General features: G+C 38.9%; 4 protein-coding genes and 3 long non-coding RNA genes across 8 annotated transcripts; 3 read left to right on the forward strand and 4 right to left on the reverse strand.

Moving 5' to 3' along the window:
- Positions 1-3,416: 3,416 nt before the first annotated feature.
- LOC114462488 (DNA repair and recombination protein RAD54-like) lies at positions 3,417-38,210 on the forward strand. 2 transcript variants are annotated; one of them, XM_028445369.1, is made up of 19 exons: positions 3,417-3,539; positions 6,496-6,570; positions 7,173-7,283; positions 7,380-7,440; positions 9,689-9,824; positions 9,922-9,991; positions 13,369-13,657; positions 16,526-16,650; positions 16,728-16,878; positions 16,952-17,078; positions 18,437-18,511; positions 18,601-18,725; positions 18,794-18,904; positions 20,512-20,635; positions 20,717-20,795; positions 21,772-21,951; positions 30,298-30,461; positions 31,907-32,130; positions 38,094-38,210. In XM_028445369.1, exons 1-18 carry the CDS (start codon positions 3,537-3,539, stop codon positions 32,106-32,108), a joined length of 2,208 nt encoding a protein of 735 aa, XP_028301170.1. In that variant the 5' UTR covers positions 3,417-3,536; the 3' UTR covers positions 32,109-32,130; positions 38,094-38,210. The 2 variants fall into 2 exon arrangements, with proteins under 2 accessions (XP_028301170.1, XP_028301168.1); XM_028445367.1 differs by lacking the exon at positions 38,094-38,210 and having other exon boundaries at positions 31,907-32,189.
- LOC114462489 (homeodomain-interacting protein kinase 3-like) lies at positions 37,724-40,367 on the forward strand. Its single transcript, XM_028445370.1, has 6 exons — positions 37,724-38,259; positions 38,714-38,905; positions 39,046-39,227; positions 39,341-39,578; positions 39,672-39,761; positions 39,912-40,367. Exons 1-6 carry the CDS (start codon positions 38,176-38,178, stop codon positions 40,083-40,085), a joined length of 960 nt encoding a protein of 319 aa, XP_028301171.1. The 5' UTR covers positions 37,724-38,175; the 3' UTR covers positions 40,086-40,367.
- A 12,524-nt stretch (positions 40,368-52,891) lies between these two features.
- On the reverse strand, positions 52,892-76,389 carry LOC114462521 (tubulin alpha chain-like). The gene is made up of 8 exons (XM_028445422.1): positions 76,384-76,389; positions 76,015-76,237; positions 67,193-67,341; positions 66,598-67,110; positions 62,647-62,664; positions 55,871-55,892; positions 55,528-55,540; positions 52,892-53,292 (listed from the first exon to the last, which is right to left on the reverse strand). Exons 1-8 carry the CDS (start codon positions 76,384-76,386, stop codon positions 52,911-52,913), a joined length of 1,323 nt encoding a protein of 440 aa, XP_028301223.1. The 5' UTR covers positions 76,387-76,389; the 3' UTR covers positions 52,892-52,910.
- LOC114462522 (uncharacterized) lies at positions 64,363-65,836 on the reverse strand. Its single transcript, XR_003673961.1, has 3 exons — positions 65,590-65,836; positions 64,493-65,379; positions 64,363-64,426 (listed from the first exon to the last, which is right to left on the reverse strand). It is a non-coding gene; the product is annotated as an uncharacterized LOC114462522 (long non-coding RNA).
- Positions 76,390-94,658: 18,269 nt separating the features above from the next.
- Positions 94,659-95,591, forward strand: LOC114461415 (uncharacterized). The gene is made up of 3 exons (XR_003673835.1): positions 94,659-94,719; positions 95,322-95,432; positions 95,529-95,591. It is a non-coding gene; the product is annotated as an uncharacterized LOC114461415 (long non-coding RNA).
- An 803-nt stretch (positions 95,592-96,394) lies between these two features.
- Positions 96,395-99,164, reverse strand: LOC114462225 (uncharacterized). Its single transcript, XM_028444921.1, has 6 exons — positions 99,099-99,164; positions 98,310-98,580; positions 97,743-97,960; positions 97,410-97,557; positions 97,183-97,292; positions 96,395-96,703 (listed from the first exon to the last, which is right to left on the reverse strand). Exons 1-6 carry the CDS (start codon positions 99,162-99,164, stop codon positions 96,395-96,397), a joined length of 1,122 nt encoding a protein of 373 aa, XP_028300722.1.
- A 35-nt stretch (positions 99,165-99,199) lies between these two features.
- Positions 99,200-102,446, reverse strand: LOC114462455 (uncharacterized). Its single transcript, XR_003673952.1, has 6 exons — positions 102,008-102,446; positions 101,735-101,873; positions 101,378-101,436; positions 101,269-101,306; positions 99,537-99,655; positions 99,200-99,455 (listed from the first exon to the last, which is right to left on the reverse strand). It is a non-coding gene; the product is annotated as an uncharacterized LOC114462455 (long non-coding RNA).
- Positions 102,447-121,203: the final 18,757 nt, after the last annotated feature.

The following is a 121,203-nucleotide window of genomic DNA, read 5'->3' on the forward strand; positions in this document are numbered from 1 at the left end:
TCCAGAATAGTCTTATTGTTGGTTGTTATCTTACCAGGGATATAAAACTTAAAGTTAGCCACAGGTGTAAGGAAAGTTTATGGTTGATGACAGTTATTACATAATACAATTAATTTTTAGGTTGACAAATTGTTTTATCATGATTTTATTTGGTGTCAATGTCATTTATCATTAATACCCTCTGTAAGAAATAACAATTCATTATTTTCTTAAAGTTATAGGAAGCCATTGCAAAAGAGTCAAAGAGCCACAGGTTACAGACCCCTGTCCTCGGGGTACACATACCCCAGTTTGGGAACCACTAGAATATACAGAAATCTCTACAAACATTTTTAACCAAGGGAATATATATAATGTAAAATCAAAAATGAATGTATTTATTTAATGTTAACCTATTTTTTAAAAGGTCGTACATAACATGCCTGTTTATATTACCTAATGCTACTGTGATAATAAATAAATATTTCATTCGACTTTAAAACCTCCACATCCTAAACATTAAATCAAATCACAGTCTTTCATATTAATCAAGCTTACAATCCAATCATGATGTGTCTACTGTATCAGCCTCAGGAGATGATGGATTTATGAAGAACTTCTCAGATTGTTCATATCTACAGTGTTTTTCTCCTGAGGCTGTTTGATGTCAGACAGATCACCATGAGTCACTGAAAACGCTCTAGAGTTGGACATTTTTTCACACACACACAGAGAGAGAGAGAACACAGTCACTGCTACACACACACACACACACACACTTGTGCAAATACAGAACAGCTTTCCATTTTTCCTCAGTACGTAACGCCCCATTTAAGGGCCAAATAAGGTACAATTCCATATTTTTTTTTATCAGTCATTAGCATCGGACGGATAATGATTTACAAGAGGTCTCCAAGTAATTTCAAATTACTTTAGTGAGCCATTAAGGGAACATCTTAGCTTCTCCAGTCTAACTGACATTAAGCGCTCTTTAATCCACCTCTGGTGGGATGGAGGGTGAGGGAGCAAAATGAGACGCCTGGCCAGCAGGATGGAGAAGGCAAGGACGGTCTGCACGGTTTTGGAGGTTGTTAGCTGGGGGGTACCAAACAGGGCTAAGAGAGGATCAGACGTAATGACTGTATTATATGCCGCACTACGAGACGTAAAAATATCAGACCAAAATGTGTCAAGCCTGGGACAGAAAAAATCATGTGGGAGTGGTCAGCTGGAGATTGCTTGCACCTATTACAAGAGTCGGTTACATTGGGGTAGATCCGATACAGTTTCAGGTTAGTGTAATGGACTCTATGTACAACTTTACATTGTAAGAAGCCATGCCTCACGCAGATTGAGGAGGAGTGCACTAACTTCAAGACCCGTTGCTAATAATCCTCAGATAATGGGGTCCCTAGCTCCTTCTGCCAAGACTCCCTGGGGCCCAAAACTAAACTGTCACCGATAGAGCTGTTCAGACTGCAAATGTTGGAGATCAGACGTTTCTTTTCAGGGTCAAGAGCCAGTAGTGAATATACAATGGTTTCAGGGGGGCGACTGTGGGGAGGCCTAGGCTTTTCGGCATTTGAACCCAAATGAATCCGTATTTTAAGGGACGGGTGGCAACCCTAGATATGCACCACCAATAAAGCGTAACTTGTAAGAGTAAGAGAGTAACCTGGGCTTTCACCATTATTGGTAATATATTGTATGTTATTACAGATATGAAATTTGTCCTCTGCATTTAACCCATCCATGAGGAGCAGTGGGCAGCCATTTTTGGCGGCACCTGGGCAGAGAAGGGTATGTCTGCAGAGCCGGAGGCACCAGCTACAGAGCTGCTTTCTTCTTCTAGTGCTGTAAACGTGCGGCCGTAGAAGAAGAGTGCAGTCCTGTAGCTGGTGCCTCCGGCTCTGCAGACACATACTATTGGCTGGGGAGCAGTTTGGGGTTAAGGGACTTGCTCGAGTGAGATTCAAACCAGCAACAATACGATTTCAAGCCCAGCGTCCTTAATTCGTAACTTTTCCTGCGGACCAAGTCCTTCCCTGTATGCCTTTGCATCTGTAATGCATTTTGAGGAGCTTTTCTGTCCTGGCTGTGTGCACTGAAGTGTTTATGATAATAAAGTAGTGAATCTCAATCCATGTGTAACCGGTTCTAAACAAAATTTGTGAAAACTGAAACTCAAAGTCTTGATTCACCACTTTCATTAAATGATGTCCTGGTTCGGGGGTAAAGACAAAACAAACAAATTAGTCTTTGCCATAGAAAATGAATGACTTCACACAGAGAACAATGCACACAAACTGCTTCGGCTGTTCACAAGTTTTTGCACACAGTCCAGGCTATCATGACAAGTACACAGTTTCAGACACCACGCCAAAAATCCCAGGTTTTGATCCTTTTTTCCTTAGTTTTAAAGAGAGCTGACCATCACTCAACCTCCCTCCACAGTGCACATGGTAAAGACAGTAAACGCACAGTCACACTGCTACCGAGAGGATTTTGCCCTCAAGTGTCTGTCAACTGCTGTAAAGTGTCATAAAAAAATAAATAATAATCCTAAAAATTGACACAAATATATAAATAAAATAAGGACATAGCCCCACCACATTTGTCTGCTTACACATTGACATAGAAAGCTTATACTTTGTTAATGATTTACTGAAAACTTAAATATGTATTTGTAAATGCTGAATACTTAACACATCAAATAACAGTAACTTTTAGGTGGGTTACACATGTATTTATTTTTAAAATGTATTTTAAATGGGCCTATAGGCTCATAGGTTTTTTGTCCAAAAGAAAAACAACCAACCCTAATATTCCTTGCTAAATACCACATACACAAAGCCAAATGGAGCCAAAACAAACCAAATCAACATCACTTTCAAAACAAAATACTGTAACCTAGTATTTTTACACAATTGAATTCACTGCAAACATAAGGCCATAAACATTGACAAAACATTCAAGAAATATATCAACACGGGCACCAAAGCCATCCCTTATGATTATATAGTTCATTATTTTTATATTGTCTGTTCCTTTTATTGTCTTCCTATTCCTTTGTAGTTGTATATTCATTTATATATTACATTGTGTTGTATTGTATTTATATTAGTTTAAATGAAGTAAATAAATAAATAAATAAATAAATAAATAAATATACCTATGACACCCCTCCAGGTCGCGCATGCGCAGTTTCAGAGTGTGAAAATGCTTATAGCTCAATTTGTTATTTGATTAAGTACATTGTTTAGCCCCTTAGCTCTTTTTTGTTTTGTCTTGTAACCTTGTCTATAATCTGTATTCATGTGAATACGTGACTTTTTATTTGTATCTACACTTGTAAAAAGAAAAAAAAAAAAAAAAAAAGGTATACCAATATGGCGGTGAATGCGCGGTCTCGTGTGTTTTGGCCTCTGGTGTTTGCCGTAGTGTTGTGAAAGTTTTAGCGCGAACATGCTTGTGTGTGCACTGAGCTTTTCTACATGGAGACAGAGTCTCCAGTGTTTTACTGAGGACAGTGTGAGACATGAGGCGGACTGACAGTCATGGTAAGGTCATTTATGAACTCCTTCATACTGTGTTCACTGCTAACAGGACCCGGGCCCTGTTCCAAGAAGCTGGATCAACATATCCTGAATTATCCAGCTTCACCGAGCCTGTAGTACATGGAGCTGGACTTAACTTTCCAACCAAGCTCATAATTATTAATCAGTCAGTCAAAGCTACGTTGCTTCTCACAGCAAGTTCTTAGTCGTTATAGTCAACTAAATGTCTACGAAAAGAGTTTATGCATTTTTTTTTAAAGTGTCATTTAGCATTGATCAACTAGAGGGGTATTCCATAAAGCGTGTTATGTTCAAACTCTGAGTATGTTCAGGCTCAAATGAGGGAAACTCTGAGTATCCCAGTCCTAAACGCAAGGTATGTTCTTCTGAGTATGTTACCATGGAAACATTGTCCGTGAACTAAACCTGGTCGCTGGCAGGTTTTATCTACCTGGCTCCGCCCACCTGAACACTTTAATGAACTTTAACACTTTTCTCTGAAACACATTAGTAACATCACACACACATCACATCATTACTAATGTGTTGCTTTACTTTTTTTTTTTTTGTGCAAACGGTAGTTTTCTTTATAACATTGTGGATGTAGATCATTAAGTGAAAGTCACTGAGGTTGATCTGCATTAAAACATCTACTGACGTCTGTAGTAAAGTTCCCTGAATACAAACCTGTGGATAATATAAAGGAGGAGATGATAATTTAAATGAATCCATTTTTAAGGCTCGATTGTTGTTTTATATTGTTATACAGTTAAATCTGTAGATCACGGCTCTTTGAAGGTATGATGGCACAGTGAATTGTGACGCTGCTCTTGGAAGTGATGGTTCGCGTCCCGCTTCAGTGTTTTTTTGTGACATTTTTTAGGACGTTGAGATGACTCTGGCGACAATATTACATTAAAAATCAATATAAATGATGCGATATCAAGCGGCATTTACTGTCTTTATATCCAGTGTAACAGGAGGACTCTCTATGCAGTCATCCTATGCTGCTGACACGTCTCCTCAGACACACTTTATTCATATTATTCACCGCTTGTCACGTCACTGAAGCAATAAAGTGATGAAGCGACCAAAAAGTGTGACTAATTACAGGTGATTTAAGCCACTATAGTTACTAAAGACTGAACGCACCTTTAGAACAGGCTCATAGTCCTCAAACACCGGCTTATTTCACCCATTACGGTGAATAAATCACTATTTTCCGGGTGGTTGCCATGGCAGCTCGAGTCATCTTCGATCCATTGATGATGGCTTTTTATGGCGCGCGTGCACGTAAGTAACCCAAGGTTTACATACTCAGGGTTGATTGACCCACTTCATACCAGCTGTAATGGAATCAGATACCCAGAGTTTCCCATCGCGGGGTATGTTGACCCAGAGTTTATGGATAGACTCAGAGTTTGTTAACCCTCCTTTATGGAACACCCCTCTGATATTGGATGGAATTAATGTTTATAAACACACAGAGAAATATTTGATGCGAATAATGAGTAAGACCACTGGAGCTGGGCAATATCTCGATATTCAAGATGTATCGAGTTTTCTATTTTGACGATACAGAAAATTACGATATCACCAACATTGGATTTTGTATTAAATAATTATTTTCAGGAGTCGCTGCTTTCTCTACTTCTCAGAACAGCATGAAAAGCGCAGTTAGATGGATTACTAAAGAACTCACTCACACGTGCTGTCCCTTATCGTCGAAAAATACAAATTTGTCACATCTTGTGCCGATGTTTATTAATAAATGTGTCTGTGTGGCATTTTACATCAGCAAATTTAACCCAGAATTGTCTTTCTGGTAAGAATTCATTTGAATTAAAATTATCTAGATTTATATAGTATTAGAGCTGCACAATTAATTGAATTTTAATTGTGATCACAATTTTGTATGGAGGTAGATTTGAGTCTTTATTATTGAATTAAAAAAAAAAAAAAACTTCAATTAAAAAACTTTTTTTTATTTAATTTACTTCAATCAAAAATAAATATTTTCAATCAACGTAAAAAAGTGTTCAAATGCAAAAAAAATATTTTAAAATTAAAAGTTTTTTTTTTGATTGAAGTCATCTTTTTTGTATTTGGGCCATATTACGGGTTGTACACTTGTGTCTTTATTATTCAACCAAACACTAAAACATTTCAATCAATGAAAAAAAAGTGTCAAATGTTATTATTTGGGTCTCACATGATTTTTTTTTAGCATTTGATCACTTTTTTTTCTTTGATTTGAAAATATTTATTTTTTATTGAAAATATTTAAATTTTATGAATGATAATGATAAAAACACAAATCTACCTCCATCATTTTTACTGCCACGTTAGATTAACCTGATTGTTGGCAATATTTACATTTAAACAGGCTCTGCACTCTGTAATAGTGTATTTATTCAGTTAGCCTTTGGTACATTTTAAATTCTTGGGGTAATTGTTTTTTAATTATTATTTTTTAATTAGAATTCATTTTTAAAGCTTACTTTTGCACTGTAAACTCCACACATATTATTTGTTTAAAAGTAGTGCCATAATAACTAAACTAAAAAATATTTTTACCAAATATGATAAATAATTGTGATTCTAATCATGATTACAGTATGAACAAAGTCATGTTGATTTTTATTGTGGCCATAATCGTGCAGCTCTATATCATATATATGACCATTTCTAAGATATCAGTTTTGGTCTATATCGCACAGCCCTAAAGACCACATGATCGTATGAGTTCTGAATGAATTATTGAAAGTTATACCGTGGTTTGATTTTTATTTGTTGATGACAATATCAATATATTTTGATACACTTTTCATTCACGTGTATTTTTTTAAATTACTCATAGTCTTGTTATCGTCACTCGAAAAAATGTAGTTGATGAAAACTGTGACGTATAAATCAAGACCTGATAAAGATTGTGATGTCATCACTTGTCCACACACAGAGGAGAAGCCAAGCACCGAGTCAGCGGGCCAAACGCAGCCAGGACGAGGTGGACCAGGACTGGACACTCAGAAAAGTAGGAGTATTACTCATGATGGTGACTGAGAAACTCTTTAATAAAACATGAACAACTTTTCCATCTGTGTTCTACGGTTTGAACACATTGAGCTCAGATTGATAGGCCATGTTGTAAATGTCATCCTAACGTACTACTCGTACGAATTCTGATGTCAAAATCAGTATGTAGTGTGTTTACATGAGTACAACAGTTTCTTCAGTGTTGTTGGGGCAACGTTTTGGGGAAATCTGTAGCAAATATGGTTGATTTCTTGGGAATTTCTAAAGTTTAAAATTTTAGAGGCGTACTGTAGCGCCACCTTTAGGACGATTGGCCTGTTTTTGCAGCTGGGACAATCTGGAATGAGACTGGACCTTTGTGCAAAATTTGGGGATTTTTTGTGCAAGAAGAATAAGTAGAATATCATGATGTGATATTTTTGTCCATGTTGCCCAGCCCTAGTTGCAGTTATTGCTTTATCTAAATAATGATTATAAAGACAATGTTTGTAATGTGTGTGTATGTGGAAGATTGTACAGATGTGGTAGTTTGTACTCAGATCTGTGTTTAATGCACTACTTTCCTGTTCAATCGTGATCTAACGCTGCTTGGTTTCTCAGGAGAAAAGAAGAAAAAGTGAGAATGAGCTGCAAGAAAGACACATTTCTCAGTTCAGAAAGCCTCTGACTCCCACTAACAACCGACCGGCCTGTAGTGATGGAGATAAACACGTAAGCATTGGAAACAAGCAACGAACCACGTTTCATTGGCATTCTTTACTAAATGCAGCTGTTGATCACGTAACATCTGTTCAAATCTGTCTACAGGAGGCATTTATCCGAGCTATCCTCTCCAAGCCTTTCAAAATCCCCATTCCAAACTACTCAGGTAACACTTTTCCTCTTATGCTGTTGTTTTTTCCTTCTGTCATCACCAGAGGGGTATTCCAGAAAGTGGGTTGTGTTAAAACTTTGAGTGTTTGTGCTCAAATAAAGGAAACTCTGAATTTCCGGTTGTATAAAGCAAGGTAAGTTATACTCTGAGGGCCGGATTCACAAAGATCTGAAATAAAGGGTAGTAAATTAGTTGCCTACTTAAATGAGCGTTTTGCTCGTTTATTGTGGAGACGTCAGTGCGCACAAGCACTGACATTTGAGGCAGATGGAGTTCTCTGTCTGCTGTTCAAACATTTATTAACGTAGAAAAATAAATACACAATAAAAATCTTTATTTATTTTTTTTTTAAACAGCTTTAAAACCTAGTAATATTGATATTGATTTGAGTTAATACAACTACACAGTCTGTCAACCAGTCTGCATTCTTTGAAGATGATCTACTGACCATCATCCAGCGCAGGTCTGAGCAGCGCTGTGTCACACACACTCTCATATAGGGATGTAACGATTCACTCAACTCCCGATACGATTCGATTCATGATACTGGGTTCACGATACGATTCTCTCACGATTTATTTTACAAAATGGGACTGCAGACAAATTTTTTTTTTGGGAAAAAAACTAGAAAATACTGTATTATTTTCCTTTTATATTTAATTGTCAAAAGAATCCCTTGATAAACTATTCAAAACAATGCAATTTAACCAAAAATAAATCTTGAATGAAATAAAGAAAGGAATAATAGAAATGAAAATGAAGCCTATTAATTTAAATTCTGGTTCTATAATAAACAATCCAAAACTGCATAATAGTTCTTTTTCTTTTTAAAAGTGCAACTGAAAATGTATTTTGTGCCTTAACAATTGGACTTTTAAAAAAAAAAAAAAACCGTGATTACACTGATTTACGTCATATTTGTATGGACCAGCAGAGGGCGCTGGTTACCCAGTGGTCGGTTGGCATGCAGAAATTCTTGCAGTGAAGAAGAGAAGCTATGCTAGCAGACAGAGCTAATAGAAAAACGTGACTTTTACAGATATTCAAGTAATATTACAGATATTCTTTCGGTGCTTAAGGGGTAATGAATCATTTATTAACATATTTAAGAGTAGAAGGCGGCCAGAAAGAAAGTATTAGCAGACTCCGCCCGCCGCCTACACTTGTGGATAGCGACCTCTGCTGGTTAAAAAAAGTACTGCGATTCAATTTTCAGAAAATCGATATCAACCGTGATACCTATGAATCGATTTTTAACTGCCTTACGATTAATCGTTACATCCCTACTCTCATATGTAACCATTGTGCCATCAGTGATCATGCGTAAATTATACATCTGATCTGTTGATTCTGGCCTGACATCAACACGACACAATACTTTGACGGTCAAAACATGGAGAGAAAGGAGATCAGTGGAGCAGTTAGCCCAAAGCGATATTGATTCATGCTCATTTTTGTATATCCATCTCTGCGCACAGCAACCCTCTTTTTCTTTCTCTCTCTGTCTCTCACACACACACACACACACACAACTGGAGCCTTTTTTCTATCTCCACTGTGTTTTCTGTCAACTGTGTGTGTCTGCACCTGCTCCTCACTTGTACTATTCTTCCGTACTAAAACAATCACTGCAAACAGTTCAAGATTTCATGAATGGCATTTCAATTTACTTGCATTTCTTCCTCCCATATTTTTGCTCCCCCTGGGAGATCCGCCTACAATGAATACTCATTCGAGGAAAATGCGCTAAATGGAATGAAAAACCCCCTTGCCACCAATTCCGGAGACCACCACAATAATTTTCATACTTCTTATATATCACACTTAAAAAAAAAAAAAATACAGTTGTGTTTTGTTTTACCATGGGGAGGGACGTGTCCCCAAATAAGGTCCTTTTTGAGATTTGGCCGTTAACCTATCTAGAACAGGCTGATATTCCTCTATAAACACCTGCAGGAGAACTTCTAGCTCCATCAGGGAGAAATAAGTTGTTCTCTTCCGTCTCGTTGCCATGGTAGCTCGTTGTATTTTGGCTCCATTGATGATGGCTTTTTATCGTGCTCATGCACGTAAGTAAGAGTTGATTGACCCACTTCATACCAGCTGTAATGAAACCGGATACCCAGAGTTTCCCATGGTGGGGTATGTTAACTCAGAGTTTATGGATAGACTCAGAGTTTATTGAACCTCCTGTCTGAAATACCCCCTGCAGCTTTCAGTTGTCTTATTGATTGACCTGCAGGTTCACTGGGAATCAGGGCACTGGGTCTGAAACGTGCTGGAGTGAGGAAATCACTTCATGACCCTTTTGCAGAAGATGCTTTAGTTCTTTATGAGCCTCCAGCTCTGAGTGCTCACGAGCAGATAAAGGCTGAAAAGTAAGTTTAAAACATCCTCACATCAACACTAAAGCTGTGCACATTGTAGATGTTTGCAGTCAGTGAAATGTAACACAACTTCTCATCCTCCATCCAGAGAAAAACTACCAGTACATGTTGTTGTGGATCCAGTTTTAGGAAAAGTCCTCAGACCTCATCAGAGAGAGGTAAACCTGCAACTCTTTTTCTTACACTTCAGATCAAATCCAAATATCGAACATTATGACAACTTTCATCACAGCAGGGCCACAAAACTGTGTTTGTCTGATGTGAGGGTCACATTATCAACATACATGTCTGCGTTAGAATAATGACCAATCAGAATCATGTGTTTTTGGAGCCATCATTGTTGTTGTTTTATATGTTTTTTTCTTCTGTATTTTAGGACTCCTTTGGCATATTTCTGTTCTCCCTTATTGTATTTTATTTTATTTTTTTTTGCAGTCGTTTTTTGTACTTATTTTTTTGATTGTCATTTCTTATATTGTTCTGTATTTTTTTTAGCCTCATGTGTTTTTAGAGTCATTTTGTGTATTTTTGTTGCCCTGTTCTGTAATTTTGTTGTGTTGTGTTTTCAGTCATTCTGTGTATTTCTTTTGTCATTTTGTGTTTTGGTATTCATTTTTTTGGTATTTTTTATTGTCATTTTCTGTATTTAATTTCTTTTGTGTTTTTTAAGTAATTTGGTGTAGTTTTGTGGTCCTGTTTTTTTTCTGTCTTTTTTTTGTGTGTTATGCCACATTTTATGTTTTTGAAGTCTGTTTTGTGTATATATGTTGTCATTTTGAATTATTTTGTCATCGTATTCTGTGTTTTTGGAGTATTTTTGTGTATTTTTTGAGTTGTTTTGTGTGTTTACTTTTATGTTTGTGATGCCTGAGACTGCCTGTGTTTTTTAGACACCATTCTTATATATACTGCAGCAGTAAGTCAGATTAGCTCATAAAAAAACTACAACAAAATGATTCTCAATGTACATCTTTAAAGCAATAAATAGGATTATAATAAGAGCAAGAAAAAGTCATTGCCATGTGATGAAGAATACAGTGACGAGTGTGAGGTTTACACTCGTGAATACTTTAATGAGGGTACGTGATGGCACTACAGGGGTACTTGAGCGAGAGAGATAAAAAATTTAACAAATGAAAGCATAAAAAACATGGGGCTTTATAATGTTTATTTTTAATTAAAAATGATAATCATAATCATAAATATTACCAGCAACTCACAAAACGACACCAAAAACATGCACTAAGAGAGAAAAATACTTATTATATCCAGCAACACACAAAACGACAACAAAGACACTAAATGAGAGAAAAATACACAATATCACTACAAAAAAACACAAAAATAACAGAGAAACATACAAATAAGAAACAACCAATCGACACCAAAAACACACACACTGAGAGAGAATGATTTAGATAATCACAACATACAAAATTAGAGAAAAATATACTGAATAATGAAAAGAACCAAATTAGAGAAAAATATAATGAATAATGAAAAGAACAGACAAACAACAACAAAAAACCAAAAAATGATAATGAAAATAATCTGGATTAGAACATGAACTGAAAATACAAGGGTCAGTCTTGGTCCCACTACAGGAGGGTAATGACGTAAATGATAATAACTATAGAAATAGATCTATTCAGGGGCACTAAATTTACTAAATGGCATTATTTAATGTGTGTTATCACTCCATCATTCCATCACTGTGCTCTAAAGTGATTTTTCCACACAATTCTAAGCAAATTCTTCTCGTCGGACAAAGGGGGTACTTGAATTCAAAAGTTAGAGGAGGGGGTTTCTTGAGCCAAAAAAGTTTGACAACCTGCTTTAAAGCATCCAATGTGGCCCACAGAAGAAAGTAAAAAAGTATAGAGAAAACGTGAATGACATAATTCAGTTGTACATATCTCAGTCCCTCCAGTGAAACTCCACAATATTTACAGGGCTCAGTTTTTTCATGCTTATATCACATGATGGCAGTCATTTTTAATCTCACATTGTTGAAAGAACTCCCAGTTTTTCTAAAATCCTGTAATTTCATAGTAAATGGTAAATGGACTAGATTTATATAGCGCCTTATAACCACACTGAAGCAGTCTCAAAGCGCTTTACATATCAGCTCATTCACCCAATCACTCTCACATTCACACACCAATGGGACAGGACTGCCATGCAAGGCGCTAGTCGACCATTGGGAGCAACTTAGGGTTCAGTGTCTTGCCCAAGGACACTTTGACACATAATCAGGTACTGGGATCGAACCCCCAACCTCTCGATCAGAAGACGACCCTCCACCACCTGAGCCATGGTCGCCCGTATCATGCAAACAATAGCACAAAATTCCCCTAAATTAAACAAAAATCTGTCCCAAAAATAAGTACTTTTGAAGGCAAGATCCTGCTGGATTGATGTGTCATTCATTGCTTGAATATCGTTGATTCTTCACATATCTTACATATCAGTTAATACGTGGAAGTGCAAACTAGGGCATATTATTGTTAAATCTGCTCTTTGTCCTTCCTAAAATCTGTGGCCCACTGCAGATCAAACTGCTCCATCTTTGGCGCCTGAACTAAAAACAGTTTGACTGCCCTGGTAAAACACTTCCTTTTCCTGTACTGACACACTTTAAATATAAAAGATGAAACCAATGAGGGACTTGTTTGAGTTCTGGAAGATGAACGGGTAGCAGGTTAGGGTTAGAAGCATCAGAACCTTGGTTACAAATGTACGATTTGCCGCAGTCACTTATTGCATTATATTGTATTGTATGCAGGGTTGGGGTCAATTACATTTTTTAATTACATTTTCTTCAATTGTCTATGTTCAATTACAATTACAGTGTCAATTACCAGTACAATTTCGTTCTCAATTACTGAAGTTCAACTACAATTAATCACAATAACTAAGCCTTTAATAAACAATCTCATGATATGTAACCTTCATCTTGTGTTAGCTTCCTGTTAGCATCTCTAATGATAACAGGTCAGTTTTGAATCATGTCTTAAATCAGCTGTAAAATACACTAAAAAATATTACCTTTGATTTCATTTGTTTCTCATCTGTTGGTTACCTTGTTAGACTTCCTAATCAATGAAAATATTGGTTTTAATATCTTTGGTGTGGACGTCTGTTCCTTTTTTTCTGTTGGCATACCTCTAGATTTCATTATTTTGGTGGGAAAAATAAGTATGAGACATATTTTAATGATTGCTAACTATGAATGTGTAAACCATAGAACTGCAACACACTTCCCCAGTTTTGCATTTAGTTAAATTGTAATTAACAGTTTTTGTAGAATTTCCATGAAATTCCCTAGACATTGCCGTAAAATTACAATTACAAAGTCAATTATCTGAATTAAACTACATTTCATTAATGATTACAACAGTAACAGATTTTTTTCCAATTACATTTACAATAATAATTACGCCATAATTGTAACTAACTATCAACTACGCAATTGCAATTATAATTGAGCCCAACCCTGATTGTATGTGACTGTGAATATGTGTGGTTTGTTCAGGGGGTGAAGTTCCTGTGGGAGTGTGTGACCGGCAGACGGATCCCCGGGTCTTACGGCTGCATCATGGCAGATGAGATGGGCCTGGGGAAGACGCTGCAGTGCATCGCCCTAATGTGGACCCTGCTACGTCAAAGCCCGGATGCTAAGCCGGAAATAGACAAAGCCATCGTCGTCTCGCCTTCCAGTCTTGTTCGTAACTGGTATAACGAAGTAGGGAAGTGGCTTGGAGCTCGCCTCTCACCAGTGGCCATCGATGGAGGCTCAAAGGATGAGATAGACCGGCAACTAGGTGGGAGAAGTTCAACTATTAAGGTTCCTGCATACTTTTATCAATCTCCAAATAATAGAAAACAGAAATTATTATTATTTATTTATTTTATTATAGGGACAGTAGATATTCATTGATGTTGATAGGTTTTAAATGTAGTGAGTCCCCAGGACCCACAGGTGGTGATTTGAGTGGGTCTCTGGGAAATTCAATGGGTCCCCAGTAAAAAACTTTCTTTCTTTCTTTTTCTTATATTCTTCTATTTCTTAAATTGTAGTGTTAAACTCTTTTAATGGTGGTATGATATGTCTATAATTAGCATGTATATTTATGTATGTTCAAAATGTATCTGAAATTAAACAAATACATTTCAAATGAAAACAAAATGGTGTCTGTTGTACAAAATAAATTATCAATAAAAGTGCTGATTTTAATACAAACAAAACATTCTCATCATCATGACAGAGTCAAAAAATAAAATGTCACCAAAATCTTCTTGTCTGAACATCAACTAAATCAAATGAACTGAGTCAATCACTATGAAACTTTTAGCACAAAATGTAATTTAACTAACAGTGCCAAGTCTGTAAAAATGAAATGATGCAGATATGTTTGTGGTGTATTGTAAGCAGCTAGTTAACTGGCTAGTTGTTGTTGTAGCGGCTAAACTAACATGTACTCAAGGCGATCATGTTTGTGCGGATTTAATGCGTAAAGGGGTCCGCTGACGGTTAGGTTTATTTTGGTAGTTACTGTGATTTTAAACATAAGTTGATGTTTACAGTGTATCGTACCTAGCAACATCACTGCTTACTACTAAGAACTTTGTATCTTTGACTTGGGGCCCTATAAAATTCATTTTACTTTTTTTTTTTTTTACAAATGAGGTTTTATTTTTTCTCAAATTCTGTTTTCCACTTTATTTTATTAAATTCCGTTTTTTTTTTTCAAATATTTATCATTTTTTAAAGAAAATGTTAGTTTTTAACAAAATAAATACTAATACATAAAAAAACTCATAATCAAACAAAAATGTATGTCAAAAATAAAGTAGATATAAATTGCAGTGACATAGATTATTCTGACTCCTTTTTAATTATTTATGTCATATGAAGATGTATGAGAACAGCATTAATGTCACCATATTTCCTCTCGGGGATCAATGGTTTACTGAATCTGATCAGATTTATTGATTAGGTTTTTATCAACTTAGATTAAATTAACTCAGATGTTGGTCTCCCATCTTTTAAAAGCTGTCGTTTTTCCTCAAAAAAAAGTTTCTTTATTGTCTCTAGCGCTGTCATCCTGACTGTAGTGTTATCCCGCCCACTAGCTAGAGAACATAGCAGCAGCGGTCACGTGGTATCTATTCACTAATGTACTGTGAACTTACGTATAGCATTTAGCATAGTGCGGTTACGTCCAAAGGCAAATCTCTACGCTGCCTTTGGACGTAAATGGTTGTCATCTTGGGGAACTGACTGCGCATGCGCAAACACATAAAACCACGCAATGGGAGCAGAGACAGAGGAGCAACGTGCCTTTGGGAGGGGGCGTGGCCTCCCTCTGCCTTACAGCGGAGTGAGACTGCAGCTGTTCCAGGAAATAGCACTGTTTAGTAATTTGGGCTATGAAAATCACAAAATGCTGACACTTTTACACTTAGGTACTGTAGGCTATTGGAAATGGAAAATTAAATAATTTATAATTATATTATAATTAAAACAAATAATAAAAATATCAATTCACCCTTGGGTTGGCACTGCCTACCTTACCTACCCTGACGGCACATCACTGTCTGTAGCTCTGATGAGATGTTGTTCGAATGTAACATTCTAATAACGTTGCTCCAACGGACTTTTATTTTGTAAACCGGAAGTTCCCATTGAAAGGTTTGTACTTGAGGTAGCTTGCTGACTGTGAATGTTTACGTATGAAGCACGGACAAAAAGCTGGAATAAAAAGACCAAAATTACAGAACGGACAGAGTTATTCTTAGTTAGCCAGGCATAACAGTTCCAACACTGAGCAGGGGAAGATGATTAAAGCTGATCACGTTTTCACGGAGCACCGCTGCGATACACGAAGCTTTCAGGGGGGAGGGCGGTGCACTCAATAAGCGGTCCCAGGAAACGTTTTGAAATGAAATCCACGTTAACTGGCTAGTTGGCTAAACTAGCATGTACTCAATGGGACCATGTTTGCGCTAAGTTAATGCGTAAAGGGGTCCGCTGACGGCTAGGTTTCTTTTGCTAGTTACTGTGATTTTAAACATAAGTTGTTGTTCACAATGTGTCGTTTTTCATGGGAAAAAATTAGGTGCGTCCCTGGGACACATGGATAGTGGATTTAATGCGTCCTTTTAGAGTTTTATAAAGTAGTATAAAGTATATTATATACATTTCTGTAAATATGCCAGAATTAGTCTAAGGGCTATTTTTCATCTGTAGTCCCTGGAGTAGTGTTAAAGTTCGGTGCCATGCTCAGGGGTACCTCGGCAGTACTCGAGAAGTGCCCTGTCACCTCTCCAGCTACCAGAACAACTTCTGTATTTTGGTCCGCACCAGGACTTGAACCGGCGACCCTCCGGTTCCCAACTCATGTCCTTACAGACTGATAGAATTGTACAAATATATTACAGATATATACAAAAATCAAAGCTGTCGGGTTACAGTGCTGAATTGCAAAGTTCGATCGCCACAGGCAGGAATGAGTTCCTGTAACATTAGATTTTACTTGTATTACCGGTACCAGTGAGACATTTTAAGTGTGCTAGTTTTACTCCGTGTCATTCAGTCAGTGAAGGCTTTAAAGAGCTTATGATGTGCTCACACTCTGGTGTTTATTAGAAAGTACGGACAGAATTTGACATTTATTCATGTTTTCCAGAGAATTTCATTGCTCAGCATGGTTTGCGAGTACCAACCCCAATCCTCATCATCTCATACGAGACTTTCCGCCTGCACGCTGAGGTGCTGCACCGCGGCAAAGTGGGACTCGTCATCTGTGATGAGGTACGTGTGGTTTGAACTCATTCAGCCATCGGAGCGATCAGGGAATGATGAACTGCTGTAATGGCCGTGTGTCGCAGGGCCACCGTCTGAAAAACTCTGACAACCAGACGTACCAGGCTCTGAACGCCATGAGCGCTCAGAGGAGAGTGCTGATATCAGGGACTCCGATCCAGAACGACCTGCTGGAGTACTTCAGCTTAGTCCACTTTGTGAATGCTGGCATACTTGGTGAGGAGTACTCGCTCTCTTTGTCCACCTCGTGCACACATACAGTACCTGTGATTTCTTCTCCCTCTACCAGGCACAGCCCACGAGTTTAAAAAGCGCTTTGAACATCCCATCCTGAAGGGTCGGGATGCTGATGCCAGTGATGGAGACAGACAGCGAGGAGAGGAGAAACTCAAGGAGCTGATCAGCGTTGTCAACAGGTTTGCCACCAGCTCACAAGTAGGACTTTCCTTACTGCTTTAGGAATGACTTGGGAAAATGTGAACAATACAAGATTTTCCATAATTTCTGTGTTTCGATTGTAATTGAGAAATGACGTGGAAAAATGACATCTTCTTTCAGTGGATCAGATATTTTCAGTTTATAAATTGTTAACTTAAACACTCACTGCTTTCTACCCGTTAACTCTTCAAAGTCAATGCCACCATGCAGTGGTTCCATATTTGGGGGGCGTCATAACAGGGGGGTGGGGAATACTAGAATGGCCTTAGCATGATCATTAATAATAAAGAGCTTTATTATTGTTCTAAAATATGTGATTGCAAATAGGGCTGGGCGATATGGGTGAAATGTCATATCAAATTTTACCAGAAAGACAATTCTAGTTCAAATTTGCTGATGAAAAATGCCACACAGGCACTTTTATTAACAAACCGCTGCACAATATACTGCCATATTTGGCTTTTTCTCCTTTCAGTCCATCTAACTGTGCTTTTCATGCTGTTCTGAGAAGTAGTGAAGGCACTGATCCCTAAAACAAGTCTTAATCCAAAATGAGCTATAAACTAAAAATATATTGATATAAGTGATATTGTACATTTCTATATCGCCAAAATGGAAAACTTGATATATCTTGAATATCGATATATTGCCCATGTTATTTTTATATTATTATTATTATTTGAAGAAGAAGTTTAAAAACTCAACACTTTTAAACCAATTGCAGAGCTACTGATATGTGCGCATATGCAGTGTTCAAACAAGAGTGTGGAGAAAATGTAAGAATCCATATGATTGGCTGAAAGCAAACACACCTGATTGGCTGATGAATCTGTCAATCAGTTTTATCAGCCAATGGTGACGTTTGTTGACCCGCTACGTGAAGGCAGTCTCATAATTGACCACACACATTTCTCTCACAAATGCACAGAGGTTTCACAGCACAGAAGCAGTTTGTAAACGCATATTCAGAAATTTTCATTACCTTTGGATTTATATTACAAGTGTGCCTCAAAATGTGAAGTAGAGCTTGTGCATTTCAGAATTTATATTACAATTTTGCATAAAATATATATTTGTGAAACAGATCGTGTGCATTTGTGAATCTGAAATACAACTGCAAGAGTTCATTCATTATGGTACTGTTCTGATTCCATAACAAACTCTTCACCATTTACTTGAACCTAGCTGAGAATCCATTCTTTTTCTAATGTTTGTCGAAGCAGAGGATTTTCTACACTTGCGTACGAGGACGGCTGATTTTCTGCCTTGTCTTAATTATTTCAGCTGTTTCACTTTGTATGTTTTTTGTCTGGATTTCTTTGACCTGCATCCACAGGTGTTTGATCAGGAGAACATCTGATATCCTCTCCAAGTATCTTCCTGTGAAGATCGAGCAGGTTGTGTGCTGCAGGTAAGGAGCCTTTGAGTGTAAAAAGAAGCTGCAGGAACACACGTGTATGTCTGTGTTATGTAAGACTCTGAGTACATGATGCCCTGCAGGCTGACTCCTCTACAGGCACAGCTCTACAAACGCTTCCTGAAGCAGGCCATGCAGTCCTTACAGGAGGACAGAATCAGTGTTTCCTCTCTGTCCTCCATCACTTCACTGAAGAAACTCTGCAATCGTGAGTTCTGCATCACCAGCTGTTCAAATCATGGTCGTATCTCCACACCTGACTGTGCTCTCCACCAGACCCTGCTCTCATCTATGACAAATGTGTGGAAGGGAACGAAGGCTTCGAGGGAGCACTGGACCTGTTTCCTTCAGGCTACTGCCCTAAAGCTGTGGAACCGCAGCTTTCAGGTGAGAACCTGTAAACATCAACATCAGCTTCCTTGAATTAAACAAATATAATAGAACGTCCTCATCGGAAGCACATTCAACAAGTAATGCAGCATATTATCTAATAGCTAGCTCTGGGCTAAATCTCCAGTTTTATGACAACAATCTACCAAGTCCTATTGCATATGATAAAGATTCTTAGAGTGTTTAATTCAATTCAACTTTATTTGTATAGCACAAATTACAGCAGTCATCTCAATACGTTTATCAAAATATAAAATTCATAATAAGAAAGAAAAAACTCAACAAGATCCACATGAACAAGCATTTAGCAACAGTGAGAAGAAACAACTCCCTTTTAACAGGAAGAAATCTCCAGCATTTATAACTCTCTGAGGGCCAATGTTTGTGAAGAGACGCTCAAGTTATAGTTTTTTTTGTCTTTGTTACGGCATAACTTTAAAGCCAAAAGTGAATTGTTGAATTGATGAAGTTGATGATGAATGTAGTTATAGAGTTACTCATGCTTGTTATAGGCCCTCAATAATAAATACTCACACACACTGTAGAGACAAAAAATAACACTTGATTCAAAACTCTGATTTGAAGACGCACTTTTCAAATTTGAATGAGGCATTATGTGGGATCCGCAGTAATATTGGGACTATTATGGACACGCCCTCCCAACTCATTCATTTTATTTTTTTCTATTGTTTTATTTAGTTGATTGTTTTTGTTTAGATTGTGAAGCACACTGTTTATATGTGGCATTGAGTGCCACATATAAACAGTTGAAGTGTTGAAGTATTCGACTGCTTCATGTCCACAACACTATTAACTTTTCCTTGGAAATCTTCCCTAGGAAAGATGTGTCCATGTATCCGTACGTAGAGATCGATATCTATCAATCTTTTTCCCTGACTGTGATGCCTTTCAGTGATGAGTCAGCACTACTAGCCAGGGTTGGGTTCAATTACATTTTTCAATTACAATAACGTCTTGAATTATCTATGCTCAATTCCAACAAAATTATGATTATAGTGACCAGCATTTTTTACACTTAAAATTATAATGATTATTTTTCCACTAAAAGTCAATTACAATTACGTTTACAATTACTAAAGTTCAAATTTAATTAATCACAATTACTGAGCCTTTAATAAATAACCCCATGAAACACAACATTCTTCTTGTGATAGCTTTCTGTTAGCATCTCCCTTGATAACGGGTCAGTTTTGACACGTCTTAAATCATCTGTAAAATACACTAAAAATATTATGTATCATCTAATTTGTTTTTCATCTTATGGTTACCTTGTCAGGCTTCCTAATCAATGAAGATATTGGTGTTAATGTCTTTGGCGTGGGCGTCTGAGCCTTATTCCTGTCCGTATACCCCTCAATTTCAATTTATTTAAAAAGAAGATAAAATGATCCTCAACAGAACTGAAATGGGAAAACTTGAAATGAAACATATTTTAATCATTTTTAACTACATAAGTGTAAGCCACAGAACTCGAACATGGTTCCCCAGCTTTGTGTTTAATAAAATTGTAGTTTTTATAAAATTTCTGTTTAGTGGTTTGTAAGCTGCACACACATTTTTAATCATAACTTGTTCTGTTTTAGGAAAAATGCTGGTTCTGGACTACTTACTGGCCATGACGAGGACCACTACGAGTGACAAGGTGGTTCTTGTCTCCAACTACACGCAAACACTGGACCTGTTTGAGAAGCTGTGCAGATCTAGAAGGTGCTTTGGAAACGCTGCCCATGTCCGACCTTGGTCATTAGTTTTCTCTGACGTGTGAACCTTTGTGTCGGTCTGTTCCAGATACCAGTATGTTCGCCTGGACGGAACCATGTCCATCAAGAAAAGGGCCAAGATTGTTGAAAGGTTCAACGTTCAGTCTGTGAGTGTGACTTTGTGGAACAAGAATGAAAGATATGAGAAATGAGGACTGTGTTCGAAATGTCCCACTAACATTCTACAATCACAACGAGTATATGCGGTCTACTGTATATTAATAGTATGATTAGGATGATGGACCGTTCCCATTGAAGTATAATTCCAAGTTTTTCAAAATGCTTTTGGAACCTATAACGACAAAAATCTGAAACACACTGAGGCTAAATATCTCTGTTGATTCTCTACCTTTGAAAGTTCTGAAAACATTTTAAGTGAGAAAGTGACCAGGTAGAATATCAACATGTGCTCATTTGATCCATAAAACTTGCGGAAAACACATTTAATTCCCACATTTCAGAGATTTTGGGAGAACCTCCATGCTATTGACAAAACTTCCAGTTAACTTCAAAACAAGAGCCCTATTTACAAAAGGGGTTTTGAAATGGGGATGTTAATTTTTTAGCTTGAAGCCGGTTCCATGACCATTTTACGTTCCGCTTGCAATGCATCATGCGGCGGTTCTGTGTGATTAGTGTGCCCACCGTGCAATACTTAGGAAATGTCTCGATATAGCATACATCTGGGTATTTCTCACGTACTCAATCTTTTCATACTATCTAGTGTGAGCGCACTACATACTCATTTTGACGTCTGACTTAATGGTAAATGGACTTGATTTTATATAGAGCTTTATCACCACACTGAAGCAGTCTCAAAGCGCTTTACATATCAGCGCATTCACCCAATCACTCTCACATTCACACACCAGTGGGACAGGACTGCCATGCAAGGTGCTAGTCGACCACTGGGAGCAACTTAGGGTTCAGTGTCTTGCCCAAGGACACTTCGACACATAGTCAGGTACTGGGATCGAACCCCCAACCTCTTGATCAGAAGACGACCCACTACCACCTGAGCCACGCTAGTATGGGATTTTGAACACACCCAAGGAACTGCACCTGAATGCATTTGTTTTTCAGAACCCAGAGTTCATCTTCATGCTGAGCAGTAAGGCTGGGGGGTGTGGCCTCAACCTGATTGGTGCAAATCGTCTGGTCATGTTTGATCCTGACTGGAACCCGGCCAACGACGAGCAGGCGATGGCTCGGGTATGGAGAGACGGTCAGAAGAAAACCTGCTACATCTACAGGCTCCTCTCTGTGAGTGCACACAGTTAACAGAATGAAAATACTACCACATTAAATCAGCAACAAAAAACTTAAACACAACACTCCCTCCTGAAAGAATAACTAAAGCTCAAAACCACTTTTTTCTACTGAATACAAATGTATTTGGGTATGAAGTAATGCTGTTGATTGATCTTGGTCCAACTCTCAACATTTTAGTCAAAGTATTTCAATTTGGCATATTTTATTGTAAAATGTGAGTGACTGCCTTCTATGTGTTGAAACCCAGCTATTACAATTGATTTTTGCTATTGGCTGAGAACAAGATCATGTGACATTTTGGGACCATCTTGTGTCACAAACAAGCATTGTTAGCCCCCCGGTCCTTTGATAAATCAACTGTGGTCTCGACAATCTGTGGTGAGTAGGTTGGATTGAGAGAAGAGTGAATAGAGAGGTATATTGAGTATTGAGTAGCTAGTTAGCATAGCATAGATTGTTACAGTAATTGGAGATTTAATAGTGTGGACTGGGCATGTCTTAACTGCTCCAGGATTCCCGCCCATAATCAAGGCATTTTTTTAAATTCCAATTCCAATTTTTTAATAAAGCATGTTTAAACACAAACAAGGTTTGACCAAAACGCTGTACAATAAAACATATAACATATACAAGAAATACAACATTGAACAATTAAAAATGACATAGACTCACACGGTGTTAAAAGCCACAGCAAACAACTGTTTTTTTTAGAAGAGATTTAAAAATTTGAACAGAAGGAGCCTCTCTTATATTTATCTCGTTTCATAGCCTTAGAGCTGCCGCAGAGAAGGCCCGATCCCCTCTGGACTTCCTTTTCGTCCTCGGCACGGCCAAGAGCTGCTGGCCAGCTGAGCGTAGAGCCCGAGATGGAGTGTATGGCTTAAAAAGTTCAGACTTGTCGGATGGATGGAGGCCATTTAGACATTTGTATGTCAATAAAATAATTTTAAAATCAATTCTTTGGCGTACAGGGAGCCAGTGAAAGGAGGAGAGAAGAGGTGTTTTATGCTCCTGCCTTCTTCTACCAGTCAATAACAGGGCAGCAGTGTTTTGTACCAGCTGGAGGTGAGCCTAACATAGAGAGAGTTACAATAGTCCAGTTGTTTTGTGATAAAAGCATGGATAACGGTCTCCAGTTCTTTCTTACCTAAAACAGGTTTAAACTTAGCAATGCACCACAGCTGAAAGAAGCTCTTTTTTAAAATGTAAAATTGACATCTTATTAAAAGTTAATCCAGAGTCCACGATGACTGGTCACAGACTTTTTTGAATATTTGTTCATAGAGTCCAGACTGAACAAGACTTTGGATTTGCTTAAACCAAACAGAATAGGCTCTGTTTTGGATTCATTAAAACTATATGGCCATATATGAAAGATAAAAATCAAAGGCAGTTCACGTCGCCCGGATTGGCGCTACCGGGGCCCCACATTGGAGCCAGGCCCGGGGTTGGGGCTCGAGTGCGAGCGCCTGGTGGCCGGGGCTTTGCCCACGGGCCCCGGCCGGGCAGAGCCCGAAAGGACGACGTGGGCCCGCCCTCCCATAGGCCCACCACCCGCAGGAGGGATCATATGAGGCCGGTGCAGTGTGGATTGGGCAGTCGTCCAGGGCGGGGGCCTTGGCGATCTGATCCCCGGCTACAGAAGCTAGCGTTAGGGACGTGGAATGTCACCTCTCTGGCGGGGAAGGAGCCTGAGCTTGTGTGCGAGGTGGAGAAGTTCGGACTAGATATAGTCGGTCTCACCTCGACACATAACAAGGGCTCTGGAACCAGCCTTCTCGACAGGGGTTGGACTCTCTTCTACTCTGGAGTCGCCAATGGTGAGAGGCGCCGGGCCGGGGTGGCTATACTTCTTGCCCCCCGACTTAGTGCCTGTACGTTTGAGTTTACCCCGGTAAACGAGAGGGTAGCCTCCCTCCGCCTTCGGGTGGGGGTACGGATCATGACTGTTGTTTGTGCCTATGGGCCAAACAGCAGCTCGAAGTATCCACCCTTCTTGGATTCCTTAGAGGGAGTACTGGAGAGTGCTCCTTCTGGGGATTCCCTCGTTCTGCTGGGGGACTTCAACGCTCACGTTGGCAGCGACAGTGAGACCTGGAGGGGCGTGATTGGGAGGAACGGCCCCCCTGATCGGAACCCGAGCGGTGTTTTGTTGTTGGACTTCTGTGCTCGCCACAGATTGTCCATAACAAACACCATGTTCAAGCATAAGGGTGTCCATATGTGCACTTGGCACCAGGACACCATAGGCCGCAGTTCGATGATCGACTTCGTAGTCGTGTCATCGGACTTGCGGCCGCATGTCTTGGACACTTGGGTAAAGAGAGGGGCGGAGCTGTCAACTGATCACCACCTGGTGGTGAGTTGGCTCCGATGGCGGGGGAGGATGCCGGTTAGATCTGGCAGACCCAAACGTATAGTGAGGGTCTGCTGGGAACGCCTGGCAGAGTCTCCCGTCAGAAGGAGCTTCAACTCCCACCTCCGGGAAAACTTCAACCATGTCTCGGAGGAGGTGGGTGACATTGAGTCCGAGTGGGCCATGTTCTGTGCCTCTGTTGCTGAGGCGGCTGATCGGTGCTGTGGCCGCAAGGTAGTCGGTGCCTGTCGTGGCGGCAATACCCGAACCCGTTGGTGGACACCGGGGGTGAGGGATGCCGTCAAGCTGAAGAAGGAGTACTACCGGGCCTTTTTGGCCTGTGGGACTCCGGAGGCAGCAGACAGGTACCGACGGGCCAAGCGGAGTGCAGCCACGGCGGTCGCCGAGGCAAAAGCCCGGACATGGGAGGAGTTTGGTGAGGCCATGGAGAACAACTTCCGGACGGCTTCGAAGAGATTCTGGACCACTATCCGGCGTCTCAGGAGGGGAAGCAGTGCACCGTCAACACTATGTATGGTGCGGATGGTGCGCTGCTGACCTCGACTCGAGACGTTGTGGGGTCGGTGGGGGGAATACTTCGAAGACCTCCTCAATCCCACCGACACACCTTCCAACCAGGAAGCAGGGCCCAGGGACCCGAGAGTGGGCTCTCCTATCTCTGGGGCTGAGGTTGCCGAGGTGGTTAAAAAGCTCCTCGGTGGCAGGGCTCCGGGGGTGGATGAGATCCGCCCGGAGTTCCTCAAGGCCCTGGATGTTGTGGAGCTGTCATGGCTGACACGACTCTGCAACATCGCGTGGACATCGGGGGCAGTGCCTCTGGATTGGCAGACCGGGGTGGTGGTCCCCTTTTTTAAGAAGGGGGACCGGAGGGTGTGTTCCAATTATAGAGGGATCACACTCTTCAGCCTCCCCAGTAAGGTCTATTCAGGGGTACTGGAGAGGAGGGTCCACCGGATAGTTGAACCTCGGATTCAGGAGAAGCAATGTGGTTTTCGTCCTGGCCGTGGAACTGTGGACCAGCTCTACACCCTCAGCAGGGTCCTTGAGGGGTCATGGGAATTTGCCCAACCAGTCCACATGTGTTTTGTGGACCTGGAAAAGGCATTTGACCGTGTCCCTCGGGGATTCCTGTGGGGGGTCCTCCGGGAATATGGGGTATCGAACCTCCTGATAGGAGCTGTTCGTTCCCTGTATGACCGGAGTCAGAGTCTGGTCCGCATTGCCGGCAGTAAGTCGAAATCGTTTCCGGTGAGGGTTGGACTCCGCCAGGGCTGCCCTTTGTCACCGATTCTGTTCATAACTTTTATGGACAGAATTTCTAGGCGCAGTCAGGGCATTGAGGGGGTCCGGTTCGGGGGCCTCAGTATTGCGTCACTGCTTTTTGCAGACGATGTGGTCCTGTTGGCTCCAACATACCGTGACCTTCAACTCTCACTGGATCGGTTCGCAGCCGAGTGTGAAGCGGCCGGAATGAGAATCAGCACCTCCAAATCCGAGTCCATGGTTCTCGACCGGAAAAAGGTGGAGTGCCTTCTCCGGGTTGGAGATGAGGTTCTGCCCCAGGTGGAGGAGTTCAAGTACCTCAGGGTCTTGTTCACGAGTGAGGGAAGGATGGAGCGAGAGATCGACAGGCGGATTGGTGCGGCGTCTGCAGTGATGCAGAGTCTGCACCAGTCCGTCATTGTGAAAAGGGAGCTGAGCCAAAAAGCAAAGCTCTCGATTTACAGGTCGGTCTACGTTCCAACCCTCACCTATGGTCATGAACTTTGGGTCATGACCGAAAGAACAAGATCACGGGTACAAGCGGCCGAAATGAGTTTCCTCCGTAGGGTGGCTGGGCTCTCCCTTAGAGATAGGGTGAGAAGCTCAGTCATTCGGGAGGGGCTCAAAGTAGAGTCGCTGCTCCTCCGCATCGAGAAGAGCCAGATGAGGTGGCTCGGGCACCTAATTAGGATGCCCCCTGAACGCCTCCCTAGTGAGGCGTTCAGGGCACGTCCCTCCGGAAGGAGGCCCCGGGGAAGACCCAGGACACGCTGGAGAGACTATGTCTCTCAGCTGGCCTGGGAACGTCTCGGGGTCCCCCCGGAAGAGCTGGAGGAAGTGGCCAGGGAGAGGGAAGTCTGGGCCTCCCTACTGAGGATGCTGCCCCCGCGACCTGGAAACGGCTAAGCGGGAGAAGATGGATGGATGGATAAAACTAAAAACATTGAAAGATATCCATGCCTTAACCTCATTTAAACAGTTCAAAAGGAGCAGGAATCATTGGGTATCAGGGGCATCTAAATCTGACAATCATCAGCATAACAATGAAACGAGATGCCATATTTTCTCATTATAGACCCCAGAGGTAGATGGTACAGAGCAAAAAGAAGGGGACCAAGGATAGACCCTTGAGGAACACCACAAGATGGATGCGCAGAGTCAGATGTAAAACAGTCAATTTTTACATTAAAAGTTCTGTCGCAAATATGAGTAAAACCAGTTAAGATCTGCCCCATTGAGCCCAATTCAATGCTCTGATCGAGAGTGTGCGATATGATGATATTAGATCGTTAAGGATTTCAACATGACGATGATCTCCCAAATCACGGAGATTGTAGAATCGTCTGTAGTTCACATTTTAACCCTTGTGGTGCCGTGTCTGCGTCATATGTCTGTGGTCCATACACAGTCATATGATGCAGACACAGCTCCCCCCCCCCCAGTGTACAGACACAGAGTTAGCTTAGAGTGCTGTTTCCTCCGTGTTAACGCCTGTCTGTCAGAGGCTCAGTGCAGATGTCTGTCTGTCTGTTAAACTCCATCAGTTCTGAGTGTTGAAACACTGAAATATGTTTGAGAAAACACTGCATGTGTTTCTCTTCTATAACTAACTCTCTGTCGCTGCGCTGTAGCAGAGATCTGCTGCTGTAGCTAACGGGGCTGTTTCTATATTCTTAAAGAGACAGTGTCCTGAATGTGATTTACTTTAAAAACTACTTTCATCAACTCAGAGCTGCCCTGAAAAAAGCAACACTACATAATTTAATCACATTTCAGCCTTAATGAAGGAAAAAGTCAAAAGTGACACAAAATATTGTTATTGTGTTGCTAGTCATTAGTAAAAGGGTCTTTGTGGCTCCACTGACTTTGACCCAATATTGTTTTTCTTGTAAAACTATTGAAAAAAAATTATAATAAATGGAGTTTATATCACCTTGTGCCATTTTGAAATAGAGATATGAGTATTGGTCCATATCACCCAGGCCTAATGTAACCAAAGCAGAAACGTTTTATTTTGTAAAGGATATCATTGTCTGAACTGTGTGAAATGAGGGATTCAAACACTGCTTAAAGTAGGATTTTATTGATATGAGTGTGTTTCCTCAATAACAAATAGAAATCACTGGACTGATATGATGCCTTGTTATGTAGCAAGTGATGCTAATGCTAATGCTACACTACTTTAGTTAAACAAAGTAAAAAGACTGTGTGACTAAAATAACTTGTCAGCTTTTTTGTTTGATGTTAATTGTACTAGAAACCAGCTTGATGAATTGCTTACATACAATTTAAAGAAAAAAGAAAGATAATTTCCTTGTCCTAAATGATCTTTTATTCCTTTTTTCCATTTAGGGCAATGTTTTAAGAAGGTGATTTGGTTTTTTTTATTGGTAAAGAACTTTAAAATAGTCTAAATGATTTGAATGAAAAAAATCATGATAAAATCGTGATTGTGATTTCACAAAGTAAAAATCATGATATGATATTTTTCCCATATCGCCCACCCCTAGTACACCGTATCAAAAGCAGCAGTGAGATCTAAAAACAAAAGGATCACTGTGTTCCCTGAATCCGTTTCCAAGAAGATATCATTAAAAACCTTCAACAGTGCAGTTTCTGGACTGTGAATTTCTTTAAAACCTCATTGAAAATCCTCATAAATGTTATTTGCGGAGAGGAAATCATTTATCTGGTTAAAAACAATTTTCTCTAAAACTTTAGACAAGAATGGGAGCTTAGAGATGGGTCTAAAGTTAGAGTAGACTGAGGGATGAAGGGCAGGTTTCTTAATAAGTGGGTTTACTACAGCATGTTTAAAAGCAACAGGGACAACACCAGAAGTCAAGCTGCTATTTATGATCGCAAGAACTGATGGTCCGATCATGAGAAAAATGTCTTTAAAAAGGCGTGGCAGAATATCATCAGTAGGGGAGCCTGAAGGATTCATATGATCCACAATTTCCTTTAATTTCTGTAAGGATGTCGGCTCAAACTGAATAAAGGTAGCTGAGCAGGGGACAAAGATAGAAGGGTCATGAGCAACCTTATTAATAAAAAACTGCAAAAATGTGTTACAGAGCTCAGTGGAGGCATCGAAGCTGATTGGCTGAGGCCCATCAATGAGAGGATCCGGGTAACATCGTTAAACCAAGGCTGAGGTTTAGGTTTTAAACGCTTCATTTTTAGCAGCACCGCAAAGTCCAGGGTTTTTAGACATTCAGCTTGTGTGAGCAGATGCTCTGTATCTAAGCTCACAGATTACCCAGAGTCACCAAAGAGTTCTCAGTGAAGTCAGAAGTAAAGTATTGCGGTGGAGGAGTTAACCACATTGGAGAGCGAGGCTGGAGCTCGAGCTTTAAATTTGTGTGCAAAGGAAAAGTAAAAAACAACAGGTTTATGATCAGATAAAATTGCATCACCCACATTCAAATTTAAAATAGACATCATTACACAAGAACAAATACAGAATATGACCTAACTGGTGTGTGTGACCCACTACGCATTGCACCAAGATTGGATGAGATCCACAAAGTCATGTGTGTTGTCAGGACAACACACATGGATGTTGAAATGCCGAACAATTAAAAAACAATCAATCATACTTTGGCATTAGTTCGGCCAACCAGTCTGAAAAGTCATTTATAAAATCCTTGTTGTATTTCGGTGGTCTGTAAATCACAGCACACAGTACCAGCTGGGATCAGCCCAGCACAAATACTGTAGAAACAGTTCAAAGCTGGACGGAGGAGATGGCGCTGAGAGCTGTTTACAAACAAAGCTCTTCTTAAAAATAGTCACTAGACCTCCTCCTTTACCAGACTTTCTCGGACTATTAAAAAATAAACAGTCAGTAGGCAACTGATCCGAGAGAGCAGTGGACTCGCCAACGCGTAGCCAGGCCTCAGTTACGAAGAGAAAATCCAATCCACTGGAACCTGTTTGCCAGGGATCTTGCAATGACCAGCGCCATCCTGATAGGAACCGAGAGGCCATCCTGAGTAGAGGCAAGGCACGGAGCCCAAGTCAGATGCCACAGATTCTCCACGTTTCTTCCGTGCGTCCTGAGATTTGAAAGACAGCACCGGACTGGGGGTCGACTCCAGAGCCCACCACGGGAACCAAGTAGGAGATCGCAGGATCACAAAGTTGCCAGGGTATGCAGTGGATCAATCCAAGATCTGATGAGAGCACAAGGGAAGCCTTGAGTTTAACAGCCTACCGCCTCGTTTGCCTCTGTGTCTCCTGCGGTGTCTCCGGGCAGGTGAGGATGTGGTACGGAGCATTTAAGGTGGCACATCCACATGAGTTGAAAGGATCGCAGTTTTTTGCTCTTTTTGCCTCAAATTAACGGCAGAAAAATGAAGATCCAAAAGTGTCTGACGGTAATGCACCAGGAGGGAGTCGATGTCATTAATAAGAAGCGTCAAAAACAATAAAATCACAAAAATAGTGGACAGAGGTAGACGACAGGCCACATACACCAGCGCCATCTTACTGATCATCATTTCCCTCCTCGTGGCAGGTCAGGAGAAAGCAGAGGTTTAGTTACTTTTTGAGAGTTATGGGAAAGATCCTTTATTGTGATAAACTAACATATATTTAAAATCAATTCTGTGCACTTGGCTGTGAGCAGAACCAGTCGCTTGTCCTTTAATTTGTGTGTGTGTGCGTGTGTGTGTGTGTGTGCGTGCTGACAGACTGGGACCATTGAGGAGAAGATCCTGCAGAGACAGGCCCATAAGAAAGCGCTGAGCAGCTGTGTAGTGGATGAGGAACAGGACGTGGAGCGCCACTTCTCTCTGGGCGAGCTCCGAGAACTCTTCACTCTCAACGAAGACACTGCCAGCGACACACACGACAAGTAAACGCTTCCTCTGACAACTCATTAGTGAGGATGCAGCAGGCAACTTGTTATCCTATAGCCTATAGCTCGGCTAATGCTAGGTTGGGAATGCTAGATTAATGCTAATGCTAGGTTAATGATAATGCTTGGTTAATGCTAATATTAGGTTAGTGCTAATGTCAGGTTAATGCAAATGCTAAGTTCGTGTTAATGTTAGATTAATGCTATTGTTAGGCTAATGTTAATGCTAGGTTAGTGCTAATGCTAGGCTAATGCAAGGTTAGTGTTATTGTTAGGTTAATGATAATGCTAGACTAATGCTAGCTAATGTTAAGCTAATGCAGTGTGACGTGGACCAGCACCTGCATCCTCACTTGTATTTTATTCAGGAAATGCAAATATTGTAGTTTACAATGTTATTATTGTTTGCATCATATGTAGTTAAACGATTCTACTAATTACTGTGTAATGATAATGATAGATATTTTTCTCAAATTTAGAAATGATAAGAAAGTCACTTCTTGCACCAGGAATTAATAACAATTGTTCATTATCTTATTAATAATAATAATAATAATACATTTTATTTAAAATCTCCTTTCATAACAATCAGGCACACTTTACAAAAAAAGATAAAAACAATAACATGAATCAATGCGGTAAGTAAAATTAAAAAGCGAAAGCACAAAATGAAATTTAGATTATTTGTTAATTTGTAGTTTTATGTATAAGGCTGACCTTACGCTATCATTAATGTCATTCTTATGACATTAGCATGAATGAGATGTCATGAAGACTGTCATTAAGTGTCATTTACTGAATTCTGACACATTTGGTATATGTTGGTATTTCTTGGGTTAGGGCAGGGGTCTGTAACCTGTGGCTCTAGAGCTTCATGTGTCTTTTTGACTCTTTTGGAATGTCTCCCTGTAGCTTTAAAAATTATATTTAAAAAATGAATTGTTATGTTTTACAGAGGGTTTTAAGGATTAATGACATTAACTTCAAATACAATTCTGATAAAACAATTTGTTAACTTACTTAAACATAAATCACATTGTGCAATAACTCTGCCACCTTCCTACTTCACCTCCTACAACATCTACTGACCATCAACTTTCCCTACACCTGTGGCTAACCTTAAGGTTTAAATCCCTGGTAATATAACTAACAAAAATAGTATTCTGGAAGACTTTGTGGGGAAAGGTTTATTTAATTCCCAACATGGCAGCTTAACATGCATGCTTGACATGTTGCAAGAAATTAGCAATTAGTATGTGACATCACATGATCATGAGTTATCAAATTCAAGTAATTTTTTGTCACCTTCAAATCCATTAACTTGTAATATTGTTCAATACTATTTTAACTGTATAGAATTCAATATATTGTTAATGTTAAACAAAGTGTAGGGTCTCATCTTTTGATCATGCTGGTCTTTTTCTCTCCTGTGTCGCTGTAAGGTTTCGCTGTCGTCGGTGTGTGAATGGCAGACAGGTCCAGCCTCCTGCTGATGGTTCAGACTGTACCAGTAACTATTCCCAGTGGAACCACTGCTTTGACAGGAGAGGCCTGAGGGACCAGGTGCTGAAGGCCTCCTGGGATGCAGCGGTCTCTTTTGTCTTCCACCAGCGTTCCCACGAAGACCAGAAAGGCCTAGTATAACACGGTCACACTCTACATGCATGTACTATTTATTTGTTGTATCGACTGTTTTATTTTTAATAAAATACATGTGAACCATAAGGTGTGATATCTACTCTTTAAAACTATAGGTTATTTACATAACCCTGGTTCTCTGAGTAATAGAAGTGAGATGTCTCACTATGGCAGTGGTTCCCGTACAAGAAAGCGCTCAATTTTCTCTTTCGCTGTTTCTGTTTTGTTGTCCTATAGCCTTTGTAATTTTTTTTGAGAATAGTTTGTTTTGTTTTTTTTAAGAACTGTTTTTAGGTATAGAGTTCACATCTGTATTATGAAATGAGTGCATACAAAGTAGTAAATTAAAATATAATTACCGATCATACTGAACACATTGGGAGAATTTGGCAAAATATCAGGGTTCAAAGTTAATTTACAAAAAAGTGAAATCATGCCACTTAATACTACTGCCAAATTGATTAATTTTGACCTTTTTTCCCTGAAAGCTAACACATGAAAATTTAAATATCTAGGAATCTGGATCACACATGATTTTAATGACATTTTCAAAGCTAATTTCCCCCCCATTATTGTGTCATTTAAAACAAGACTTGGAACGGTGGAGTCTGCTGCCTTTATCATTAGGAGGTAGAATCAATGTAATTAAAATGAATGTGCTGCCTACATTTTTGTATGTTTTTCAGAGCATTCCTCTGTTCCTGTCAAGATCTTTTTTCACATCAATTGATAAACTAATATCGGAGTTCATTTGGAAAAAGAAAACACCTAGGGGGCGGTGTGTAGCTCAGTGGGTTGAGCGCCCGCCCCATGTACGGAGGCTGTAGTTCCTCACCTGCAGCGGGTCCAGGCTCGATTCCCGGCCTGGGACCCCCTCCTGCGTGTCATTCCCTGCTCTCTCTCACCCCCTTCCTGTCAAGCAACTGTCATATAAAGGCCACTCGAGCCAAAAAAATCCTTTTAAAAAAATTAAAAAAAAGAAAACACCTAGAATACATAAAAATATGTTACAACGCCATTGTCAAAATGGTGGATTTTCCCACAATAACTTTCAATATTACTACTGGGCTGCCAACATATGAAATATACTCTACTGGAAATGATCCCAAAACTCTGATTCAACCCCTAAATGGCTTCAATTGGAACATTTGTCCTGTCATTCTACCTCTTTAGATGCATTGCTTAATACAGATCTTCCTTTACTTAAACGTATATTTGAATATTCTTCAAATCCAATAATTAAACACTCTTTTAAGATATGGACGCAATTTCTAAGAGTTTTTTCATTAAAAGATATTTCAATCCACGCCCCTATAACAAAAAACCATCTCTTCAAACCATAAATCATGGACAAAGCGTTCAATGTCTGGGTTAAAGGAGGAGCCACAACAATTGGAAATATGTTTATTAACGACACTTTTGCATCTTTTGATCAATTGACATCAAAATTCAATATTCCAAGGTCACATTTCTTCAGATATCTTCAGATTCGTAATTTTGTATCAACATTTATGTCCTCTTTTCCATCCACACCGACCTGCTCTCTCCTAGACTCGATTTTGAAACTGAACCCATCTTCTAAAGGCTCGATTGGACTTGTTTATTCTTTAATTAACACTCACGACTTGAAACCTTTGATCAGGTTGAGAAACTGTTTGGAGGAAGAATTGGGGTTAGGACTGTGGGAGCTGTGGGAAATATACACTCTTCTTCCATTTGTTTAAGACACGCCATCTTAAACAAATGTCTAAACGTCTAAAATGTTTCCTGATATTGATCCCTTGTGTGACCGTTGTCGGCAAGCACCAGGCACTCTTACACACATGTTTTGGTCCTGCCCAAAACTGGATGGGTTTTGGAAACTGATATTTTCAACATTTACAGATGTCATAAAAACGTCATTAAAACCCACACCCATAGCGGCAATATTTGGGGTCATACCACCTGACTTGCATCTCAGTCGTCGGGCCAAAACTATGGTTGCTTTTGGTTCTCTTTTGGCACGCCGACTGATAATGTTTAAATGGAAGGACAAACATCCTCCGAGTTTCAATCATGGCTAAATGATATTAAATGATGGCTGTTCATCATAGGAATGGGATCCACACAAGATTCCTGCTGCTTAACAGAAGGTTTTCCTTGCCACCATGATGAATTCATGTTGGGTGTGGGATACATATGTATGTGTATATATGTATATATGCATATGTGTGTATCCATAAAATGAAGAGTCCGTCCTTAAGACTGCTCTACTGTAAAGTGCCTTGAGATACCATTGGTTATGATTTGGCGCTATACAAATAACAATTGATTGATTGATATTGTTCATTTCTTGAAATATGAGTAAATACGATACACCACAAGGGGCAGTGGCCAGAAATTTTACACTAGCTGGCAACCTTTTCTCACTTACATAAAGAAAATGGAAGCGAAGGATACTGTAAGTTAGAGCTGATGATCCCACCACTTTTTGGGTAACTTATTAGGGGGCCAAGCCCGTGGGGCCTAGGACCGGCGGTGCTAGGAACCCTATTGTAATCGTAAGGATTTTTATTATTATTATAATATTTATTATGTTTCCTTGGGTAAAAGTAGTGCTGCAGGCTAAACCGTGCTAGGTAGGGCGGTGCCCTTTGGTGGTTGGGTCCAAAACCCCCAGGGGACCTTGGACACAAAAATTCACATATATCCGCCAGCAGGTGGCGCTCTAACAAAGGCCAAAGCGTTTTGGCCAATAATTCCCACACCGTTTGTTGCAAATTTAAAACCTTCATATCCACAGATTCCTTGAATAGCACTGAATCACCTGGGCTAGGCCACGCCCATTTCCGCCTAAACTTTTCTCGGAGCAAAATCGCAAAAACTGAAAAACCTACTGTTTCGAACTCCTCCTTGGGGTTTTGTCCAATCAGCGTGAAACTTGGCACGTAGAGTCTTCAGTTGGACGTAATCTCCAGTTAACTCTATGAGTTTGTTCGGGTAAAGTTTTCTAGCTGGCTATAAAAATGCAAACTGGCGCATATCTCAGTCAAAATAAATGCTAACAACACCAAATCTGAGTTCCTTAGTTGGCATGTGACTGTGAGGGTATGCGCCAAATTTGAATGATGTAGACCACTAGGGGGCGCTACAAATAACGAATATTTATATCTCTTAATTGGCACGACCAATTGTTACCAAATTTGGAGGGGATGATCTTGGGTCCTTCCTGAGGCGATATCTCAAAGTTATTCACGATTGGTCAAAGTGGGCGTGGCTAATGACATAATAACACATAAATAAACAAACATTTATTTCTGCTGAATTATTATGTTGAGGGCAGTGAATTTTACAGGGTTGATATAGACGACTACACAGACCACCCATACCAATTATAGCGTCACGAGGTGGCCCTATAATTGCAAAAACATTTTGGCCTTTAACTTTCACAATTTAATTCACATCTTTAAAAAAATTCATATCCACATGTTCCCTACATAGAGTCACATCTTCTGACATAGGCCACGCCCACTCCCACAGCACATTGCTCTTTGTAAGTCACGACATATCAAAAACCTACTTTTTCAAATTCCTCCTTGTGGTTTTGTTTAATCCCCATGAAACTTGGCACGTAGAGTCTTCAGTTGGACCTGATTTAAAGTTGATAAAATCATTTTGTTGGCTCAAAATATGCGCGAATAATTACTGAGTAAAATTTTCTAGCTAGCTATAAAAATATGCAAAGCTATAAAAACTGTTGCATATCTCGATCAAAATAAATGCTAACAACACCAAATCTGAGATCCTTGGTTGTCATGTGACTGCAAGGGTACAAGCAAAATTTTAATAAGTTATGCCACTAGGGGGCGCTGCAAATATGGGAAATTTATATCTCTTAAATGGCAAGACCAATTTTTAACAAATTAGGTGGGTATGACCTTGGGACGCTCCTGGGGCCGTATCTCGAAGTTAATCGCAGTTGGTCAAAGTGGGCATCGCTTATTACCAGTGCTGGGAACGTTACTTTAAAAAAGTAATTAGTTATAGTTACTCACTACTTGTTCCAAAAAGTAACTGCGTTAGTAACTGAATTACTCTGTAATAAAAGTAACTCATTACCAAGGAAAGTAACTATTTGCATTACTGTTAAAAAAAAAAAAAAAAGTTGCTATACGTCAAATAATTCAGATTTTTTAGATGCACGTGTCGTGAGGTGCTTCATTAATTTTGAGTTGCTTACAGCGGATGTTGACAAAGTCTTCACTCCTGGATATAAAGAACACTTCACATGCACGTTCTTGCCTTTGACCACAATTAATTTAAAGTAGTGTTTGTATCGTCACCTTAAAAATGACAACTTTTCATCAGACTGCTCCACGCTCGCCATCTCTGCTGCGTCATCCAATCTGCAGTGTGTGTGTGTGTGTGTGTTTGTGTGTGTGTGTGTGTCGCAAGTGCTGGCACGTCGCCTTAGCCAATCATAATCGCTCACCTTGTTTTTAACCCACCTGCTCACTACATTGAGTAAGAAGCCAGGGATGCTTTCGGCTCACAGTTCATTTAATCAATACATGTAACGCACCGCATTTAACGTTCAGTAACGATAACAGCGTTGTAACGGCATAAAAAGTAATTAGTTAGATTAGCCCGTTTCTGAAAAACAAACGCTGTTACCTAACGCCGTTATTTTAAACGCCGTTATTTTAAACACTGCTTATTACTACATAACATATAAATAAACAAACCTTTATTTCAGCTGAAGTATTATGTTGAGGGCTGTGAAATTTACAGGGTAACTATAGAAGAGCACACAGATCACCCATAACACAAAGTGTACCACGAGGTGGCGCTATAATAGGTGCAAATGCATTTTGGCCTGTAACTTTCACACTTTAAATCACATCTTCCAAAACTTCATATCCACCTGTTCACAGCAAATGGCACGTTGGCCTGTGTCCTGACGCTCGCCACGAGCCTGTCATCATTCGTGACGTACTTTCAGGGGCTCCGCAAAACCTGGGGTCCGGGTCGCGAGGGAAGGCCTGGCCCCCTTTCATAACTGCTTGCAGTTCTCGTTATTATTATTATTATTATTATTATTATTATTATTATTATTATTATTATTATTATTATTATTATTATTATTATTATTATTATTATTGTCTTGTTACTGTTATCTTGTTATATTATTTTATTAAGTTTTGCACATGTTAGTCTAACTACTGTTTATATTTATGTTTAGATTTTTTTCTAGTTGATTGTTATTATTTAATGTCAAGACAGTTTTTGTGACTTTTAAAGAAGTTGAGTGTAAAATGCCCACTTTTCTGTGTTCTGATGCTTCAGCTGCAGCAGGTAAAAAAGACTCAATGAGAAACAGGGTTTTTATACTGTAGATAGGGACTTTAGACTTGAAAGTGGCTTGTGTATAAAAAATCTACACGTGAAAAAATTTTAATGTCACAAATGACAAGAAAAAATGTATAGACTGATGTTTACACATAAAATTATAGCTGCAAACTTGTTATACAACATTTATTCACATGTTTTTTTAATTACTTGCACAAATGATTGTTTACCGTAATTAAAAAACATGTGAATAAATGTTGGATTACAAGTTTGAAGCTGTCATTTTATGTGTAAATATCAGTCTCTAAATGTTTTTCCATCATTTGTGTAAATTTATTTCACATGTGAGAATTTTTTATCCACAAGCTCAAATCACATTCTACAAGCTCTCACATTTTGCAACATATCTACCTTTATATATTGCTTCTATACAACAGTATTGAAAGCACATTTTGTGAAACATTTTCTAACTGACAGTTGATTAATGTCTATATCAGCACTCATTGAATGTCTCTTGTCCAGTCAAATTACTAATTGTTGTATAAGTGTCATTAAGGCCCTTCCTCACAATACAATTATGTGGTCACCTTTGTTCACTACAGACACATACACAGACTGAACTACTCAATACTGACCCTCTGTTCTTTCTTTCCACACTCACAGCAGCTGAACTTCCGGTTCTCTGCAGCAGCACTGCAGATTACTCCATCCTGGAGTGTATTGTTATGGCAACTTTGGGCAGGTGATGAAGTGCCAGAACCTTAAGAACAACGAGACGGTGGCTGTGAAAATCATCAAGGACGGCTTTGAAGACGATTTTGAGAATGAGGTACCTGTTTGCACCTTCTAACATTTGATGGCTCAGGTTTTGCTATTTCTAAATTCTATGAACAATATTTTTGTTATCAATGTGTAATTACTTCAACATGGTAATGTACTTTTCATAACTTTTGTACTATATTCCCAAAATTGCATTGAACTGAACAGATCTATTTTTAAAAAATCTGTATATTTGTAACACAATATTCCATGTAGATATCATATCAATAAACGTGTAAATGTAAAGCTGATAGCCATTGTCCATTTACACTTGTTCATGTAGCTTTTGTACCTATTAATTTATATATTTATTAATATCAACAATGAAACCAAACTTTGTTCCCTTTTGCACTTTTGTGATATTCGCAAATTCACAAAATGCAGATTTTCTAAGACCTGTTGGAATCAGCCAAAGTATTTAACATCTAATAGTCCCGTCTTTTTCTTTTTCTTCTTCTTCACAGATTTCAATGCTAAAGGTAATTAGTGTCCTTGATACTGACCGCACAAATTTGCTTACGTTTTACGAGCATTTTGTGTACATGGACTGCAATTGCCTGGCATTTGAACTTCTTGAGATTGACCTTCACACTCTGATGGAAAACCGAGAGTGGGAACCCCTGAGTGTGAATTATATCCATACAATTGCTGAGCAGGTATGGTTGGCACGCAGAATTTTAGACTTACTGTAACACCTAAACGTAGAATGAAAGAAATCCTGTTTTAAAACCTGAGCTCATACAGCAAATGTACAACGTTTATTCTAAACCTGTGTCTTCTGATCTCGTTTCTGCAGCTATTGGTGGCTTTAGATGCCCTAAAAGGCCTTGGAATCATCCACACAGACATAAAACCTGACAATGTCATGGTGGTCAATAGGAATATCCAGGAACTGAAGGTGAAATTAATCGACTTTGGTGTGGCTGTTAAAACTTCCAACATGGAGCCTTGCCTTGAAATTCAGCCTCTAGGATACAGGTAGGAGGATTTCTCCTCACATGGCTTAGCTGTGGTTAGGACAAACCTGTAATGCATTGTAATGATATGTTGGTCATAGATTCTCACTCTTATCTCGCATCCTTGCTTCTCAGGGCTCCTGAAGTCTCCATTGGCCTTCCTTTCAGTGAGGCCATTGATGTGTGGGCCCTTGGTTGTGTGCTTGTATTCCTCTACATTGGAGAAAACCTCTTCTCTGTGTTCTGTGAATACCAAATGATGAAGCGTGTTTCAGAACTTCTTGGTTTACCGAAGGACGACCAGCTTCAGGCCGGGGCTTACACCAGTTGCTTCTTTTGTGAGGCTGAGGAGGGCTCAAAATGGCGACTGATGGTAAAACTGAAGTTTTTTTTTTTTCTGGCAAACTCAAGTTCACCAAAGTTTAACTTTACAATGAACTTCATAACATTCATCTTGTTTCCCCAGACACCAGAAGAATATGAAGCTGGTAACAGCATCTCAACTAAGGAGGAACACCATTTCGTTGAGTTCTCTTCTTTGGATGATCTGGTCAATGTAAGTTTTTCATAAATGTCAATAAATGTCACTTTCCTGATTAAATCTTGACTGTCAAGAAGTTATTGAGATATCTTGACCATAAACTACTTACCGATATGCCTGATGTGTGAGCTTATGTAATGACCAGTCTTTTGTATTGAAATGCAGGTTCATCCAGGAGAAGAAAGTGGTGAGGTTGAGGACAGAGAAGCCTTTGTGGACCTGCTGAAGCAGCTTCTCTGCTTGGATGGAAATGAAAGGATCTCTCCCTGTCAGGCTCAGTTCCACCCTTTCTTCAGCACATCCCACCTCAACCAGCAGGAGACCAGCAGACACCATTAACCCTCGTTACAGGCTAATGAGACCTCCTGCCATGCATCAGATGAAAAGTGTGTTCTAGATGATGCCTCTGCATCCAAGTCATCAGATAGTGACACACTGAATTTGGCCACTGCAGAAGCTGATAGTCTCCCTCCTCTGACTGACTTGGACTTGGTGTCTGCTCCCACTCCTCATTTAAATGATGACGTTCTGGATCAGTCTTCAGATGGAGTTACCGGCTGTTTTGGTTCTTTGAAGAAGAGGATTCAAAAACATTTCAAAAGAATCAAGACTTTCTTTTTCAAACGCTAAATGCTTGTTCTTGTAAATACATATATTCAATAGTTTGTTTTAGATCATTTTTTTGGATTTTCACAATGATTTTTTGAAACAAATAAACATGTAAATATGTATTCATTTGTTCTTGTTCCAGGTTCTTCTTCCGTGTTATAGTTTAAGAGCCGCTACATCTCATTTTATATAATAATTGACTTAAACTGGTGGTGATCAAAGAATAGGTGGAAAAACGCTAGAACCATGATTGTTCTGATTGACTCAGATTTGACATTCAGCAGTTAGATTAAATCAAAAACAAAAACAGCCTTCCACCACCTAAAGAACATCTCCATCTCCTTAAAAGTGCCGTGCACGCCTCTGAGATCCCTCTCTCCCAATCCCTCCCCTCTGCTCTCTTGCCCTGCCTCCAAACTTCCAAAGTCCCTCCCTCAGAGGAGCTAACAAGCTAACTTTAGTCCAACAGCAACATCACAGTAATATAACATGCTCTGTTAATAGCATATTACTGCAGCGCTTCTTTCTCTCTATGTCAGGGGTGGACAATAGTTTTTTACATGGGGCCACGTGAGAATAAGAAAATATTATGGAGGGCCGGACCAAAACTGAACTGAAATCTGCATAACATTAATTGTGTTTCTTTATATAAAGCAGTAAATAACATTGTTTTGATAAGCTGGAAAGACTGGTAAGAATATATGTTACAATTGAGCAATAAAAGAGAGAAAAAAATGACATTTATTCACTAAAACTTCCCAAAACAATGGTTAACAAAATGTGAACATTTGTACAGTTTTTGAGTCACTATATTAGTGACCATTTTCAGCCACATTCAGTATGACATTGTATGACATATTGGAACAATTAGGTGCCTACATTTGTTGGTTAATCACATTCACACTCATTGTGTGTTTTTTTCCTGTTCTTTTTTCTTATTAAGTGAGAGAAATCTAGTCTCTGTTGGTCTTTAACAAGTGCATCAAAGTCAGCTTGAATGTCTGAGGTGGAGATGCAAAGCACAGCTGACAGATGATCATCAGTGAGAGAGGATCTGTACCTGGACTTGTTAAACTTCATCACTGAGAATGTTTGCTCACTTATGTAGCTAGAGCCAAAGAGCACACAAATCTTCTGAGCATGTCTCCTCATGTTTGGAAACCTCTCTTGCTTAAGAGCAGAGTAGAAATCCAGCAGTGGTTGTGACTTGAAGTGCTCTGCATCAGACTGCAGGTCAATGAGTTCCAGCTGGACATCACTTGGTGCATCATCCACATTGCAGGTAAATGGTGAGGAAATCAAGTGCATCTCACTCTCCATTGTTCTGAGATCTTCAAATCGCCTCGAAAAACTCACCGTGCGGTGCTCCTAACATAGATGAGTACCTGCGGAGGTGATCATCTGATGGTGACTTCCTTCAGGGTTTGCATGTGAGTGAGATTGTTGCTCTCCAGTTGCCTTGAAAGAAACTGTAACTTGGCCATGAAAGCCTTCACCAGGTTGTGCATTTCATGGACAAAAAGGCCCTTGCCTTGCAGTTTGGTGTTCAGTGCAGTCATCAGTGCAGTCACGTCAACAGCAAATGCAAAATTTGTCAGCCATTTCTCATCTGAGATGTCTTTGCCTTTCTTCTCACAAAACGCTCGGATCTCTGCTTTCAGATCCCAGACTCTTTTTAGCACTTTGCCCAGGCTGAGCCATCGGATAGTTGTGTGATAGCTGATGTCACCATGTTCAGTTTCGTGCTCCTCTTGTTGCTTTTGGAATGTCGCTACCAAATTTTTCGATATCCGCACCATTTCACCATCATTTAAGTTTTTATATTTCTCTGAATGTTTCGTCTTGTAATGTCGACTCAAATTGTAATCCTTGAACACAGCACTCTGGTCCCCGCAAACCAAACACACCACTTTTCGTCTGACTTTGGTAAATAAATACTTGGCAGTCCATATCTTGTTGAAAACCCTGCATTCAGCATCTACCTTTCTCTTTTTAGTCGACATTTTGGAGGTGAAATGCGTCATACTAAGTTAGGTGCATGCGTGTGCAGGCTCGGTGCAAAACAACCGGAGGACTGCTGAGGCAATGGTGCACGAGGAGTGGATGGAGCGGTATCTCAGTCTGGATCCAGTAAAAAGTGACCATAAAAAGCTGTAAATGGACTGATATGCAGTGGGCTTCTAGTACTTCATATTGAAATTGTGTTTGTGAACATTTGGGCCACTGTGCCAGTTTTACTAAACTTTATAGCTACTTATACAGGCTCTGAGTTGAAATAAATAAAGTGTCCGTGGTGCTGAAGCGCTGATTTGTTCCACTACTGCTTACGTACCATTGCGCGACGTAAAAAAACAAAAGCTACAAAATAAAAGCAATGCACACTCATGAGGTAAAATAAAAAAATTTGTTTATTTTGTCATTTCTTATGAAACTTACGCGGGCCGGTCAGTCAGACACATGTGGCCTACTGGCCGTAAAATGCCCAGGTCTGTTCTATGTGCACACACCATTCTAGCAGCAGCAGCAACAACACAGTGTCACTTACAGTACCCAAACGGAGGCTGCTGCGTGCACATTAACAAACACAGGCTCTCAGTGATGTGCCGTGAGCACTAGGGTAGGGTAAACAGGGCGTTCCAAATCGTGACCACCAATGTCAACACCAATGACAATTTCATATGTTTCTGCTGACAAGTGTTAATTCAATTCAATTCAATTCAACTTTATTTATATAGCATAATTTACAACAAAGTCATCTCAATGCGCTCATCAAAACATAAAATTCAGATCCACATGAACAAGCTTTTAGCCATCTACCAAAATCAACGTCGTAAAACACCATTAAAGAAACATAAACAATTATTTAATATAGCCTCCATACTCTCCCAACATTTATGAAACTGTGCGTAGGTAAGATCACTTCAGGTGGCGTACGCTGAAACACATGAAATGCATAAGCAAAAAAAACAAAACAAACACTGGGTGTTGTTTTTTATTTATTGTTTGTAACTTTTACAAAAATATTTGCAAGATTACAAACTCAATAAGGATAATGAACTCAACTTCCAACTTCTTGAAAAGCACAGAACAAAAAAAGGGGTACATTTAAGGAAAAAAAAAAATTATTATATTATATATATTGTAAAAAAAATATTGCACAATAACAAATATGGTGTATCAGGGCTCCCATATATACAGTATATCCCAATATTGTCTTTTTCCTCCCACCTTGTTTGCACATGCTGTTGAAGGTAAAACTACATGTAGTGCAATTTTTTGATGACAGCTATGCATGTTAAATTATTGAAATTAAATAAATACCTCAGATTTCTCTCTACTTTTTTGACATTTTATTTAATTTTGACAAAAGAGTTTCACATCCAATTATAAAATAACACACAAGTAAATGAAAATCAATTTAAACATATTAGTAACACGGTCAAATTACAAATGATTAATATCATTAGAGGAAGGCATTGCAACAACAACAACAAAAAAAAAAATAGAATAGAATAGAAGTGTGAGGTCATGTCTGACAGATACCACAGCACACTTCTTGACCATTTGGTCAGGAAGAGTTTCCCACTTTTTCCCCTCACATACAGAGACAAAGAGCTAAGAACAGGAATTTACGACTGTTTGTCCTTCTCCCTGCTGTGAGCACATGGCAGAATCTTTGCTTTGTGCTATACTGTTCTCCAAGAATTAACAATGAAACATTCCAAAAACGGACACAAATTTCTGATAAAAGTTTGAAATGTATTTTTCTACACTGTCAATAACTGTTTTATTCACAGGAAGTCAAGGACAACCTTAGAATAAGATCATATAATTGTTTTACAGTAAAAGTGTTCCTAAGGAATATCTCTCATTAACGTTGCATAAAGTATATCATGTTTGGTGCCACAATAAACAGGAAAATATGATCTCTGCTTTTGTCTAGTTTGGAAAGTTATAATCTAACTGGTTTCTGAGTTATATTCATATTTCTTGTTCCAAAGGATTTCTCATGCATTCATTCCTTATCACACTTACATGATTGCCACAACCCACAGAACATCCCAAGCAATCTAATTGGCTCCCGAAAACACGTCGACCAATAGAATCGCTTAGACCGCGATAAAACCGAAGCGCAAAATTCAAATCATTGGATTTTGGTGCTGGCCGCTAAGATACCCACTGCAGTGTTATGTACGTCTTCTTTAATCTTTTATTTTCTTTGTAACAAAGTGTTTTCTTTCATTAGACCTTTTAAACAAGCTTGCGCGTCCCAGAGATAAAACCTCCTGTTCCAACTGAAGATGCTGAACCAAGAACCAAGAACCTAGCCTGAAGGAGCTGAACCAACACAAGAACCACTCCTGAAAGAGCTGAACCAACAACCAAGAACCTAGCCTGAAGGAGCTGAACCAACAACCAAGAACCACGCCTGAAGGAGCTGAACCAACAACCAAAAACCACGCCTGAAAGAGCTGAACCAACACAAGAACCTAGCCTGAAGGAGCTGAACCAACAACCAAGAACCACGCCTGAAGGAGCTGAACCAACAACCAAGAACCACGCCTGAAGGAGCTGAACCAACAACCAAGAACCACGCCTGAAGGAGCTGAACCAACAACCAAGAACCACGCCTGAAAGAGCTGAACCAACAACCAAGAACCACGCCTGAAGGAGCTGAACCAACAACCAAGAACCACGCCTGAAGGAGCTGAACCAACAACCAAGAACCACGCCTGAAGGAGCTGAACACTGAACTACAAGAACAAAGCCTGCACACGCTGAACAAAGGCCAGACAGACCTAACACAGGTCAGAACCAGTGGAAACCTGCTGACTGAACGAGCTGTGAAACGTGCTAAACAAGGAACAGAACCGACCAGCCTAACACAGGCCAGAACCAGGTCCAGGAAAGGACCCTTTCGGACACACTCCAGCGGTCCAGAGCCACGCTTTGCTGCTTCAGACTCCTCTCACCAGACCACCACTCTGCCACCAGAGAAGGATCACCGACCACGGACCCATCAGAACCGAGGTCCTCTGGATCTCAAATTCTAATCTGGCCAAACATAATTGCAGCCACATTATTCTATACTGATCTTATCATAGCTCACACGCACGCACGCACGCGCACACGCACACACACACACACAAATCATGCAACTTTTCTCTCCTCCCTCCTTTCTTTCTCTACTAAGCTTTTACCTTTAAAGTGTGAATACATTTACCCTTAGTTTAGTGAGCGTAGTACTCTTTTAGCTTTATTGTGTTAGTAGGTTTTAACTTGTTATGATTAATAAATGTTTATACTTTGAGAAGTTGTCTGTGGTTTATGAAAATATTACAATCATAAGGTTTGTTATATGGAGAGTAGAAAGTCTTGACACGAGTTCACAACCCTGGATGACAAGGTATTAATAACTAATTAAGTGATCTGAATCACTTGAACTCAATTTCAGGTGGCACCTCTTGGCAAATTGCTGTAATATTAATAACAATTAATATCCATCCATCCATTTTCATACCCGCTTATTCCCATTTAACAGGGTCGCGGGGGTCTGCCGGTGCCAATTTCCTGCTCTCATAGGGCGCTGGGCGGGGGTACACCCTGGACAGGGCGCCAGTCCATCACAGGGCAACACAGACAGACAACCATTCACTCTCATTCACTCCTATGGGCAATTTAGAGACTCCAATCAACCTTACAGTCATGTTTTTGGATTGTGGGAGGAAGCCGGAGTACCCGGAGGAAACCCACGCAGCACGGGGAGTACATGCAAACTCCACACAGAAAGGACCCAAGTGTCCACCCCAGGGCTTGAATCCAGGACCTTCTTGCTGTGAGGCGGACGTGCTAACCACTAAGCAACCGTGCGCCCACAATTAATATTATAAATCTTATTACTCCTTGTCCAAGCTCATCCTCCTACACAGTCGAGCAGGGACCCACCCACAGCAGTCTGTCCTGGCCCACAACTTTCTGACTAGCCCTGCCACTTCTGTCCCATGTGTGAGGCTGTTCTCACTTTCAGGTCACATAGTGACAAAAAATATCTTCCTTGAGCTCTGATAATGTGAACTGGTTAGTTTGTCTGAGCTGAAGGAGAAGAAATAGGCCTGAAGGTGTTGTGAGGCTGATGGGTGTTATTTTTTGCACTACAATGTTTATCTAGTACTGTTATTTAGTACTTGGAGTTCCAAAAACATTTAGGCCAAATGACTGTTTGTATTTCAAATTTTACTTGAATTAAAAAAAAAAAAAAAACCCACTTTATGTTGATTTGTTTTTTTTCACCATTTCAAGCCAACACTGCTGTGAAAAGTACATAATGTAATTAAAATGGCACTTTTACTTAGATTTGTTACATTTTTCCACAATTGTGACATTAAAATTTTTTGAGTTTACTGTATTTCTGTCTGTGTTTATTATTTGATTCATTCATTCACTAAAATCCATTTAGATTGAGAAGTGTTGCTTTTTAGGGCAAATATATTTAAAATGTGAATAATTTAGATTATTAATTACAAAGCCCCAAGTTAATTAGATTAATTTTTTAGGGGTGGGACTTATACACAGTGATGGGAGGGTTACTTTTACAAAGTAATTTGGTACAATTACAAGTTACCTGTTAAAAAATAGAATCAGTAACTTACTCTAAGTATCACTATATTAAAGTAATGTAACTGATTACTTTTGGATTACTTCAACACCAAACATGCAAATAAAGACAGAAAATGATAGAATACGTGTAACCTGCTCACTGTATTATTTTAGACAGACATAAAATCACCTTCTATAGTCACACTGTATTAAAGGGAATGTTTTAGTTTAACATAGATTGGGAGAAACCACAGTAGTTTAAATAAATAAGTTTATCAATCAATTTACTCATTAATTATGAAAAACTCAGTTTATTCATTGACCTAGACCACAGTCCATACAATAACATGATTATTGTATTGTATAAAATAAATGTTATTGTTACAGCTTTGTAATATATGTAAAAAATAAAAGCACCACCTGAAAGTGGTGTCAGATAGTTCTATATTTATAGTTACAAAGATTATATACACAACATAGCAACAATTATTATTAACATGCTCCAATGTTAACTATAACTTATTTTGTCTACACTGGTGTCAGCATGTACAACAACTGTGTTTGTGTTTATTATTCAAATGGTAAATGTACTTGATTTATATAGAGCTTTATCCCTACAATGAAATTCTCAAAGCACTTTACATATCAGCTCATTCACCCATTCACACTCACATTCACACAAAAAAGGGACAAAACCGACTAAACCTCATCAAACCAACCAAGTCCCCATTATTCACAGAATGAACAAAGAGCTGTGCAAAAGGCTCAATATTTAACATTTAATAACTCAGCTTCATTTATTAATATAAGTGTTTTATATAACAAAAACAAATCTACAACAACACCTTTATTATTAACAAAAACACATGTCTGTTAATTGTAACATTTGAGCATCATGAGGTACATTTAACAAACACTAAAGAACTAATCAAATGTAACGGTAAGTGCTTCTTTTGTTTAGCTAAGCAGACATTAAATTGCTGTTTTCATGGTACAAATCCCTTTTTGTGAGAGTTAGTAACAAGTTGTGCCATCTCAGACATTTTTATATTGAATTTTATTATTATTATTATAACCTTTTTATTATTATTATTATAACCATATTCCTATTTGACATAGTGAAAGTATAGAATAAAGTTGTATAAGATTTTAATTTGTAATTTTTTTATTATTATTTATTGTTTTATTTTATTTATTTATTTTATCAATTACTAGACATTTCAGGCAACTCCATTTAAACTCCAAGCGAGCACACCTAAGGTCACGACCCCAATGTTGAAAAATGCGGGGGAACAAACCTGCCGAAGTTAAAATTAAATGAATAAATAAATACGTTTAAAAACAATTACAAAGGAAATTTTTTAATTAAATACAAATAAATAAATATAAGTGGGGGAAAAAACAAAAGTAAAAATATGATTTAGAATATAAATACATCATTGAATAAATGCATGCAAAAAATATTGTTAAAAAATTAAATGAAATAGATTGATAAATATAAGTGGAAATTAAAAAAACAAAAAAACAAATATAATTTAGATACTTTTTTTAACTTGTATTCATTTAATCATGTATTTTATACATATAAAACTTTTAAAAATTTTTTTACCTTTAGTCTTTTATTCATTTATTTTTTTAATTATGGCAGGTTTGGTCCTCCATAGAAAAACACAGGCCGAACGTGATCTCAGTGGTGCGTTCAGGGTCTGTGGGAAACCGGGGCATTGCTATGAATTTTACGCAACAGACAGAACGTGAAAAGTGGTCACGTGCGTCGTAAAACTGAACGTTTCACCTTACGTAAATTATTTTATTTTTATAGTTCATATAAAACGTTAAGATAGCCATTATTTATGTATTGCTCACAAATAAACACAAAAATAGACTGTGTATCTTGAAAAGTTTTTTTTTTAAAGTTTTTACGTCAAGTTGCGTGACGTCGTAGCCATGGAAACGAGTTGGATGCGGCATTTAAATTCACCTGCTGAACTTCAACGTTCTTAGCGAGCAGCGAGAGACGTTGAGAGGAGAGCTGTGAGCATCTGTGAGCATCTTTGAGCTGAGAAAGGAGAGAAAAACTCTACAAAACACTGAGAAAAGTCATCAGAAGACCTCTACACGACCAGAAGAAGAACTTCAGACCAGGACCAGAACTTCAGAAAAAGGACTTATAAGACGACGAGACCAGAAAAGTGAACCATGGCCCTGCGCATGGCTCAAGGTAAGACACGTTTGAATTATTCTCACCTGATAGGCCTTATTTCATCATTTTAGCACTGAAAAGTTAAACATATATTATGATTTATAATCTATAGGTCTGTCTAAATCAGGTTCGGGGCCTGAGACGTTTATATTTTATATTATAGGCCGACAGAAAATGGTTTTAACATAACGAAAATCAAGAAATGCTGATTTGTCATGTGTTACTTTGACTTATGTAATAATTTTACTCTGATGTGACACTTTTAGTGATTATTTGGGCTGTTCCGACTGTTTTGCTGAGGTGTAATTATTTAAAAAAAAATAAGTCCTGTACTGACAGGTAGATTTAATGTAAATTTGTACTTTAGTTAATAAATAATTTAAAGTCGAGTTTCACTTCATATTTTTCTAGATAAAATTGATACTGAACTATTTGTTTTGGTTTGTTTTTGAAGCAGCCAATGAGGTGGGTGAAATGTAGTTACCATGGATACTGTTTGCATTGTTTGTGCTTGAATATTTACTTCATTTATTTGCAGATACAAACTTTATTTCCTACATTGATCACTTTCTTAAAATGTCTCCTTATTTAAATTTAAATAGCTTATTTTTTCCCTTATTTAATTTGTTTTTCAAAGTCCTCCTGTGGACAAGTGTTACAAATTAGCACACGTTAAAACAATTAAAAACTGTCCAATGTCATTGTGCTGTCCATATCAAAATAGAAAATAAATAATCAATAAATAAATTCCTTTAAAAAAAAAAATAAATAGCAGTGCTAAACATCCATCACTGCACAAATGAAATGTTTATTTATGTTTTATCTGTATATGTTGTCAAAGTTTATCACTACATAGTGCAATCTTTTTGCACAGCTATGAATGTTTTAATCTTCCAAAAAATAAACAAATCCATTTATTATTTTTGCTTTATTGTGACCATCATTAGCCCTCCTGAAGGAAGGATAAACTAAAGTTTATAAGGGGAATTAAATTGAATTGAATTGTTTATTTTTAAATATGCAAACAAAATAATTAAAATGGGGGAAAAAGAGCATAAATTTGAAATTTGATAAAACATCAAGTACAGAAGTGTAACTTATAAACTACTGCTCCTTCTTCTAATCTAAACTAATGAATTACAGTGGCAATCTTCATTGTACTAAGACAGTATATAATATATATACAGTATGTATATAAGTGCATAGCATGTATATCACAAAATATTGTCCCAGGTTGCCCGTTAAGCCCTTGAAAAACAAATAAAGAAAAATAATAGTAAAAAATATAAGATAATAATAATACAACAATATACCAAATACAAAACAATTGAACAATAGTATATATATATATATATATATATATATATATATATATATATATATATATATATATATATACATGAAACAGTGTCCTCTTGACACTCAATGCTATCCAACACCTCCCTCATGCCTGTACCTTTTAAAAATTGTTGTTGTGCTTTCTTTTGAAATGTTTAATATTTGGACTCTGCTTTAACTTAATGGTGAACCTGTTCCATAGTGTCAACACACTACCTGAAACAAAAACTTTGCCTAGTTTTACGAATTGGAGTTAAATTACCCTCAATAATGCTATATATCTCCTGCATTTTCATCGATAATTGTTTTTTTTAGTCTAGCTGTCTGTTGTATGTCTGAATTGGACAAATTTTGTCATATAATGAGTAAAATGTTCCTAAAACTCATTATATACTTTTTCTCGACATATGATATCCCAATTATACTGCAGTAATTCGCTTTTTAGTGTGTAATGCTCTCATAAACTGTCAACACTGGCAAATAGTGGTTTTTAACATTGATTAACAATCTGCTTATTGTGTTTTTATCAATGCCATTGGTAAAAATATTGTCAATGAGAGTGGCAGAATGAAAACCTCTGTTCCCTTTAACTTCCTTCCTCATTTCAGATGTGCGCTTTTCTGATTTCTGTTTGTGAATCACACCATTACGTCGTTGTAGTTCCTCCTTTGCAGAGGGTGGGGTGCCTCCGTGTGATTACAGATTCCCTTGGACTGTAGGAAGTCGCTCGAATCACCATCCATCTCACCAGGCTCTCCCCCGTCATCATTGGTCAGCGCTCGAGCGTATGGCCAGGGTATTATTTGGAGTCCGTCGATGATCATATCATTGACCCACGTAAGTCTGGGACTCTGCTTTCCAAGTAGGTGGTGGTGCGCTTATCTTTTCTCTGCATTCAGCAGCCGCAGAGCCTTCACTTCTTTGACCTGGTTCAGTCGAACGGCATACAACTCCTCATCAATGCCTTCCCCATCATCGGATACTTCTTTTAGCCCATGTCGCCAGTTTTTATTGGCAAAATACAGCTATCAGGAGTTAAATGAAAACATTCTACAAACAACAACAAAAACATTTGGTGTTTCTGTATGTGAGACCATATAACAGTGTTACGGCTGAATTTGCGGTTGACCTCATTTGGAGACATGATTTATTGCTCTGGTTGAATGATGGAGTCCAGTCGGAGCATTGATGGTTTTATAAAAAAGATTTATTATAAGATAAAATAAAAAGGAGTAAAGAAGAAGCTTCCATCCTGAAAGAATGAAAAACAAAGGCTGGTGGCAAAGCAAAAATGCAAAACCCGTTCAAGACCCGTTCCAACGCTCTGACTAACAGTTTCAAAGCTTAAGCTTTTTATATAGATAACAGCAAAGTTCCACTCTGGGGTAAGGAGGAGGGGAGAGTCAGATGCCCAATAGTGGAAAGATTTGAGGATGATGAAGACGTGTATAAAAGTGAGGAAGATCGGGCGCCACTCTTATCTGTCTTTGATAGTGTGTGCTGCATGCGAGCAGAGACTCTGGCCTTGGCTGAACAATACGATCTGTACTGTTTAATCATGATTCAGCTGTTCAAAAGTGTAAAGAGTAATGGAGTCATCATGTATTAAAACATGACAAATTGTACACATGAACATATATTTGACGATATGATGATGAATATAAAAATCTGCCATAACAACAGTTTAAATGTACGTCTAAAGGAAGGTACATGTTTCAGTTAAAAAAGAGCTTTAAAAACTTCATATTTACAATGTAATGAAATAAATATGTTTAAATATCACTGTTCGTTAAACATTTTTTTTTTTTGTTTATTTCAGGTATGGGTCAGCCCGAGGGTTGGGTCGCAGGCTGGGCCGAGCCCGAGGGTTCCCCACTTCGGAGGGATGTGGAAGAGGGAGATCAGATCAGTGAAGGCTTCTCTAAGAGTCATCTTGAAAGAGCAAGTTGTCCCGGAGCCAGTCTTTTCCTGAGACTTTTCCTGCTCCAGATGGTCGGGTACATACAGCTTCTGTTAAGGTGAAATCGAAGATTTACACCCGTCCGGTCGTTCGGTTGATCCCTCTTCCTCAGTTGGCTGAGGAAGAAGATAGTACTCCAGGCAGTCTTCCCGGGGATGGACAATTATCCTGACTGACAATTGGGGGCGGCTGTGTTGGGAAGACTGGGGGGAACTAATGTTTGTTCCGTGTTTCTACACGTGCCTCTTTCAGTGTTGCACATTGTTCCATGTCCTGTTCTGACAGATGTGCGTCATCTGTTCTAAAGTAAGTTAATTTACTGTTTAAATGTTCTTAATTTATTAATATATATTTATTTATATATTATTATTAGTTTTAATTCATCACTGCAGAGCAAACAGTTGGTGGAACAATGACTGATGACAAACTTTTGGGGTGTGCAGTTACATCAAGCCCTTTAATATTCTTCTCCTTCCTCTCCCTCATCTTCCACACTATCAGCGCCAACTTCTTCATAATCTTTCTCCAGGGCAGCCATGTCCTCTCTGGCCTCTGAGAATTCTCCCTCCTCCATTCCCTCTCCAACATACCAGTGGACAAAGGCTCTCTTGGCGTACATGAGGTCAAACTTGTGGTTTAGTCTGGCCCAGGCCTCAGAGATGGCAGTGGTGTTGCTCAGCATGCAAACGGCCCTCTGCACTTTGGACAGGTCTCCTCCAGGAACCACAGAGGGAGGCTGGTAGTTGATGCCCACCTTGAAGCCAGTGGGGCACCAGTCCACAAACTGGATGGAGCGTTTGGTCTTAATGGCTGCAATGGCAGCGTTGATATGACAAGCCCTTTTAACATTTAATAAGTTATCTGAAATTCAATTGTTACATGTAAAAATGTAATTGCAGATATCTGCAATTCAATTGTTGGCTGAGGTGGAGTGATACATGTTGGGGAAAGTCCCAGTGAAGTTGTGTCCTATATCGTCACTCACGTAATGCCTCTGATCCAATCATATTGCCTGGTCAGAACAAACTGTTCTGTACAAAAGCACAAGTAGTACCACACTATACGTTGTATAGTAAATGTTCACTGACTGTTTTAATATCTTATTTCAACAAATAATAAAGGCAGGTGTTGAATCCACTTATTCATTTATTTGAAATACCCTCTATGATCATAGTTAAGTAATGTAATATTTTGTCTAATGACCAATAATAAGACTACCGTATTTTCCGGAATATAAGTCGCACAAGCCAAAAAATGCATAATGATGAAGAAAAAAAACACATATAAGTCGCACCAGCCAAAGAGGTGCATGCACTGATACAAAAGCCTAGTGTCCTCTAGTGGCCTTCACATGGATAACCGCTAGAGCGTACTGTAGGCTTGTGTATCACACTGATCTCTGTGCCTGTACCTCTAAAATATTTAATATATTTGTATACAAGTCACACCCCAGCCAAACCATGACAAAAAGTGTGACTTATAGTCCGGAAAACACTGTACTTCTTGCAGTACACTACTTTACACCCTGTCATTTTACCTCAGAAATCAAAGACACTGCATTTTATCTTGAAAATATATTTCTTTATTTTATTGTACAACTGCAAAATGTCCTGCTTCCACCGCATAACATTGGAACATTAACTGATTACCACATTTGAGGGGGGAAAAGGGTGAGTTGTACTTAACATGAAAATATCAGTTTCTGAAATATTTGTCTCCAAAATATGAACTTCTTTTAACAGTATAACCATACTATAACTTCTAACTATTGTTGTGTTCAGTTATGATTACTTTACACAAATGCACTGAAAAAGCAGTTTTAATTTTAAGAAAATTGCAGCAACATTACAGAAGTCTGAAGCGGGCTTTGCCTTAGTGAACTTGTACTTCAAAGCCTGAACTGACTTAAACTTTTTGTCCACAGAATGCGGCACTGAAAACAAATTGCAGAGATCTTGTTTGTTGCCGTTTGACTTAAAGACACAAACATATTAAACAATGGATTTTTTTGTATTTTGTTCAACCTCTTTGTGATATTATATTGATATTTTTATTGTTTTGGTCTGGACTTGGTCTCGTTCCCTAAATGCCTGGGAGCTCTCTGTTGTCGGGCACTTCTTGGTCATATTTAGTGTGGTCTTGACTACAACATTGGTTTAAAGATTTATTAATTTTAGGGCAAATGTAATGCTACAGTTAAAGTTGTTACGGCAGAATTTACGGTTGCCCTCATTTGAGACATGATTCATTGCTCTGGTTGAATGATAGAATCCAGGAGAAGCATTGATGATTTAATAAAAAATGATTTTATTCTAAACTAAATAAAAGAATACAAAGTGGAACAAAGTGAAACAAAATTAGCGTCCGTCCAGGCGGACGTCCAAAGGAAGTGCCGCGCCCCGCCCTGACAGTTTCAAAGCTTAAGCTTTTTATACAGATAAGAAAAGGTCCCAACAGTGAGAGACAAAAGGGAGGGAGTCAGATGCCCAATAGTGGAAAGATTTGAGGATGATGAAGATGTTATGAGAAGGTTTGGCTCCAGTCTTTATCTGTCTTGATAAGTGTGTACGTCAATGTATGTCCTTGGCAGAGACTGTGCTGCACTGAGAATAATACGATCTGTACTGTTTAATCATGATTCAGCTGTTCAAAAGTGTAAAGATTAATGGAGTCGTCATGTATTAAAACATGACAAATTGTACACATGAACATACATTTGAGGATATGATGATGAATATAAAATTTGCCATGACATTCCCCACTTTTGGTCGCCTCAACGACCAAATCAAGAAACAAAATTATTATATTCCACCTTTGCTGTCTGTCAGGGTTAACCATTAGCATCGTTATTGTCATACATTGGATATATTCTTCTTTTGTGAGGCACAGATATATCAAGAAAAATGTGGAAATAAACTTCTTCATCATTATTATTAATGGCATGAATCATCAAAAATCATCCTTTATTGCATCTAGATAAGCAAAAATCATCATTTGCATCAAGGACATCACTCGTCTTCATCGGCTGAGTTCAGTGGTAACTGGGGTAACCAATAGCATCATGAGTGAAGAACCTTGAGTATTTTCCTCAATCGTAGCAGAAGGGTTTATGACTGTATTCCTGCAGCTAGGTGTGAGCTTGTCCTCCCTCAACCTAGCTATGAGCATTTGGTGTGGCTTATAAACAAAGCTAGGCCCTTGTTCTAGAGAGTTTTCTTGTGTGTGTGTCTCAGTGGCCTTGTCGGTTCCCCCTTCATTGTTCGGTCAGCCTCCGTCTCAGCATCAGCTGGTGTCGGCAATCATCTTGGATCCATGTTGCCTGCTCCGCGACCTTCACTGCCGTGTGGGTCGTTCCGGTCGGCGTTGTAGATGATTGGTTGTTGTCTGAGGAAGGGTAGTCTCCACACACCTGGCAACCTCTCTTGGGATCGGAAGGTACCTGAACAGAAGAGGGGGAAAAACACCAAAACAAAACTCTTGGGATTGGCTGGTACCTGAACACATGCGCGATCCCACTACTGAGGCTTTAGCTGGTACCTGGTACCTGGTAGGCTTTAGCTGGTACCTGGACAGAAAAAAAGGGGGTGGGGGGGAAAAACACTCACCCAAAATAAAATAAAATAAAATAAAATAAAATAAAATAAAAAATAAAATAAAATAAAATAAAATAAAATAAAATAAAATAAAATAAAATAAAAAATAACATAGAATAGAATAGAATAGAATAGAATAGAATAAAAGTTTAGGGGTGTTAGGTTTAGTTAACTAACTAAATGAATAGTTAGTATGGCCAGGAAGGCAGAGACAGGTCAGAGGTCAGGATCTGAGAGCTTTTCAGATCCTAAAAGGTGCTGCTGCACAATCACACAATGGTTAGGTGTGGGTTAGTGAGCTTTTAGCCATGCTAGCTCTGTAGCCCATTCGCACGCGAGTGGGAAAATATGAGGCTGAAAGAAAAGCAGGAAGTATTAATTCGATTTTCTTTTCCTGGAGTAAGAAGAAGCACAGCTGGAGTTGCAGTGATTATCTGTGGTACGTCTACTTACCTGGTGAGAAGCAACAATTTGAGAACCACTGTTTACAAGGACATGCAAGTCGGACGGAGAAGGACATGCAAGTCAGACGGAGAAGTGTGGAGTGTGATTACATGTCTTCTCAAGATGAATACATACAATTGGGAGACATGGAGATGTGAGAAAGCTAAATGAGTTTAACCAAATAAATAAATAATGTTATTTATTTATTTAAATTGTTTGTTTCATTTTCTTTGCTATCTCTTATTTGTGAAGGAGAAATCTTATTCTATCCTTTATTTATTCTGAATAATGTTAACACTCCACACCTAATTACATAGCAATTCTTTTATAGAGCTGAATTTGTCAGTTCATTTATTTCATTATTTTCCCTCATAATTATTATTTGAGATGTAATTTACTTAATTTTGAAGGTCAATTGGTGGCAAAAGTGTCTCCTATTCTGTGTCTGAACCAGAGTTCAGCGAGATTATTGGCCCTTTAAGGTTAGACAGAATTAAAGTTAAGTTGAGTCGAACAATCATATTGTCTTTTGCTCTCTGTATTTATCCCATTTGTAGGGGTGACGAGCCCCAGCACGGTTTGGAGAGCTTCCTTAAATGCTTGGAAGTTACTCAACTTTAAACTTATTTCAATCAATTATCAAGAATTTCAGGAGGACCCTTTTTTAAATCTCAGGCGACCCAGATTGGGCCACCAACCCAATGTTGAGAACACTTAATTTTTCCCTTAAAAGTGTCTAAACCCAGTGAAGGTGTTTTATGGTCTTGCACGCTAAGTGCTGGTGGAACAAGAAGAAAATAGTTGGAGGGTTTGATGTATATTTTCCTATGATAAAATATAAATAAAAAAATCAGAGGGACGCTGGCCCCTCCCTTCCCTTTTTTTACATAAGAATACATTTGGATTCTTAAAACCATATGATAAATATCATTGGAAAATCACTTATCTGATCATTTTGGATGTGTCTCCGTTTTCCTCTCTCTTGTGTCCGCCTGCCTTTGTGCCCTCCAACCTCCTCGACCTCCTTCTCCTCAGCCATAAAGGTCAAAGCCAGGGTCAACTGTACGCTCCTTTTGGAAATTTGAAGATCTGTCCCCACTTTCGCAGTTGGATTGGAAGTCTCTGTAGTCTCTGGAATAGATATTATGTTAGAACATCCACAATATGTCATATTGTCACGTGTCTATTTCAATCTATTTCCCCTTTGTTTCCCAGTTACAGTTATGGACAATACTTCCCTTTAATTCTCATCCTTCATCATAACAAGCAGTGACCAGGCATGGCGGCTGGAGGAAGGATCGGAGTCGAGAAGGCGGTGGCATTCTGTTAGGAAACACTCAGAAACAGAAAGAGAGGAAACCATTAAGACTTAACTGGATAATTTAAAATATCTCTTTTCTTTAGTTGGATCTGATTCGTCTCCTTACAGCGACCTGTATTTTGGAAAAAGCTACATAATAACAACAACTAAGACGAAGACATAGACAAGTGCACACCACAACGAGTATACACATATAACAACAAAAAAACATGGACACTGAACATGTAAGGTCAGTCAAGGTCAAAGCCAGTCATTCCACTGAAAGTGGTATCATATATAAAAAATGTCGTTTGGTGTTTTTAAACACCCAGAAAAAACCCTTTAAAACCTGGTAAACTTTTTAGAAGGCCCAAGGCCTAAAACCATAGTTCTTTTAACAAGCAGCAGTGTTTTCTGAACACCCCACTACATAATTGGCAAAAACAGGGAGAAGATCAAGTGCATCAAAACCCAGGAGGAAAAGAAGGTGAAACAGAGGAACATGTGTGGTCAAACAGCCATTCATCGGTCAATCACTCAATGACACGTCCACGGCACATTCGCACTCACAACGCGGTTCTCTCAGGCATACGTAACGTGTCATCATTCAGTCACTCATGCACCGCACACGTTCATGCCTCAATTTTCACGTCCATGCATTCACAAGGTTTTGCTGCAGTGTCTAAGTGGAATATAGGTCTCATCTAACCCACCAATGGCGATAGCCAGTCCACCTCGTCTCTCGGGGTCAATGAGCTCTTATTGCCCCCCCATGCTTGGCAACCTTTTAGTGTTAATTAATTGCTTTTTACTGGTATCATCTGATTACTAAGAGGTACGCTCCTTTTTACTTCCGCCTTTGCGGAGTCTACACTTAGATTATTGCCCGTGTGGTACCGACAGTCTGCTCATCTGCTGATCAGGCAGGAATCGCACGGCCGTGTCTAACTCAACAAACTCAACAACTCTCGACCTCCGGCTTTGTAAAAGATAAAGCTGGGGAGAACTCTCAACCTCCGGCTAAAGCTCAACAACTAAAGCTGGGGAGAACTATGGGCACAACAACAACTCTCGACCTCCGGCTAACTGGGGAGAACTCTCGACCTCCGGCTAACTGGGGAGAACAACTCTCTAACCTCCGGCTAACTGGGGAGAACAACAATAAACACCAACTCTCGACCTCCGGCTAACTGGGGAGAACAACTCTCTAACCTCCGGCTAACTGGGGAGAACAACAATAAACACCAACTCTCGACCTCCGGCTAACTGGGGAGAACAACTCTCTAACCTCCGGCTAACTGGGGAGAACAACAATAAACACCAACTCTCGACCTCCGGCTAACTGGGGAGAACAACTCTCTAACCTCCGGCTAACTGGGGAGAACGCAGACTGTCAGGACTTTTATTGGGCACCTCTAAGATTGGACGGAGCACGCAACCTCTAATAACCCTCACTCTAAGGGAACGTAGAAATTTGTTCAGAACGGTATTCGGTTACCAAGCATGTATCAAATCAGGTGGACCGCTATCCCCCAAAGAGCGCTCTCCCTAGCAAGGTTTATCCTTTTTCTGCACATTAAACCAGGACTTCTTGTTTGAAAAGTAATTGCCTATGTACTCATAGCAACTAATGGGACATTTTTTCTCAGGAAAAATTTGGTACCCCCCCCCTGCTGTCGAGTGGCTTTGGGCCGGCCAGACAGTCCGACGCGGTTAAGGGGGGAGCGCGCAAAATGAAAACAATGAATGTTGAACTAGGCTGTCTGTCGCAAGCAGCTTCAAAAAGGGTAAGGTACAGATTGTTTACGAAGGTATCGGTCAAAAAAATGTCAAAATTTAAACTTGTTGAGGCTGCAGTCCTCAATCTCTGTCTCAATTTTCCTGAAATTGAGTAAAAACAAAAGAGAAAAAGAAGAATCGTTCAGAAATAACAAAGGAGAAAAACGTGTGAGCTCAAAAAAAATCATGGCCAATAAAAATTAAAACTTCAGCTCCAAAAGCTGAGGCAACAGAGGGCTCTGTCTTCAGCGGATGTAACCATATCTTGCATTGTGGGGGCCCTCCCCTCAATCAAGAAAATAAATGAAAGAAAAGCCTTATCAGTAACACTATTTTCTTCCCCTTTGTTTGTTGTTTTCTCATAAAGGCCAAAGCAGTGTAAATAAATGAGCAACATAATGAATAAAAGCAAAGATAAATGATGGGCACACTTGATCTCATGTGGCAAACAGAAGGGTTCTGTGTGAAGTTCTGTGTTTCTCATAGTTATGAATGTGGGTGTGTGACTGTATGTCTGGTCTGTCTGCGTGTGAGAGAATAAATGAAAACAAAATAATCTAGTGCACAGTCAGAAGATAGAGGGGTTAGTATTGTGCGAAGGAGAAGCTTGTTGGCTATTTGCTAGTTGTCCCCCTCCATGCCAAAGTTCAAGGCTAAAGTGATTTAGCTCTACCACCAAAGGCTGTGGTGGACTTCTTGTTGCTTGGTATCCTTGTGGCTTTTGAAACAGTGTCTTTTTGGTGAAGATTTCCAGCAGACGTGTGACCAGTCTGCAGTTGCTGCCCATCATTCAGGCAGTAGTCATGGCGTTTAACTCGCAACTCATTGGTGGGGGGAGTGTCCACTCCGACGCCCACAGGTTCTCAGTCTTTGATGATGGGGCAGGATGTGTTAATCCAGCATTGGCATGCGGCCCATTCATAGACGATGAAGAGTTGACTTGGGACTGAGCGAGTTATTTCAGCATTGCTTTGCTGAATGGGAGTTGAGTCCTTGAGTCCTGAAAGGTCACACACCTTTGATTGTCCATTTCCTTCTGATGCTTGGTCCTTTGAATGATGTTGACATTCCATTAGCGTAAGAGTTGAAGGTGATTTCATTCTTTCATTGAAGATGTCGTTTCTTCAGGGGACAACCACAAAGCCAACAGAAACTAACAATTTAAATAATAAAAAATGATAATGATGGTAACAGTAATATTAAAATAAAATAAAATGAAATACTGTATTCATCTGTGTGTGTGTGTGTGTGTTGCCCATCAAACATGAAATCAAAATAAAATTTAAAATAAAAATAAAAATAGTGTCTGTGTGTAATGGCACTATTCTATCGGCAGGGGAGAAGTGAGAAATCACAATGTTGTGTCACAAGTGTGTAGTGCACTAAACTGGCCAGTGAGGGGCGCCACCTCTCTCTTGGGATGGGTGTGGCGTGTGCGTGCGCGTGCGCGTGCCTGTGTGTGTGCTCTCTCTCTCTCTCCCTTTCTCTCTCTGTACGTGTGTGTGTGTGTGTGTGTGTGTGTGTGGTCACACGTCCAAAAAAAAAAGAAAAAAAACACAGCTCTCTGTCTTTCTCTCTCTTGTGTGTGTGTGTGTGTGTGTTTGAGAGAGAAAAAAAAACAAAAGCTGACACTCGTCCAAATGAAAGCATTAAAGCCAAGCCAAAGGGAGAAATCTGATTCCACGTTTAAACAAAATAAAAACAAAGATAAAAAAAAAATAAAACTCGCCTGAAAGCATGATCTGAGTTCACATCATACCAAGATTGTATATGCGTATGCATATATTATTTGTTTATTGGATTGTTCATCTGTTTGATTCACAGAAACACAATTTAGGTTAGATTCGGGGTTTTAATCTATTTTGCTTTCGGTACAGAGGTGAACTCAGATCATGACACCGCTGGGATGTTTTGGAAACCTTGTTGCCCGTCTATCTCTGGTCAGGACCTCACAGGCTGTCTGTGGGTGTCCGAACAAAACCAAAGTAAATAATGACCTAAACAAAATATCCGAGCCCGAAGAAAACCAGAGAGAACCTACAGCATTAAAAGCACAGAACCTCAACCATTTGAGCCTTTCTCATGGCTATTCACTGCGTCAAAACACAGAACAGCTGAGGATCAAAATCAAAGCTCAAAGCTGAAAATCAATACAATGCTTGACTGGTTCCAAAAAAAAAAATCAACACAGAGCGAATATATATACATATATGTAAATGAAAATTTACATATATATATATATATATATTTATAAAGGCAGCTTTACCTTAGTCCGAATTGGTGTTTGAGGTTCAACCGATGGTTCGTGATCCAGTCTCTGTCCGAGGGGTGGACAGAAGATGGTCCTGTTCGTGATCGCCAATTGTTACGGCAGAATTTACGGTTGACCTCATTTGAGACATGATTCATTGCTCTGGTTGAATGATAGAATCCAGGAGAAGCATTGATGATTTAATAAAAAATGATTTTATTCTAAACTAAATAAAAGAATACAAAGTGGAACAAAGTGAAACAAAATTAGCGTCCGTCCAGGCGGACGTCCAAAGGAAGTGCCGCGCCCCGCCCTGACAGTTTCAAAGCTTAAGCTTTTTATACAGATAAGAAAAGGTCCCAACAGTGAGAGACAAAAGGGAGGGAGTCAGATGCCCAATAGTGGAAAGATTTGAGGATGATGAAGATGTTATGAGAAGGTTTGGCTCCAGTCTTTATCTGTCTTGATAAGTGTGTACGTCAATGTATGTCCTTGGCAGAGACTGTGCTGCACTGAGAATAATACGATCTGTACTGTTTAATCATGATTCAGCTGTTCAAAAGTGTAAAGATTAATGGAGTCGTCATGTATTAAAACATGACAAATTGTACACATGAACATACATTTGAGGATATGATGATGAATATAAAATTTGCCATGACAAAGTCAAGTAAGCTTTCAATTGGTTTTAATACAATTTTATTTGCAACAGAGGCTGAGAAAAAACTTATTGTAGTTTTTCAGAAAATGCTCAGGTTTTGGGAGGTTGTTTTGAAACAATGCAGAGATTTTAGAGTGTTTATGTAGGACCCTAGTTATATTATGCAATGCCGAAACCTGGAGCCTGCAGAATTCCTTCTGTCATACAGCTTTTGAATTTTTCACATTGTTTGTGAATGGGCAGTCTGAGCACTATGGCGCATGTGTTTGCCTCTGGAAAGATTTTAGTGTCTTCATTGTAGAGAAATTCAATGACCGGATGCAGTGGGAAGCCCAGGGGAGGCACTGCTGACGCTCCAGAGGCAAACTCCAGCACCATTTCCAGCGTCAAGGGGCTGCATTCTCCTTCTACAAAGACACAAGCAAAGGAAATTGTAGATCACATGGAAATAAATATGAATGCCTGTCACACTAATACGCTTCAAGTATTGTACAACTGTATCTACATGAAAGTGATGATATAGTCCAGATCTATAATATATATATATTGTTGAACATTGTTGCTAAACTCTTCTGAAACTTCCCAATAGAGGTCTGAGGCTATTTTCAAGTTGTCGTTTTGACATATGCAAGGCCACCCTGGGGCCCATCAGCATAACTATAATTGCACAACAAGACACAAATGGCTGACCGATCAACCAAACCTGATTCCAATTCCTAGGGCTGGCTTAGTGGTCCCGCCAAAAACACACATGCCATTGAAATATCGTACCCTCAACATCGATTAACCAGTCTCTCCAGAAACAGATGGTCTGATTTTCCAGGGGTCGTCTGTTACTTCCAGGGACCGAGAAATCAACTTGAAACAAAGTAGACAAGTCTTTTGCCTCCAGTGGTTTTGGTGCACTGGTGAACAGGTCCTCAAAGATTTCAGGGTGAGCCCTAAGCTTATCAAGGAAACCAAGAGTTTTGAAACCTTCCTCAAACCTGGAAAAAAACACACATAAATCAGAACATTACAAATCAATGTTTTATGAACAAGTTACCCTTTCACACCCCTCAGTTTTGCCCTGATGGATAAACTGCTCACTGTCTGAATGCCACGTGCATTCGCCCATCAACAAAATAATGTGCTGCAGACTGGACCAGGGAATCCCTCTGGTCCAAGGATGTGATGTATCTCAGTGTTCCCATCATGCTCAGACTGTCTTCTGCATCTGTGATTGCATCATTTGCCTCACGGACAGTCTCAGCTCCTTTTATCTAAAAAAACATATATATTGACTGAGAGTCGTCACATTTTGGGGAAAAAATCTACAGTGAAAATGTAATGAGCAAGCTTCAAAAACGGTGCAATACACAACCTTTAATAACTTTTCTCTGAACGACTGGTCTCCCACTTCATCCAATGAAGCAGCAGGTGGAGATTTACCGCAAAGCCGGAGAAAGAGACGCTTAGAAAAGAAGCATGGGCGAACTCCACCATGGATTATACACACAGTCACCATCTTTCCAAACAGGGTGTACAGTCCAGTCTCAAGATCTGAAAAATAAACATTTATGTAAAGATTAAAATAATTAGTTTTAATTAGTTACACTTCTTTTTAAATATGCAAAAAATTTCATAATTACTTACAATGAGTATCAAGCGCCAACAGTCTATCATCCTCAGGCCCATCAAATATCTTTGAGTGCTGTATAGCCCTCATTAGCAACTGCAGGTATTCCCTGGTTGGCCCCCCGTCATCCACAGCCCCTTCTCCTTCCCCCTCACTGTCGACAAAAATCACATCCAGCTTTGCCAATCCAGAGGCACTGCCCCCGATGTCCACGCGATGTTGCAGAGTCGTGTCAGCCATGACAGCCCCACAACATCCAGGGCCTTGAGGAACTCCGGGCGGATCTCATCCACCCCCGGAGCCCTGCCACCGAGGAGTAATCCATTCCTGGAAAAATACAAACCTTTACCAAAAACGAATTGCAATGAAGGCAAGAGGTGTGTTCTTCATTACCTCAGTTGTGTTCCTTTCAAAAAGTGGTCCTGGCACAGGCTCACTTTCAAAGGATCCTGCTGGTGCAGGCTCAGGAGGTGCGAGAGGCATATTTAATGTTGTTTCCTGTGATATAGTGTGAAAGTTCACAGAAAATTAACTCATTCAATCCAAGGTCAACATTTTTTTATTTATTTTTTACCACTTTTTAAAGTTACTGTATGAGGAACTGCAAACCTGTAACACTTAAGCAAGTGGGAGTATGTATAGTCTACTCCTCCCAGTACCCTCCTCTAATTCTTTGACAGAATGGACTTGGATCTTTGTCAGCCTCTTGCCTTTATCAGCCCGGGCCAACTCAAACCCAACCAGATTTGCATTGTTTTGTCTTGATATTTAAAAGAAATGATAATGTGTTCACAGTGATTCCAGTATAAAGTTGGTCATATGCTAATTTGTTTATTGCAAAATCTAATCATTTGTTCAATTATGAATATAAAGCAGATGAAGACAATGAAATCCTGTCTTACCATTGTTTATCTTTCTTTTTAAATGCTCAGGTTTTGGAGAGAAGTTGTAGTGTCAGAGAGAACTTTAACTATGCGTTTGGACACCGTGTACTGTGAACTACACGCACTAAGTCTGACGTCATAACCAGTACGTCTTTGCGTTCCAATAATGTACACATTACACGCAATTACGTACTGGTTATTATGTCAGATTTAGTGCGTGTGTACATACACACGCACACACAGTACAGACAAATAAAATTTAGAGAAGAGAGGAAAACAAAAAATTTAAGCTTATTTGGGGGTAGTTCTGATGGACAAACTGATTAAACTCTGCCAAGCTCCAGTTCAGTTTAATTTGAGAGCGTTGTTTTTTCTCTGTCTCACGCATTGGTTTCCCTAAAATTGAAGAAATTTGAGAAATACAAAAAGATTTATCATTCAGCACACATAATTTACTGTTTAAGTTTGTACAATGTCAATCTAATGTGAACATGTTTTGTAAATATAATTTATAAATGACATATAATTACTTTATATTCATTGTCTCATTTTGGTTAGGTAAGGCCTGTTTCAATGGTTTCACTCGCTCAGACATCCTAAACTTACCAAAACCAATCTGAGTAAACTCCTCTTGTTGTTTTGGTGTTGGGATCCGTGTGTAATTTGGACCAGGGAACAGAAAAAGACTCACATTCCACACTGGGTTTTCCCTCCTCCCAACTGTCCCTGCAAAAGAATATGGCTTTATTACTTTTTATTTATTACTACTATTATTACTAGCAATCAGAATATGGGCTATATTGTTTGCTTTCATTAGTCTGTCTACATACTTGACCTTAATGTTTATTTTAATATTCGTGAAACAGCCAAACAAAGTCCAGTTACCTATTCTATTTTAAATATAAACTGATTTTCAGCTAGCATCTTAGCTATATAACGTTAATAACATTGCACTACCTGTTTGGTGACATTACTCTAGCTAACAATACTGTAGTACTAGCTTATGGCTAGCTCTAGCGGCGGTAGCATTAATTTTACTACACCGTTATAGTTTAACTGTCATTCGATGTCGGGCACGTCGGAACAAGCGTCTGGTAGGAACAAGGATGTCACTGTTACTCCGCAACAGCTCCTGTCTGGCTCGATTCGCCACATTAAAAATTCGATCAAACGCAGAAACTGCGGTCTCAGTGTTTCCCTCTCGATCCATTTTCAAACGTTTCTCAGCAGATTACGCGCGCTCCGTACGTGCGCGTCACGGTTGTGGAGTTGCCCAATGAGAAGTCCTGAGAAGTCAGAGGCTGCCAATTACCATATTAATTTCGGATATGTGGGCGGGACAATGACGTCATTTCGGATATGTAGTCCGAATTACCATATTAATTGTAGATATCTACAATGTTATTTGAACATGTTGTAATTCAATTGCAGATATCTGCAATTCAATTGTTACATGTAAAAATGTAATTGCAGATATCAAGAATTCAATTTCAACATGTTGTAATTCAATTGCAGATATCTGTAATACAATTGTTAAGTGTAACAATTGAATTGCAGATATCTGCAATTCAATTGTTACATGTAACAATTGAATGTTAAAAGGGCTTGCCATACGAAGCAGGCGTTTGTGATTTCAGACACAGACAGCTGCTCATGGTAGGCTTTCTCAGCAGAGATGACCGGGGCATAGGTGGCCATTGGGAAGTGGATACGAGGGTAAGGCACCAAGTTGGTCTGAAACTCTGTCAGATCAACATTCAGAGCTCCATCAAAACGAAGAGAAGATGTGATTGATGAGACGGTCTGGCTCATGAGACGGTTAAGATTAGGGTATGAAGGGTGCTTAATATCAAGGTTCCTCTGGCAGATGTCGTAGATGGCCTCGTTGTCCACCATGAAGGCACAGTCTGAGTGCTCCAAGGTGGTGTGGGTGGTCAGGATGGAGTTGTAAGGCTCAACTACAGCAGTGGAAATCTGGGGTGATGGGTAGACAGCAAACTCAAGCTTGGCCTTTTTACCATAGTCAACAGAGAGCCTCTCCATCAGCAAGGAGGTGAAACCAGAGCCAGTGCCTCCACCAAAGGAGTGGTAGATGAGAAATCCCTGCAGGCCAGTGCACTGATCCGCCTGTAAAAAAAAAGCAATAAAATCCTTATTAGTTTTAAGATTAGGTTTTATTTCCTGCAACTTTCATTTCTTTTAGCTGTACCATTTTACGAGTCCTATCCATAACAAGTTCTATGATCTCTTTCCCAATGGTGTAGTGTCCTCGGGCATAGTTGTTGGCAGCATCCTCTTTTCCTGTGATGAGCTGATCTGGATGAAACAGCTGACGGTACGTTCCTGTTCGCACTTCATCTATAGAGAAAATCAAAGCAGTAAAGTTATGTAGTTTCAAAATAATCTAATGAAATACACAATTCAGAATAATTTTCAATCCATAGACGTTTTTTTTAAAAAAAAAACATGACTTATTTAATTGGTGCAGTTTTCCTGATGTTTAGTCACAGGCCCAGGGCGCCATCTGCTGGAAGGGGGCCAAATAGCACCACATTTCTTTTTTTTTTAAATGATAATTTAAAAAGGTATAATGAACGTGAAACACACCCTTTACAATCACTGTACATGTTTTCTCCTAATTTAATATTAATACTAAAAATCTGTAACTTTATATGTGTTATGGTCATTTTTATATTCATCATCATATCCTCAAATGTATGTTCATGTGTACAATTTGTCATGTTTTAATACATGACGACTCCATTACTCTTTACACTTTTGAACAGCTGAATCATGATTAAACAGTACAGATCGTATTATTCTCAGTGCAGCACAGTCTCTGCTCACATGCAGATATACACTGACGCACACACTTATCAAGGACAGATAAAGACTGGCACCAAACCTTCTCATAACATCTTTATCATCCTCCAACAATTCCACTATGGGCATCTGACTCCCTCTCTTTTGTCTCTCACTGTTGGGACCTTTTCTTATCTGTATAAAACCTTAAGCTGAAACTGTTAGAGGGGCGCGGCACTTCCTTCGGACGTCCGCCTGGACGGACGCTAATTTTGTTTCACTTTGTTCCATTTTGTACCTTTTTTCTTAGTTTAGAATAAACATTTTTTATATAAAATCATCAATGCTTCTCCTGGACTCCATCATTCAACCAGAGCAATAAATCATGTCTCCAAATAAGGTCAACCGTAAATTCAGCCGTAACAATTGGCGATCACGAACAGGACCATCTTCTGTCCACCCCTCGGACAGAGACTGGATCACGAACCATCGGTTGAACCTCAACACCAATTCGGACTAAGGTAAAGCTGCCTTTATAAATATATATATATATATATGTAAATTTTCATTTACATATATATATATTCGCTCTGTGTTGATTTTTTTTGGAACCAGTCAAGCATTGTATTGATTTTCAGCTTTGAGCTTTGATTTTGATCCTCAGCTGTTCTGTGTTTTGACAGTGAATAGAATGCCATGAGAAGGGCTCAAATGGTTGAGGTTCTGTGCTTTTTAATGCTGTAGGTTCCCTCTGTTTTTCTTCGGGCTCGGATATTTTGTTTCGGCATAAAATACGGCTGGTCATTATTTACTTTGGTTTTGTTCGGACACCCACAGACAGCCTGTGAGGTCCTGACCATAGATAGACGGGCAACCAAAGTTTCCAAAACATCCCAGCGGTGCCATGATCTGAGTTCACCTCTGTACCGAAAGCAAAATAGATTAAAACCCCGAATCTAACCTAAATTGTGTTTCTGTGAATCAAACAGATGAACAACCCAATAAACAAATAATATATGCATACGCATATACAATCTTGGTATGATGTGAACTCAGATCATGCTTTCAGGCGAGTTTTACTTTTTTTTATCTTTGTTTTTATTTTGTTTAAACGTGGAATCAGATTTCTCCCTTTGGCTTGGCTTTAATGCTTTCATTTGGACGAGTGTCAGCTTTTGAGAAAGGGAGAGAAAGACAGAGAGCCAAACACACACACACGTCGCTGCTGTGTTTTTCTTTTTTTTTTGGACGTGTGAACACACACACACACACACACACACACACACACACACACACACACACACACACACACACACACACACACACACACACACACGTACAGAGAGTGAGAGGGAAGCGCGCGCACGCACACGCACAGGCACGCGCACGCACAGCCAAACACGCACGCACGCACAGAGAGAGGTGGCGCCCCTCACTGGCCAGTTTAGTGCACTACACACTTGTGACACAACATTGTGATTTCTCACTTCTCCCCTGCCGATAGAATAGTGCCATTACACACAGACACTATTTTTATTTTTATTTTAAATTTTATTTTGATTTCATGTTTGATGGACAACACACACTCAAACACACACACACAGATGAATACAGTATTTCATTTTATTTTATTTTAATATTACTGTTACCATCATTATCATTTTTTATTATTTAAATTGTTAGTTTCTGTTGGCTTTGTGGTTGCCCCCCTGAAGAAACAACATCTTCAATGAAAGAATGAAATCACCTTCAACTCTTACGCTAATGAAATGTCAACATCATTCAAAGGACCAAGCATCAGAAGGAAATGGACAATTAAAGGTGTGTGACCTTTCAGGACTCAAGGACTCAACTCCCATTCAGCAAAGCAATGCTGAAATAACTCGCTCAGTCCCAAGTCAACTCTTCATCGTCTATGAATGGGCCGCATGCCAATGCTGGATTAACACATCCTGCCCCATCATCAAAGACTGAGAACCTGTGGGCGTCGGAGTGGACACTCCACCACCAATGAGTTGCGAGTTAAACGCCACGACTACTGCCTGAATGATGCGCAGCAACTGCAGACTGGTCACACGTCTGCTGGAAATCTTCACCAAAAAAGACACTGTTTCAAAAACCACAAGGATACCAAGCAACAAGAAGTCCACCACAGCCTTTGGTGGTAGTGCTAAATCGCTTTAGCCTTGAACTTTGGCATGGAGGGGGACAACTAGCAAATAGCCAACAAGCTTCTCCTTCGCACAATACTAACCCCTCTATCTTCTGACTGTGCACTAGATTATTTTGTTTTCATTTATTCTCTCACACGCAGACAGACCAGACATACAGTCACACACCCACATTCATAACTATGAGAAACACAGGACCACCAGAACTTCACACAGAACCCTTCTGTTTGCCACATGAGATCAAGTGTGCCCATCATTTATCTTTGCTTTTATTCATTATGTTGCTCATTTATTTACACTGCTTTTGCCTTTATGAGAAAAGAACAAACAAAGGGGAAGAAAATAGTGTTACTGATAAGGTTGTTTTTGTTTCCTTTTCTTTCATTTATTTTCTTGATTGAGGGGAGGCCCCCCACAATGCAAGATATGGTTACATCCGCTGAAGAAAGAGCCCTCTGTTGCCTCAGCTTTTGGAGCTGAAGTTTTAATTTCTATTGGCCATGATTTTTTTTGAGCTCACACGTTTTTCTCCTTTGTTATTTCTGAACGATTCTTCTTTTTCTCTTTTGTTTTTACTCAATTTCAGGAAAATTGAGACAGAGATTGAGGACTGCAGCCTCAACCAAGTTTAAATTTTGACATTTTTTGACCGATACCCTCGTAAACAATCTGTACCTTACCCTTTTTGAAGCTGCTTGCGACAGACAGCCTAGTTCAACATTCATTGTTTTCATTTTGCGCGCCTCCCCCTTACCGCGTCGGACTGTCTGGCCGGCCCAAAGCCACTCGACAGCAGGGGGGGGTACCAAATTTTTCCTGAGAAAAAAATGTCCCAATAGTTGCTATGAGTACATAGGCAATTACTTTTCAAACAAGAAGTCCTGGTTTAATGTGCAGAAAAAGGATAAACCTTGCTAGGGAAAGCGCTCTTTGGGGGATAGCGGTCCACCTGATTTGATACATGCTTGGTAACCGAATACCGTTCTGAACAAATTTCTACGTTCCCTTAGAGCGAGGGTTATTAGAGGTTGCGTGCTCCGTTCAATCTTAGAAGTGCCCAATAAAAGTCCTGACAGTTGTGCGAAATTTTCCCTCGGTTTGGTACCGAGGTTGAGTTTATGTGTTTTCCTTCAGGTTTGGTACCGGAGGTTGTGTTTTCCTTCAGTTTGGTACTGTTGTGAATTATCTCCCAAACTCTTATTTTCAAGAGCGGTGGTTGAGCCCTGCTGATTCAGAGATTCTTTTTTATAATCTTTGGAGACGGACGGCGGGTGAGTTTTCCTTCAGGTTTGGTACCGGAGGTTGTGTTTTCCTTCAGTTTGGTACTGTTGTGAATTATCTCCCAAACTCTTATTTTCAAGAGCGGTGGTTGAGCCCTGCTGATTCAGAGATTCTTTCTTACATTTCTGGAGATGGACGGCGGGTGAATTTCCCGCGGTTTGGTACCGCGGTTGAGTTTGTTGAGTTAGACACGGCTGTGCTATTCCTGCCTGATCAGCAGATGAGCAGACTGTCAGTACCACGGGCGATAATCTAAGACTCCGCCAAGGCGGAAGTAAAAAGGAGCGTACCTCTTAGTAATCAGACGATACCAGTAAAAAGCAATTAATTAACACTAAAAGGTTGCCAAGCATGGGGGGGCAATAAGAGCTCATTGACCACGAGAGACGAGGTGGACTGGCTATCGCCATTGGTGGGTTAGATGAGGCCTATATTCTACTTAGACACTGCAGCAAAACCTTGTGAATGCATGGACGTGAAAATTGAGGCACGAACGTGTGCGGTGCATGAATGACTGAATGATGACACGTTACGTATGCCTGAGAGAACCGTGTTGTGAGTGCGAATGTGCCGTGGACGTGTCATTGAGTGATTGACCGATGAATGGCTGTTTGACTACACATGTTCCTCTGTTTCACCTTCCTTTCCTCCTGGGTTTTGACGCACTAGATCTTCTCCCTGTTTTTGCCAATTATGTAGTGGGGTGTTCAGAAAACACTGCTGCTTGTTAAAAGAACTATGGTTTTAGGCCTTGGGCCTTCTAAAAAGATTACCAGGTTTTAAAGGGTTTTTTCTGGGTGTTTAAAAACACCAAACGACGTTTTTTATATATGATACCACTTTCAGTGGAATGACTGGCTTTGACCTTGACTGACCTTACTGTTCATGTTCAGTGTCCATGTTTTTTTGTTGTTATATGTGTATACTCGTTGTGGTGTGCACTTGTCTACGTCTTCGTCTTAGTTGTTGTTATTATGTAGCTTTTTCCAAAATACAGGTCGCTGTAAGGAGACGAATCAGATCCAACTAAAGAAAAGAGATATTTTAAATTATTCATTTAAGTCTTAATGGTTTCCTCTCTTTCTGTTTCTGAGTGTTTCCTAACAGAATGCCACCGCCTTCTCGACTCCGATCCTTCCTCTTCGCCGCCATGCCTGGTCACTGCTCTTATGATGAAGGATGAGAATTAAAGGGAAGTATTGTCCATAACTGTAACTGGGAAGCAAAGGGACACGTGACAATATGACATATTGTGGATGTTCTAACATAATATCTATTCCAGAGACTACAGAGCCTTCCAATCCAACTGCAAAAGTGGGGACAGATCTTCAAATTTCCAAAGGGAGCGTACAGTTGACCCTGGCTTTGACCTTTTAAGGCTGAGGAGGAGGAGGTCGAGGAGGTTGGAGGGCACAAAGGCAGGCGGACACAAGAGAGAGGAAAACGGAGACACATCCAAAATGATCAGATAAGTGATTTTCCAATGATATTTATCATATGGTTTTAAGAATCCAAATGTATTCTTATGTAAAAAAGGGAAGGGAGGGACCAACGTCCCTCTGATTTTTGATTTATATTTTATCATAGGAAAATATACCTCAAACCCTCCAACCATTTTCTTCTTGTTCCAACAGCACTTAGCGTGCAAGACCATAAAACACCTTCAGTGGGTTTAGACACGTTTAAGGGAAAAATTAAGTGTTCTCAACATTGGGTTGGTGGCCCAATCTGGGTCGCCTGAGATTTAAAAAGGGTCCTCCTGAAACTCTTGATAATTGATTGAAATAAGAGATAGTTTAAAGTTAAGTAACTTCCAAGTATTTAAGGAAGCTCTCCAAACCGTGCTGGGGCTCGTCACCCCTACGAATGGGATAAATACAGAGAGCAAAAGACAATATGATTGTTCGACTCAACTTAACTTTAATTCTGTCTAACCTTAAAGGGCCAATAATCTTGCTAAACTCTGGTTCAGACACAGAATAGGAGACACTTTTGCCACCAATTGACCTTCAAAATTAAGTAAATTACATCTCAAATAATAATTATGAGGGAAATGAATGAAATAAATGAACTGACAAATTCAGCTCTATAAAAGAATTAGGCTATGTGAATAGGTGTGGAGTGTTAACATTATTCAGAATAAATAAAGGATAGAATAAGATTTCTCCTTCACAAATAAGAGATAGCAACGAAAAATGAAACAAACAATTTAAATAAATAAATAACATTATTTATTTATTTGGTTAAACTCATTTAGCTTTCTCACATCTCCATGTCTCCCAATTGTATGTATTCATCTTGAGAAGACATGTAATCACACTCCACACTTCTCCGTCCGACTTGCATGTCCTTCTCCGTCCGACTTGCATGCCCTTGTAAACAGTGGTTCTCAAATTGTTGCTTCTCACCAGGTAAGTAGACGTACCACAGATAATCACTGCAACTCCAGCTATGCTTCTCCTTACTCCAGGAAAAGAAAATCGAATTAATACTTCCTGCTTTTCTTTCAGCCTCATATTTTCCCACTCGCGTGCGAATGGGCTACAGAGCTAGCATGGCTAAAAGCTCACTAACCCACACCTAACCATTGTGTGATTGTGCAGCAGCACCTTTTAGGATCTGAAAAGCTCTCAGATCCTGACCTCTGACCTGTCTCTGCCTTCCTGGCCATACTAACTATTCATTTAGTTAGTTAACTAAACCTAACACCCCTAAACTTTTATTTTATTTATTTTATTTTATTTTATTTTATTTTATTTTATTTTATTTTATTTTATTTTATTTTATTTTATTTTATTTTATTTTATTTTATTTTATTTTATTTTATTTTATTTTGTTTGTTTTGTTTGTTTTGTTTTGGGTGAGTGTTTTTCCCCCCCACCCCCTTTTTTTTCTGTCCAGGTACCAGCTAAAGCCTACCAGGTACCAGGTACCAGCTAAAGCCTCAGTAGTGGGATCGCGCATGTGTTCAGGTACCAGCCAATCCCAAGAGTTCTGTTTTGGTGTTTTTCCCCCTCTTCTGTTCAGGTACCAGCCGATCCCAAGAGAGGTTGCCAGGTGTGTGGAGACTACCCTTCCTCAGACAACAACCAATCATCTACAACGCCGACCGAAATGAACGACCCACACGGCAGTGAAGGTCGCACAGCGGGCGACATGGATCCAAGATGATTGCCGAGACCAGCTGATGCTGAGACGGAGGCTGACCGAACAATGAAGGGGGAACCGACAAGGCCACTGAGACACACACACAAGAAAACTCTCTAGAACAAGGGCCTAGCTTTGTTTATAAGCCACACCAAATGCTCATAGCTAGGTTGAGGGAGGACAACCTCACACCTAGCTGCAGGAATACAGTCATAAACCCTTCTGCTACGATTGAGGAAAATACTCAAGGTTCTTCACTCATGATGCTATTGGTTACCCCAGTTACCACTGAACTCAGCCGATGAAGACGAGTGATGTCCTTGATGCAAATGATGATTTTTGCTTATCTAGATGTAATAAAGGATGATTTTTGATGATTCATGCCATTGATAATAATGATGAAGTTTTTTTAAGGTTTATTTCCACATTTTTCTTGATATATCTGTGCCTCACAAAAGAAGAATATATCCAATGTATGACAATAACGATGCTAATGGTTAACCCTGACAGACAGCAAACGTGGAATATAATAATTTTGTTTCTTGATTTGGTCGTTGATGCGACCAAAAGTAGGGAATGTTATGGTCATTTTTATATTCATCATCATATCCTCAAATGTATGTTCATGTGTACAATTTGTCATGTTTTAATACATGACGACTCCATTACTCTTTACACTTTTGAACAGCTGAATCATGATTAAACAGTACAGATCGTATTATTCTCAGTGCAGCACAGTCTCTGCTCACATGCAGATATACACTGACGCACACACTTATCAAGGACAGATAAAGACTGGCACCAAACCTTCTCATAACATCTTCATCATCCTCCAACAATTCCACTATGGGCATCTGACTCCCTCCCTTTTGTCTCTCACTGTTGGGACCTTTTCTTATCTGTATAAAACCTTAAGCTGAAACTGTTAGAGGGGCGCGGCACTTCCTTCGGACGTCCGCCTGGACGGACGCTAATTTTGTTTCACTTTGTTCCATTTTGTACCTTTTTTCTTAGTTTAGAATAAACATTTTTTATATAAAATCATCAATGCTTCTCCTGGACTCCATCATTCAACCAGAGCAATAAATCATGTCTCCAAATAAGGTCAACCGTAAATTCAGCCGTAACATATGTTAATCTTCTGCTCATATTTCTATTTATTTTATTCTAATTCTTGTTCTATTCTATATACCGTAATTATATTATGTTGTTTGCACATTGTGTTCTTTGATTTGATTAGTCAGTAACACAAAACCTAAAATCAAACAGGAAAGTAGAAATGTCCTTGTACTGAAACTGTATATACTGTATTTTAACTTTTGATTGCACTGTTTTACATTGTTTTTGGATTTTTGCACCATTGTTGTTATTGTTTCCTTGAGACATTTGCACTATACCCGTAAGTGTTATGTTGTATTATTGTAATTTTAAATTTTAAAATAGGTTGTATATTTTTTTCAATGGGTTTGTTGTATCACAGAATTGCATTGTTTTGTCTTGATATTTAAAAGAAATGATAATGTGTTCACAGTGATTCCAGTATAAAGAAGTATTCTGTGTATAGTTATAAGTTTGTTAGTCATAGTTCTGATATAATCATATAATAATGAGTAATGATATGATTACAAACCGATGACAGTAGGCTCCAGGTCTACATAAAGCGCTCTGGGGACACGTTTCCCTGTCCCAGTTTCACTGAAGAAGGTGTTGAAGGAGTCGTCTCCTCCTCCAGATTCCTGGTTAGAAAGCACCTGTCCGTTTGGCTGAATCCCATGCTCCAGACAGAAAAGTTCCCAGCAGGAGTTACCGATCTGGACTCCAGCTTGGCCCACATGAATAGAAATAATCTCACGCTGCAGAGAGAAAACAATATATCAGGATCCTGGCATCACTTAATCATGACATCAGTTGGTCATATGCTAATTTGTTTATTGCAAAATCTAATCATTTGTTCAATTATGAATATAAAGCAGATGAAGACAATGAAATCCTGTCTTACCATTGTTTAATTAACACATATGCTTTCACAGACTGGACGCTTTCTCCACATATATTACAAGAATACATTTTGTCAACCTATAACGTGGCATTCAAACATAAGCAACCTGGTTAGCTTCGGGCTCCAGCACATAGACGGCCCCGCTTTAGCTTGGCGCTCGGCGGGAAAACCTACACTGTGTTACAGAGTAGTGCAAAACGCTTTCTTATGACTGCTGACTAAAGAAGAACACAAATGTATCTTCTAAAACAATGCCAACTTGAATTAATAGGCTTTCCCACGTTGTTATAAGAATTGTATACCCATAAACGCGCATCTAAATGTCATTACATAAGGTTTACGGACTACAGTGTAGCGTCTTCAAAGATGAGTACTGAGTTACTCACCAGGAAACTTAAGACGGCAGGTGAAGAAGCTCTCGGTTACAACCATGGACTTCAAACTGCAGCGTCAGGATGTGATGTCCATGTCCATGTCCATGTCCAACGGGAACGGGTCACTCCAGCCGACTCCACTCACTCGCGCTGTAATCACAATCAGCGCATGCGCGGGAGGCTGACTGTGTCGGTAGCGGAACCGGAGACAGAAGCAGTGCACTGATTGGCCAGTTCAAATTCAGCCGCGTTAACTGTGGAAACTTGTTTAATCTTTTAGCATTGTTGTTACATTTGAGATGCTTTTAAAAATCATGTTTTAAGACCGCAGGACTCCTTTGAAAAAGAGGTTTTTAAATTCAATATGACTTTTCTTTAAAATCACTAAATTAGTTTTAATAATATATAATCAATATTATTTAAAGTTAATATATATTAATAGTAATTGCATATTTTTTTACTGTTGTGTCTTGTTGCACTTTCACATTGACTTTTAGCTGTAATTAAGAAATAATTGCAAAATACAGTACTCGAGTGCAATATGTTATACGTATTTTTTTCAGTTAAAAAAACGGTGCAAGAGAGACGGAATGTATATTTTAAAGAGAAAAAATGAAATCATTACAGTTTTTTCATGATTAACGAGTTTACTATGATTTTAATGTTATATAAACAGTAAAAACCCATTATTTATATTTACAGTTTTTTACTGTTATGGTTTCAAAGTTTTTACCCGTAAATTTTACAGATTTTTTTTACAGAAATTTCTTTTTAAATGCTCAGGCTTTGGAGAGAAGTTGTAGTGTCAGAGAGAACTTTCACTCTGACACGTTTCGACACCGTGTACTGTGAACTACACGCACTAAGTCTGACGTCAAAACCAGTACGTCATTGCGTTCCAATAATGTACACATTACACGCAATGACGTACTGGTTATTACGTCAGATTTAGTGCGTGTGTACACACACACGCACACACACACACAGTACAAATAAAACAAAAAAAAGAATTAAATGAATATAATAACAAGTTAAAAAAAAGTTAAGTCTGTAGAGCATTCATCATCATACCTTTAAAGATGTATGCTCTACAGACTTAACTGTATAACAATATAAAACAACAATCGAGCCTTAAAAGTTGATTTATTTAAATGATCATCTCCTCCTTTATATTATCCACAGGTTTTTATCCAGAGAACTTTACTGATGAACTTTATCCAGAGAACTTTACTGATGTCAGTAAATGTTTTAATGCAGATCAACCTCTCAGTGACTTTCACTTAATGATCTACATCTACAATGTTAGAAAGAAAACTACCATTTGCACAAAAAAAAAAAAAAAAAAAAAAGTCTTAAAGCAACACAACATTAGTAATTATGTGAACACGTCTGTGGTGTGTGATGTTACTAATGTGTTTCAGAGTAAAGTGTTAAGGTTCATTAAAGTGTTCAGAAATGGTGTTCAGGTGGGCGGAGCCAGGTAGAAACCCAGGGTTTCTTTGATAAAACCTGCCAGCGACCAGGTTTAGTTCACGGACAATGTTGCCATGGTAACATACTCAGAGAAGAACATACCTCGCTTTTTGGAATGGGATACTCAGAGTTTCCCTCATTTGAGCCTGAACATACTCAGAGTTTGAACATAACCCGCTTTATGGAATAAACCTCAGCTCTCCTTGTCTGCAACAGAAAGGAGGTCATTAAAAAGCAAATCATGTAAAAAAAAAAAAAAAAAACCCATTAAAACATCAAGTATTTTTGATTGAATGAATGTCTGAGCAGCAGATTCAAGGTCCATAGAAAAACACTATTACATACAAAAATAATCATAACAACAGTTCAAATGAACATTACATTAGACAAGGCATTTGTTTCATTTACTATGTATTTATGCTGACATAACCTACAAGTGCAATTCAGCTACAACCAGTGTTCATAACACTGGTAGTAGCTGAATAAGAGTTTTAAATAATATAAGTTAATGTCTAGCACAAACACACACACAAACACTTACTTAAAATCATCGCCCCTAATGAAAAAAGGAATAAAAGATCATTTAAGACAAGGTAATTTTCAAATATTTTTTCTAAATTGTATGTAAGCAATTTATCAAACTGGTTCCAAGTACAACTAACATCAAACAAAAGGGCTGACATGTTCTTATAGTCACACACAGTCTTTTTACTTTGTTTAACTTAAGTAGTGTAGCATTAGCAACACTTGCTACATAACAAGGCAGCATATCTGTCTAGTGATTTCTATTTGTTATTGAGGTAACACTCATATTAATAAAATCCTAATTTAAACAGTATTTGAACGCCTCATTTCACACAGTTCAGACAATCATATCCTTTACAAAATAAAACGTTACTGTTTTGGTTGCATTAGGCCTGGGTGATATGGACCAATATTCATATCTCTATATTTTTCTTCAAAATGGAAATAGGCAACATAAACCATTTATTTTTTTCAATAGTTTTACATGAAAAACAATAATGGGTCAAAGTCAGTGGAGCCACAAAGACCCTTTTAATAATCATTAGCAGCACAATAACAACATTTTGTGTCACTTTTGACTTTTTCCTTCATTAAGGCTGAAATGTGATTAAATTATGTAGTGTTGCTTCATTCAGGGCAGCTCTGAGTTGCAGAAATCGTTTTTAAAGTAAATCACATTCAGGACACTGTCTCTTTAAGAAAGTGTAAACAGCCCCATTAGCTACAGCAGCAGATCTCTGCTGAGGAGCAACAGAGAGTTAGAGAAGAAAAACACATGCAGTGTTTCCTCAAACATCTCTGTGTTTAACACTCAGAACTGAGGACAGACAGACATCTGCACTGAGCTTCTGACAGACAGTCGCTAACACAGCTGACTGTGTGTTCGTGCACTGGGGGGGAGGGGGGTCAGTTTTTTAGACAAGTAAACTAACACTATAACACACACACACACACACAGCAATATACAAAGCAGTGAACAAAATTGGGTAGTTAAATTCCATCTCAAACGGCGTCTGACTTCTAGAAACTCTTTCTGAAAGTCGGTACGCTCTGTGTCGACAGAGGGCTCGTCAAGACCCGCCTTACATTGCTTCTGATTGGTTTATTATTGTGTGATGCATGCCATGGTTGGTTAGATTTAGGCACAAGGAGACATAGATTAGCTATCTCGGTCAGTCAATCAGAATTAATCGAGCTACGGCATGCCACGAGGATCAAAGTTTATTATCATAAAAAAATGGGGAATGGGGAAATATAAGCGTGAGAAATGTCAAGTGTGGCGTGAGAATGCGTCAAATTGCGTGAGTGTCACGCTCAAAGCATGAGGCTTGGCAGCTCTGCAAATGTAAATGTCTAACTTAAATACAAGCAACATGAAATTAACAGCAAATATGCAATGTGTTGACTTGTATATGAACTGTAAGTATAATAGATAAACACATGTGTTTCATATACCCATTTATGTTTTAATTTAGGCTGTATTATAATTTAGGAATTAGGACTGAGCGATATATCGAGATTCAAGATGTATTGAGTTTTCTATTTTGGCAATATAGAAAACTACAAAGTCGCATATACAGATATATCTCGTATTTTGTATAAAAATACTTGTTTGACCTAACCCATAACAAGCCACACTATAGAACTCACTCACACATACTGTCCCTTACAGGAGATGTTGTATTGTGCAGCTGTTTGTTAATAAATGAGCCTGTGTGGCATTTTGCATCACCAATTTTTTTTTTTTTTTTTTTACCAAGAATTGTCTTTCTGGTCAGACTTGATATGAAATAAAAATGATTGAGATTCACCATTTTGAGAAAATGTATTGAGATGTGAGTTTTGGTGCATATCGGCCAGCCCTAGTAGGAATGTTCACAGCATTTTAATGTCAACAAATGTAGGCCTACCAGATTCTAATCACATTTGTATTTAAGTTTTAAGTTGTTGACATTGACAAGTGGCTATTTTAGATTTCCTGTACACTTGTATTAAAATATAAGGGATACTGGAGCTTGGTTGGGTTGGTGGGTTAGTCATATGTTAATGACCTGTTTGCCTTAAAATCACTACATGCTGTAAAATCATTATACTGCTGTAATTATTTTACTGTAGCAACTTAAGGGTTCAAGTTAAAGATTACTATATGATTATGGTCCAAAGCAACATCAAATGCAGTTTTTTTTAATCAAGGGACATGAAACTTATGTTGCCGACTGGCTGGCTGGCTCCCCACACCTCGTATGAAGTGGGTCGGTCTGTCATTGAATCTCGGGACATGTTCGTCCCCCAGTCTGCCCCTGGTCTAATGACAGAAACAAGGAGGAAATATATCATTGATCCAAGACGAGGGAGCCGACTTGTATGGATCTGCATCAGGTTGTCACCTTTCAGAAAATAAAATAAAGGACACCCACGTCACCGTGAACACAATCCTCATAAATAGAAACATTTTGACATAGAACAGTGTTTACCAAATGTTACTGCCCCATGTACCTTGGCTCTGAGCTCATGGTATATATTATTTATTGTGTCTGCAGGCGCGTCTAAACTCTTTCCTTTGTCTCGTCCATTATTAGCCTTGAATTTAGGCCTTTTTATTGATTTATTTCTGATTTTCTTGTTCATTGTCTGTGTGCATGTAAAAAAAATCTATAATGTTGAAAAATAACCTGAAATGTTTGTGTGAACCTCCTGAAAGGTGTTCATGTGCCCCTATGGCAGCGGTCTATAACCATTATTCTCAAAGGAGCCATTTTGCTTCCTCTCACCTTTTTATTAAAATGTTTCTGGAGCCAAAAAATACCATCTCAACCATCTAAACTTCTGTTTAGCCTTTATATGCTTCCTTTAGGACAAATTTTACAGAACTGTAAGGTTGATTATCAGAGCTATGCAGATGGCACACAACTATATCTATCACTGAACCCAGATGACTATGGTCCCATTGAGGTGTTGTATGACTGCTTAGAAAAAGTAAACTGCTGGATGAGTGAAAACTTCCTTCAACTAAACCATGACAAGATGGAGGTGATTGTCTTTGGTAACAAGGAAAAGAGGACTGCTATCAGCAAGTATCTTGAGTCTCGATCGTTAAAAGCTAAAGACCAAGTCAAAAACCTTGGTGTTCTGATTGACTCAGATCTTACATTGAGCAGTCAGATCAAATCTATCACAAAAACAGCTTCTACCACCTAAAGAACATCTCCAGAGTGAAAGGTTTAATGACTCAGAAAGATCAGGAGAAAGTTCCATGCTTTTATCTCCATCAGACTGGACAATTGTAATGGTCTTCTGACAGGAATCCCCCAAAAGAGCATCAAACATCTACAGCTGGTTCAGAACGCTGCAGCTCGGGTCTTAACCAGAACAAAGAGGTCAGAGCACATTACTCCAGTTTTAAAGTCTTTACACTGGCTCCCAGTCAGCCTCAGAATAGACTTTAAAGTTCTGCTGCTGGTGTATAAATCTGTGAATGAGTTTGGTCCAGAATACATCAGTGAGATTTTAGTCAGGTATGAACCCAGCAGGTCTCCCAGGTCTATGAACACAGGTCAGATAGTGGAGCCCAGAGCTCACAGTAAACATGGTGACAAGCATCACATGTGAACATTTTTAAATCAAAGTTAAAGGCACTTTTTTTCTCTACTGCTTATGATTGAGAGAAAGATTTTTGGTCATGTTGTTGATGTAATGTGTTTGTTGATGATTTTAAATGATTTTACTGATGATTTTAAACAGTTGAATGTTTTATCATGTAAAGCACATTGAGTTGCATTGTGTATGAAATGCGCTATATAAATAAATTTGCCTTGCCCTCAATGAAGACAATATAGTGCATAAAATTCTAGTTACAATTATATCGAATAATGTTATTAATAATAATTTTTAAAAAATGTTGATGTATTTGTAGTGCTACAAAAAATAACCTGAATTTGATAACACATAATCATGTCGGTCAACACACACACACACACACACACACACACAAACACACACACACACACACACACACACACACATAAATATATATATATATATATATATATATATATATATATATATATATATATATATATATATATATATATATATATATATATATATATAATACTAATTGATAGATGCAACATATCAAGTATGCTTATTGATCTGGTATGTTGGCAGTTAATTAAATATTTCCCAACACAAATAAAATCTTTATTTTCTTCCAGAATAGTCTTATTGTTGGTTGTTATCTTACCAGGGATATAAAACTTAAAGTTAGCCACAGGTGTAAGGAAAGTTTATGGTTGATGACAGTTATTACACAATACAATTAATTTTTAGGTTGACAAATTGTTTTATCATGATTTTATTTGGTGTCAATGTCATTTATCATTAATACCCTCTGTAAGAAATAACAATTCATTATTTTCTTAAAGCTATAGGAAGCCATTGCAAAAGAGTCAAAGAGCCACAGGTTACAGACCCCTGTCCTCGGGGTACACATACCCCAGTTTGGGAACCACTAGAATATACAGAAATCTCTACAAACATTTTTAACCAAGGGAATATATATAATGTAAAATCAAAAATTAATGTATTTATTTAATGTTAACCTATTTTTTTAAAAGGTCGTACATAACATGCCTGTTTATATTACCTAATGCTACTGTGATAATAAATAAATATTTCATTCGACTTTAAAACCTCCACATCCTAAACATTAAATCAAATCACAGTCTTTCATATTAATCAAGCTTACAATCCAATCATGATGTGTCTACTGTATCAGCCTCAGGAGATGATGGATTTATGAAGAACTTCTCAGATTGTTCATATCTACAGTGTTTTTCTCCTGAGGCTGTTTGATGTCAGACAGATCACCATGAGTCACTGAAAACGCTCTAGAGTTGGACATTTTTTCACACACACACAGAGAGAGAGAGAACACAGTCACTGCTACACACACACACACACACACACACACACACACACACACACACACACACACACACACACACACACACACACACACTTGTGCAACAGCTTTCCATTTTTCCTCAGTACGTAACACCTCATTTAAGGGCCAAATAAGGTACAATTCCATATTTTTTTTATCAGTCATTAGCATCGGACGGATAATGATTTACAAGAGGTCTCCAAGTAATTTCAAATTACTTTAGTGAGCCATTAAGGGAACATCTTAGCTTCTCCAGTCTAACTGACATTAAGCGCTCTTTAATCCACCTCTGGTGGGATGGAGGGTGAGGGAGCAAAATGAGACGCCTGGCCAGCAGGATGGAGAAGGCAAGGAGGGTCTGCACGGTTTTGGAGGTTGTATGCTGGGGGGTACCAAACAGGGCTAAGAGAGGATCAGACGTAATGACTGTATTATATGCCGCACTACGAGACGTAAAAATATCAGACCAAAATGTGTCAAGCCTGGGACAGAAAAAATCATGTGGGAGTGGTCAGCTGGAGATTGCTTGCACCTATTACAAGAGTCGGTTACATTGGGGTAGATCCGATACAGTTTCAGGTTAGTGTAATGGACTCTATGCACAACTTTACATTGTAAGAAGCCATGCCTCACGCAGATTGAGGAGGAGTGCACCAACTTTAAGACCCGTTGCTAATAATCCTCAGATAATGGGGTCCCTAGCTCCTTCTCCCAAGACTCCCTGGGGCCCAAAACTAAACTGTCACCGATAGAGCTGTTCAGACTGCAAATGTTGGAGATCAGACGTTTCTTTTCAGGGTCAAGAGCCAGTAGTGAATATACAATGGTTTCAGGGGGGCGACTGTGGGGAGGCCTAGGCTTTTCGGCATTTGAACCCAAATGAATCCGTATTTTAAGGGACGGGTGGCAACCCTAGATATGCACCACCAATAAAGCGTAACTTGTAAGAGTAAGAGAGTAACCTGGGCTTTCACCATTATTGGTAATATATTGTATGTTATTACAGATATGAAATTTGTCCTCTGCATTTAACCCATCCATGAGGAGCAGTGGGCAGCCATTTTTGGCGGCACCTGGGCAGAGAAGGGTATGTCTGCAGAGCCGGAGGCACCAGCTACAGAGCTGCTTTCTTCTTCTAGTGCTGTAAACATGCGGCCGTAGAAGAAGAGTGCAGTCCTGTAGCTGGTGCCTCCGGCTCTGCAGACACATACTATTGGCTGGGGAGCAGTTTGGGGTTAAGGGACTTGCTCGAGTGAGATTCAAACCAGCAACAATACGATTTCAAGCCCAGCGTCCTTAATTCGTAACTTTTCCTGCGGACCAAGTCCTTCCCTGTATGCCTTTGCATCTGTAATGCATTTTGAGGAGCTTTTCTGTCCTGGCTGTGTGCACTGAAGTGTTTATGATAATAAAGTAGTGAATCTCAATCCATGTGTAACCGGTTCTAAACAAAATTTGTGAAAACTGAAACTCAAAGTCTTGATTCACCACTTTCATTAAATGATGTCCTGGTTCGGGGGTAAAGACAAAACAAACAAATTAGTCTTTGCCATAGAAAATGAATGACTTCACACAGAGAACAATGCACACAAACTGCTTCGGCTGTTCACAAGTTTTTGCACACAGTCCAGGCTATCATGACAAGTACACAGTTTCAGACACCACGCCAAAAATCCCAGGTTTTGATCCTTTTTTCCTTAGTTTTAAAGAGAGCTGACCATCACTCAACCTCCCTCCACAGTGCACATGGTAAAGACAGTAAACGCACAGTCACACTGCTACCGAGAGGATTTTGCCCTCAAGTGTCTGTCAACTGCTGTAAAGTGTCATAAAAAAATAAATAATAATCCTAAAAATTGACACAAATATATAAATAAAATAAGGACATAGCCCCACCACATTTGTCTGCTTACACATTGACATAGAAAGCTTATACTTTGTTAATGATTTACTGAAAACTTAAATATGTATTTGTAAATGCTGAATACTTAACACATCAAATAACAGTAACTTTTAGGTGGGTTACACATGTATTTATTTTTAAAATGTATTTTAAATGGGCCTATAGGCTCATAGGTTTTTTGTCCAAAAGAAAAACAACCAACCCTAATATTCCTTGCTAAATACCACATACACAAAGCCAAATGGAGCCAAAACAAACCAAATCAACATCACTTTCAAAACAAAATACTGTAACCTAGTATTTTTACACAATTGAATTCACTGCAAACATAAGGCCATAAACATTGACAAAACATTCAAGAAATATATCAACACGGGCACCAAAGCCATCCCTTATGATTATATAGTTCATTATTTTTATGTTGTCTGTTCCTTTTATTGTCTTCCTATTCCTTTGTAGTTGTATGTTCATTTATATATTACATTGTGTTGTATTGTATTTATATTAGTTTAAATGAAGTAAATAAATAAATAAATAAATAAATAAATAAATAAATAAATAAATATACCTATGACACCCCTCCAGGTCGCGCATGCGCAGTTTCAGTGTGAAAATGCTTATAGCTCAATTTGTTATTTGATTAAGTACATTGTTTAGCCCCTTAGCTCTTTTTTGTTTTGTCTTTTATGTCTTGTAACCTTGTCTATAATCTGTATTCATGTGAATACGTGCCTTTTTATTTGTATCTACACTTGTTAAAAAAAAAAAATAAAAAAAAAAAAAGGTATACCAATAAGGCGGCGAATGCGCGGTCTCGTGTGTTTTAGCCTCTGGTGTTTGCCGTAGTGTTGTGAAAGTATGCGTGTATCTGATTATGTATCTGTGTTCACGACTGAGTTGTTAGCCATTAGGTGGGCTTTAGATTGGATTGAACGAAATAAACCTGAGATGTCGTATATATATTTGGATTCCATGGCTGCCTTACAGGCAATTTCTGACCATCCCTCTGGGGCTAGGATAGATACTGTGGGAGAGATTTTGTGTTGCCTTCACCGGATAGAGTTGATGGGGTCTAGTATTGTTTTTTCCTGGATCCCATCTCATTCAGGTATTGTGGGGAATGAAGCTGCTGATAGGCTAGCAAAGAAGGCTCTTCTCGAGACGGAAATTGAATATGTGGTCCGATTGGGGAAGGCTGAGTGTGTCAGTGTTTTCAAAGCTACTGTGTATCAGCAATGGCAAAGGCAGTGGGAGAATGAGTCTAGAGGGAGGCATTATTTTAAGTGTCAACCTTGTGTGCAGGGCACTAGACTCCTGTGGGAAACTTGCCGATCAAATCAAGTTAAGATAACCAGATTAAGACTGGGGCATTGCGGACTAGCTGCATATTTAAATCGAATAGGCAAACATCTGGATGGATTATGTCAGTGTGGTCAACTTGAGACTATTTCCCATGTTCTATTGGCCTGTGGATGTGATTCTGTTGAAAGGGGAATGTTATATAAAGAACTTTCAACTCTTGGGCTGACAGTGTTTTCAATAAAGTCAATATTTGCATCAAGAACAGAGTCGATTTTAATAGATAAGGCAGTCGTGAGGTATCTCCAATCTTCCAACCTCTATTTGAGAATCTAAAATGGAGTGACTCTAAGTGAACAGAAGAGGGCAGCATTACGCTTCTTTTAGTGTACAGCCTGCCGGAAACCATTAGAAGAAGAAGAAGAAGAAGAAGTAGTGTTGTGAAAGTTTTAGCGCGAACATGCTTGTGTGTGCACTGAGCTTTTCTACATGGAGACAGAGTCTCCAGTGTTTTACTGAGGACAGTGTGAGACATGAGGCGGACTGACAGTCATGGTAAGGTCATTTATGAACTCCTTCATACTGTGTTCACTGCTAACAGGACCCGGGCCCTGTTCCAAGAAGCTGGATCAACATATCCTGAATTATCCAGCTTCACCGAGCCTGTAGTACATGGAGCTGGACTTAACTTTCCAACCAAGCTCATAATTATTAATCAGTCAGTCAAAGCTACGTTGCTTCTCACAGCAAGTTCTTAGTCGTTATAGTCAACTAAATGTCTACGAAAAGAGTTTATGCATTTTTTTTAAAGTGTCAATTAGCATTGATCAACTAGAGGGGTATTCCATAAAGCGTGTTATGTTCAAACTCTGAGTATGTTCAGGCTCAAATGAGGGAAACTCTGAGTATCCCAGTCCTAAACGCAAGGTATGTTCTTCTGAGTATGTTACCATGGAAACATTGTCCGTGAACTAAACCTGGTCGCTGGCAGGTTTTATCTACCTGGCTCCGCCCACCTGAACACTTTAATGAACTTTAACACTTTTCTCTGAAACACATTAGTAACATCACACACACATCACATCATTACTAATGTGTTGCTTTACTTTTTTTTTTTTTTTTTTTGTGCAAACGGTAGTTTTCTTTATAACATTGTGGATGTAGATCATTAAGTGAAAGTCACTGAGGTTGATCTGCATTAAAACATCTACTGACGTCTGTAGTAAAGTTCCCTGAATACAAACCTGTGGATAATATAAAGGAGGAGATGATAATTTAAATGAATCCATTTTTAAGGCTCGATTGTTGTTTTATATTGTTATACAGTTAAATCTGTAGATCACGGCTCTTTGAAGGTATGATGGCACAGTGAATTGTGACGCTGCTCTTGGAAGTGATGGTTCGTGTCCCGCTTCAGTGTTTTTTTGTGACATTTTTTAGGACGTTGAGATGACTCTGGCGACAATATTACATTAAAAATCAATATAAATGATGCGATATCAAGCGGCATTTACTGTCTTTATATCCAGTGTAACAGGAGGACTCTCTATGCAGTCATCCTATGCTGCTGACACGTCTCCTCAGACACACTTTATTCATATTATTCACCGCTTGTCACATCACTGAAGCAATAAAGTGATGAAGCGACCAAAAAGTGTGACTAATTACAGGTGATTTAAGCCACTATAGTTACTAAAGACTGAACGCACCTTTAGAACAGGCTCATAGTCCTCAAACACCGGCTTATTTCACCCATTACGGTGAATAAATCACTATTTTCCTGGTGGTTGCCATGGCAGCTCGAGTCATCTTCGATCCATTGATGATGGCTTTTTATGGTGCGCGTGCACGTAAGTAACCCAAGGTTTACATACTCAGGGTTGATTGACCCACTTCATACCAGCTGTAATGGAATCAGATACCCAGAGTTTCCCATCACGGGGTATGTTGACCCAGAGTTTATGGATAGACTCAGAGTTTGTTAACCCTCCTTTATGGAACACCCCTCTGATATTGGATGGAATTAATGTTTATAAACACACAGAGAAATATTTGATGCGAATAATGAGTAAGACCACTGGAGCTGGGCAATATCTCGATATTCAAGATGTATCGAGTTTTCTATTTTGACGATACAGAAAATTACGATATCACCAACATTTCACGTCTCAAACAGGTTCTCCCCCCTCTGTGAGGACAACACACTCACCGGGGAACAAACTCTGATAATTGGCGACTCCATAGTGAGAAACGTGAAGCTAGCGAAGTCAGCGGGCATTGTGAGGTGCATCCCAGGGGCCAGAGCGGGCGACATAGAATCAAATCTAAAGTTGCTGGCAAAGAGTAATCGTAAGTTTGATAGGATAGTCCTCCATGTCGGCACTAATGACTCCCGACGTCGCCAGTCGGAAGCAACCAAAGTGAACATTGAATCAGTTTGTGCTTATGCTAAAACAATGTCGGACTCCGTAATTTTCTCTGGTCCTTTACCAAATCTGACCAGTGATGACATGTATAGCCGCATGTCATCATTTAACCGCTGGCTATCGAGGTGGTGTCCAGAAAACGAGGTGGGCTTCATTGATAATTGGAGATCCTTCTGGGGAAAACCGAACCTGATAGGAAGAGATGGAATCCATCCTACTTTGGAGGGAGCATCTTCTACTATCAGAAAACATGGCACATTTATGACATCTCATGAATGAGACCATGTTACAGAGGGGGAGTCCTCCACGCCCCTCTGCGCTTGCCTTAGGACAGTTTCCCTCCCATTGCTATCAGGATAGCTGTGTTCATCGCCATGACAACTGTTGTGATGGTGATGAATATTATTTTATGGAGACGGTGTCAGTCCCCCGACCCATATTTCACAATGATTTTAACATAAAATCAAATAAAAGAGCTATCAATTATAAAAATCTGAAAAAAATTAAAATCTCAAATCTAGAAACACCAAAACATAAAAGCATTAGATGTGCTCTATTAAATATTAGATCACTGAGATCCAAATCTCTACTAGTAAATGACCTTATCTCAGAAAATAACTTTGATTTATTCTGTTTAACTGAAACATGGCTGTATCAAGATGAATATGTTAGTTTAAATGAAGCCACTCCTCCCAGTCATTTAAATACTCATATGCCACGAGACATAGGCCGTGGAGGTGGTGTAGCAGCTATTTATCATTCCTCTCTCCTAATCTATCCTAAACCAAAGGCCAGTTACACTTCCTTTGAAAGCCTGGTTCTAAATTTATCTCATACCGAATCAAAAACCTGCCAGCCAGTCTTATTTGCGATAATTTACCGTCCTCCAGGCCCTTATTCTGAATTTCTATCAGAATTCTCTGAGTTTATATCAAACTTAGTCCTCAGTTCTGATAAAATACTGATAGTAGGAGATTTTAATATCCATGTGGACAAAGATAGTGATAGCCTGAGCTCAGCCTTTATGTCCCTAATAGACTCAGTTGGCTTTTTTCAAACTATTAATGAAGCTACTCATCGTTTAAATCATACTCTTGATCTTGTTCTAACATATGGCCTTGATATTAATGAACTAAAAGTCTACCCTGAAAATCCTCTGCTATCAGACCACTTTTTAATATCTTTTAACATTATCCTAGAGGATCTCGCACTGTGCAATAAAATAGTTACGAGTAGAAATCTGTCCAACAGTGCTGTGGCTAAATTTAAAGAGGCCATTCCTGCTGCCTTAAACTCAGTGCACCATCCAATAAATAACTATGATATTAATTATAACCCCTCTCAACTGGATCTGCTTGTCGATAGCTCTGCTAGTGTACTAAAATCCACCTTGGACTCAATTGCCCCATTGAGGGAAAAAACTATTAAACGTCAGAGGAAAGCTCCGTGGTTTAGCTCTGAAACTCACACACTCAAACAAACAACCCGTAAATTAGAGAGAATGTGGCGCTCCAATAAAACAGAGGAGTCACGAATACTTTGGCAAGAAAGCCATAGTAAATACATGACAGCCTTACGACATAGTCGATCTACATACTACTCCTCACTAATTGAAGAAAATAAAAATAATCCGAGGTACCTTTTCAGCACTGTAGCCAGGCTAACACAAAGTCAGAGCTCTATTGAGCCCATGATTCCTTTAGCCCTCAGCTGTGAGGACTTTATGACATTTTTTAACGATAAAATTCACAAGATTAGAGATAAAATTAGCCACTCCCTGCCTTCACCTGGGCCTGCTGTACCATTAAATGTAAATAGGCCTAACCTAAACTGTTTCACACATATAGGACTTCAGGAACTTAACTCTATTATTTCATCCTCCAAACCATCGACCTGCCTTTCAGATCCGATCCCAACTAAGCTGTTTAAAGAAGTTGTTCCCCTAGTCTGCCCATCTTTGTTGGAGACAATAAATATATCCCTATCAATAGGCTATGTGCCACAGTCCTTTAAAGTAGCTGTAATCAAACCCCTTCTCAAAAAACCTACTCTTGATTCCAGCACTTTAGCAAACTACAGGCCTATATCTAATCTTCCTTTTATTTCAAAGATTCTTGAGAAAGTTGTGGCAGCTCAGCTCTGTGAATTTCTTCAAAACAACAGCCTGTTCGAGGACTTCCAGTCAGGTTTTAGAGCTCAACACAGCACAGAGACTGCTTTAGTTAAAGTAACTAATGATCTACTCTGGGCTTCAGATGAAGGACGACTCTCAGTGCTGGTTTTATTAGATCTTAGTGCAGCTTTTGACACTATAGATCACTATATTCTACTAGAGAGATTAGAGAAATTACTTGGAATCACAGGGACTGCCCTAAACTGGTTTAAGTCCTACCTATCTGATAGGTACCAGTTTGTACACGTGAATAACAAGTCTTCTGTGTACACTAAAGTAAGCTACGGGGTTCCTCAGGGCTCTGTGCTAGGTCCAATCCTCTTCTGTATCTATATGATCCCCCTTGGTAATGTTATGAGAAAATACTCTGTTAACTTCCACTGCTATGCTGATGATACCCAACTGTATGTATCAATGAAGCCAGGTGAGACAAATCAGCTATCTAAACTTGAGGCCTGTCTAAAGGACATTAGGGCCTGGATGGACCAAAATTTTCTTCTTCTCAACTCAGACAAGACTGAGGTCATTGTACTGGGCCCGCGACACCTTAGAGAAACCTATGCTAGCCTAACTGCCCTAGATGGCATTACTCTGGCACAAAGCACAACTGTTAGAAACCTTGGGGTTCTATTTGATCAGGACTTATCCTTCAACTCTCACATAAAACAAACTTCAAGAACTGCCTTCTTTCATCTCCGTAACATTGCTAAAATCAGATCTATCCTGTCTCAGGGCGACGCCGAAAAACTAGTCCATGCTTTTGTTACCTCTAGACTGGATTATTGTAATTCTCTTTTAGCAGGCTGCCCGAGCAAGTCGCTTAAGACACTTCAGCTGGTTCAAAATGCTGCAGCACGTGTACTGACTAAAACTAGGAGAAGAGATCACATTACTCCTGTATTAGCCTCTCTGCATTGGCTTCCCATAAAATATAGAATAGAATTCAAGATTCTTCTTCTCACTTATAAAGCCCTAAATGGACAGGCACCAGTCTATCTCAAGGAGCTTGTAGTGCCATACAATCCCCCCAGAGCACTACGCTCTCAAAATGCTGGACTACTCGTTGTTCCATTCATCTCTAAAAGTAGTATAGGAGGAAGAGCTTTCAGTTATCAGGCCCCACTTCTCTGGAACCATCTACCAACCACGGTTCGGGGGGCAGACACCCTCTCTACCTTTAAGGTTAGGCTCAAAACATTCCTCTCTGATAAAGCTTTTAGTTAGGAACCAGCTCATAGCTCATAATTAAGATGCAATAGGCATAGACTGCCGGGGGGGGGGGTCTGGCATGCTCGGTTGGAGAGAGGTTGGAGAGGGCGTTAAGAGAGAGGTCATTTAGGTTAGAGAGGGACCGGAGAGGGTCCCATTCCTCTTTCAAACACTCCCTCTATGTCTGCTTCTTCCCTTGTGTGTTTGCTCCTGTACTCCTTCTGGCTTTTGTCTTGCAGGTCCGTGGGATCCTCAGTGTGGAGTTACAGAGACTCAGCGGCTCTGTCTCCACCCTTTTCTCTGCACACACCCAACACAGCATAACGTGGATGGCTGTTCATCATAGGAATGGGATCCACACAAGGTTCCTGCTGCTTAACAGAAGGTTTTCCTTGCCGCCATGATGAATTCATGTTGGGTGTGGGATACATATGTATGTGTATATACGTATATATGCATATGTGTGTATCCATAAAATGAAGAGTCCATCCTTAAGACTGCTCTACTGTAAAGTGCCTTGAGATACCATTGGTTATGATTTGGCGCTATACAAATAAAGATTGATTGATTGATTGAACATTGGATTTTGTATTAAATAATTATTTTCAGGAGTCGCTGCTTTCTCTACTTCTCAGAACAGCATGAAAAGCGCAGTTAGATGGATTACTAAAGAACTCACTCACACGTGCTGTCCCTTATCGTTGAAAAATACAAATTTGTCACATCTTGTGCCGATGTTTATTAATAAATGTGTCTGTGTGGCATTTTACATCAGCAAATTTAACCCAGAATTGTCTTTCTGGTAAGAATTCATTTGAATTAAAATTATCTAGATTTATATAGTATTAGAGCTGCACAATTAATTGAATTTTAATTGTGATCACAATTTTGTATGGAGGTAGATTTGAGTCTTTATTATTGAATTAAAAAAAAAAAAAACTTCAATTAAAAAACCTTTTTTTTATTTAATTTACTTCAATCAAAAATAAATATTTTGAATCAACGTAAAAAAGTGTTCAAATGCAAAAAAAACATTTTAAAATTAAAAGTTTTTTTTTTGATTGAAGTCATCTTTTTTGTATTTGGGCCATATTACGGGTTGTACACTTGTGTCTTTATTATTCAACCAAACACTAAAACATTTCAATCAATGAAAAAAAAGTGTCAAATGTAATTATTTGGGTCTCTCATGATTTTTTTTTAGCATATTATCACTTTTTTTTTCTTTGATTTGAAAATATTTATTTTTGATTGAAAATATTTAAATTTTATGAATGATAATGATAAAAACACAAATCTACCTCCATAATTTTTACTGCCACATTAGATTAACCTGATTGTTGGCAATATTTACATTTAAACAGGCTCTGCACTCTGTAATAGTGTATTTATTCAGTTAGCCTTTGGTACATTTTAAATTCTTGGGGTAATTGTTTTTTAATTATTATTTTTTAATTAGAATTCATTTTTAAAGCTTACTTTTGCACTGTAAACTCCACACATATTATTTGTTTAAAAGTAGTGCCATAATAACTAAACTAAAAAATATTTTTACCAAATATGATAAATAATTGTGATTCTAATCATGATTACAGTATGAACAAAGTCATGTTGATTTTTATTGTGGCCATAATCGTGCAGCTCTATATCATATATATGACCATTTCTAAGATATCAGTTTTGGTCTATATCGCACAGCCCTAAAGACCACATGATCGTATGAGTTCTGAATGAATTATTGAAAGTTATACCGTGGTTTGATTTTTATTTGTTGATGACAATATCAATATATTTTGATACACTTTTCATTCACGTGTATTTTTTTAAATTACTCATAGTCTTGTTATCGTCACTCGAAAAAATGTAGTTGATGAAAACTGTGACGTATAAATCAAGACCTGATAAAGATTGTGATGTCATCACTTGTCCACACACAGAGGAGAAGCCAACCGAGTCAGCGGGCCAAACGCAGCCAGGACGAGGTGGACCAGGACTGGACACTCAGAAAAGTAGGAGTATTACTCATGATGGTGACTGAGAAACTCTTTAATAAAACATGAACAACTTTTCCATCTGTGTTCTACGGTTTGAACACATTGAGCTCAGATTGATAGGCCATGTTGTAAATGTCATCCTAACGTACTACTCGTACGAATTCTGATGTCAAAATCAGTATGTAGTGTGTTTACATGAGTACAACAGTTTCTTCAGTGTTGTTGGGGCAACGTTTTGGGGAAATCTGTAGCAAATATGGTTGATTTCTTGGGAATTTCCAAAGTTTAAAATTTTAGAGGCGTACTGTAGCGCCACCTTTAGGACGATTGGCCTGTTTTTGCAGCTGGGACAATCTGGAATGAGACTGGACCTTTGTGCAAAATTTGGGGATTTTTTGTGCAAGAAGAATAAGTAGAATATCATGATGTGATATTTTTGTCCATGTTGCCCAGCCCTAGTTGCAGTTATTGCTTTATCTAAATAATGATTATAAAGACAATGTTTGTAATGTGTGTGTATGTGGAAGATTGTACAGATGTGGTAGTTTGTACTCAGATCTGTGTTTAATGCACTACTTTCCTGTTCAATCGTGATCTAACGCTGCTTGGTTTCTCAGGAGAAAAGAAGAAAAAGTGAGAATGAGCTGCAAGAAAGCCACATTTCTCAGTTCAGAAAGCCTCTGACTCCCACTAACAACCGACCGGCCTGTAGTGATGGAGATAAACACGTAAGCATTGGAAACAAGCAACGAACCACGTTTCATTGGCATTCTTTACTAAATGCAGCTGTTGATCACGTAACATCTGTTCAAATCTGTCTACAGGAGGCATTTATCCGAGCTATCCTCTCCAAGCCTTTCAAAATCCCCATTCCAAACTACTCAGGTAACACTTTTCCTCTTATGTTGTTGTTTTTTCCTTCTGTCATCACCAGAGGGGTATTCCAGAAAGTGGGTTGTGTTAAAACTTTGAGTATGTTTGTGCTCAAATAAAGGAAACTCTGAATTTCCGGTTGTACACTACAAAAAAGCCCTTTCTTAAAATAAGAAAAATTATCTTGTTTTGGGGTAAAAAAGTCTTATTTCAAGCGAAATTATCTGCCAGTGCAGTAAGACATTTGCACTTACCAAGATTTCTTAAAACAAGAAAAAAGTTCAAAAAGCTGAAAATCTTGTTTTAAGCCTTATACACTAGTTTTAAGTATTTATATTAAGATTTTATATCCTATTTTGAGCAAATCTATTCTTGATTAAAGTAAATATTGCTTGTTAGGATTTAGGCAGAGACCAAAATGTGCTCATTTCTAGTGCACCACACATCTTAAAATAAGCTTATAATTCTTGCGTAGATAGAGATACTAGATTTGAGATAGTCTTGCTTTAAGCATCAACAATACATTTACAAAAGGAGACTGTGCAGTAATAGCCTTTTTATTGATCAAAAAAATCTTTTCAGCCATTGCACAACATTGACAGTATGTTTCTTAATAGGGTTTTCTAACCAACAAAGCGTTAGATGGTGATTAAGATGAGTTTGAAATGCCAAATAATTGCAAAATGCACATCTCTCTTAAACAATATTTCTCAAGTCCTTTTAACAAATATGAGAGTGTAAAGAATGCTCTTCCAAAACAATGAAGAAAATGCAATAACCAAATGCATTTCAGAACATACTTGTAAAAGTGAGTGTCCTACCCAACAAAAGCTGCAAACTCTGTCATTGCCTTTTTATAGGCAGGGGTTGCATCATTGTCCGTGATGGGATCTTGAAGCACCTCTGTTTGCAGGGCTCGCAACAAGGATGCAATGCATTTGGGGTAGGCCATGTGAAAAACGTAGTAATAAGCCATAATGTAAAGAATGGCTTCCTGGAGCTTGGATTTTGGAAAAGATGAGATGGGAGTTGAGCCAGCACATATGAAGCAGCCATCCTCATCAACGAGCAGGACTGGTGTGCAGAGAGGTCGCTTCTGAAGAAACATTCCTGGTTCCTGTAATGGCTGAAAGGAAAAAAAAAACAAAATATTATATTGTTGAATAACAATGGCTCTCAAACCTTTCGCATCAAATACAACCTAATAGTAATTTGTATTGTGCTTTGCACATTATTGTTCTCCATTCACTCCAAACACAGTAGTGGTAGGCTATATGTAGTCACAGTTTCCCCTGGGGCAGACTGACAGACTGACACTGCACACATCTACGTTAACGGTCCATCCATTCATTCACTTACACACAGATTCATCTTGGCCTACAGCACACGTTTTTTAGTGGAAGAGGAAACCGGAGTACCCGGCGGAATACTTTGCAGACACGGTGAGAAGATGCAAACTCGACACAGAAAGACCCCTCCAGCCCGGAATTGAACCCAGCACCTTCTAGCTGTAAAGCTTGAGTGCTAACCTCTGGACGACCATGTCCCATGCAATAAAAAGGAATCTTATAATCTTACAAGCTTACACAACACAAAGAATCTTACCAATAAGATATGGAACAGGGCGTCCGATGCATTGGACAGTTTCTTCGGAAGGGCAGCATTAGAAGGAAATAGCACTGGGAGGCACTTCAGTAGCTCAATTGCTTGTTCTTCTGCGGAAGCAAAAATAAATAACAAGATGTTATTAATATTATATACTTGAAAAGTCTAAATAACAAAATAAATCATTTTTAAATAACTCATTTAAAAATTATCATTTCAAAAATTACCTTTAGAAAGTGACATCGGTGGTTTCATTGCCTTCTTGTAAACAGCATAGAAGAGTAATTTTTGCTGGAAGACTTCCCAGCGCTCTCTCAGCTCCTTGACATAGTTGTGCTGTCCGTTGGAAATGATTCTCCCCATTTCGTCGAGGGCCTTAAAGGTACCAGAATGTTACTACAGGATTCCTTAAGATGAGGCAAGGGCCGCTGGCTGCAGTTTAGACAGCTGCCTAATACACATGCAAAACTAAATTAAACAAAATCTAAGGCATTAGTGGAATTTATGTAAATGACAATAGCCAGAGAGTATCAGAAAACTATAAACAAATAAAAACTTACATGGTCAATGTCTTTGAAGCAGGGATAGGCGTCAATTATCTTAGCTGCCTTGTCCGGCTCTTTTAGCAGGTCTGCATCTATGAAGTTTCTCCTTGCTTCAAATTCTAAATCCAACAGTTGGGCAACTGCCTCCTTGTCTTGTTTTGGCTTTCGAAACATTTCTTGCAGTGTTTTGTAGTGTCTGGCCTGGGAAATCTGGCTGTCGTGCAGTTTGGGACCTACACCAAAAATGAATAAAAAAACAATAATGTTCAATGTCTTTGTTCATTGTACAAATACATATGCAAAAAAATAATATTCATAATAATCAAAATATCAAGAGAAATATCAAAATCATACAATATGGTCAATGTGCAAATTAATAGTAATACTAAAATTTCAAAACCAATTCAGATATTAAGAAAAAAACTACACATGATACCAATATTCACTTTCTATTAGGATACCACAGTAGTAATATTAATAATAAAAACAAAACAAAAACAAAGCTTGTGTACACAATCTCATTTACAGTACCAAGCTTTTATTTCTGTTCTTTTGCTGCTAGAGATCCACAAGGTGACTTGCCTGATCTAACTAGGTTCTCGCTGGCCGTATTAGGAGAGTGAACCTGTGGGCTTTCTGGGGTGCAAATGGTGTTTCTTGGAGAGACATTAGAAGAGCACGGGCTCAAGTCCAGGACTGGCTCTTCTCCCTCGTCTGTGAGTTCCTTGCCTGTAGTGTTCTCAAATGAAAGGTGTCTTCTTTTCCCATTGCCTCTCGATGGTGTAGCTCCTTGCCATTTTCGTGGAGACTTGATGTTTTGGAGTCTCTTGCTGAGCTTCTTAAAGATATCGGACTGTAACACAAAAAAGTAATAACATTGTAAAAAGTTTTTTAAAATACAGCAGCGTCTTTCGAAAAACAAAGTAAAGACATATTCAAAACAGGTCGACTTGTAAGATATGGTTACAAGACCATACACAATAAGACAAGGCAATGTCAGGAAAAAAGTTTGGTGCCAGTTTATCGCACAAATACTACCTCATTACACCTCTAGCCCTGGACAAATTAAAGTTTAAAAAAGAAAACATTAACAGTGTGCTGTCAACAAAAAATTATCAATCAATAAGTAAAACATAGGTTGAATACATACAGTATCAAGAAAATGACTTGATTAATTACTTTTCTAAAATAATTTTCAGTCCAATATCATCTTCATAAATGCTTTATATACTGTTGTCATTGTCAACATTGTATTAATAAAATAAAAAAAATATTTGTTAGAAAAAAAATAAATCTTCATAAATGCTGAGACATCATCTCTATGTGTTGTCTATGGGCCAGTATATTATTATCATCGTATACAACACTTACCCATGGACAGCTGGTGTTTGCCCAGTCAGCAACCATTGGATAGTAGTCCATGATTCGTTTGGCCATGGCCTGCAGCCCCACTTTTGTGGGGTATTGCAGGCAGTCAGTCCCACCTGACGCTCTCACAGCAGTTATCATGCTGATAATCGTATTTCTTATCAGTCTACAGTACAGCTCTTTAGAAAGCCGGCACTCCCTTTCTCGCCCAATGCGTTTAAATTCAAAATATTCTCTCCTCACATGCTCTAATTCACTGTCAGTATAAATCACATATTGTGGGCTTGGGAGCTGCACAACTAAAGGACTTATTTTAACTGCAGGATGAACAGGACCCTCACTTTCTTCTGTTGCCTGCTCCTGGACACATGAAATACAAGCAGAAGAATGTGGTATTTAGAACAGACCAAAACATTAAGTTAATGCTCAAGGATAACTTACCACAGGGTGGGCCAGGTCCCAAATGGCTTTCCTTCTTCGAAAGTGTTCCGGCCCAGGAAAGAGGTCCTTTAAATCTTCTCTCGTTAAGGTTGGCAGGACGTCTGCATCCACATTTGCAGCTGGCGCAAATAGAGAAATGTTATTATTTTAAAAGTCATATATGATTCTGTGGTCATAACTGCTCGAAATTTCAAGTTTGTAAAATGTTTAAAGGAGGTTTTGAAATGTAAAATATTTATTTTAGCTGAACTAGATTGTGTGCACAGGTAAGAAACACAGAAAAGTAAAGATCCTGAACTTCAAAATAGTGCAGATCCCAAGCGCTAATTATGTGAAGTACTTTGACATTATTTTAGACCATGTTAGGAAAGAGTATTTTTTATTAAAACACATTGGATGAGATAGGCTTTCCTTATCCATGAAGGTCTAAAGGTAGGGATGTAACGATTCACTCAACTCCCGATACGATTTGATTCACGATACTGGGTTCACGGTACGAATCTCTCACGATTTATTTTACAAAATGGGACTGTAGACAAATTTTTTTTTTCGGAAAAAAACTAGAAAATACTGTAATATTTTCCTTTTATATTTCATTGTCAAAAGAATCCCTTGATAAACTATTCAAAACAATGCAATTTAACTAAAAATAAATCTTGAATGAAATAAATAAAGGAATAATACAAATGAAAATGAAGCCTATTAATTTAAATTCTGGTTCTATAATAAACAATGCAAAACTGCATAATAGTTCTTTTTCTTTTTAAAAGTGCAACTGAAAATGTATTTTGTGCCTTAACAATTGTGGACTTTAAAAAAAAAAAACCCGTGATTACACTGATTTACACCATATTTGTTTGGACCAGCAAAGGGCGCTGGTAACACAGTGGTCGGTTGGCATGCAGAAATTCTTGCAGTGAAGAAGAGAAGCTATCCTAGCAGACAGAGCTAATAGAAAAACGTGACTTTTACAGATATTCAAGTAATATTACAGATATTCTTTCGGTGCTAAAGGGGCAATGAATCATTTATTAACATATTTAAGAGTAGAAGGCAGCCAGAAAGAAAGTATTAGCAGACTCCGCCCGCCGCCTACACTTGTGGATAGGTTAAAAAAAGTACTGCGATTCAATTTTCAGAAAATCGATATCAACCGTGATACCTATGAATCGATTTTTAACTGCCTTACGATTAATCGTTACATCCCTATCTAAAGGCTGCTAAAAATAGCCTGGCTTCAATTATAAAAATTTAACCATATACGTTAAAGGAATAGGCCACCATTTTTGCATACTGAAATATGCTCTTACCTGAGCTTAGACAAGTTGATACGTACCTGTCTGGTCTTTGTGCGTGACCGTTGAAGAGCATGGTAGCTTCCAAATTCACCCCTGTTTGGAGCTATAGGAATATACTGGGAAAGGCCAATTGCTAACAACATCTTTGGTCGTTTTGCATGACTGAAGGCATGCACAAAGACTAGACAGGTACTCATCAACTCGTCTAAGCACAGGTAAGAACATATCTCAGTCTGTAAAAACGGTGGCCTGTTCCTTTAAGGTTTACCCATGGCAACCCGGCAGTTAACCCAATTGTTCTTCGACTCTTTTGTTCTCTATTAGTCATACAAAATGGCATTAATTTGAGTTTTCGAATACACTACTCAAATTACATTCATAAATGTGTTACTCATTTATTATACCATATTTCACAGTCGGAATCTTTTTCTTACCTTTTAAAACCTCGACTGCCACACGGTCAAGTTCCATACTGTAAAGGACAGTTTGTCAAAGTAATCATATATATATTTTTTTACTTTATTTGCCTTGTGTAAACATCACCAGTCTCCATCTTCTCCACCATGGGCATGGCTCGATGTCTGACCCACACCCGCCATCAGCTACAAAAAACAAAACAAAAAAATAATTATCCAGTCCAACAAACCCTGTACATGTTGTGCCTTTTTGATTTGCAAATGTATCCCAATCTATTTTTTTTTATTTTTTATAGTAAAGCTGCTAAATGTATTTAGCATAATTTGATATTAGCCTGGCTAACTTCCTAACGTTAGCTAATTATCCAGGCTAATTTTAAATGACTCGTCCATTTTTGAAAGAAAAGAGTTATAATAGTCCACTTTAGTAACGAACGCCAAAGGGTGTCATCATCAAAGAATTAATATTATTTGCCTAAAATACCTTATTCCCGTGGTTCTCTTTGCTCAAGTTTTGTCGTTTTCTTGTATGAACTCTGAACGATCTCCTCGCGACGGCTCCCTGGCGCCTTCTGTGGCTGTCGAAAGTGAATTCCAATTAGCCTGAAATGGGGGTGCGTTTTCTGTTTCAGGACAAACCATAAATTAAAGGTCTCGTTAGTTATGGAATATTCACTAATAATTTATGACAATACAAGACAATACGCAAACTGTGTAAAATATAACTGATCAGATATAAAAAAGACATTTAGGTTACCTGACTCAATTCCAAATGGTATAGTCCGCCCCCGACCTCGCCCCAACGTAGTACAGCTGTTATTTTCAAAATCCTCTCTCTTTCACGATGGCGGCGGGATGGCGCTGTGTCATTTGTTTCGTGTTCATGGCATTGACTTTAAAAGTACTACTTAGCCATGTCAACAAAGCTCATGGACGCAATCCTAAATTTCGTGCTATTTGTGGAATAGATGGATGCACAGAAAAATATCGAGTATTTAATTCGTTCTACTACCACATCAAACGAAGACATGCATCCTACCTGGCTAATGGACGCCCACCACCGGTCACTTCTACATTGACTCACTCGCACGGTCTTGGAGATGAACGGTTCGACATACCCATTTTCTCCGGCTGTGCTTCATCCATTCATTCTACCGGCAGTGCTACCAGCAATACTGAAGCGGACTCCACCACCCTCGAAGCTAACGAAGCTAACGGCTTAAACGCAACTCTGGGTGGGACCACCGAACAAGAGCTCCTGGATGAAGAAGAGGAAAGGCACAGTCAACCTCTTGATGTTCAACCCCTTGAAGCCCAAATAACCCCCGACACGGTAAGCATAATCGACTAGCGTAATATGTTTCAGTGAATCTTCACACAATGTCACCAGGTTAGCTTAGCTACATTCGTTTCAAAATAGGACTTACTGAGACAGGCTAACGTAGCATTGAGAAAGAAAAAAAAAAGATTAACATGAATGCGGAGTATAACATGTAGGTGTTTGCCCATTGTAGACAATTAACGTCTATAATTGTGACAACCCAGCTGTTAATGTATACTGCAAATGTTACATACTTACCGTTAGCAGTAGCTGCGCACGATGTTTACAGTAGAGTCCACTAGCATGCTGCTTACACCTGGTAGGTCCCGTCCTTCAACTGTACAGGTAACCGGTAGGATTATAATGCGCGATGCAGAGGACACATCGCCAGACAGGTTTTTAGGCTGCAATTTAGCTGTTGTTTCACAGCCTCACAAATTTAAATTCACTTTAGCTTCTCTCGACGAGGTCAGTCGCACTCTCTGTTTCTCCCTCCCTTCCGTCTTATCTCTCTCCTAGCTGCTGCTTTGTCAGGTCTTGTGAAACTAACAAGAGCCTCTCTCTGCAACTCATCCAAAACCGGAATAATGGAATTAATTAGTTGGTCTCTCAGTGCTATCGATCAGATTTTTTTTTGACGCAAAGAACCAGGGGTGGTGACCCCGCATGTCCAAGCGGGACGTTTGCGGCTGGATACACACTTGACCCATGGTACAAGTGGCGAGTTGTGTGTCTGTCCATCCTTTCCGTGGAAGACGTGGAGGACATCTACATGATTGGAATAATGATAGTAGGCATGCTGCTGATCGGAGCTGGTGGCTTCCTAATCTATCGAAAAGTCCGTACTACGCTGGTGACTGTTTTGGAAAAGCTGCCAGTGATTTCTGAAGGATGTAGCTGCTTTTGGATCGTCTACGCGTTATGGATAACAACTGGGAGAAGTTGGAGCAGGGCTCTGAACACTCAGACTCATGTGTTGATCGATATCAAAAGCAAGCTTGGAAGTGGAAACTAGGCCACTCATTGGATTACAGCAGAGAGACCCAGGACAGAAGGCTATTGGAAATTAACATAGCCTGTATCAAATCACATTGCTTATCTCCCTTTCGGCTCCCCAGCTAGCCAAGGCTAAAGCCAAGGTTGTCTCAACTCTTATCACCAGGAAGTTTCTGCAGACGGCGGCTCTTACCCCCACTCCCTCCCCCCGCTCCTTCCCTACATTCCTCCTGGAACTGTTGATGCTGAACTTTTCCACACGTCATCTGGTTGTCAGTAACGCAGCTACAGGTCTTCAACTTCAAATGCCTCGTCGGCCATCTTTCCCCACCTCCCATCCGCAGCTGCATGGAGGCGTGGTTGCAGCGCCGACTGGCAGCACGCCCATGTCCCCAAACGGCTGGACTCCTGTTGTTCTTCCCACCTGACCCCCTCCCCCAGCCAACCTCCCACCCAACCCTTCCTACATGCCTTGTCTCGAGTTGTTTGACTGTGTCATGCTTACATTATGTTTGCAGAGGCGGTTTTTTTCCTGGTTTCACACTGCTTTCTCTGTTTAGGGAAATCAGTTTCAAACTGGCAGTTTTTTTCCCCTCAACCCTCCTCTCCTCCTGTTATTGATCCCTTTTCACCTAAATATGTGGGCGCCGCAAATGGCTGCTCCGGTGTGTTGATGTGTCTCCTTTCACTGCAACTACCTAGTCAAATTCCTCGTATTGTTCTAAACTGTACCTGGTCAATAAAAGATTCTGATTCTTATAACAGTGGTGTAGCACTTACTTGGTGCAACCCATTATGAATGGGATGTTTAAACATGTAAACATGCATATTGCTGCTAAAGTTATGACCTGTAATAAATATTGTATCAATGAGAACTTATTACCTTTTTTTTATTTATTTTTTTTATTTATTTTTTTTTATTTAACTACATGTTTATTTGTGGTCAAGTTTACAAAACCACCGTCATTGGTATATAATGTAAAATTGAGAATAATATGTTATAAAATGTTATAAATAATTTGATCAATTAAGGGCATAAAGTGGGAATTAAATGGGACATTTATATACAGTGCCAATGGCTAATAATTCTCTTGTTTCATGTCTCATTTCTTTTATACAGGCTTTAACCAGACGTGCTGCTGCATTCACCGTTGATGTTTGCGAAAGATGCTGCATTTCTCGGGTAAAGTATCTACCTATTTTTTAAATCATTCTTTGTCTGAGGCACATCCTCATGAAGAGGTACAGACCTTTGAATGGCGGGGAAATTTGCATAGAGTGCACCATAAACACCATGTGTTATGGCAACAAAATTAATATCGAGCACCAGTGTCTGCGTACATTGGTGTATGAATGGGTGACTGGTTCCTTACTGTAATTCATGTTGGGTGTAGGATACATATGTATGTGTATATACGTATATATGCATATGTTTGTATCCATAAAATAAAGAGTACGTCCTTAAGACTGCTCTACTGTAAAGTGTCTTGAGATACCATTGGCTATGATTTGGCGCTATACAAATAAAGATTGATTGATTGATTTTGATAAAGGTAGAAAAGCGCTTTATAAGTTGAGTCCACTTACCATGGGGCTATTTCCATTTATTTTTCATTGATTTTTTTTTTATTGTGGTGCTGCTTTTCCGGCACATTTTTCTCATGTTATCATCCTTGATTTGACGCTTTTTTTCACGAAGCGTTTAGATTTGGATAATGCCAAATTGGACAAAATAAGCTCGGTTCAGTTTGGGGTTAAGAGATAGAAAATTACTGTTTCTTTTATTTTTATTTTTTGTTTATTTTTTTGGTCAATTGGTAAAGGGGGTTGTGCCAGAAAAATACAAATACTTTTATAGTGGAAATTTTGAGAAAAATGAAAAAGAAAAGGAAATTAACTGCTCAAATAAACTACTACTACTAATAATGATAATTTTCTTTGTTTCTTATTGCAGGGGAATGTCAACAACATAGTGGCAGAAGTGCAACAGTTTCAATTTGCCCTTTTGGAAAACCTGCGAGAGAGAGTAAGGAATGTTTTTGAAAGACATGGACATATGGACAACATAGAGCAGCTTCGTAATGAGACAATGGCAACAATTGTTGACTTCCCCGATCCTTTCGCCTCCTTGACCACGAGTTACATGCAGGACCAAACTATTAAAGAACTTTTTCATCCAGTTGAACCTGAAGAGGTCATCATCTCACAGAAGCTCTGTAGAGTTAAGAGAGGTGGAACAAGGGTACTTAAAACTAGGAACATTTGTTTTTATTATGTGCCTCTCATCAAAAGTTTGGAACAATTTCTGTGTAACCCGAGAATATCCAATATGATTCATCACCCAACAAACTGTAGCAAAGATGGCTTTCTTAAAGACATTGTTAATGGAAGCCTTTTCAAAACTCATCCTTTATTTTCTGTTAAGCGCACAGCATTACAGTTAATTTTATATTCAGATGAAATCGAAATCTGCAATCCTCTTGGTGCACATGCTTCTGTTAACAAACTACTGATGTTCTATTACTCATTAGGAAACATTGAGCCAAAATTTAGATCAAAGCTTCCAGCCATAAGACTTCTCGCAATTGCGAAAGCTAAGGATATTTCAGAGGCTGGTGTTGATGTTATTTTGGAGCGAATCGAAAAGGATTTAAAGAAGCTTTACAGTGGTACAAGAGTCAAAACTGGAAGCACGGAAACAAATATCTTTGGTGCTGTAATATCAGTATGTGGGGATACCCTTGCTCAGCACGATCTAGCTGGGTTTAAATCTGGGGTTGGTTTTGCTTTTAGCAAGTGCAGGCATTGTGAGTGTGACTTTAACAGTATGCAAAGCAACTATGACGAGAATGATTTTACCCCAAGAGCATTACAAAATCATATCAGACAGTGTGAAGAAATTGAGAGGGCCAGTACAGAATTTCTTAAAAAATCCCTAATGACCACTTGTGGCCTTAATAGAAGGAGCAAACTTGTCGATTTCCCAGCTTTTGATTTAATCCGGCAAACCCCACTGGATATAATGCATGTCTTACTTGAGGGTGTGGTGCCCTATGAAATAAAATGCGTGTTAAAGGCTCTCATTTTGTCTGGAGACACTGAATTGGACTCCATAAACACAGGTATACAAGGCTTTTCTTATTCACCGGTTGATGTACGCGACAAACCATGCCCCATCACTGTAAATACTTTATCCTCAAATGATAACAAACTTAAACAGTCTGCAGGGCAGATGTTGGTGTTCATGAAAATATTTCCATTTATTGTAAACAGCATCAGTACTAATGTATATGTTCAGTTTATAATAGGATTACTTGAAATATCTCAGATCATATTTTCCCCAGTTATAGCCATTGAAACATTGGAAAAACTCAAGAGGATGATTGAACAACACCTAAAAGAGTTTACTAATCTTTTCCCTGCCAACAACATAACTCCCAAACAGCATTATATGATACATTTTCCTTCACAAATTGAGGCCCTGGGTCCCCTGAGAAGACATATGTGTATGAGGTTTGAATCCAAACACAGATTTTTTAAAAAGTGGTCTTCAAAATTGAACTATAAAAATATTTGCATATCTCTTGTCCAGCACAATCAAATTGTTGAAAGCACACAAAATGAGAACAATAATATTTTTACCCATGAGAAAGATCTAGGCCCTGTGGGAGAAGTGTCAAATTTCCAATATGTTGAGTCAAAGCTCAGAGATTTTCTAAACATTGTCGATGTCCAGCATGTAATTTCTGTCAAGTGGGTTACGTTAAATGGTAACACTTACACAACTGGAAAAAGCTTGATTATTACAGACACTGATAATGGATTGCCTATTTTTGGACTGATTAATAATATTTTCATTGTTGATTCGATTTTATTTTGTTGTGAATATCAAGTTCATGAAACACTAGATTTTAATAGAAATTTGCTATCATATGAAATTACTGTACCAAATGTTGCCATGGCCACAGAAATGATTAATTTGGAGAAACTGAAGGATCACACTGCATATCAAGCTGTTATGCTCAATACCAAGATGTATGTTCCAAGAAAATATGATCTTACTGATGTATTGTTGGTAAATTAAAATGTTTAATAAACAAACTGTAAATATTGAGTTATTGACTCTTGTTTAAATGTATGTTGCTGTTCTCTACACTGGGTATCTCGGTTGGCCCATTCATTGCGTAAATTCAAATGCCCATTATAATGACAACAAATGTGCATGTGATGTCATATCAACAGCATGGCAGACTGCATTCTATTACGGCAACAGCATAACAACCAAACGGTAAATTTGCAATGTTACGAAAGTAACTATGCAGACTTGCTGCTTATTTGGCTCCTGTTGGCGTAATGGAATGCTATGCTGTTGCTATGCTATAGAACACACAAAATCTTAAAACAAGAAAAAATCTCTTACTGTTCACTGGTTTTGGCATCTGCATGCGTGATATAACTTGATTTTGTATAAAATCTACTTAAAATAAGATATATCTATGAACGATTGCTCTAGAAAGAATAACTTAAAACAAGTCAAATTATCTTATTAAGAACGTGTCCTAATAAGTGAAAACATCTAGAATCTAAACTTCTAAGATTAATATTCTTAATTTAAGTCAGTTTCACTTGGTTAGGAAATTCATTTTTGTAGTGTATAAAGCAAGGTAAGTTATACTCTGAGGGCCGGATTCACAAAGATCTGAAATAAAGGGTAGTAAATTAGTTGCCTACTTAAATGAGCGTCTAGTCCACGCTGCCGGCCAATAAGCCTTTTCACGCTCTGGAACTGCGATCTGGGGGGGTCATAGGTTGAGAGGGATAAAAAATGTAAACAAGCTTGTTTACTCTGTTGATATTTCCAACCTAACAGCGTTTGTTATTCCAGAGATTGTTAGTGTTTTTATGTTCATATTTATATTACACATATTCAGACTCGAGAAGGTGTCCAGATGTCAGTTACGGCTGATATGAGCACTTTTAAAAACTGATAGGAGCAGCTTAGCAGCAGTATGGAAGAAAGGGCAGTCCCTTCGCTTCCACACAGCAGGCTACACCCGGTTGACGAAAAAACACCGACTACCCAGGTCTCCAGAGGGCGGGAATGATGCACATATTCGAGCACTTTTGTAAAACCGATGGGAGAAGCAGTATTAAAGCAACTGACCACCTCTGCTTTCTACTCCTGTATTTTCTGTATTTACCCTTATTGTTAGTAGTTTTTTTTTTTTTTTGTAGTTGTTACCCTCAGCCTCGGCTGAAGAGTATTGTCATCAGTTCGTCGTCCGTCTGTCTGTGTGTGTAGAGTGGTGTAGGTCTTTTAATGCAATACCCACCAACCATTCTCACACCAAAACATTGATACTAATGGGGGGATTCCAGGGTAATAACAAAATTCCAGTCGGTCAATTTTTTGTGAAAAAACAGCATTTTTGAGGATTTCAAAAAAAGCTTTGTTGTGGACTGATTTTACAGAAGGAAAGGAGGTGGACCATTCATACCTTGCTGTAAGGTGACATTCACTCAGGGCTCTTGATTAGTGGCAAAAAATGTTATCTTTGTGCTTGTCACAGAAACTACTACGTAATAAAATTGTATGCATTAACACGTGAATAATCATATTTAATGTTTTATTCCCCTACCGGTATTAAAAATATAATGGATGAACCATTTCCAACTATAAATTCACTGAAGTACAGTGCGGCAAAAAACTATTTTAATCGGCCACCAATTGTGCAAGTTCTCCCACATAAAAAAGATGAGAGGCCTGTAGTTTTCATCATAGGTACAGTACTTGGTCACAATAAATCAATATAAATTATTTTTTGTGATTTTTCAAATGTCAGGCTGAGGGTTTTATGTTGTTAACTATAAAGTAGTTTTGAAAAATGCTTATAAATAAAATGTAATGTTATTGATAAAGTAAAGCCAGATTTGTGTGTGAAAAGGACAGTATGAGTTCTCACTTTGAAAAGGTAAATTTACGAGGTCCACTATTCACTAACCATGTTCATGATTATTTTTTATTAAGCTATTTTTTTACAAATTTGAAGGAAGTGCACAAGATGGACAGGCTGATAAGTGAAAGAGCTAGGCCTGGGCCGATAACAGATTTTGGTGGACGACATATTGTTCCACAAATTATTTTTTGTTAGACCAAATTAACCACTAATGTAATGATAACATATCATATTAATACAAGTACACCCTTTCAAACGCAATCAACTTGTATTTCTCATTAGTATTTTTTACCATTGTAATTGGAATTTCAAGAACCTTTAAATATTTTAAACAAATAAAACAATTAAAATAAAGTGGTTTGTTATAAAAGTCAGAGGTGTCATAATGCTGATGCACCAGGGCTGCCAAGTTTAAGAAAATGACAAGAATGAGACTTTAGTGACATGATGTGTTCCAGCGAAAGACGATGTGTTCTTTTTTAACATGGCTTTGGCCTGTTTTAACGTTGATTTCTACCTTAAGACAGATGTCCTCACCTCCATGCTAGCGACTCTCCCTGCACTGTGGCCTCCTAATGCGAGTTTTAATCAACCAGAAATTAGAAATGAAAACTAATTAAAAAAATTGACAAAATACGTTTATTTGTCAATATTTCATTTCAACCAACTCTCCATCATTTAGCTGGGGACATGTCTCATGTTGTAGGTGTTTGTCACAGATGTTGATGCCTTGATGACAGAGGCAGGGGGCTCCCACTTAAAACACTGTGGCCCAAGGCAGTGCTACCTTTACCTCAGCTCTCCTTGTCTGTAACAGAAAGGAGGTCATTAAAAAGGTAATCACGTAAAAAACATTAAAACATCAAGTGATTTTTGATTGAATGAATGTCTTAGCAGCAGACTCAATGTCCATGGAAATACACTATTACATACAAAAATAATCATAAGATTGTTGCTCCTCTGGGGTTCAGAGGGAATATGTGTGTGTGTATGAAGTACTCAGCTGTAACTCAGCCTGTGATAAAGAATGGAGACAGCACGTGTTCAGCTGCATTTACTTCACACCAAGGATTGTTCTTCCTCTAACATATTTTCACAATCAACCACAGCAGTAATCCAGATACCTATTCTATTCTAAATGGCCTTAACGAGTCCCAAAGTCCATGTGGCCATAGCTTAGTAAAGCTATACTAGTCACACATTATAATTACACAATTACAGTTTCTCAAAAATTACAAAAATACAATACAAAATGTACATTGTTTGTAACCCAATGTATTTTAATATATTTATACCTTTTACCCTTTTTACTTATTTTCACTATGAAATGAATCACTATTTATATATTTATCTTTTTAACAATAACTATGAAATATGCTTTTAGTCAAATCACTAAGTTTAATATATAATTCACTAAACACGTGCACAGCTGTAGCCCTATACCTCAAAATGGCTGCTCTGTATCTAATACAGTTGTACAATAGCATTACTGGTATTTGGTAATAAACCTAAAATATGCACCTTTGGTAACAAATAAAACACACACGTAGGAGTGGGCGATATGGGGAAAAAAAATCATATCACGATTTATTCTTTGTAAACCCACGATCACATCACAATTTTTTTCATTCAAATCATTTCAAGACTATTTTAAAGTATATATATATACTATATTAAATAGTTTTACATGAAAAACAATAATGGGTCAAAGTCAGTGGAGCCACAAAGACCCTTTTATAAATCACTAGCAGCACAATAACAAAATTTTGTGTAACTTTTGACTTTTTCCTTCATTAAGGCTGAAATGTGATTAAATTATGTGGTGTTGCTTTTTTCAGGGCAGCTCTGAGTTGCAGAAAGTCGTTTTTAAAGTAAATCACCTTCAGGACACTGTCTCTTTAAGAATGTATAATCAGCCCTGTTAGCTGCAGCAGCTTTGCTACACAGAGAGTTATTTAGAGAAGAAAACACATGCAGTGTTAGTTTTTTTACATGAGTAAACTAACACTATAACACACACAGAGCAATATAAACAGTGAACAAAATTGGGTAGCTACATACTATCTCAGATGGAGTCTGTCCTCTAGATCTTTCTTTCTGAAAGCATGTCGACAAGTTGGTGTGTTGTGTGAGGTGTCTAGACACGACTCGTCAAGACCCACCTTACGTATCTTCTGATTTGTTTATTATTGTGTGAGGCCTGCCGTGGTTGTTTAGATTTAGGAACCAGGAGACAGGCAGCTCTGGATACACAGAAAACAACACAAGAAATGGGAGAACCAGAGGAGAGTTTATTGCTGTGTTTTGTGAGCATTAATATCAGTTTAAATAAAAACACCGGATGGAAAACAAAAGCCCCGTTGTGCGCAAATTGTGCAAGAAACAGTTTGTCTATTGAGGTGTATTGACTGCTTAATATGATATTAATTTATTCTATATACCTTTTCACTTAAAAACTGAGTATGGGCCTTCAACAGGTGGCCTTAAACATATAGGGTTTGCAATCCTAGCCAGTTATTTCTGTAGCTCTGCTGTTGGGATGTTTATTGCCTGTCAATCGTGGAATTTGCTTATTGTTGTGCTATTCTGCTGTTGGGATGTTTATTGACTTGTGAACCTTGAAAGTTGCCTGTTCCCAGGCTGATCTTTCCTCCATTTACAGCTGTATACATAAACAGTCTAACTTTGGCCTTCGTTTGTTGATGTATGGGACTTCTACCACCGTAATAGACATTTGTGACTTCCTTTCTTTGTCTTAAGGATAAAGCCTTAGACTCCACCTGTTGGGTTTCAGATTTCTCGTCAGTCCATATATATGATGGCCAAGCTGGATTAATTCAAAGCATGATCTGACCCTGTTTGCTCTCATTGAACTGATATCTCCAGTTCTCCTGTTTTTGCCTCAGAACATGATTTGACCTCCTTTGTTCCTCCAGTGTTCCGTCTCTGCCCTGGTTTTTGATTCTGCTTGTTTTAATAAACTTTGTATTATTTTGTCAGCTTCAATGAAGACTTTTTTCCACACTACACCTCCTTTTTACCATCCACATCATCACCTGGGGAGACACGGCACTATCACCAGAGCTCTTCTAGCCTCAGCTTCTACCTCAATGCTAACACGTAGCAGCTAGGAGCTTAATGCCAACATGTAGCAGCTAGCACGGACAACAGTCTTAGTGGGAGCAGACTGTGTCTCCAAACCACACTGGACACTCAGACAGGTTTCAGAGCCAAAATGAATAAATCCATAAGTGACAAATGAACAAAGTCAGTGGATAAATGATTGTGGACAGTCGACCACTCTCTGTGGTAGAGGATGTGGGCGGGGCTAGAAGCACTGCTACAGATAGCATTGTCTGACCCAACTTATCACCTGCTATGTAGAAAGAATATTTCAAACTAAATTCATCAGCTTCATCAGTTGCTCTATTTATTTCATGCCACAGATATTCTAACTATTTTACACTGTTCAGTTTCTACTTCTCTGGAATGTTCTGGACTAAGTCCTGTTTTTTCCTTTTAAAACACAAACACACATTTGTTTTATAAAAAAATCCAGAAAAGTGTGAATATAGCTTAGTTAAATTTAAGTTTGTGCTTTTTGAACAATGCAATCATATTATTTATTCATTACATTATATTAGCACTCAGTGATGCAAACACTTTTGTTTAAGTTCATTTATTGTTTTCATTGTTTCAGTCATATACCAAAATCCATTTAAACAAAAAAAAAAATGTTGTTTCTTATGTCAAATACTGATAGGCCATTAATTTAGATTAATTCATTACAAATTTTCTCATTAATTAGATTCATTTTTTAATCGAGTCCCACCTCTCGAAAATATACACAATGATAACAAAATCAATCAAACCCTTTTTTGTTTCCTGTAAAGGAGAATCTGTTCATGTACTACAGCTCCAGGATCATTTCCACATAAAGAAGGAAGAGGAAGAACTGTGGGAAAGTCTGGAGGTAAAGCAGGAAACGGATTATGCAGTTTTGCATAGTGTACTGTAGAGCCAGAATTTAAAAGTGTCAAAATGTATGGCCCTGTGTGTAAAAGTGTTAGCCCCCTAAACCTAATAACTGGTTGGGCCACCCTTAGCAGCAACTACTGCAATCAAGCATTTGTGATAACTTGCAATGAGTCTTTTCTAACGCTGTGGAGGAATTTTGGCACACTAATCTTTGCAGAATTGTTGGAATTCAGCCACATTGGAGGGTTTTCAAGCATGAATCGGCTTTTTAAGGTCATGCTACAGCATCTCAATAGGATTGAGGTGAGGACTTTGACTAGCCACTCTAAAGTCTTCATTTTGTTTTTCTTCCATTTATCACAACAAGTCTTACAGGTCCTGAAGCAGCAAAACAGCCCCAGACCATCACACTGCCACCACCATATTATAGTGTTTGTATGATGTTCTTTTTCTGAAATGTGGCGTTACTTTTATGCCAAATGTAATGCGACACAGACAGGGATGCTCTTGGCTGGTGTGAGTGTGTAGTGTCCATGTAGGACCCTGATTCAATGGAGGTGAGAATGAGTCCTATTATGAGCATTTATTTTATTATTTATTTTTTGCAAGTTATGGTCTTCTTAATGTCTGGTCCACAAAGAATCCAGTAGCTGGCGGTCATACCATACCTGTCAAGTATCCTGTTTTGGCCCGGAAACTCCCATATTTTACCCCTCTTTTACCCCGTATTAGTATTTTCCCCTAAATATCCCGTATTTTAATGTAATAATAATTAAAAGATGACTTACTAAACAGAACGCCGTCACTAGCCTCGCGAGAACTGTCACCTGAAATGGCCTGAGTGGCAGTTCTCGCGAGATTAGTGCTGACAGCGGCAATAAACCCGGAAACAACTCAGAAAAGAGATGGTGAGAAAAATAAAGAACTCGTGTAAATACCTTGGAAACTAGAACAGAGAGTTTATCTTCCTAAAGAGCAGCAGGATGTGACACAGTTACATGTTCTGTTAGATTAATAACTGAGATTTTAGCGTCTACAACAGCGGAAGGAACACGTAAGTCAGCATGAGAAATCATCCAATCACAAGCTCCACAAATATACACTGCTTTAAAAAGTGTTAAAGAATGTAAAGTCTGTAATAAATGTCTAATAAGTCATTAGTGAATATCAGAGAACCACATGAGTGAGCATGAGAAATTATAAGAAAATATCTAATGAAAATAAAATGTTAATGTCTCACTTAAAGACAAGCAATGTGAAATTAACAGTAAATATGTGTTGACTTGTATATAAACTGTAAGTATATTAAATAAACACGTGCTTAATATATCCACTTATGTTTTTTTTAGGCTGTTTTATAATTTAGGAATTAGGGCTGGGCGATATATCGAGATTTAAGATGTATCGAGTTTTCTATTATAATTAATAGCTTATTTTGTATCAAAATACTAGTTTTGAGTCACTGCTTTGACTTCTCAGAACAGATTCCTAACTCAGAGCTTCCCCATAACAAGCCATATTACAGATTACATATCACTCACACATGCTGTCCCTTACAGGAGAAAAAAACAAAAGTCACACATGTTAATAAATGATTCTGTGTAGCATTTTGGATCAGAAAATTTAACCCAGAATTCTCTTTCTTCTCAGACTTCATTCGAAATAAAATTATCTAGATTTATATCATATATCACCATTTTGAGAAAAAATATTGAGATATGAGTTTTGGTCCATATTGCCCAGCCCTAGTAGGAATGTTCACAGCATTTTAATGTTAATAAAGGTCGACCTATCAGATTCTAATCACATAATTGTATTTAAGTGGTTGACAAGTGGCTATTTTAGATTTCATGTACACCTATCTTAAAATATAAGGGATACTGGAGCTTGGTTGGGTGGGTGGGACGACTCGTAGTGGGCGCAAGAAAATTTCTCTTATTTTCAAATCCAAAACTTGACAGGTATGAATTATGCACTTTTTAAGTTTGCCAACTGCCAGAAGAAAAAGAAGACAATGAGAATTAAGAGTATGTGTGGAACTAAAGTGTTAGATAGGTTTGTAATTGGAGAGAACAGAGTATCAAGAAGAATATTATTTTAATTTCAAGTTAGATGGGTCCTCTTAGTTGGTGGCGGTATATGCACCTGCAACACTAGGTAGCACTAGCAAAAAAAAAAAAAAATACGAAGAAGAAGAAGGAAAAGGTGAGAAGCTGTTTCTGTCTTTAAAGCTGATTATTGTCGGTCAAACCTCCTTTAGGAGAACATCTGCACTGTTTTTATCTTCCTAACACTGACCGTTCCGCTCAGCCCAGCCTCAGGGTAACACGGTCACCAGTTGAACCGTAACACCAGCTCAGCACCACAGATGCCTCGGTACTGTGTAGCAGCTCACTGTACGAGGACTTCCAGGGACGGAGTTTCCTTCTTCACCTTTCCTCGAGATCCCAAACTGAGGTGGGAATGGATTCTGCAAGTCCCACGAAACACTTGGTGCTCTGCACTGATCATTTCACTGAGGATTGTTTCCAAGCTACTGCTGGACTCAAGCGGACTTCAAAGAGCAACTAAACCCCAAATCCACTTTTTTCTGATGAATACATATGTATTTGGGTGTTAAGTAGTGCTGTTGATTGATCCTTGTCCAACTCTTCACATTGTAGTAAAGGTATTTAGCTGTAAAATGTCCGGTATACTGCCCACTAAGGGTTGAATGCTGGCTTTTCCAACTGAATTTTGCTATTGGCTGAAACAGATTCTTTCAGATTTCCCTGCGTCATCAACTTTCATTGTTGGCCCCGCCTCCCTGCAATTTGTAGTGCGTAGACTGGATTGACACAGTTCAGCACTGTTGAGTGGGTACTGTTGTTGTTGTGTTCACAATGGTTCGGCAGTGCTGTGTTCCCGGTTGTGTAAACACGTCAGGGCTACATCGGTTTCCAGATGACCCAGAAATCAGGCGCCAGTGGTTATGCGCATTGCGATTAGCAGAAAGCTGTCTCCCGCCTAGAGCCGGAGTTTGAAACCTTCATTTTCCCAACGCGTGTTTTTCCAATCTGGTGAAAGTGAACTTGGGTTATGCTAAAGTGCTCTTGCTGGAAGTCAATGCGGTGCCAACAGTAGCAACCATCGAGGTGAGTACAAAATATGTGTAATAACCACCGTAATGTTAGTGACATAACTCGAAATGCACCTAATGTCTATTTTAAAGGAGACATATCATGCTTTTAAATCCTTCCTTTTTTACATATAAATCATACAGTTGTGGTCTATATAAAGCGGAACTGCAATGCTTGGGTCTGAATTCCTAATTATTATAGCTCCACAGGCCCCTTTTCTACCCCTTTTCTGAGAGCGACTCGTTTTGGTGCGGTCTCTTTAAATGCAAATGAGACACTTCATACCCCGCCCCCTCTCCAGATTGCAGAGGTGACACTCGGTTCAACTCCACCCTGTTCGGCCATTTTTGTAGTTTGATAGAAGAGATACGATTATGTAGCGGCGCAGAAACTTTTTATTCACACATTATTTACAAAATGTCAACAACAGAAGACTTGTCCATCCAGCCTTACATGTTCGAGTCAGAGTCTGACCCGGCGGAGCGAGATGAAAATGATGATGAACCTGCAGAACAACGTCTTCATATGGACGTTAACAAGTGAGCTAACACAAGCGCCGAGCTAACGCTAGCTCCAAGCTAACGTCACAAAATGCATTTTAATACAGTCTTTTCGGAGACAAAAACGGCAAAATGAAATGACTAATGAAAACTTTAGACTTAAATTAAATCACGTAGGCCATATCATCAAGGATCTAAAACAAGCACACAGCGCCCTTTTAGCCTGAATGTAATCAGCTTTCCTGGACACCAACTCTGGGAGGGACTGCTCAAGAACTCTTAGCAGTTGGGTGATGTCCCTAGCTTCAGGACGGGGAGTCCAGCGATACCATTTCTGGAAGGTTGCCTTTGCCGTCTTTAAAAGCTGCTCCAGATGGTCTACCATAAAATCATAGGTCTCTTTGCTCGTGCCTGGTTGGGTGCTTGTAAACCTTTGGTTTCTTTTCTCGGCAGCTTCCAGTGCCAGTGTCACCTCTGCTTCTTCAATGTCTGCCCACAATCTCCCTTGCAGTAGGCTTTTGGTCTCCTTTAGCTTGGTTTGACACTCCTCTTCTGTCCTGGCCAAGTCAGTTCTTTGCTCAGGACTAAGTTGTTCAGCTTCTCCTACTTCAGCAAGCAGCTCGGCCTCTATGTCATTGTTTATGTCCATTATCTTTGCACCCTCAGTTGTCAGTTTAAAGAAACTTTCTTCAAGCTCTTCCACAGTCATCTCGGTATATGTCCTTCCGACACGATTTACAATCTTTGTCAACTGTCTTTTGGCCACTGTTCTGAGGGCCTTTAATTGCTGCACAGACACTGGTTCTGCCATCTTGTCTGAGATTAGGATGTGCCTGAAGCTTGACTGTTTGCCTGCCACTGGAGTTTGAACTGGAGCTCAGTCGGACTGGAACTGGAGTCAGGCTGGAACTGGGCAGGAGACAGGCTGGAACCGGAGTTGGACTGGATCTGGAGTCGGACTGGAACTGGAGTCCGACTGGATCTCCTTGGAGCCTGTTTCCCTTCTTCGGTAAATCCACAAGCGGTTTTCTACTGTCAAGTACTCTCTTAACTGTCCTGTACTTGATAGGACGAGAGACCCACTCTGAAGATGTTTGACAGGAATTTACTCTGACATCAGGTTTCTTTACTGCATTTCTTTTATTAGTTGTAGCAGGTAGCAATGCCTTCAATCTTTCTTCCTCAATTTACATTTTCTGTCCATACCTAGTAGGACGCCAGGCATTACAGGACAAAGTCAAATAAATGCTTTCATAATTATGATATTGTAACGGACTGGGTCATATGTTAATGAGTAATGTTCCACATTAAGTTTATTCAATGTGTAACAGTGTTGTGGTTTCCCATGCACGTTAAGGCATCATTGTTACGTGCAGCTTTATCTGCCAATGTTCGTCTTTGTTTACAAGTGTTCTGCGTGTTGAATGGCTGGGAGGCTGGAAAAGGGTGGGCGTAAGCGGAGAATAGGAGAATGGTTCCCACGGGTGTTGAGGAAATACATGATGGAGTAGACGATTCTGTTTGCGTTTTAATTGTTTATTTTGGCTTCGGCGGGCCGGAATAAAAAGACCAACGGGCCGGATGTGGCCCGCGGGCCGTAGTTTGTCGATCTCTGTCCAAGAGGATCTCGCACTGTGCAATAAAATAGTTACGAGTAGAAATCTGTCCAATAGTGCTGTGGCTAAATTTAAAGAGGCCATTCCTGCTGCCTTAAATTCAGTGCACCATCCAATAAATAACTATGATATTAATTATAACCCCTCTCAACTGGATCTGCTTGTCGATAGCTCTGCTAGTCTACTAAAATCCACCTTGGACTCAATTGCCCCATTGAGGGAAAAAACTATTAAACGTCAGAGGAAAGCTCCGTGGTTTAGAATCCGTGTATCATTCGTTCATTCGTTTTTCATTATGTAACAAAAACATGAAAAACGAAAAAAACACTCATTATTTGATATTTGTTTCCAAAACCAAAATGAAAAAAATGGAAAACGCCTTGTTTTTCAAATTCAAGCTCTTTTGCTTCGGTACAGAAAATGGTAAACTGAAAACGAACACCTTTATTTGTTTTTTCCATCACCAATTTGCCAAAGTACGTGACCCGGAAGTGAAGCGTTACACATTCTGTGACATCTTTATCTCTGCAACACTTAGGAGTCTCAAAATCCTCCTAAATGTCCGTGAGGAGGTTCTGTGTTCAACACCTGCTAAAGCAAAAAGGACACGTTTTGGATGCACAGCTGGAAGCAGCGATCTTGTCATGCCGAACTGCCTTTAGCATAGCCGTTAGCGTCAGATGACACTTCCGGGTCACGTACTTTGGCAAATCGGTAATGGAGAAAATTAATAAAGATGTTTTTTTTTTTTCCGTTTTTCGTTTTCTGTACCGAAGTAAAAGAGCTTGGATTTGAAAAACAAGGCGTTTTTTGTTTTTTCATTTTGGTTTTGGAAACAAATATCAAATAATGAGTGTTTTTTTTTGTTTTTCATGTTTTTGTTACATAATGAAAAACGAATGAACGAATGATACACGGATTGTTTAGCTCTGAAACTCGCACACTCAAACAAACAACCCGTAAATTAGAGAGAATGTGGCGCTCCAATAAAACAGAGGAGTCACGAATACTCTGGCAAGAAAGCCATAGTAAATACATGACAGCCTTACAACATACTCAATCTACATACTACTAATCACTAATTGAAGAAAATAAAAATAATCCAAGGTACCTTTTCAGCACTGTAGCCAGGCTAACACAAAGTCAGAGCTCAATTGAGCCCATGATTCCTCTAGCCCTCAGCTGTGAGGACTTTATGACATTTTTTAACGATAAAACTCATAAGATTAGAGATAAAATTAGCCACTCCCTGCCTTCACCTGGGCCTGCTGTACCATTAAATGTAAATAAGCCTAACCTAAACTGTTTCACACATATAGGACCTCAGGAACTTCTCTTGAACCACCTACCAACCACGGTTCGGGGGGCAGACACTCTACCTTTAAGGTTAGGCTCAAAACATTCCTGTTTGGTAAAGCTTTTAGTTAGGAACCAGCTCATAGCTCATAGTTAAGATGCAATAGGCATAGACTGCCGGGGGGTCTGGCATGCTCGGTTGGAGAGAGGTTGGAGAGGGCGTTAAAGGGGACATATCATGCTAAATCCACTTTTTTATCCCTTAAATGCATTTTGTTGTATATTTAGAGTGTTTAGAAGTACAGAAAAAATCAAATTAGTCTCTTCAGGTGCTCCGTAGATATCTTTATATTCCGTTTTCCTCATATTTTTCAACCTGTTTCGATTTTTTTATTCTCTATTACGTTTTTTTAACTATTACATCACAGTATTTGCAGCGGAACTGCCAAATTAGGACATCAACTCCAGGTCCAACACTTCGAGCAATCTGCCATTTTTATTTCTCGCTTTTATTTTGTAGTCCAAGCTCAAGGATGCCGAAGTTACGAGAGGACAAGTCAAAATGTTCAGTTGCTGGATGTAGTAACCCACACGCTTCATTACACCGTCTCCCAGCATCAGAACCTTTTCAAAGTGCCTGGTTGAGTTTTATTTTTCACGGAAATGTACCCACATCTGTGGGTAAGGTCATTTTTGTGCGCGCAAAGCACTTCAAGGATGACTGCTTCTGCAACCTCCACCAGTATAAAGAAGGATTTGAAAAAAGACTTTGTCTGATTGAGGGTTCAATTCCTTCTATCTTTGGAGATGACGAACAGAGCACTTCGGTAAGCTGTAAATAACGCTAAAAAGTGTGATGATAAGACGTCCCTGTCATTGTTTTGTTAGCATTAGCAGTTGCTTAGCAGTTGCACCGTCTTCAGACTTCATATGTTAGCGCTGTGTGCTCCGTTTAGATCCTTGATGATATGGCCTACGTGATTTAATTTAAGTCTAAAGTTTTCATTAGTCATTTCATTTTGACGTTTTGGTCTTTGAAAAGACTATTAAAATGCATTTCGTGACGTTAGTTTGGCGCTAGCGTTAGCTCGGTGCTTGTGTTAGCTCACTTGTTAGGGTTCTGCAGGTTCATCATCTTCATTTTCATCTCGCTCCGCTGGGTCCGACTCT

This window comes from Gouania willdenowi, chromosome 4, assembly GCF_900634775.1.
Source record: "Gouania willdenowi chromosome 4, fGouWil2.1, whole genome shotgun sequence".
Lineage (NCBI taxonomy): Eukaryota > Metazoa > Chordata > Actinopteri > Blenniiformes > Gobiesocidae > Gouania > Gouania willdenowi.

Excerpts from the sequence above, each read along its gene's own strand:
- LOC114462489 (XM_028445370.1), top strand. The coding sequence starts at position 38,176 with ATGAAGTGCCAGAACCTTAAGAACAACGAGACGGTGGCTGTGAAAATC. Across the intron at positions 38,260-38,713 it reads AAGACGATTTTGAGAATGAG|ATTTCAATGCTAAAGGTAAT; the intron begins GTACCTGTTTGC and ends TCTTCTTCACAG. Across the intron at positions 39,579-39,671 it reads GCTCAAAATGGCGACTGATG|ACACCAGAAGAATATGAAGC; the intron begins GTAAAACTGAAG and ends TTGTTTCCCCAG.
- LOC114462488 (XM_028445369.1), top strand. Across the intron at positions 17,079-18,436 it reads CTGATCAGCGTTGTCAACAG|GTGTTTGATCAGGAGAACAT; the intron begins GTTTGCCACCAG and ends CTGCATCCACAG. Across the intron at positions 18,726-18,793 it reads ACTGAAGAAACTCTGCAATC|ACCCTGCTCTCATCTATGAC; the intron begins GTGAGTTCTGCA and ends GCTCTCCACCAG.
- LOC114462521 (XM_028445422.1), bottom strand. Across the intron at positions 67,342-76,014 it reads CCTGGAGCCTACTGTCATCG|ATGAAGTGCGAACAGGAACG; the intron begins GTTTGTAATCAT and ends TTTTCTCTATAG. Across the intron at positions 67,111-67,192 it reads TGGATAGGACTCGTAAAATG|GCGGATCAGTGCACTGGCCT; the intron begins GTACAGCTAAAA and ends TTTTTTTTACAG.
- LOC114462225 (XM_028444921.1), bottom strand. The coding sequence starts at position 99,164 with ATGGCCAAACGAATCATGGACTACTATCCAATGGTTGCTGACTGGGCA. Across the intron at positions 98,581-99,098 it reads CAAACACCAGCTGTCCATGG|TCCGATATCTTTAAGAAGCT; the intron begins GTAAGTGTTGTA and ends TTTGTGTTACAG. Across the intron at positions 96,704-97,182 it reads CCCTGTTCCATATCTTATTG|CCATTACAGGAACCAGGAAT; the intron begins GTAAGATTCTTT and ends TTTTCCTTTCAG.